We start from the raw sequence: 131,643 nt of genomic DNA, 5'->3' as shown, positions 1-131,643 counted from the left end.
TGTGCATGCAGGAGAAAAACCACTGCACTTACTGAAGGATGTGCACTATTGTGCCCTCCTGTGTCTGAAAGTTGTATTACATTGAATAGTTTTTCTTTCTTCTTTTTTCAAATGTATTAAATGTAACGTTAATGTTTTAAAAACCTATGAAACAGACCATGATGAGTTGCCATGACCGATGATTTCTTGGCACCAGTGTCTTTATGAAACATGAGAGTGATAAAAATCAAATCCACAAAGACTCCAGAGAGTTTATAGGTCACAGGGTGCCCTCCCTCACCTCTCGCTCACTCACTCAGTGTCTCTCTCCCTATCTGTGGCCTACAAATCCACAAAGAATGGATGGTTTCAGCAAAATGTCTTCAGCTTGAGCTGTGATTGGACCAGATGAGGGGGTGGAGGTAAACAGGGGGCTGCAGCGGCACAGGGAGTCCCTCTATAACAGGGAGAGGAGCGAGTGAAGCAACACAGAAAACAGAACATAAGTAACGTAAGGTTATACAGGGAGAAAAGACACCAAGAGGTTGGTTAGTGTTGGCTTTATGTGCTCTCATACACATTATTTTCATTTTTGGATTTAGGGTTCGCTGCATTTGCGTATGGCGAACTTTCACAAACTCTGTACATGCACACAAACTCGTGCATGTGCAATAACATATAGCTGTGCACTGCAATAATCAGCAACATGTAACAGTGTTGCGACTTGCAATACAATTTTCAATGCATAAACTTAATTGCAGGAACAGTTTGGGGTCTTACAACAACTTTTTAGTGTTCTACTCCTGTTGCCACATGGCCAAAAAAGCATGTGACAAGTTCAAATCTTTATCAGTTCATTAGGAGTTAATAGTTAACCGCAACTTTATCAATGTCAGCCCAGGTCAAACATTATAGATATGTCTCAGGAATGAAAAAAAGAGCTTGCAAACTTGCAATTTTGTGCGCTCTCTTCCTCCACTCTTATGCCTCAAATCTGGCCTTTTTTTCCAGTCAGCCTCACTTCAGTCCTCACCCCCTTCACCCATTCTGGCTCCAGCACACTGTGAAGAGTTCCTCTTCCCCCCTCCCAGTCAGTCCCCCACTCCTTCCTTCTCGTTTCACCCTCTGCTTCAGCCTTTGGTCCCTTTGTAACTGCTCAGACAGCCTCAGTTCCAGCTTCAGCCTGCGAGAACTAGTTGTGGCTGCAAAGAGAAAATGTTATTCAGTACAGCTGCTGGTCAGCACCTGATACTCTGACTGGAATAGTAGGAATCACTCAGAGGAAATGGGATATGGTAGATATAGCCCATGTAAATAGATTTCATAGAAGTGAATGGTGCAACTTTACACACATGTAATAACTCTTAAATGTGATGAGAATAAAGAAGAGGTGGAAAAAAGTGCAAAGTCCTAACATCAAAAAGGAGGTGATCTTTAGAAGATCCATTTCTAAGAGTTATTTATCATTCCAAGCTTCTTTGGTCACTTCATTACATGCTGCATGAGCCACAAGTCAACATGGGCAGTATACATGGTGAGCAGTGTTCACTTCGGTGCATTTCGGTGCTCTTTTCTGGACAGCATGTGGTTCAGAGTGCACTTGGAATTTGGGGGTCTCCTCCACCATGGAGATCTGCTGCCTGACGCAGCGCTTCAGTGACACTTGACACATTAGAGCTATTTCTGCTCTTACACACTCGCAAACATGTGGACAAATGCTCACAGAAAACACCATGTGCCTCTGCAAGGGAAACTACTACACCTTACAGTAAACACACCACTCCTCTCTAAGTACAGCCAGTTAGAGAACATGTCATTTCCCTGTTTGATAAATGACTGGGAAGCAAGCATACGGTCATCACCCTTCCTCCAGTCTAAGGAGCCGTTTCAGTAACTTTTAAACTTCTTTTTTTAGGCTGCTTTATTTGGTAGACGTTTACATGCTAAGGTCACAGGCTGCCATTTTTCTTATGGTCATAATTTCCCTGTTTGTTTGGGAAATAAACCATTAAGATATATCGTCTTAATATAGTGAACTTTAGAGTTGCTGGTGGAAAGAATTTGTTGTGGACAGAGGCCAGCTGTTTCCTCTCTGTGTCCAGCCTTTGTACCAAACTAAACTAGACAGATACAAGAGCGTAATCTTCACATCTGTCTCCTAATCAGAAAGCCAAAAAAATCATTCTCAAAGTACTCCTTTAAAAAGCCCTTCCACTGCACGACTGTAAAATCCACTTGTTCTCAGCAACTTTCTCGTTGAGAGAAGAAGACATAATTAAACCCAAGATGCTATAATGTGAAAATGAAATGGAAATATTCAAAAAGTCTTGTACATCATTGTCAAAGGTGGCACCAGGTCATTCTTTTGCAAATTACAGGTAACTCTCAAGTCTTTGCATGCAAGCCAAGTCCCAAAACCTAAACTTTGCATTTCATGTCATAAATGAGTCATTATGTTCTTGATCACATATAAAAAAAATAATAACAGAAAATTAAATTAATTAAACATCAAATTTACAAAATTATTATTGTTTTTTTTTTTTTTTTAAATTTGCACTATTTGTTAAAACAAGTTTGTTGAAAGTTGTTGCGTCTCCGTCTGTAATTGTCCACCTGTAGGTATTTTGTTGACCACCAGCTAGATTTTATGCATTAAAGAATTAATCTTTGGTGTCATTTTTTCCACATTGTTGTCATTTGCGTAACATTAGTTTTACATTTTTCTCTCCAACAGACTGGTTCAAACAAAGTGGATATTTAAGGGAATTAAGGTGTCGACTTGCTGGGCATTGAAAGCTTTAACATTAGCTGAATCTGGACATGAAAGGAACTTAACTGCTTTATGACACACTTTTTAAATAAGGTATTTTCAAGTCAAAGTGGTTGCTGTTTAAGTCCAAGTTGAGTGCAAGTCACATGACTTAGGTCCACACCTCTGATCACTGTTTTTCCAAAAATCAGCTCAACCTCTTTGAAATCTTTGGAACACTTGTCATCTCCTCTAAAATTTTGAATAAAATCATTTGGACTGGGAAGACTGTGAAATAAACAAACCTTTAAACTAAAATCCATTCTGACAACACTTTTGTGAAACATATTACATGCAGGCCCATTAGATCAGCAGAGGGTAATGTGATCTGTGCAACTCCAATACAAGCTGATGAAATCCTATGTTGAACTATAGATTAGAGGCATTTTCTGAACTTTGACTCTGTTGATAAACACCTATCTGTAACATTCCCCCTGAAACTGGATAAACCCAGAGCTGACAGAACTACACAACAGCAGTCTACTGAAGGTCAATATCCCCATATCTGAGTGTGTGTGTGTGTGTGTGTGTGTGTGTGTGTGTGTGGGGTGTGTGTGGTGTGTGGGGTGTGTGTGTGTTGTGTGTGTGTGTGTGTGTGTGTGTGTGTGTGTACATATCGTAATGAGTGTCTGTGTGCAGCACTTAAAAAAATAGGACAGCAATGAAGACTGTGAGCAGGAGGTGTTACTGGTTAACCTGGATAAATGCAATGATCTACATGCAGCAGTGGTTTTTAAATCTAGAGTGAAGGTTAAGAACAAAAGCAGTTTAATTCACTCTATTTTTTATTTTTTTTTAGTTTGTAATAGCTCCTCTGCATGACCAAAGATTAATACACAAACCACAAGTGTTTCCGTTCTGTTATGAGATCTTAATATAAAACCACAACATATGGAAGCTCCAGTTAGTCACCTCAGTTTGCACTGGGGCTCGAGTTGGGATCATTGCCAGTCTTATCAGTCTTGTGTCTCAAGAATAACAAGAACTGGACAGAAGTGCATAACACAAGCTTATCTCTTCAGGCCTTTGCAGCAGTTCCAACTGTGAGGACACCGTATGCTTGTAAAGTCCCTATTTGCATCAGAAATTTCAGGGTCACACAATGAAGATGGACACCTGAGAGACATGGTGTGATGTATCCACCCTGTATTTGCAGGAAACTACTTTGCATTTTCAAAGTCAAATATGGTCTGTTAAACCAATTCTTCTTTTATGTGTTACTCCACTGTGGTCATCAATTTACAAAAGAAAGCAGAATTTACAGCAAAGCAGAAACAGTTTGGGAGTATGTTAATATTTAAACTAGATGTTTTAATATAATCATTAAACTGGCAGATGTCTCTGTAACAGACCACATGTCCCCATCTTGCCAGAGATGACTGCTGCCCGTGCCATCCCCATTGATCTGTGAGCCAGACTGTTGCACAATGTCCAAACAGACATGTGGCAAATATACATGAATTTGGCATCAGATTGAAATCCTCCCACATTCACCCAGCTGTATAAAGCTGGTGAGGAACGACTTTCCTTACTCTCCGGGTCAAAAGCGGGGTTCGCTGTTACCAAGTGCTTAGTGCTGCAACTGAAACTGGGAAGACGAGATGTCACCAAGCAAGAAGGTAAAAAAAACCAACAAAAAACATCTATGCAGATGATACTGCATTGTTTCTGTTATTTGTGGATGCAACATGCAAATCTTTAACATCATCCATTGTAATTACATACTGTAGTTCAAAGTTGTCCTGCTGGTTGATGGACTGCAGTTATGAAGAAAATGTTTCTGCAAGTTTTATGTGCGCACGTGGTTTGTGAAGCCAGAGTAAAGCAGCAAATACTGGAGAGTCTCAGGCTAAAAACGGATTTTATCTTTTTACCTTTGCACCCATTTGCACATTGCCTCTTGCAAACTGCAACAAATACTACAAAATTGTACATTCATGACATTGTTTGTCTTACACTGTCTTTAAATCACATATATTTTTCCCTTCCTCATTGGTTTATTTGTGGAGATGTTCCGTAATCGAAAAATATCTTTAAGATTTTAAGATTATTTAGTGTAGAACTCAGTTTAATATGTGAATCCCTCTTCGCCCACAGGGTATCCTTGAGCGTCTGAACGCTGGGGAGGTGGTGATCGGCGATGGTGGCTTCGTTTTTGCTCTGGAGAAGAGAGGCTACGTCAAGGCTGGGCCATGGACTCCCGAGGCTGCGGTCACACACCCTGAGGCCGGTAAGACGGACAACACACACAAACCACACACGGTGGGAAGGTACACAAAACTAAAAGCACAAAATTTATTCCTTCAAAATGACAAATCTGTATGTTCCCATCAGTGCGGCAGCTGCACAGGGAGTTCCTGAGGGCAGGATCTAATGTCATGCAGACATTCACGTTCTACGCCAGCGATGACAAACTGGAGAACAGGGGTCAGAACTTGAGAATCTCTGTGAGTTCCCAACTACAACCAACATTGTTCAGATTGTGCAGACTTTGCAAATTCCTCTTTCCCCCACTAATTGTGAATTTATCGATAAACACAATGCCTCTGCCTCATTCTTTCAGGGTGCAAAGATCAATGAGGCTGCCTGCGACCTGGCCAGGGAAGTAGCCAATGAAGGAGATGCACTGGTAGCTGGTGGAGTGAGTCAGACTCCATCCTATCTGAGCTGCAAGAGTGAGACCGAAGTGAAGACCATCTTCAAGAAACAACTGGAGGTGTTTATGAAGAAGAATGTTGACTTCCTGATTGCTGAGGTGGATTCATGTTTTATTTCAAGTCATGTCAACTTCAATCTGACATATGATTGATGGAGCAAGTGAGTAGCTAGTGGTGACTGTGTTGTTTTGGCTATTGCAGTATTTTGAGCATGTGGAGGAGGCTGAGTGGGCCGTGCAGGTGCTGAAGACTAGCGGAAAGCCTGTAGCAGCTTCTATGTGCATCGGACCGGAGGGGGACATGCACGGCATCTCTCCTGCAGAGTGTGCTGTCAGGCTGGTGAAGGCTGGTACATATTGAATCTACTCTGCATGATTTCATGCTTTACCCTTATGTTTCTTTACTTTAAAGTCAACTGTACTGTCTGAAATGGCATTAACCATTACCCTCGGTTCTCTCAGGTGCCCAGATTGTTGGAGTCAACTGCCACTTTGACCCAATGACCTGCGTGAAAGCTGTCAAGATGATGAAGGAGGGAGTGGAGAAGGCCAAGCTGAAGGCTCACTACATGGTGCAGCCCCTGGCATACCACACCCCCGACTGCAACTGTCAGGGATTCATCGATCTGCCAGAATTCCCCTTTGGTAATATGTTTTGCTTAGACATCAAAAGAAAAAACATATCATCAGGTAACAGTCATGTACCTGGCAGCTCATTCTGATTTTTCTTTCCTCAGCTCTGGAGCCCAGGATCCTGACCCGCTGGGACATGCACGCTTATGCTAGAGAGGCCTACAAGGCTGGCATCCGCTTCATTGGTGGCTGCTGTGGATTTGAGGCTTATCACATCAGGGCTATTGCAGAGGAGCTGGCCCCTGAGAGAGGCATAATGGCCCCTGGCTCAGAGAAACACGGAATGTGGGGTGCTGGTCTGGAGATGCACACCAAGCCCTGGGTCAGAGCCAGGTAAAACCTCCAAACTAAAATGCACAAAACTATATTATTGGTGCAACTTTTCCTCTGTGTGTAACCTGCATCTTTACCATCCCCAGGTCTCGTCGTGACTACTGGGAGAACCTCTCTCCTGCATCCGGTCGTCCCATGTGCCCATCCATGTCCATGCCAGAGGGCTGGGGTGTGACTAAGGGCCATGCTGACCTAATGCAGCACAAAGAGGCAACCAGCAGCCAGGAAATGAAGCACGTGATGGAGATGCAGAAGAAGGCCAAGTCCTCTGCATGAGCGAGACAAAGCAAGATACCTGAGGCACCCATCCCTTCAGTCGGTCAAAAAGTGAAGAACAGAAGAACTCAAGTCTTTGCAGGTTCAATTTGGAGATAATAAGCACTTGTGACAGCGATGCTCCAGTTGTGGAGTATTACCATGTAAACCCCAAACAATAAACTTGAGTTTGTCACTTAATTTTACGGCCATGTGTTGTGTTGTCAATGTGGAATGAGTGCTTAAAACAGCATCTTTGCCTGAGTCACATATTTCACATATGCACTAGTATAGAACTTAATCCTTAATGACTTGTTGAAGGTAGCTGCCCACTATCAACTTTATGGATTTCTCTATTCAGTGTCCAAAAAACAGAAAACCCACAAGCTAACAGGAGGACAGACAAACACACCAACAACCATAATTAACCGGGACACTCACAATACTCTCATTCAGTTAAAGGGGGGAAGGGAGAGAGTAGGCATGGTAGTTGTGTAACTTGCCTCTTGCCAATCAGAGCAGCTCTTAGGTAGACCCCTCCCCTGCTTCAGAGAGATTTATAGTGGCCTTCTGCTTCACTTCGATGTTGCTTCAACCTCTCAAGGTCCTGAGCAGTCAGGGGTCCATACAGCAGCAGGATAATGGCACCAGCAAAGAAGGTATGTGTGAAACTTGCAGAATATTCATGCAAGGGTTTAAAATGTCTTGTTTTATGGAATGCATATATGTGTGATTTCTATTTGTAAAGATCCCTGAGCACCAAACTTAACATAGGTTTAGCTCAATTTGTCCAGATTTTGAAATATCCATGTCTGAGATCCACCCCAAAGCACTGAGGGGGGATGGTTGAAGGTGAAGGATGGGGGGGCACTCTGCATTTTATGGTTGAGTTTTTGTGTGTATTCTGGGCAGAGGGATATAGTCTTTCTAATGCATCTTCTGCACAACTGGTATATCAGATCATATGTCTCTGACCACTGAACCTTTGAACTGTTCATGGAGACATAAGGTCAGTAGAGTCACTATATGTAGTCAGAAAAAGTGACTTGAAAAACATCCTGATGAAAAGCTCTTGAAAAGTTATTTGAAAAGTTTCACTTTTTCCTGAGCTCATTTTGATTTTGATATGCATGGTGATTATAATTATCTCTCATGACTTTGATTAATTAAAAAAATGTTAATAGTACATTAAATACTTTTAAGTACTGTTTTATAACTGCAGAATTTTCTAGAATTTGTCAAGTTGTATATAAGGATTTTTTTTTTTTTTTTTTTTCCATAAAGACTCAATCTGACTCAGTGTGGTTTAACGTGAGGAGGATCCGGTGAGGGCTTATGGCACAACCACACACAATGTGGAGCTTTTAGCAGATTCAAATACATGAATCAATTAAAAAATTAACAATTACAAATATTTAGTGCTAGGACAGTGCATTAAAACTACTTACAGTGATGTCTTATCTGTCAACAGTTTATACTCAATGACTAAATCTGGATGCATTTTTAAATTTGAATTCCGCATTCTGCAGACATACAATCAAAAGTGTAACAAATATCTTTAAGCTAATTGTCTTTTCAGATTGAGAAATTGTCACACAAAGTCTGAATTTTACTATCACCACCATGCATTTTGGAATCAAAAGATTTAAATCTATCAGTCATCAGAGTCAGTGCAGCTGTTCTCAGACATGTGCAGCTGTCTTAATGACTCAGGGTTAGTGAGAGAAGAGGGAAGGGGGTCATGTAGCACTGGACGATGAACCCACAATGCATCAGGGGCAAAATGCAGCAATTCTAGGGTAGGGGCTAATACTGAATAATGAAATGATGATCCAGTAGTGATAGTATACTTTTTTACAAGTACAAGCAGGCCTGTTATCCAAGTAAAATGTGTCAATATCAGAAAATGATAGAGGAAAATCCTCAGGTAGCTGTTCAATCTCTTACTCTTGTGATCAAAACTGGTCTGAAGCTCAATTCTGAAGGTCTTAACAGTAAACAGTAACTGTAACAGTAAACAGTTTTCTTCTAAACAACAAATATAGCAACATCTGATCAATTCACATGGATTTAAGGTTAAAAATGTCTGACAAGCTCCCACCCACCCTCGGTATGAGCCACACCCATTTTTGACATAAGCCCCACCCCATTTCTAATCTTAACAATAACTGTTCCGAATACATTATTTCTCTGTCCGTCTAATAAGCATTATCTGACATAAATAAGTCAGTGTGATCAGAGGTGAGCCATAATACTAGAAAAAGGTATGCGAGTGTCATCAAAGTCACTTGAAATGTAAACCTGCAGACCTTTGGCCTCAGCTGCTCATCTTCAGCCCCGTACTAATTATATTCAATCTACATCAATCTAAACTTTAACTCGTCTGTTATTCAGGGAATCTTGGAGCGTCTGGACGCTGGGGAGATTGTGATTGGCGATGGAGGCTTTGTATTTGCCCTGGAGAAGAGAGGCTACGTGAAGGCAGGTCCCTGGACCCCTGAAGCCGCTGCAGAGCACCCTGAAGCAGGTGAGCTCAGGCTGTCACATACTCTTTTGTAAATGTTGTTTTTAATTATCGTGTGAAAGTGCCCCCTGCACATTTCATCATGCACAACAGTATGTGTATGGATTTGTTTTCCTTATCATTGTTTGATTTCAGTGCGACAGCTGCACAGGGAGTTCCTGAGGGCCGGCGCCAACGTCATGCAGACCTTCACCTTCTACGCCAGTGATGACAAACTGGAGAACAGGGGCAACAAGCTCACCTTCACTGTAAGTTTAACGTGACATCACGCCACTAGGGATAAGCAGAATATCCTGCAGATGGCTGATCAAATGTACATTGAAAACTGGCCAGAATGACTCATCTCAGAAAAACATCTTGACCACAAAGTAAACAATGTAGAATGAAAGCCCATTAGCCGTCTTTATAGAAATACTGATACATGAAGCCTTCTGTATTTCACAATAATTTGTCTTTCGTTCTGCAGGGTGCTCAGATCAACGAGGCTGCCTGCGATCTGGCCCGTGAGGTCGCCAACGAGGGTGATGCTCTGGTTGCCGGAGGAGTGTCTCAGACCCCATCCTACCTCAGCTGCAAGAGTGAGACAGACGTGAAGGCCATCTTCAAGAAACAATTGGATGTGTTTGTCAAGAAAAACGTGGACTTCCTGATTGCTGAGGTAGAGAATAAAAAAATAGACTAAAAAAAACATCACTTACCCATAGGGAACTGAATTTATTCCTCATGCTGTAGCATTTTCAGTTGAGAAGAACATGGTTTGACTGTGTGCTGATGTGTCTGTCCTGCAGTACTTTGAGCACGTTGAAGAGGCCGTGTGGGCTGTGGAGGTGCTGAAGGAGACAGGGAAGCCTGTGGCTGCTTCTCTGTGTATCGGGCCAGATGGAGACATGCACGGTGTCTCTCCTGCAGAATGTGCTGTCAGGCTTGTCAAAGCCGGTGGGTACAGTGTTTTTACACAAGATTTGAGTGCCTCTTCCCTGTAATGTGAAAAAAAAGTCTTAAAAGTGGGCAGGGCTGGGAGGGGGGCTAAGACATGCCCAGTCACCCATTCGCGCCGCCTCTTGATCCACAGCACCTCCCTTCCGCCTGCACACATAAAGTAGTCGGTTGGCGAGAGGGGGACAAGAGGGGGCTCGGTTGTTGATGAAAGCGAGCTCCTGCTACCAGGATCAGCCAATAGAAAAATTCAATTGTAATAGCTAGATTCAAACCTTTAGAGGGCAGTCACTATGCATATTAATAACACAGTATGAACTCCTTATTTGAAACTGGAATCAAATCTAAGAGAGGCATGAAATATATGTTGACTTTAAATTTGTTGAACTTGCTGAACTCATCTTTTCCTCACATGACCTCCCTGTAGTGTGACTTGGCAGTATTTCCCAATATGACAAGGACAAGATTTCTCACCAGCCGACTCGAGATAAGACATATCTGTTCATAGTCTACTGGCATGAGTTAATAACTGGGGCCAGCCTACAAGACGAAACTGTTTCCAACTGTTATCAGCGACAAAATGTTGAACATTAAAAGGAATCAGCCAGGTTCAAATGTCTTAACACCCAAACCTCTAGGACTTGTGCTCTTGCTTTACTTATCTGTAACAGTCAGCTAATGCTGATGCATGTTGTTCTGCAGGTGCCCAGATTGTTGGAGTCAACTGCCACTTTGACCCAATGACCTGCGTGAAAGCTGTTGAGATGATGAAGGAGGGAGTGGAGAAGGCTGGGCTGAAGGCTCACTACATGGTGCAGCCCCTGGCATACCACACCCCCGACTGCAGGTGTCAGGGATTCATCGATCTGCCAGAATTCCCCTTTGGTAAGAAAATACTGTTTAACCCTTTGAAACCTGGATTGGCATCAGTTTTCTTGTGCTGCATTCAGACACCTTTTACAAGCTATTTGACCCTTTGATATCTGAGCAAATTGGTTTGATTTCTTTCTAAAACATAGGGGGGAAAAGACAATAACCAACTAGTTAAAAAATGTCCCAGAAATGACAAGAAATTTATAAAACATGTTTTATAGAAGGGAAGAAGATTAGAAAATTATCAAAAAATAGGGAAAAATGTCCAGAAAACTATATTTCTAATTGTAAAAAAAAATTATATTTAATATTATGTTGCAGAGAAAATATAAAATATATCAAAAAATAAATACTTATATACATATATATGTGTGTATACACATTTCTTTGCATACACATACACCCTTTGCTGGTATACTGCATCACATTGCAGCAAAGTCAACCAGTAAAAACAAAATTGACCAAAATCAACCGCTCTTCAATCAAATGAGTATTAATCTTTTCTCAGGTTTGGAGCCCAGGATCCTGACCCGCTGGGACATGCACGCATACGCCAGAGAGGCCTATAATGTCGGCATCCGTTTCATTGGCGGCTGCTGTGGGTTTGAGGCTTATCACATCAGGGCTATTGCAGAGGAGCTGGCCCCTGAGAGAGGCTTCCTCCCAGCTGCTTCAGAGAAACACGGCAACTGGGGTGCTGGTCTGGAGATGCACACCAAGCCCTGGGTCAGAGCCAGGTCAGAGCAACTTTTAATCTCTCACTTAACACCATTAATGTACCTAAACTTGATCAAATGTGGAATATTGGATCTTCAGCACCACTGAGTACTAACTAGTATGACTTCTTGTCTCTTATAGAGCCCGTCGTGACTACTGGGAGAACCTGAAGCCAGCCTCTGGTCGTCCCCAGTGTCCCTCCTTGTCTGTCCCCGATGGCTGGGGTGTTACCAAGGGTCACACTGACCTCATGCAGCAGAAAGAAGCCACCTCTCAGGACCAACTCAAACAGCTGTTCGACAGGTCAAAGAGCCACTGAGTCAGTCTGTCTGCTTCAGACAGCTGCAGCAGACCTGAGTCAAACAGCCGTGCCATGCAGCTGCTGACGCTTCACGGTGGTGCGCACCGTCTGTCTGCAGTGCTGCACATAACAAACATAATGTCAGGGGCCGAATCTTAACCTGAGACTGTCACTGCTCTGTGCAATCTGTTGATTGTAAAACTGTTTTTATATGTAGCCATAGTGGTGTCTCAAGTTAGGAGTCCGCCCATGTTGAGATTGGGACCTTTTTGTTTTCCATGACTCTGGACCAGTTTGTTTCATAAAAAAAGACATCTAATAAAATGGGAATTGGCCACTTGACTTTAAAGACGTTGTTTCTTGCTATGGTAGAGTGAGTGGATGTTTATCAGTTCCATCATCTTAATGAGATAATCATGACACCATGAACACAGACACGTTTATCATCGTAAAGAATTACTAAACCCAATCACCAGAAAAAAATGTTTAAATTGTATGTTTCTGCAAACCACAGATATGTTGAATATGTACGTTTTATATGCAGCGGATATGCTTAAACTTTGCATTTCAATTTCACATCTCCCCACTGTTAGAAATGTAGTTAAGTTTAGGCACAAAGACCACTTGATTAGAGTTAGAAAAGCACCATATTTTGGTTTAAAAGCATATTTTACTGCACACAAAGCTGCAAATGTTGCAACAACTTGTTAAAAAACCTGCCGCCACAAACACGGCTGGAAAGGTCCCGACCAGGTTCTATGACCAAAAACACGGCCTGCTTGGCTGCTGTCTCTCCAAGGTCTCACGTCATTCACCATCTCCTCCTCCTCCTCCTTCTGATGAGAAGCTCATACATGAAATCTGAACTACATCACTTCAGAATTGTCGATTCATATGAAACTTACAAATGTAACATATCCTTGGTTTAGCTGAACTATTCTGAACCAATATAGACTTAAACATGTTGAGATAGAGCAAAGCTTAAATGCAATGATATGCATCATTTAATGATTAGGCCACTATTAGAGAGGCAAGATTTAACAACACACACATATTAACACTCCAGTGTCTCTCTGCAGCCTGCACAATATAATGTCAATATAATGAACATGCCATAAAGGTCTGAAATCCCCTCATCTGACACTGTCCTTCAAGAATGTGGAAGAACACAAATGAGATAAGATTTTTATCAAGCATCACAATACTTCAGAGAACCATTGCAATGAATGGTGGATCCTGTAGATGGCGGTGTTGTGATATCATGGCTGATATGTCTGACCGCACTTACAAAGAGCCTTTTAGGAAAGATGTTCCACCAGCTGCCGGCAGTGGCAACAACTCTGGATTGTGTTGTGGGTTTTTTTTTGTTGTTGTTGTTGTTTTGTTTGTTTGTTTGTTTTTTTACAGTGGTTTCTGTTCAAAGATTTTACCTTTTGTATGACAGGGGTACTTTGTTGATTTTATGCCTTATGAAATATACTACTCAACCCATAAAAACAGTTTAAATGATGTGTTTTACAACCCTGGTGAGGTCATCAAGGTGATTTTATTCTGGGCTTAGAGTTTTTTAACAGCAAGTCTGATTTAAATATAGGGGCATCGAGTTCAGTAGACATTCACATTTACCAGTCAGGGGGGGCCAACTTAAATATGCCACTAAAAGGATACTTTAACCACAAAATGGCCAATTGTAAGTCAAATAGTCATGCCATATTATGTTGAAATTGTACAAAAAAAAAAAAAGATTTTTCTCACATGTCAACAGGGAAAACGCTCACACAGCTTATCCATTATAGCCTTATTTAAGTCTCATTTATTTAGTAGCCAACAGGACATTAACTCAATGAGACTTGGATTAAACTGCACAAGTCGTGAAAGTTTATTAACAAATGCTTTGATACTTTATGATGAATTTAAATGTGGTCCCTGACCAGTCAGTTGGTTAAAATGTTTGCCATTGTCCATGGAGGCATGTGAGAGAAGAAGTCTTCACAAATTCAAGATAACATGGTATGACTAATTAATATGGGCTAAAAATGGTCATTTTGTGGGTGAAGTAATCCGTTAATTTTTATTACGGAAAATGTAGGCTACAATATATAAACCCATTAGAAGGACCAAAAAAGTCAGGATATCCACCCACTGTTGCTTTGACTTGCTTTTTTTCTTTCTTTTTTGCTAATCTCACATATGATTCCTGAAATTTTTGGGCTATATTAAATGAACTATATTTAACAATTATCTTTTATTTAAGTTTAAATGATATAATGGGGTGATTTGATGCTTACCTCTATCCTAATAGTAATATTAAATACTGTGTATTTTTGCAATGCAGCATGACAGATAGCTTTAGCCATATCATGTTTAAAGCGCACCGCGAGTTTACTACTGGTGACACATCTTCTCTTTTCAACGATCTCTGTTGATTTCCTCGCTTCTGATTGGACGAGCCTTGACCACTTGACCTGGTTCCGTTCTTTTTTCTCCAAGGCGGAGTGAAATCAAAGATAGGGTATGATATTTGTCTTTGCACTGGCACTGTAGTCATGTATTGACATTTTAAGGAATCACACAGACAGTATTTTTTGCCTTTTAATCGTTTTAAGACGGATAAAAGCGTTTGGAGCCTCACTTGACCTCGACTGGCTGTGCTTTTAGAGGATTAAGGTGTTTTATTGGTCTATTTTTGTATGTCCTTTTTTGACAGGAGGCTAACTTACAAACGGGAGTGATAGTCTGCAGTAACGCTATGGCCTGAGGATCTGACCTCGGAGGACAAACACGGGGTCAACGTATCTGTCTGCTGCTTGTCACAATCGCCAGAGGTAAAAGACAAAGCTCGAGGAAAGACGTAGCTAAAAAAAATACCCGAATATAAATATTAAATATTAAATTTGAAATCTTAACAACACGCATTAAGATGATAACATCGTCAGTATATCGTCTAAATATCAGTCTAACATTGATGCCATTCACGTATAGCGCATGATTAGCATCTTTACGCCGCTGCACCACTATCATGAGCCGCATCCTCTGGACCGCTTATGCTATAGATTTACCGTTAATACTTACAGCAGCGCCATCTTGTGTTTGTTTCAGCAGCTACACGGAGCTTTTGCTTTCTTTTTTTTTTTTAAATACCGGAAGTGAACCTGTGAGGTCGTCATGGGAAGCAAAGTCAGCTCCAAAATGGCTGCCCCCGCCGCCCGAGTTATCCAGGTACTGTTGCTCCTGATCTTTAATGACTGCACACATCACGGTGTTGAGTTCACACGAGCGTCGTGAAGTAAAAAAATGTCGTTTTTCTGATATTCTCAACAAGTCGGTTGATTTTGGTGAGGCTTTTTTGGTTGTCTAATGTCGTCGTACCCTTGTTGGTGTCCTTGTTTAACCGCAGTCTTCACAGAGACATCATGCACAGCAGCAATAAAGGCTGTCACCGACTAATACTTGAATCGATGTTAACTGTTTTTCACATTTTCACCGTTTTGGCTGAGCCGTTAGCCCGGTTTGTCAACGGCTATTTGCTGGAATCACATCTGTTAACGTTTGTTCATTTTATCCGGAGATTAAGTTTATTCAACAGCTGTTACAATATTGCTCACAGTTATCCAGTCACTCAACATTATTGACATTTTTTGTTCTTTTCTCTCGTTCAGTGACAAAAATATTGTGTCTGACAGCCCTGGTACTTGTAACTATCGTTACATTTGTAATCCAGCAAGTATGTAAACAATAATGGAGTAGGACCAGGGATCGACAGATTATCGGCCTGGACAATTATTGGGGCCGATATTATTATTATATGATTTGCTGATGATCTGTATCAGGGTTTTATTTTATTGTCGATAAGAATTATCAAATCAAAAAGTGCAAAGAAAGTGTCAGCATGTGAGGAACTTTTACTTTGCAAAACCTCAAGGAGCTATTTTTATTTATTTATTTTAATTAAAAACAAAAATTCTGGGAACTTTTATATGTATTAAGTATATACATGTAAAGGTTAAGTCTTGATTTAACATTTGCATTTAAACAAAGTGTTGTGATGGAGTTTGTTGTATTCCAAATTTTGAATATTGACAAAACTATGATCATTCTTATTGTAAATGCATATCAGTTCCAAATATTGATTATTGGTCTCATTAACTATTAATGAATTATTATATATATTATTAACCTGTATCAGTATTTGCCCTGAAAAATCAATATTGGTCAACCCGATTTTCTTTTTTTTTTCTTTTTAGTTTAAAAGTATCTATGTAAGATAACATCTTTATGTATTTTGCAGCCCATGGTTCTGTCTACCTATAGAAAAATTTTAATTTTGTTTTTTCTTGGGGATCACTACATTCTGACCCGTTTGTCCTGATTGATCTCATTTATCTTTGGTACATTTTGTGTTAGTCTCCTCAGTCTGAATCTACTGTCATCATCTAAGACTTACGCTTAAATCACAGATGACCTTGATAAGTTTTAATAGGCAGTGTGTTTGGGTATCTGCCACTGAACTACTATTTACTAAAAAGAGGTTTAATTTGGAAAGTTTGTTAGCTATGTGCTTTTCAAGAAACCATGTTTTATTTACCCAGGTTGTCCTGCTATTTGCATTTCCTGCAGAAGGTTAAAACAAATATATACACACAAATAAGTATATATTATCATGACGAACCAGCTCCTTCTGTAAAGACAAGTCGCTTTAGCATTGTCATTTTTGGATACTTTTAGCACTACAGACATCTTTTCACCATCACTATACATGGTTTATTGGGCTCAGTTGCAGATACCTAAAAAAATAAATAAATCCGCAGATAAGCTGCAATTATTTGAATAGATGCTTTATGCTTTTTTAGTTTTGGGCTAAATAAGTCTTCATCTAATTCACACAGCTGTTTGATTTAATGTGTGTGTGTGTGTGTTTGTTTGTTTGTTTGTTTGTTTGTTTGCAGGCTGTTCGGCCTCACGCTCCTCTGATCAAGTTCCCCAAAAGACATGATCTGCCAAGACCCAACGGTGAGCGTAATGAAAGTGAATAATGGTCAGATAGTGGACATCTTCTGTCTGTTTTATGTTGAATTTCTCTTTCTGGGCTCAAAAATGCAGATTTATAAATTATTTCTGGTTTACACAATATATTCACACAGTAATGCTACAGTGTAGAATCAAGTAACCGTTTTTGGGGATCCAACAACTGTAATTTGAACAAATACCTTGGCCTATGTGTGCCTGTTTTGTTTTTTTTACAACACTCTGACGGGTAAAATATTTGACAGTCATGTAATGAAAACATTTAATGAGATTTAACTAATTTTTCCTTTGGAAATGCACCTTAATGTTTTCCCTTCTGATGATTTCTGGTGCTTCTTGATTTTTTTTCTGACTCTTTTCTTTCCTTTTTTTAGTCCAAGAGGCATTGAAAACATTAGCAGTTGATTTAACACCACACAACAATCCAGCACCACCTCCATTATCAAGACCTCATGTACCTTTGACCCCAATTCCTGGCACACCAGACACCTTGGCCTCTATTCAGCTACTACCTGCAAGATACCGCAGGAGACCGCTAGCAGCAGAGGAAATGGACTACATCCAGGTGAGGGGTCTACATCTAAAGGCCCAGACACACAACACCCACATCAAAGAGCATGTGGCAACGAAGGCCAACTGTTGCACTGCTGCACCTCGCCAAAAAAGTTGTACCCGAACACACTGCAGAGACTACAGCCAACAGTTAACTGGCATTAGAGGAAATAGCTCTCCGCACCAGCAGGCAGCAGTATTCTGTAACATGAGTGTAAAAAAGGAAAACTGGAAGACCAACAGGGCAGATTCAAGATGCTTGTTAGCCAGTTAGCACATTAAAACCACAACCTGATGTTGAAAAAACAAAGCATATTTACGGTGACGCAGACGCCATGGTAGATATGATCAGCTTGCTGTATCGGTTGTTTGTTTGTTGATGCAGGGTGCTCCGGGTGTCGGCTGATTTGCAGGATGTGATTTGTCTGATTGTCACGTTAAAACAAAAACCCCATATCAAATATCCCCCAAAATAAACAGGCCTTTACAAAAAACAAAGTTCAAACAAACTACACATAATAAAATTAAGCAAACACACAGGGGCTGAAGACTGCATCCTCTCTGCATCCTCCCTGCTCTCTGCTAATTTAGCACACCTGCCTTTGATGAGCAGATGCCGGGTCAGGTGATGCATTCAAGTGACTCAGAGAAATGGGAAATTATAAGCACCTCTAGAAAGACACTTAAAGTACTCCATCTAGAAACTGAATACGGTGTTTACCTGATTAATGAACATGATTGTCGTTGACTCGTAGCACTCAAGTTGTAATGCATTTCACTTGCTAAATACATTTTTTTTGTCGTTTGTACATTTTTATTAGCGAAGGACTGCTTAGTCTTAACATTTTGATCAGTTATGCAAACTTAGTTTTGATTTCTTTTTATGAATGATTATTGTTATTTAATAGGGGAGGTATCCCCATAAGCCAGTTTTGGCTTCTAACGTCTCCTGCTAAGTGTTTAAAGTTCTTAGTTTTCTTTTATGTCTTTTCTATACATGCAAATAAAACTCAACACATACACTTTATACTCCAAAAGCCAAATCATAAACAGGTTATTCATGTCCATGTACACGCACTCAGTAAAAAAGCCTTCGTCCTTGAGTTAAGATTAACCTCCAGCTGTTATCTTTGGCCGTAGAAAGCCGATAGATAGAACTATTGTCTGCATCGACACTTGTAGGAACAGACGGCGTGATGTTTATGATTTACAGCATCTCATAAAAATTTTACAACTAGTTGCAAAACCTGAAATTGTAAACCTAAACTTGTGCATGTATGAGGAACTGTAATTCCAGGATCCTTATTGACAAACCTAAAGTTGTTTTTCACAGATTTGTTTTCTCTTTCTGTCTTCACAGCGCGGTGGACCAGAGTGACGTGAAGCGACTCAATAACCGCAACCAAAGTCCTTATCTGTTGGAGATCAGTTTTTGTCTTTAACTCTGTTCCTCAGCACAAGAGAACCTAATGCCACATGACACATGATGTAGAATAAAGTATTGGATAAATCCTGTTTAAATGTACATATGTTTATTTTTTAGATGTTAAATCTTAATTGTATTTATCAGAATGTCTTCATTGTATTTCGCACAGCAAAGCCATTACAACAGCATCTAGGTTTTCTTTATTTACTTTATTAGCACTGCAGCTATTCCTTACAGGTTTGTTTTTTTTGCTAAACAGTGGTTTAAACATGATATCGTCTCGAATTTTCTGATTTTGTCTTACTATATTTTGAGCTTCACTTGCTTTACCACCACACAAAAATCCAAACGCCAGGCTCTGGTACAAAAATAAAATGATTGGATTTTGCATTTCATGCCTTTTCACTGCAATCCACGAACTCATCTGTCTGCTGGACTCAAACGAGGCTGAAGAGATGCTGGATATAAAGTTGCAATATTACCGAGTGAACTGGTTTTGAGTTCCTGTGAACCAATGCTGGATTTAAATGATTAAAAGAATATTGAATTTTGATTGTGGTGTTCTTATCATGCTTGATGTAGAAGCATAGACACAAAACAAGCAGAAGATAAGGACATTCGTACACTGGGGGGAAAAAAAACACTTGATTTTTGCTTCGTTTTTTTCACATTTAAGTTAAAGATCTTTGATTTAATTAATCCACACAATAGATACATTTCTGTTAAATGTGGGTTGCAAAATTGTTAAAATCTCTCTTCTTGAGCACATTACCTTTTCGAAGACACTCCATCCACCTGACAGGTGTGGCATATCAAGACAGGGTGCCCACGGTCATGGAAAGCCTGGAAAAGTCATGAATTTCACAGGAAACAAGAGTCATGCTATTACTGAAAATCATTGAATGTTTTGGAAAAAGTAATTGAACTGTCTTCTGCACGAGTCCTCTGTACGTGGCTTTAACGTGTCAGCGTGTAACGTTTGTGTACCCTCATGCACGTTTGTCCCTGCGTGTTGTCTCTCCTTACATGTAGGCCTTTTCCTGCTGGCTGAAATTACAGTTATGGGCAAAATATATATATTATGGCTCCTTGAAAAGTCATGAAAGAGTTTTGAAATTTTGGCCATGAAAATGTGTGGGAGGCCTGTCAGGATGGTTGTCAAAATTAAAGACCACTCCAAAAATGTGCTGTTCTGTCACACAACACAACCGCACAGACGTGACGAGTTTTGAGGGAGCCACGCTGACTGCAGAAATGTCCACCAGAGCTGGTGTCTGTAAACTGAAAGGTCATTTTACTGCCATCAGCTGTCTAAAATATCACTGATTTTGGCAGTACATCCAACAGGCTGGCTACAATGACAAACTGCTGTCAATTTAAGACCCAGCGAGGACGATGAGCATGCAGATGAGCTTACCTGAGACAGTTTTTGGTGTTTATTAAAAGCAGTTGTTGGATCAGCTGTTCAGGTGGCTACATGTAGCCACACCCGTTGGATGTCCTGTCACATTAACAGAAACCACCTTGGAGACGGCCTGTGGCGGTGAAATGAACATGAAACGGGCAGCAGGTCCGGTGAATGTTTCCGTATGCCTATCCTTTATCAAGCTGCACATTTTAGGGAGCCCTTTCATTGTGCACACCTGTGTAGTGATGATGCTGCTTATCTTCATCTGTCACACCTGTCAGGTGGATGGATCAGCTAGGAAAAGAAAATGTGCACACTAACACAGATTTTAACAAATTTGTGACCAAAATTTGAGAGAAATACATCTATTGAGTGCAAAAACAGTCTTTGATCTCTGTGAAAAAATGGAGCAAAAACAAATGACATTTTCAGTGTAAAAACAGGACATATCATTGTCTTCAACAGATGAACATCTTCATATTTAGGATTCATTTATTGTTACCGTTGCTGGCATGCTCTATATGGTAAACATTAACAACACTGACATTTCACAACAAAGCAGTATGACCGGCCACCGTTACTGTGTCACTGGTGTTCTAACTATGAGGTTCAGTAAGCTGTTTGGCACTCTGATGAATATTGGCACAAGTAGCACAGACGTGACAGAAAGGCCAAAAGTGAATACACACGTCACCTGTCTGACTGGCAGATTGTCATCTTCCCCAGAGCTGAGAGAAGTTCTTTAATTATCTCCTCTTGCCATAAATGAATCGAGGAGGAGTCACACCCAGGCAAACACACGGGAGGAAACGATTCTACGTTAGTAAGTATGTCTGCCTTTTGGCAAAAGAAATATCGACCAGCCTTTAAACACATGAATGCCGTTGCAGAGCAATTCATGGCTTTACAAAAATACTTCTGGATGTTAAAAATATCAAACCACCTATGAACTTTATGAAGAGGAAAGTGCAGTATATTCATATATTTTTATAAACACTTACAGCAACAAGGAACCGTCGATCACAAATGGGCACAACACTAGAAACACTGAGGTATGCACTGGATTACTGATTATTTTGGGGAGAATATTCTGTCCTACTCGTGTCTTAGACACAACATAAACAGCGTCATGTTACTGAGGAGTGTTTCTTTGTTTTGTTTCTTTTTTTTTTGCCAGACTAAAACATTGCACTTGAAATGCAGTAGAAGCGATCTGTGCTCCGTACTAGAGGTGACAGGACTCGTCAATTGCTCTGTTCTTCCAGTTCCTCAAAAGCAGGTAAGAAATCAGCGATGGTGTCCACCACGTAGTCGGGCACCAGGCTGTGGTTGGTGCTCAGCTCACTATTCCGGTACTCCTGGGCCTCCTCGATCTGAGACACGCCGGTGAGAGTGAGCATGGTGTCCAGGCCACAGTTGGACCCGAACAGCATGTCTGTCTCTAGGCGGTCCCCGATCATCAGGCACTGGGCGGGGTCCACCCCCCTGAACTGACTGGAGATGCACTCGAACATGAAGCGGCTGGGCTTGCCGATCACAGTGGCCTTGCGACCTGAGGACACCTCCAGCGCTGCGGTGAGGGAGCCAGAACCTTAAGAGGGTAAAGATGAGACAAAACGTTAGATTAAAGTGAGACATTAGGCGGGTTTCCATTACAGATGAGCGCAAAATGTAACTTGTATTTTTAAAATGTCTATAAAACACACTTGTGAGATGGCTGTTTTCAGTGAGGGATTTTATGCGAGCAGCATGGTGATGATGTTCAAAACATTAGCAGGTTTATTTCTATTGCAGCCACCGACCACCGTCCACGATTTCAGACGAATTGCTGATTCAAAACTTCTGAATGAGCCACTCAACTTCTCTTGTAGCTCCTGCTGCATCATTCCCGAGCGAGACAGTTCTTACTGACGAGCACAAAGCCAGAACATCATGTGACCTATGAAAGCCAAAAAGGTGTTTCCATTGCAGTTTTGCAAAATATGACTTTTCGAGTCGTCTAATATACCACCTCATGTGGGCATAAAATCTTTTGTGCGATAAATGGGAGTTTTTAAAAAAATTACGTTTCCATTAAGAAACTTTCTGTCTATATTTTATTTTAGTTAGTTTTGTACAATATTGTGGCAGTCACCCTTTTTATATTAAGTTTAAGTTTTTTATTCTTATTTAATTTAACAATAATGCTTTTTCACACCTAGTTTTAGTTTTTAGTTAACTGTAATAACATTGACAGGGCTATACTGTTGCTATCTTTTTTAGATTTCTGAATCCAGTATTGTTATTTTACAGAGAGCCACTGGTTTCAATTCATTTCTGTGCATCATAAAATCAAGTAGAAAGTTCCTGAAATGTAAACAGTATAATTAAACAGGCAAACTGGTAGCTGCCCTGAAGCCGCACCTTTCCTGAAGCCCTAAAAAGACTCAGTTTCATTTTTACTGTCTGGCAACATACATGCAGCTAAAAGATGAGGGTGTTCAGGCAGGTCCTGCAGTATCATCTGATCCTTTTAATGTTTTGGAGGGCATTTTGTCTTCGTAGTGATATTGGGGCAGAAGCAGGAAATGAACTGAGAGATGAGGAATGACGTGCAGCAAAAACACCAGGCAGGACTTCAACCAGGGTCACTGCCATTAAAAGGTGAATGTCTAAAAAACTTACGCCACCTGATTTTGAGACCCTGCAAAGTTGGTTTGATACCTTTAATATATCAGTTCATGTTGCACTTATGTGATGCATATTCATTCCTAAAATTCATGTTTAATCAAACCGACAAGCCTGAAGCTCCATTTTAAGGGAAATATATTGTAATGAAGCTGTCATGTGTAGTCTGTTGGTGTACTGTACACAGTAGACCCCTTAAACATGATAAAGTACAAATACAACGCACATAGAGTGAGAAGAATTGCAGTTGGTGGGGGACCCCCCCCCCCCTCAGCAGAGGTTTAACCTTAATATATCAGTTCACGTTGCACTTACATGATGCATATTCATTCCCATTTTTGTTTACCACAGACATATATTAAGCCTACACATTTAGGGGAAATATACTGCAAAAAAGCTCCCCTGTGTAGTCTGTCCTGTGCACTGTACACGGTGGGCCCTTCAGGGTGACAGATGAGAGACGGAGAAGAATAGCAGTCAGCGGGGAGCCCCCCTATTCAACCAATTCTTCACAGTGAACACCGTGTCTATTTGTCTTTTAGACAAAATCAGTGTGCACTCAGCAGAACTGCAGCTAGAATTTGCAGGTGCAACAGTAACTCTCCAGTTCTGTTGTTTGTTAAATCTACACTGAACAAAAATTTAAACACTTTTGTTCTGCTTCCATTTTTTCACAGGTTTAAGTTAGAGATCTTAGACTTTTTTCATGCACTAAAGAAACACGTCTTTCAAATTCTGCTCATAAATTTGTTAAAATCCATTACTTTTCCCTTCCCAAGATAATCCTGACAGGTGTGGTATATGGACGTGTTGATTCAACAGCATGATTACTCCACAGGTGTTCTTTGGGATAGTCACAATAAAAAGACACTCACAAATGTGTATTTTGATCACACAACACAATGCCACTGACGTCACAGGTTTTTAGGGAGCGTGTCACTGGCATGCTGACTGCAGGAACGTCCACCTGAGCTTTTGCCCGTAAACTTAATGTTCATGTCACTACCATAAGCCGTCTCCAATGTAATGTTGTTTCTGTTAATTTCGCAGTACATCCAACTGGTCTCACAACCGCAGACCACATGGGGACCATGCCAGTTCAGGACCTCCTCTTCAAACGTCTTCACCTGCAAAATAATCTAAAACCAGCCACCTGAACAGCTGCGGCAACAACTGGTTGGCATAAATGAAGAATTTCTGCACAAACTGTCAGAGACCGTCTCAGGCAAACTCATCTGCATGCTCAAATGACAAGACTGCATGAAATGAGGAAAAGATGACAAGAAAATGACCTGAGATTTAGTTTTAACAGAGACTGAGAGAGAGAGAGAAATGACTGACTTAATACTGATTTATAAAATAGAGAAAAATGTAAAAAAATGTAAAAATAAAAATATAATAATTTTTTATAAGCCACTTAACTATCCTTTTTTATACCTTGTTTTGTTGGTTTTGTTTTGTTTATTATTTAATTATTATTATTATTATTATATTTATTTATTTACAGTTTTTCTTCTTTTTTGGGGGGCTCAATGTTGGATAATTTTCTTGTAATTTTTAACTTCTTCCAGTGTTTTTGACAAAATCACACCTTGCTCAGGTTTCAAAGGGTTAAAACTTGTGATATCTGTGGCTAAGTGCTGCATTTTTTTTTTTGTTCAGTGTATTTGTTTAGGGGTGAACAGATTATCGTCCAGATCGATTATTGGGACAGATATTCAGCATTTTGCTGATTATCTGCATCGGCATTTCATTTTAATGATCCCTTAAAAAACAATTAATTAAAAAGTGCAAAAGAAGTGTCAGCATAGTAGAAACTTTTAGTTTGTAAAACCCCAGGGAGCTATTTTGATTTACTCATTTATTATTTAACTTTTCACTTGACTTCATGAAAAAAAGTTGCCAGGAACTTTCAGTGTTTGATGCTAAAAGTTCCAGCTTTGAATAAACATTTGCTAAAGGCATTTAAATAAAGTTTTGTGTTGGGAGTTGTTTATATTTCAAATTCTAAATATTGACAGAAAGATTTTCTTTTTTTTTGCGTCAATATTTTCGGTTCCAAATATCGGTTATGGGGCTCATTAACTACTATTAATAAGTATCAGTGCTGAAAAACCAATACTGGTCGACCCCTATAATCGATACATGGTTGGCACTGATACAATAAGCTGAGCCTCATCACCACCATACCTGGCAGTATCCTTCCACCTGACAGAGGGTGCCAGGGGTCGTTGTCGGTGGCCAGGAACAGACAGTCCGGGTCCCTCAGGTAGCACGAGGCTTTGGCCAGTTTGAGAAAAGTCATTTTGTCATCATGTCCCACCAGCACTGCCTTGACGTCCGGAGCCAGGGTGCAGTTATAGATGGTGGCGTCCGGGTCGTCCGCCTCCTCCACGCAGGGGATGCCCGCCTCCTGCAGCTCTCTGCGCAGCCCGTCGCAGCCCATGACGAACACCTGTCCGCGGACCTTGACGACGTCTCTCAGGTAGAGAGCCGAGCAGTACGACGAGCTGAAGATCTGCTCCAGCATCACGTCGGTGAAGCCCAGCCGGGAGAACTTGTGCACATAATTCTCCCGGGGCCTGGTGCAGTTGTTGGTGACGAACACCACGTTTTTGCCGTGTCGTATCAGCGAGCTCACCACCTTCGCCGCGCCCGTTATCGCCTTCTCTCCGTGCCATATGACCCCGTCGCAGTCGAACAGGATGAAGTCCTTCGCCTCGAGCAGACTTCTGATCTGCGGACCTCGAATTTTCTGGCAGCCTTTGAAGCCAAAGGCGCCTGCCATTCCGGCTTTTTCCTCGGTTTCTTCCGTCTTTCACCTGCTAGTGGTTCCCCATGTCAACGGCTGGAGCATAATGTGGTGAAGACGGCGGGTTAAAAGATAAGGAAACAAATCAATGTCAGGAAATCACATTGCAGAGTCCTTGGTGCAGTTATATACACCGACAGCGGGCTACATAAACATTGACGTCTAACCACGCCCACATCGTCAGCATCGACCAATCAAATCGCAGCACTTTAACCAATCAGGTTCCAGAGTGTCACAAGACCTTTATGAGCAGCGTCCTGAAAATTACATGGCGCCCTCTTGGCAGCTGATGGATGCTTTAAATATGACATTTTATCTTTATTTTTTTTTATGGTACATAACTTCTAAATAACAGAGCTACGCCACAACTGTACAATACAGAACTAAATAAAACAAAAGAAAGAAAACTGAAGTTTTAGCAGTTCTTTGGGTATTCTTTGCTGTATAATGCTGTGCTGTAAGTACAAGAAAGTTACCTAAAAAGTAGTTACTATTAATTTATAACAAACTATTATAATGTAATTTACAATATTTTTTGTATATGAATATAATAATTTTTCAAGCATTATTTTCTCATTGCCTTTTTCCTATGTTTTTTTTTTTTTTTTTTATTTTTTTAGAAATTGCACTGATTTGCTCAGGGTTCACAGGTTTAGTTGTGAAAGGCATCTGAAAGCAGCACAAGAAAAGTGATGTTGCTCCACATTTTAAATCATAGGTGTAGATTTCAGGGTCACACATGGTGGACATGTGTCCAAATTACAACATGAAAGTAGCAGAGGACAAATTATTTTGACAAAAAAAAAGGCATTTACACCATATGTTGATGCAGAAAGGGCACAAATTGGTCCACAAAATGCTTCATAATACACACAGTGAAGTGTTTGGTACTTAGAATTTTCTGGCGAAGACCCCCCCCTTTCATATGTGTACAATGTTCAGACAAACCTACACTCAAAACTTAAATAAAAGTAGCATATAGGCCCACCACACTAAAACTACTCAACTACTTCAAAATACAGAAAAAGTCAAATTTAAAAGTAATCATTATGTAAAAAGGCGCAATGTCCCTCTCTATATAAACAAAGCTGCCTGCCTCTCAGAGCCTTATATATATATATATATATATATATATATACACACACACATTATGTTGGGTAGCTTAATTACTGTACAAAACTTTTTTGTGTATCTGTAATATAACAATTGATTGTCAAATAAATGTCGTGAAGTAAAAAGTACAATATTTCCCTCTTAGAGTAGCTCTAAACAAACATATAAGGTATGTATTATCTAAACATATAATATATAGCAATGAACCATCTATTTTTAACCTCATCATACTCTCAGTTTTCTGTTTATTATTAATATTTAACATATGCAGTCCAGGAAATCTAAATTAGGCTACGTCCTTTCTCAGATCACTAGATGGAGCTCTAACCAATGTGAACGTCATCCACTCAGAATATCCACCTATGAAGATGCTACAAGTATGTTCAAACTTCAGTTTTCAAACCATGCTTATACAAAATCCATATCAGAGCCATATATCTCTATTTGATATTGAAGGACACCTTCAGTAAAAATGTTTTGAACTTAGTGTCATGGCTGTAAATAAAAAACTGAACTCTGAATTGCAGTTAGAGTGTAAAAATATGTAAAAGTGACACAGATTATCACTTTTTGAGCAGCTGTCTGTGCTGTCTGCTTTATTCTTTGTTATTCTGGTCAATATTTCTACAACTTTTGTTTCCCACAGCTTTGTTTGTCTGTTTCTTCTCTGCATCATGATTTTTCCACTGTTCTATTTTGCATTTGTGTATTTTTTCTTCTGCTTGATTAAAGTTAGCTTGTTTTGCATTGTCATGTTTTGGCTGCTTTGCTCTGCCTGTTTTGGATAGCGTGCGAGACAGAGGAAGACTCACTGGCACTTGCAACTGCCAGACAAATAGACAAATGAAATGCAGGGAAGGAATGAAGGAATGGACAGCTGAATGGACAGAGAACAAGCTGCCCTAATTGGTCATTATTTCCTTGCTAATCTATATTTTCCTCCCTGCTAACCCCCAACACAGATGTGAGGAGTGGAAGGAAGGACAGACCAGAGAGGGGGGGTCCTCCGAGGCCTAGTCTGCTCTCAACAGTGGCTTGAGCGCTGACCGTGAACATTGCTGTTCGCTTTTGTGTCTTGTTTAGAGAGGGGAAGGAAACTCAGTGGAAACCAGCAGAGGAGGGTGTGGGGGTCAGAGTTGAGACTTGCAGGTGGTTAATAATTGAAGAGCCAGTAGACCATAACGCTGCCCAAAACACACATGCACACACGTACACACATTCATACACAAACGTTGCAGGTAGAGCATGTTTTTGAGGATTCAGGTACATTATATGACTTTCAACAAACTTTTGTTTGCACTAACCTGGAAAGGCAAAAACATTCAAAACATTCATCCATCTGTCCTAACGCTGCTTGCTGCCATTTAGAAACATGTAATAACACAAAAGCACTGCTCAGTGAGGCTGTACGTGCGTGTTTGTGTGTGTACTGTAAACCACCCCTGCCTGCAGCACAGCCAGGTCAAAGCAACACAGAGGTGTTGGACAATGTGGCGCTGCAGTACAAATGAGACGTCTGCTAGACATGATGGCGCTGGGAAGGGAGAGGTCAGGACACTTGGCATTGGGGATACTCCACTGGAGTGAAACTTGACATACAGAAAGTGAAATTCTCTTCAGTATGGCAACAGTACTCAATGTGAAAATAAAAGTTGAGCAACAAAATATCGAAATCAAAAAACACTTTTAAATGCATTTTTTTCATACTGATTTGCAGAATTTTGCAGCTTCTCTATTGATAATTAACAGAAATGTTCAGGGGAAAAAAAGTTATATTTTTGTTCTTAAAGGAGCACTGTGTAGGATTTAGTGGCATTTAGCTGTGAGAACTGAAAATTGTAACCATCTGAAACTTCTTCCATGTGTTAAGCATGAACTCCCCATTTGGATTCCTTCATTGTTCAGGTGATTTTAGCTGGAGCTGAATTACCCACAGAAGTCTCCTCCTCTCCAAAACAAATAGACCAGGGGATCTAAATCGGTGAAAACACTGAAGCAGTTAACGTGTTAAAGAATCGGTGGTGTTCTGCTGCTGCTTGTTGCAGTGTGGCTGCTAACTATGGTGGCCGACGTGAAAATGCAATTAAGCGAACAAGTGAATGGCCGTATCTGGAGGCAGTGTTTGGTATGTCTGTTCCAGCTCCAGCATGTCTGTTGTTGCTCTGCATGTCTGAAACATGCTGGAGCAACATGGTGGACCCCATGGATGAGATCCTGCTCCCTATAAAGATAAAAATGGCTTAACTAAAACACAATGATTCTTATTTCAGGTACACTGGACCTTTAAGGGTTATCTTTTCTGGGCCTGTTGGGGCTACAGGGGAAAAGGAAGTTTGTGTTCATTGCTTGCATCAAAGCAAAGGTGTCCTACAACAACATGATAGCCTGCTATCAATTATTTTTTATGTCGGCCTATTTAAAGGGGCAATTGCTCCTATCAGTAGCAGCAAGTATGGTTTATTTATTGAAGATATGTAGTATTTCATGGTAGCGGGAATTAATTTTTTAAAGTTCTCATGTTGGTTCAATATTCAAGTCCAAGATAAACAAGTAACACATGGCTGAGGTATAAGTGTCCCATAGGAAACGCTTTGTACCGTTATTGTGTTTTTTTGTGTTTGGCCCTTCTATTCTTGTTCCTGCACAAAGTCCAGCAGAGAACTACAGGTCCAAGAAGCCCCAAGAAGAAGAGAAGCACCAAGTCCAACAGGTGTCTCTGGTACCATGGTTGTGACAGTGAAGCCGGCCTTAAATGAGTTCCACCTCCACTGTGCAGGACGTGCTCCACCCACTGGATGAGTCGCAGGGCTGGTGGGACAGGATGGGATTTGTGGATCCTGCTAAGGGATGAAGCTGAAGACTTGAACCTAGAGAAGGAGAAATTATTGGGAAAAATAAAGAGAGAGAAAGGGTGAGTGGTTACAGAAATCTTCATACTACATTGGCATCACAAGTGTTGCCCAGCCATCCATCCACAAACCTGATGTCCTGTATGAGCGTCCGAATTGTCGAGCTGAGCAGTTCCCTGGTGATTTGTGTGGGGTTGATGGTGAGGCCAAGTCCCTTTGTTTCAGCCCTCACCACATTATCAAACTGGTCTCCAAACAGAGGAATTCCCAGTACAGGAACAGCATGGTACACTGCCTGGAGCAGACTGTTTTGTCCACCGTGGGTTATAAACAGACGCGCTTTTTTGTGTCCTGGGGTAAACAGAAATTAGAGAAAGCTTCATTACAGCGTAACAGAAGTTAGTGTTTGGGCACAGACTGATGAAACCTACAGATGAGAAACAGACTGACTTACAGGTTAGGGCTGAAACAATGTGGCGATGTACAAACAAGGGCATTTTTATTGCCATGATGTGGTCAAAATTAAACAGGTTAATTGCGCTTATAGTTTACATCTATGTCTGTCAAAAGGTGGATGCTTAACACAAATCTTCCCCCTCAGCAGCACAGAAGATCTAAACAATGAACACAGTGTCAAGGTGGGCATTCGAGATTAGTGTCACCAATACAGTATCTGACCAAATGTCTCCCCTTCTGTTTCTGAATTATTGAGTAAAAGCCAGAAAAAGTTTTTGCAGAACATTATGATTATGACCTCTTGAATATAAAATGTCATCACTTCTTTATTTATTCTTTTAACATTTGTGAAAAATGTTGTCATAATTGCTTATTCATTCTTGAGTTGGGGCCAAAAACATGTTTTGTAAGGACACTGTGCTAAGTTTGTTCTTGTGTCCACGTGGACATTGAACTGAACTGAACATTTGCGAACAAACAGGTCTTATTGAGATATTGTTTTCAAAACAATGCAGCAGTACAGATCACAGTGACCTTGACTTTTGACCACTAAAATCTAATCAGTTCATCGTTGAGTCCAAGTTGAGGCTTGTGCCAAATTTGAAGAAATTCCCTTAAGGCATTCTTGAGATACTGTGTTCACAAGAATGGGATGGACGGACAACCCCTAAACATATTGCCTCCAACCATGACTATTCCCGAGGCGGGGGCATAAAAACACCACAGAGCAAGAACCAGAGGGTACATCCATGATCATTCATGCTGTGTTTGTAGCTTCCTGCCTTGTGGTATTTCTTCAAGTATTAAGAAATAAAAAGAGAAGAATGGAGCTGCAGTGCAGTAAAGACCCAGCCATCTTGGTCCAGTGTCTGACAGGGAATATATCATTAAATTCATTGTTTTATTCTTCTGTCTGTTTTTCAGAATTCCTGCAATAACCAAGCTTTTTGACAGTCTATCATATACTGTAACCCCTATCATGTATGTGTAGAGAGACAGAGTGCCCCTACCCAGCAGGTCATTAAGAGGCAGCCAGTCCACCAGCCTGACATTGGGAGGTCTGTCCAGGTGTGATGGCCATCGCTTGGGGTCATACCTGCAAGCAAAGCACTGCAGGTTCAGGTACTTTCATTAACGTTGTGGTTGATTTCTTCTCTTAATGAATGTGAAAAAACAAAGATTTTTTTTAAAAAAACACATCTTGTAGGCCTGTATGAATTGTGTCATGTTTTTACCTCCAGAGCACCCCCTGAGGGATCCTGGAGAAGCCAGCCACCAGCTCTACAAGGAGAGGGTCCACAGAGACTGAGGAGACCATTGATCCAAGAGTCACAACAAGGAAACCTGCCTCTTCAAAATTAGAGATCCACGACTCAAGATCCTGAGGATCGAAAGGGTCGGGGTATGGATGGAGGAAATATGCAAAGGGAAATTCTTAATGTTAAGTAAGGCAGGGTGAGAGAGAGAGATGGTTGTAGAAGTCCAGAGGGAAGTGGGAGTGAGAAAGATAGAGAGGAAAAGTTAATTTGAAAACTTCTCTGATCTCACTGATGTATTTAGATATGTTTATTAAGAGATGAGACCTGTTCTGGAGGCTTCGCAGGTTTATTCAGCAGACCTCCCACAAGCACAGTGTAGGGCATCAGAGGCTGGGGGAACTCCAGGGAGAAGTCAGTGTTGAAGGCCCAAAGTTCAGCTCCTCCATGTAACTCTTCCAGACCACCTGGTGGTGACTCAAGGTGCCGCTCAGCGACTTCCCTGAATGTCGACCATACAAGTTCCTGACCTTTGATATACGACACAAGTGCTTCAACATTTGTTTATCGCCATTCAAATGTAATTGATCTAACTCATTTCTTGGCTAAATCACTTACAGACTAGTTGCAAACAGAGCATTCTTTCAGCAAACAGTGACAGAATGGAGATGAAAATGATGAAATGTAAATATTATTACCTCGTCTACAACCAGTTTAAATGGAATATTAGCCAAAATGTATGGCGGAAATTAACATGATTACAGAGGGATTAGTATGGATTACTGTAAGTAGATGGTTTGCTAATTGAAGCAGAAAAAGATTGGCTGATAAACAAATATGTGCAAAATGTGCGATTTAAATGTTTTAACAGAGTCTGTAGATTACAAATGAGAGGAGAATGAAATATGAGAAGAAATGGAATTTAAAAACAACCAATATTCATATAAAAAAAAAACTCACTCCCTTAGAATATTAATATGTCTAAAGGGCATAAACATTGTAGAGTGAAGATGTGTGTTATTAAGCAAGCCAGAAAATCCTCTTGAAAAACATGTGATCCCCATTTTATAACACCATTCGTACCTACAGGGGCCAAGAAAGAATAAAAGAGGTTCTTTGCACGACCCCAGAGGTTCATGTGGTCGGACAGCTGGGAGCCAAAGACTGGGATGTAGGAAACTGGGCTGGGGAGAGCGATGGACAGAGGACCGTTCAGAGTGCCAGGATAGAAAGCTATATAGCGGACACCTGGAGAAAATCAAAAGTAAAGTGTGTATAACTGCTATAGATAAAATAAAACACAATAAATCTGGCTCACAATTAGTTTGAATTGGCACATTTAAAAGCATCTCAAATCTGCATATAATAAAAGTGGCAAGGTATCTATCAACAATGTATAACGGTGGTAAGATTTAAAGGATGATAGTTATTATGACATAAGTGATATGAAGAGCACATGTACCAAGTTTGCGTGCCAGGATGAAGGAGCAGGGGTTAAAACCGTCAAGGATGGCAATGTCGTATCGTTCGCTCTGGAGGAAAGTTATTACCCCTTTGTCCCCTAACAGCCTGTCACACTGATAGGACAGGTGTCCCATGAAGTGTAGAAAGTTTTTAAAGTTATCCCTGAAAGAAAGCGAAAGGAAGAAAAAAATGACCGAGTGAGTAAGTGAGGAAGAGAGAAAAATTTAAATAGAATATAGTAATACAATGCTGTTAGGACATAGAACTGTGATTTCATACGTCTATAAGAGACAAATTTGGCCTCGGGATTAGAATAAATTAAAGATAAACTCAAAATGCTGATGGGAAGCCAGACCCACGAGACCTTGTCTATTTTTCCGAACATAACTAAATCAATGTAACCGAATCTCCTAAAATTCAGTGTCATACCTTCCCAATAAAAACTGTGTTTGTTGCTCCAGGAACCAGCTATTGTATTCTTCGATATATTTCTCTCCTAATGACCAGGTGCTTGTCTGGTAACTGTGTGCACGGCCTGCATACGAAAAACCTAGGAGAATTCATCAGAAATCATCATTTACATTAAAATCAGAGTGACTAAATCAGAGAAAAGAGGAGACAACGTGTGCAAAATATTTCATGTGTTTGTGTACTGTATATAAAGTTTACCTGTAATAACAGGGTTGCCTAGTTGCAAGAGCATGCGGACCTCGTGGCCATGCTGATGTAAGTTATGAGAAATTTCATCTAATAACAAGTAATGGCTTCCTCCTGGAGGAGAGAAGAGAAAATAAATTATTTTTTTGTCTGAAAATATGGCTTTCTGTTTGCAACATACTACATCATTGTGCATATTAAAAACAAACTGTAGCACATTCATTCACACAATCTTCTGTAAACTTTTACTGTAAACTCTTTGAAGACTTACTAGTCTGACAAGGAGGTGCTTATTGTTTTCATATTTCTGAGCAAGTATTTACAATGAATATCTCTATTATCACTAGTAAAGATCACTTTAACAATAACTGCTTCACTACTCACCAATTAGACAGACAGTCAAGATCTTGGCAGAATGAAGCACGGGAAGAGCCAGAAGAGAAAATATCCAGAATGCAATCCCCATGTTGTCATTAAAATACCACACACTGACCTGCAGCCAAAGTCCTCTTAAAATTCAGATTCAAAAATAAATCGTGACAAAACTTTGCTGTGTGATCAAGAATTCCTCATGAGGAAGTTTTCCCTTTTAGATCCAGTGAGTAACTGTGGCAAACGGGTCCAAAAGCAGAATTGTGATCCAGACAAATTTTCCACAAGAAATTAGCAGGACACCATGCAGGATTACCAACCTAAAACTGGGAAAGTTGACAATAAAATCATCTTTTCAGTGCACCGTTAAAAGTCCTGAAAGTCTTCTTTTTGATCTCATGTCCATTTGAGCCAGGAGTAAAGATTTTTTTACACAGTCTACAGTGTCAAGTCGATACTGGGGATAATCCCAAATCCTTATTCAGTGTACCTAGAATGCATCCAGCATGCTTTGTCTTGCAACAAATGTAAAAGGTCCCACATTAAGGCGCTGATTTATTCCTTATTGTTCAGGTTATGGTTGCTAGTCTGCAAGTGATGATTCTTTCTACATGACACATGTGTGTGGCTCTACTTTCTCTAAAAGTCAGACACTGAAAAGTCCAAGAGCCTTGGATCTGCAGTGATACTGAAAGGGAGGGAAAGAGAGAAAGGGAGGTGGGTCAGAGGGGTGGGGTGCTGGGGTTCCCCAAGCCTTCCTCGTATCAAATTAGACAAATGGAAATGTTAATAGGAGTTACATGCTCTCAAGGCTGCTGACAGAATGTAACCCCTAAATCAGTAACTACAGAAACTTGATAATGACCTGTACCTAACTTAAGTTAATGATGCGCAATAAGTTGCTTTATCTTAAATAACAAGAAAAGCAAGCACACATTTATTATTTTATGTTTACATGCCGCTATTTTTACACATTCTTTTTTTTTTTTTTTCGAAACAGCATACTCATTAATCTGATTGGTAAACACGGAGCAGTGGCAGCTATGTAGAGTAACTACCGTAATACATCATCACTGCTGAATGGACGCTGGTAGGGTTGTGGGTGCTCTGGCAGGCAGTTGCTGGTAAGTCAGGCTTGACATGTAGGTTATCCTGGACAATGCACTCATTGTAGCCGCAACCAATGCTTTTCTGTGTCAGAGAGGTCATTAGAAAAACAAGTCAGTCAGAAAAACTGCTGGAGTGTATCAGGGGAAAAAAGCGAATAAGAGGGGTCAATCCTGCCACCATTGATGTTTTTGTTGTCACTCCCACCTTCGTCAGTGCAGACATTTCTACATACTGATCATACGTAATGGTTGCAGACGTATTTATTTAACAATGAAGTAACCGACAGATTTCAGCAAACATGTAAAATGTAAAATAAATAAAAATACATCAAATTGGCCAAAGCAACATCTTTTGCCTGTCCGAAGTAAAAGAGTTCTTTGTGATGCAGACAGCAGTATGGTATGTCTTATCCTTTAAGATAAGCTGTTAGCCTCTGTTTCGTCCTGATGGGCCAGTAGCACTTTATGAATGTTCTGAGAGACAAAGACAGAAAAGTTTGAAAGATTAAAAAAAAAGGTGAGAAAAGAAAGAAAGGATACAAAAGAAGGAGAGGGACAGAGAGAAGGGAGATGAAGGTGAATCCTCATGTTGGTATAAGTATGATGAAAAACATGATGATGGACAGTATAGATGGTAAGTATGTGTGACTGATCGCAGCAGCAGTGGACAAGTAGTGTGCTGTTTTTAGATTCTCATGTAACAGACACTGACACAGACACTTACTACAAGCTGGTAGTGTGTTGAGGTCTCCATCAGGCTCTGCATGAAATGATGCCGAGAGAGAACAGAGAAGGGGATGCGGTCCTCAGAACTGTAACCCAGCTCTCTGAACATATGCACCAGTTGCTAGAGGCCAGCAGAGATAAAGAGCATGAGAAAAGAGTTTAATTTTAATAATATGGTTAACAATTATGCATAGAAAATGTATTGATGAGTACAGACCTTTAGCCTTTAAAATGCACTAAGGTGTTCTGCAAACCTACAGAATCTGTTAATTAAAACTATTAACTATTTAAGTTAATTTTTTCAGGGTCGTTGCCTGAATTTTACACCCATAATGAAAAAATGGTGTAGGCTAACTTATTTTACATAAATTTTGTAAATGAAGGTGTGTATTGTCCCCTTAATATCCAGATCATGGGTGCATTAAAAACCCTTGAATGTTCCTGACACTGTCCCTTTAAATTGCCTGCTGCTGTAATACAAGTGAACTAAGTACCCATGAATCTCACAGAAACCCACAAAGACTTGCTAGTCACCACTTTTAGATGCATTTTGATGATAAAATTTTAAAAAGACCATGTCTTTATATGCACATTGATGGTAAAATGATAAAAGCATAATAAAGATAAATAAATATTGCCGTTGAAAAAAATACATTCTAGTAAAATTAAACCTCACACGTTTTGCTAAATTAAGTCAACAATTTATTTCCAAAATAATTGAGCCATATATGTATGTATTACCCTAAAATCCCAGTTTAAGCCAGTGCATGTGAGGGATGGTTATACTTAGTAAGATGTGAAGGGCAGCAATGTAATGTAATGTTTTTGGCCTATATGTCATTACAATTGTGTATATATACACATATATTAATATTTACCTCTTTTCAAAGGTAAAAAAAAAAGAAGTTTGAGCTTTGCTACCTCAGCGTGCTCCTCCTGACTCAGGCAGCCTGGAGTAACGAGGCTGTCGTCTTTCATCTTGGTGACTTTGTGGCAGATGACAGCAAGGAGAGCAGGGATGGACACGTGCTGCTCCAGCATTGAACTGCTTGACGCACACAGTGTCTCTTCTTCCTTGTAGTCTCCATCAAGTTCTGAGGAGCTGAGCTCAGCAGCCTCTTCTATGCTCGGCATAGACTGTATGGACAACACATCATGATACTGCCATGCTGATGTGCAATAGCTTGTACTGGAGAAAAACATTAACACTGACATGTGTCATTCCAAAACAAATTAGACAACCACTAGAAAAACTTGACCCATGCGGTTTCAAAATCATTGGTGGCATCACTGAAAATAATACAACTGGTTTCTATTACAATTTTGGACCATCTGAAGACACCAGTGACAGAAAATAATGTTCTGATGACAGGAGACAAAGGAAAAATGCTTTTACAATGACCCTCAAGTGAAAATTGTGTTCACATTTCTTTGTACATTAGACTACTCACCTTAACAAGATGGCCCGGTGAGGAGTGCCTGAGATGTTGTCCCAGCACTACACTGAGTGCTCTGATGAAGCCCTGTCTGGGGTTAGGGTCGGCTGCAAAGTACTTCAGCATGGACACGTAGTCCAGTCGAGGGGAAGACACAGTGCTGTCCGCAAACATCTTGAAAAAAAACTAAGAAGGAAAAACAGCGGCAGATGTAACTGCTAATTTTAATTTTATTATTTGCTGTGAAGTTAATACGGACATACAGTAAATATAAAACTTAAAGGTTTGATCCCTTTGAGGTTAAGAACAAAGTGGCTAGCAACTTGACGACTATATCCTGTATAAGTTTGTTTTTTAAATTAAAGATATAATTGTAAATAGCTGAAAAGTCCGCTTATAGTAAGAGTTTAAAGATTTGAGTAATGCTCTGTTATACCTTTATGTTCTTTCACTACTCTTTTGCCTTTGTCCATTCTTTTTTGCTTTTTTACTTGTTTGTGTTTTATGACCACTTGAATTTACCATTTCAGGAATAATAAAAGTTTACCTTAACTTGGAGTTAAGTTACCTTGCGTAAGTTAGCCAGACGGTCGTACGGTAGAGGCTCAGAGGGGTCCTCAGGGATGGGCTGGACACTTTCACTGGAAAACCACAACTCTGTCTGGTGAGAAAGGAGGTGAGCAGAGCAACTTAAACATTTATTTTTAGGTTCAGCGTGCAACAGTTTTCACTTTATACTATATAAAGTATACAGCATATACTAAATGTGTTTTCATAGTGACTTGAACTCAGGCCTGCCTGTAGAAAGAGAGTCTCAATGCAAAGTAATGCCACAAAAGGGAAAAGGGCCCATGAATAGATAACTTGTAAATATAGGTTCATGAAGGACATAACATGATTTTAACACAGTTACAATGTCAAACCAGAAAACCAGAATCTGAATTTCTAGTGTACACCTGAGTTTGTGTGTGTGTGTGTGTGTGTGTGTGTGTGTGTGTGTGTGTAGAGAGAGACCTGTAGGTACTGTTCTTCATTTATATAGCCCATGTTCCTAGAATCTGCTGCCTTGAAACGTTGCAGCACGACCAGCAGCTGTGATAATGAGGGAAACGGCCAAGGGAGGGCAGCACTGAGCAGAAACCGGCGCCAGTCAATCAGCTCATAGTCGTCTTTTAGCAGAGACACAATCTCCATCAACTGGGGACAGGAGACAAAACAACATTGCTCCTGTAAGACATAAAATTTGCCCTTTACGATAACCGAACAATATGGTACAGGAGTATTTTATGAGTTGTCGTCAGCAGAGTGCTTTCTGATTTTGTGAGGTTCTTTTTGTTATAAAACTTTTTGACAAATGACTAGAAGAGAAATGAGCATTTTAAGTGAAGAGTACCTGTGTTTCATTCTTGTTGATCCAGGGCTCAGGTAAGTTATCTCTGCCCATGTTAACAGAGATGAGATCCCTGAGCAAACCGGAGAACTCAGAACTAGCCATTAGACCTGAAAGTCAGAAAGGAGGGAAAAGTATCAATGGATGGATGGATCGCTGGATTAATAGACCTGAGAACACCACAGCTTCTCTCCTGTATTAACCTGATGGAGCAGCGCTGCACAGCTGCTGGCGGAGTGACTCTAGCTGAGAGATGGTCGGGGTGGACCGTGTGGGTTTCTCCAGAGGAGGTGGACGAGGAGGGGGAGCTGGGGGAGCCACCATGTGGCAGTCTCCATTCAGGTAGAAGTCTGTACATTCCTGTAGAAGACAATATAGAGAATCTTAATATGGGAGGGGGGAGGTAAAGGAGACCATGGTGGTCACAAGATGGAAGAACAACTGAAATTTCATCCTATAACTAGTGAGTAACACGCTATACCAACCTGGGTAAGATATCAAAGGTGTCTTTAAAAAAAAATAAACACAATTATCAAGTCAATACGTACCAACACCAGCTCATTCTGCAACTTAGCACCAGCCTCTATGTGGTGGCGAACCACTTCTGACAACTGGTCAATACTGGGGTAAGGAGAGAGATGAAACATGAAACATCCTCTATGTATTATTAGTGACAAAAAACACTATGTTTGACCACACTCAAATGTGTTAGAAATATCTCGTTCTTAGTGAGGAGTTAAACCTATTTTCAAGTAACAGCTAAATAACTTCAGAAGCACTAAAAGGGCTGTCGCCAATTAAAAAAAATTCTAACAGTAACACACAAGTCCAACAATTTAATTTGGCTCACACGCCTACAAACATCTAGCATTATGCACTGACATTAAGATAATACATGGATAGTGTTTATCACACACTAAATCAATAACAAAATAGCGACAGAAATGCAGTCCAGTGCTACACTATTGCTTCTTCATTCACATTCATGTCCCTCTATTCCACACGTGAGCCACACTGCACTTTATCATACCTCTTCATTTCAGCAAGATAGTGTGCTTCTAACCACTTCTGCATGCTGCGTAATGTCTCTCCTGCTCTGCTTTGAAGGGAGTGCACCATCACCAGACCATGACCTTTCACCAGCGCAATGCGCACCTTTGCTGCATTTGCTGGAAAACACACACATGCACGCACACACACACACACACACGCATACAGCAAGACAGAGTTGCATAACTATATAAGCATACTGATCATTAAACCCACACGTACATGCACATGTACATATGAAAATTACTCGAAATTACACATAACAATAGACTCACCTCCATGTATATATCATATTATATAGGTTGTTAAAAACAGAACCACTTTTGACAAGATGTGATTATGATAATTAAATTCTTTATGATTTATACAAACTACCAAATCTCTGTGTGTGCATACCCTCATGATCCAGTGCGGCTGCATATTCTTTATGTATTTTGTTTCTGACTTCTTGATTTTGAGTCTTCTCTGAGTTTTTGTCCTCAGCTGGTGCAGGGGTGGGTGCTGGAGGTGGGGATGGTGGACCTGGAGGAACAAGGTTTGGTGGAAGATAATGATGTAAAATGTGGAAGACCTACTGAAACATACACTACATGTTAGAGGGCACCTCTCCATTGTTTCCTTAAAAATACAAAAGATATACCTTTCTGTTTTTTGGATGAATGCTTCCCTTTTTCCTTTCTGTTTGCACCTGCAGAGGCCTTCCCCCTCTCCTTCTCTTGTGGTTTCTCTTTCTGCTCTTTCGTCTCCCCCTGGTGGGCTTCTGCAGACACCTACACACACATATGACAGGTGTGCATCAGGATTTAAAAAATATATTCATATCTCCGTAATATGCTCATACAAACTCACAAAGCACAAAGCATTACCAATTTGCTGATGGCGGTGAGTGCCTCCTCGTAGTCTGAGATCAGTTTCTCATGGGGTGCCTGGAGTTAAAAATTAAAAGGATCAGTATCTCTTACCATAAGATTTAGGGATATCAACATTAATATTTTTGAGTGTTTTGGATTTTTTTTAGTTTTAGTTTTTAGCTAAATTTAAATTCTAAGAAATTCTAAGAGAAAACTTAAATTCAACAGTTGTCTTATAAGGTGGCACAAGCTGAAACATAACACAAATAGCAGGATATATAATATTTATGGAAGTCCCTTGTGAGCAGGTGTGACTTTGAAATAACATAAGCAGTTACAGACCTTGAGAAAGCCTAAAAGATCTAAGTGAATGACAGGTACATGAAGAGAGGCGGGATAAAAGGATCTGATATGACCTTGACAGGTTCTGTCTGACTCGGGCTCTTCGTCTTGGAGTTAGGTCGTCTGGAGGAGGAGGGGAAAACAGGAGAAGAGTGTGTGTATGTGTTTTTGCTGGGGTGCTTTTGAAGTGTGAGGAAATGACGATATCCATTTCATCTTTTAAATGACTGCAAAAAGCATATGGTGTCTATCCCTTACGATTTAGTTTTCCTCTTGTCCTCTCCTTCATCCATCTGACTCGTCACACTCCTGCCTGCTGGCTCAGTACTGGTGGAACAGAATAAATCTTTCACTTTCTGCACTCAAGCCATAAACTATTCACAATTTTATTTTACAGTACCATATTTAGGTTATTATTAATGGTGTGTTTCTTGCCTCTGGTCCTGATCCTTAATTTCTGGGGGATCCAGAAGGGGGATGAGAGCCATCTTGGAGGGTAGCTCTGGCAGCACCGGTTTGTACATGCTTAGATAGTAGACCCTGAGAGTACAGAGCGTGTCCTGGAAACGGTCCAACTCTACCTATACAACAAACAATACAATATCATGCATCTGCCAGTCAAACTGAAGAGATACACAGAAAATGTGTGCTTATACACCATAAACATGATGGAAAAGAAGCAATGGAACAAGTACAAAACACACATTCAACAAAATAAGCTTATAAACTACAGATTTAAATGTTTGTTCATTTAAAATGGGTTCACAGAAATACAAAAGTTACCTGCATGAGCACAGAGTGGTGGTTGATGATGACACCGGTGTGTTCTTCCAACCAGCCATTACCCATGAGGGCAGCCTTCTCTTGCTCGTCCTCCTCCTTCCGCTTGTCACTAATGTCCCACAAACGTTCACGCAGTTCCTGTGCACACATCAGAACATCTCCATAGGTTCTACATTTTCATTTTAAGCTGTTTTTTAAACCTTATTTGTATGATCAGTTTAAGAATATTTGTGTTGTATTATATTGGTAAATTGTTCTCACATCCAGTCTCAGATGTAGCTCTACTTTGGTATCCTCGTCTTCTCGCATATCATCAGGGATTCTGTTGAAGTCCTTCTGCCAATGAGACACTAACTCCTGTTTCAAGTCTGGACGCCCCAGGTAATGCTTGTATTCCTCTCTACAGATACAGAGAACCGGGTACTTAATAATACATGTAATATTTATCAGAGATGTTTGTGAAATAATTTTCTATCAACATAAATGGCCTCTTTCATTTGTAAAATTCTTCTGACAAGAGACCTGATGGTATGAACAGTTCGATAACATCCAATTATATCCCAAAATAACTGCATTCAGAGGCTAATCATAAATATCAAACTTTAACTTCGGCTATAGATCACATTTAAAAATGTTGAAAAGACAGACACAGATATGTACCCATTATACAAATGCTAAATAATACGCTTATCTGATCTTTGTGTACTACATGAAATACCCCAATGTTCACATGGCTTCACAGGCCCAGCAGAATACCTGATGTTGAACAGGTGACGGTCAATAACAGTGCGTTGTGAGCGCAGCTGCTGCATCACTGTCTTTATGTTTTTCACATAAGAATCGCACACTGTGTCCCAATGGGAACACAGGTACTCTGGGATCTCCTAGAGACAGAGAGGGGAAGAGAGGAACAAAGCCGGGGGAAGGCAAATAATGTAAGCCTCTATCAGCAAAGAGCTATTTGTAACAAAACAAGACATAGTGACATGCAACAGATTTCAAAAGCATGTCACATGGCACATATTTTCATATAGTCGAAACAGCCCCTAAAGGGCAACACAGGTAGAAAACCACAGATCCACAGGCTAAATCATGTTAGAGGGCCACCCTGTGGTAACCCTCAGTGAGTACATCTGAATGTCGTTAGTCATTAACAACACCAGATTTTTTTCAAGGAAGAAAGAGATTAGGAATTTACTTCCAACTCAAAACAAAACAAACATAAATATAAGTTATATCCTACTGGAGGAATGGGTTCATCCACATAGACCCAGCTGGATGAACCTGGGCAGGGAGAGGCAGACTCAGATGGGTTGTTGGGGACTCCCTGAGAGTCCTCATTGGTCACTGAGGACACTGACGCCTTCCGAGAGTGTCCTATTGATTAGCCAGAAGACAAGCATATAAGTCATCACCATAATAAAGTAACATTAATCTCTTTGGTGGTCAGTAGACATACTTTATAAATCTTCCCTTTTAAGAAAAACATTTGCTGTGACTTTAATATGAAAGTTAAATTGTGTAATCCACAGACTATTGATCAAATCACCTCTGGGGGACTGTGTGATGGATTTGGAAAGTGACTTCACACTTTGGGCTTTGTCCTCCTTAAGGCTGGAACAGGACTCTGTGGGGTCAAGGGCTTCATCTGTGAGGCCCTGTGGTTGGTCTACAGGTGGAGGTGTGGCTGTAAAGGAGGAGTCTGGAACTTTCCCACTGTCCAACACTTCATCTTCAAAAGGAAGAGAGGCAAGAGCTGGGAAGGAAATTTATCAGAGTATTGTTAATAAATGTGGCGTTTCTTTTCTTTAAGATATATTTTCTACTACATGTCATTTAGTACGGACACACAGAATCTCATCATCAACGCCTGGGAAAAAAATCTAATGGAAAAATGAAAAAAGTAATTCTGAGCTGCATGGTGCAGCTACTAGCATTTCCTTAATACTAACATGACAACCAGTTACCTTCCCGTGTTTGCATCGTAACTTGCTGTAGGACAGATTCCACTCTTTTGTAAAGCTCCCCCTTGTCTACATTCGCATCAACACGGACCAAAATGTTTTGCTTTTCACCAAACCATTTCTCTAGTTTTGGCCAGGTATCCTGAAAAGCTGTGATCCTGTGAGGGTGTGAAAGAGTGTCAGATATTAGACACACAGTCATGCAGCTGCAGTAATGTATTCATTTTAGTTTACATTTTCATTCAATTCTTCTTTGTTTTACCTGTGTGGAATCTGTGCCACATACAAGTTCTTGTCTGTGGGATGGGAGGTTGTAGCAGCAGCATCATCTGTTTGGGAACAGAGAAACCACATAAACACACAAATAACAGGTTACTTTTTCCATACGCGTCTACATACACACACAATCTAACAGATAATGTGTGGCTGCACACACATACATGTCATTTAACTCCCACTGGGCACAACAGGGCAAAATTATTTATGTACTGTTGCACATTTTGGCAACAAGGGAATTCAAAGTGCTTGTATGAAGTATAATGTCCCATACCCATCTGACTGAATGGACGTTTGACCACATATTCATCAGGAATATCCAGCAGCAGAGCGAGGTCCAGTACAGGAGGTGGAGGTGTTGGAGGTTTGGATGGATGAGGATCAGCAGCAAGGTTCATCCTGCTGCTTTCAGCACCATCCCCTACATCTACAAACCCACCCAGGGCTTTCTCTAGCAGGTGGGCCTGAGTGATGTCAACTGGAAAGCCATCCAGGATCCAACCTGACTCAGCTGGAACCTGCCTAGTAAGGACGCAAATAGTACTTCACTGTCTAGAGAGTAATTGTGGGGTTGTTGTTTATTTTGTCCACAATGTATATAAAAGTAGACTGTATTTTCTACAATGTTGACTGTGAAATGAATTACCTATGGTAAAATTTAGAGGAATAAAATTGACTAAATTGTCCACATACAGTATTTTATAGCAATGCAGCTTATGTGCCTACCTGATAGCCTCTACTATGATGTCCACTAACAGTTCATTAGGAATGGCATTGCCTCTCTTCAGCTCTTTTTCTGCAGCTTCTCCCTGCATAGCTCGGGTAGACAGCTGCATAAAGGACATGTGCCGACAGGAGAAGAGTTAAGCATTTCATGCCAAATAGAAACACGTCAGTTCTTGAAAAAGATATTTCTTACTCAATATTTCAAATGATTAGATTCTACCAAACATAATTATTCATCAGCAAGGCTGGTTAGTGATATACATTGAATGCAGGTTTGATTTTATATTGCTAAATACAAAATAGAAGATCATAAACACTTAATCTTACATTTTTGTGTCTACTTTCTTCTTGAGTGTCTAGATCTGAAAAGCAATAAATTATGAGTAAATACCATTTACAACAAGCAACTGGGTTATATTCCTTAAAGGTCCAGTGTGTGGGAATTAAAGGGATATATTGGCAGAAATGGAATATAATATTCATTTCTATGTTTTCACTGGTTTATAATGATCTGAAACTAAGAGTTGTTGTGTTATCATTACTTAAGAATGAGCCCCTGACATCTACATACAAAGTGGGTCCTCTCGAATAGAGTTCACCATGTTGCACCTCCATGTTTCTTTGTAGCTCAGAAAGGACAAACCAAACACCGGCTCTAAATAGGGCTATTTTGCATCACCCGACTGTAGTTCTCCTACAAGGAAGAACTTTCAGTTGCTTGCAAACTGTAACTAAATCCTACACACTAGACCTTTAATATCCAGTGCATATCTGGTAATATTACAAGGAAATAAAAACACTGTGATGTATACAATAGCATAGAGCAGAATGATGCTGGTTTCAGTAACACACCTGGCTTCAGTGATGTCGTGGATGTGAGCAGTTGCTCATTATCTTCCTCTCCCTGCTGCTCTGTGACCTGTGCATTTTGTCAGAAAAATGCTTGTTTAAGAAAGTGAAGCATTTAAGATAACTGAGGACCTTTACAGGTTTATACATTTTTTGGCACCAGCGGGTCGAATTAGTGAGATTTTATGGTATTCAAAAATCCCTTTAAAGCTAAATTAAGAGGAAAGATTAAATAAAAGGGGATTCTGGTGAAGTTACAATGTTGTTTTACTGTATCTGACTCACCTCCTCTCCATTCTGGTAAGCATTCAGAGCCTCCTCAATCAGTGTGTCAGCTGACAAGACACAGACGTCATGGGCTAAAGCAGGAAACGCACATACTCAGCAACAAACAAGCCATACAATCTTATTCCACACATTTTTTACCATATTATTTCAGTAAATGCACAATTAAGTGGTATGAAATTGTGTTTGTGTTTATGCTTGCATCTGTCCTGCCTTCAGCAATCTTGGTCAGGCAGGTGGTCTTTCCAGAGCAAAATTTGCCCAGGACACAGGCCTTGAGGGTAAAGTGAGGGAATGAAGGTGAGACGGGCTCCACGACGGGCGGATGAACGATGTCTCTCAGTCGCATGACAACATGTCCCAGAATGTTGTTGTTGGTGAGGGGCAATGTGGCCTCCTCTGCTTCTTCTGGCCATGTCCACTCACCTATCATGTTCTGTCAAATATGACATATGAAGGATCTTCAGCATTCAGTCAGTTCTGTACTTCAGTTCAGGTACAAACACACATGTACACAGATTTAAAAGCACACTGCACTTGCATGTCAAACTCACAGTGTATTCATCATAGTCCTGGTTTTTGAGTATCTCCTGCTTCTCAAACTCTACAGGATCTAGTGGTGTAGAGAACTCTGGCTGCTGATAATTTATCGGCTCATACAGGGGCAGACCACTGAACAGCAATTCCTTCCACTCTCTCATCGGCTTCTCAGGAACCAGACTGGACATGACAGCAGAAAAAAATGACAGAAGGCAGTGCAAATGTCAAAATGTATTCAAAACAAATCAAATCCAGTCTGAAAATTATTAAAATATAACTGCATTTAAAGAAATGTTTAATCCAACCATAAGTAGAAGAGCTAATGAATTAGATACAGTATATAAAACCTGGGTTGCTGAATACTACTACAAAGTGAATACTAAGCAGGGTTGTGCAGACAGTGCATATCTGTGGGAATTATTTATTTGATCACGAGAACAAGCAGACAGGATGTTGACACCTCCTGTTCTTATTTCACCACTATTCAACAGTGCAAAAATGTTTCCCATATTGGTCATGTTTTCACAGGCTTTTGACTTGCATCTGAATAAGCACTGCACTGCAATGATTCATTTTTTAAATAACAATACATTTCAATCAAATCTGTTTTTCATGACTTTCCTGAAATCTATTTTGAGTGCTGTAGAAAGAAAGAAACACAATTAAATTATGATGAAAAAACAAATACTTAAAGGGCAAATGTTTTCATAGCTCCTGCCAATTCTTAGTTTATCTCTTTATTCAGAACTGAAGTGAACTGAACTGATATCTTTATTTGTAGTGTTTTTATGTCATACCACTAATGCTTTTGTAATTTCAGTGACTATTACTCTCTCCTGCCCTGCAATCATCTTATTTTCTTTTCTTAGGCTAAGGTGAAATAGTCTTTTTGTTTAGGACGGTTCTTAATTGAGTGAACTGACCCGGAAGTATTTAAGTGGCAGCCTTGAAAAGGTGCTTCAGTAACACTCTCAGTCACGCACGTTTTGCAATTAGTGCACAAAAAACAAAACACTATGCACTTTATAGAAACTTAAAAGGGCTCTTCATGTCTCTGCAACACTGCACTTTATAGATTTTGATTATGGATGCTTATAGCTTTCTTATGACTTTTATCTGCTTATTTAGGACTTTTATCTTTTCTTTTGTATTCTGATATTTTATTACTGAAAAAATTGCACTGTTGACCTGCACTGTTTTTGTTTGTTGAGAAAACAATACAATAATTTTTGTTTTCAAGGACATGAAAAGTACTTAGAAAAGGACATAGGACATAACTTTTGACTATTCGACTGCAGACCTAATCTTTCCTGCCCACCTCCTCATCTGCAGCTTATTCCCTCAACAGTACTTACCTGCTTGAACTTTTTTTTTAATTCTTGGACTTGAGATTCCCATGTCAGATTTATTTACCTGTTTGCCTGATCTTGTGGTTTTGACGCTTGCCTGCATTGAACAAAATTATGCTGAAGTTACATCAACTGCTTCTCTGTCAAGTGTGTTAGGTTCTAGTGATAACACTCATCCAGTGGCATCACACTTCTGTTGATGCTTATTTTTAATCTGAAATTTGCAGACATAGCAGTGGCCAAAGTCAAAATGTCTTTACAACTACAATACATTCAACTTTTATGGTAACTACCAAGAAACACAATTTTTACAACACATTTTGGAATTTCCACATATTCATCAATAGACTGACCAAGAGTTGGTGTGGTGGTTTCGAGCTCAGACACCATGTGCATGTTTCTACTGCATCATTAAAAGCAATTGTGTTACCTACTTCCCAGTAAGCAGACGATATTCTCCAACCTTGGTGGCCAAGTCCACTATCTGCTCCAAAATGTCCTTGCAGATGTTAAAGTGCTTCTTGTATCTGTTCTGAGCTCGCTCAGCAGCAATCCTGTTACAGAATTCAAGCTCCTTTCTGATCTCTTCAGCAAGGTCCAACTTAGCCTGCTGAGCCAGAGCCTGGACCAGGCCCCGGTCAGAAAGATGGAGTGAGTGGAGAAGACATGACATAAATGTTCCTGCTAATCACCACAGTTGTGAGTAATTAAGAATATGAAATATGTTACATGGGTCATTTATTGTACACTAAAACATACTGAATACGTAACACTGAAGCCTTGCTGGGCCATGGATGTGATCCTTTGCAAGGCATTTATCAAAGTATCTGCTTTCTTAACTAAACTTTAAAACAGTCATCTACAGTCTAAGTGTGATCACTGAAAAGACATAATAGATACAGTCGCTTATGTCATGATTCATACAGTCAAAATCTACCTTTCCTCTCCCTCCCTAATGACAGTACTCAAACTATCACTGATACAGCCTAATACAAAGCAACAATAGAGAGGATCATTCTTCTGCCTTATTCATCCTATCTCACCGCCTCCCTCTCCAGAGCTTCCTGGAAGTCCCTCTCTCTGCGCTGCTGGTACTGCTGCTCCCTGAACAGGCGGTTCTCCCTGATCACATCCTTCTGTACACGTATCTGGAGGAGCTGAGCTGCCAAACGCTGCTCCTGCTGCGTCTGACGTGTCAGACGCTTCACAAGCTGCTCCTCTCGCCGTGCCTCCTGCAGGGTGAGGCAGAGTGGTTGACTGATTTTGGGTTAAAATGACAGGTGACAGATAACAGACTGTGTGAGGTCAAAAAGAAAAAAACGATAAGTGAGATTTATTCAAAACATGTTTTTCACGTGGTTTACAAAAACTGGAAGATTCACCTCTTGAGCTTCGTGGGCCTTGAGCTGCTCCACCAGGAATCTGTCTCGTCTTTTCTCCCTCTGTTCGCGAGCTACAGCGTTCTCCTCCAGCCTCTGTCGGATATCCTGTATATACTTGCTACTGGATTGTAATATCAGCTTAGTTCCACTTCCAGGGACCTCACAGCCCTGGCTGCTGCCATCATGGGGAAAATCTCCAGGGAGGGACTGACCACTACAGTTAAAAAGGTTCAAGTCACATATTGTAGACTTTCTCATTTGTATTCTCTTATTTATAAAGCAGTTCTTGGCCTACTTCCGGCATATTTATGTGTCTACATTAAGCAAAAAATTGAAAATGATTGTGCTCTCCATTCACAGAACTTGTTCTTATTGTCTTTACCTGATGTTAGTACAGAGTTTGGCAAAAGAGCCCTTACGTATGCAGTTCCATATAGGTGGAATCTTCTGCAGAAGTACTCAAAGCTGCGCTCATTAGTTCCTCTGGGCCCTCTCATAGCACTGTTGCAGGACTTTTGTATGTAAACTTCTACATGCCAGTGTCAGGGTGTATCTTATCTTTTTCTTGTTTTTATGGTTCACTCATAGCATATATGAATGTACTTTTCAGTCCTTCCCGGTAACTTCATTTTGTATTCTTGTTGTGTTTTATATTATTTGTTTTGGAGTTGTATATTTTGATTTCGTTTTTTTTTGTTATCTATCTTGTCTGTCTGTAACTTACGTTGCCAGGACACTCTTGAAAAAGAGATTTTTTTTCCCAGTTAAATAAAGTTTAAAAATAAAAATCAAGTAATTGTCCTAATGTCTGGTTGTGATTATCTCAAGCTGCTATAAAATTCCATTAATAAAAACATTCATACTACACAATAATAATACCACATAAATACAATATCAGTTTAGTGAATGTATTCATTTCTCTCACCTTGAAGAGGAAGCAAAACCACAAGTAACCAGTTTCTTCCTTGTCTCAAACTGGGCAATTTCAGTCTGGACGCTCTGCAGGCAAAATTAACAGAAAATGCAACAATATTAGAAAAAAAACAAACACATGTTACTCTTGTTGTTTGTGTGTGGCATAAAGAGGGTCATCAATTGAAATTATTTTTAAATCTAAAAAATCCCAGGGGAAAACTTTGGCAAAAATATTGAATCAGCATTAATCTTCACTCTCAGATGTAAAGCAATAACAAGTTATTGAAAGTACCTGTATCTGTCTAAATTTAAGACCCATTGTCAGCAAGTATCTGCCTCTATGGCCACCACATTATAGCTGACCCTGCATCACCAAGCCAAAATGAAGTTATCACATCATTATTTAATCTGGAACACACCTGTGCTTGTTGTTCTCGGCGTTGCTTCTGCTGCTGTCTCCTCTTTAGGTTGAGGTGTGAAGTGTACGGAGGTGGCTTGGGCACCTGGATCCTCGTGACCGGGTTACGAGTCAAGATGTCAATGTGTTTCTCACGACACACCCGCGGCTGCAATATAAACAGCTTTTTTATTCCATCGTCAAGCACCTGAGGTTCAAGAGCAATTGTAACAGCGTGACATTTGAGACTGAGACTCTAATCTAAAAAAGGTAATGAAGATGTAAAATGAAGACTTTCTTAAAGTCTAGTCATACATTTTTACCTCATGTTAAATGAATACAGGGGGAAAGTGTTCCAACACTGCATTGTTACTTTCCGTGGTTTCTCGTACCTTCTCATTATTCTTCACCCTCTCTTGGACTCTGAGTTGTCTTTTTTGCTGGAGGGGATGGGCCATCGCAAACCTGTCATTCAGGTGCAGACATTTCTCCTCATAGTGCTGAGTAATTTTATGTAGCTTCAGCTCTGCATCACGTTTCACCACTTGATGCAGTCGCTATGTCAATAGAAAGACAATAAGATGCTTAAAAGTACTTGTTTTGGCAGATATTGATGTGACATTAAACTTATAATGTGAACTTCAAACACAGAATGGCTGTAACACTGAAGGACAGTCAGAGTGGGTGTACTTTATCTTACAGTTTTTCAGTTACATTTCTACAGAACAAAACATGCTGTTACTCAAAGAAATCTGCCCCTAACCACATGCACATTCTACACATATATCTATACAGCACCACTTACATCAGAATAGATCTCATGTTCTTTTTTGTGCAGTGCAGCCATGGCCACAGGCTGCATTATTTCCATCAATGTGCCACTGATTTCTGTTTTCTTCTTCTTCTCAAGTGAGACGTAGAGTTGGTAAAGGAGGCATGTGGCAACACCCGGCTTCTCCTGCATCAGGTCCTGGGCTGTGTTTATGTCAAAGGAGATCCCCAGTAACCGGAGAGTAGGCTCAATACGGGTAAAGTTATTGAGTCTGGAGATTGAGGTGCTTTGAAAAAAGATACAATTACCTTTACTAATTATAAACACTTAAAAGGAAATGCAGAATTAAGCACTAGTTGTCTATTACTCCAGCAACTTACTCTTTCTTCATAAACATACTGAAATCATTCTGCAGTTGATATTTATGCAGGACCTCCCCAATTAGGTAACCACTGGAGAAATCCTTGGCAAAGGTCTTTGGTTCTGTGAAGATGAAAAATCAGGTCATTTTTGCAAACATTGACATCTTTGTGGGACAAAATCCTTCCTCAAGTCAGTTCCATAAGATCCAATAAAGACAATAAAACTCAGAGTTCAATGTAAAACAGATTTACCGTGAGTCTTCAAAGATTACACACAAAAACCGAGCAGGTCCTGGGAGTGGAATGACCTGTCCCAGTATTAAATTCACCTATATGCTGTTCACACTCCCGCCTGTTGTAGGCCTATTTGGCAGTGCCCTCCTATTGTTACACCCTCTGATTTCTACTCACTACTCCTGCGACCATTATTTTGTGAAATCAAAACAAGTCCAACCTATGTACCAAATTGTCCCTGATACCATTGTTTCTCATCCTCTGAACATCATGACATCACCTAGGCACAGTCGGCTAATGCGTACACCGTTATCTTTTAGCTTACATCTAGGGTAACCAAAAAATTGTGATCATATGTTTACTGATGCTACAATGTATTGATACATTTAGCTGACTAAAATAAAAGTAAATATTTCCTACACTTTCATCGCAACATCTTTTAATTTAGCTTACAACTGAAATAATATTCGACAACAGAAGGTTATCCAAGTTATTTAAAATGACTAGTCTCAGCACCTGTGCAGATAGATTTTTTTAAGAAATAAACACCCTTAAAACCAAACTGCAGCTTCTTATTGTAATTATTTAATGTAAATTAAAAAATACAACAATTGAATCCCTTGAAACTTGAAGGCAAATGGGCATATAATAATAAGCAACTTAAGAGGAAATGACCAAGATATTAGCAAGTAATTAGTAAAAGGTTCAAGGATATTGCCTGAAAAATAGCACAAAAAACTAACAACAGCAACAACAACAAAAACCAAACGACAACATCAAAAACAAAGAAAGGGAAAGTAAAAAATAAAATTACATTTTTTTGCCAAGTTGCTCATTGCCTTTTCCCCGTGTTTTTTTAAAGAAAGCAAACCAATTTGCTCAGCATTCAAAAGTTTAAATACTTGTGAAAGTTGTCTGAATGCACCACAAGTGAAGCGACGTTGATCCAGATCTCAAAGGGTTTCAGTTGAATGTCCCTCCCTTGAGCCAATCAAAAGCCACAAGTCCCTCCTCAATTCTGAAAAATGTATCTGAAGAGAAAGCCCCAGTAATGAGTCCTAAAACCAGGATAACCACTGCTTCCCTCGCCTCAAAGTCAATGGGTTTTTGGAATAGGTTTTTGGTAAGAAGCCTGAAATAAGGTCTGTGGTAAACACTAGCATTCACATTTTGTTTCACAACATAAAATGCATCCGTAAATACCCCACTCATTAACTTTGAAGCTTTTATGTGTTTTAAAAAACATGGTTACATTGATGGACCGTATTGCAGTTTGTTTAAGCCCAACAATAATTGTGGTGATCACATTCATGCTTTATTAATCCACAAAGTGGTGTTCATTTGTGAAGATTATCTTGCTGAACAAAAGATAAAGTATCATAAAGGTTTATTTACCGCGGATCTTATTTTCTGCAATTATCTAAAATCCAAATGCAAAACTCCCATAGGCATTTTGACTGAGGAAAGAGGGCAGCTTCTGTGTTGGCCTACAGGGGAACAACTCTAGTGCCTCCCTCATTTTGCACCACCCCTTCCCTCTCATAAATAGCAAACAGTCCCTAAATTAGTCCCCTTACCTAGGTTTTTCCAAATCACCCTTGGTCCATTTTTAAACTTTAAAATAATGTTACTCGCGACATCTTCCTTCCTATTCAATATACCACGGCTCTGTTTATGAGTTAACAACTGTTCGTTAACTCTGGTGTGTAGCTCTTATACTGTCAGCTTTGTACATTCAGGTCTGTAAGTGTGCCCAAACAGTCACAATCATGACGACTCAACTACCTAGTTAGCATAATTAAGCTAACTAGCTAGGTAGCTAGCTGACCAGATGAAAGTAACTTCAGCCACACTTACCAACAGTTTTTGACAACCGGAGCTCCCCGTTCAGCCACCTGCACAATATATCCGACATCCTTCTTCCTTTAAAGTTCAACACAGACTGTATACTACCGGATAATTGTCATGTTACCAGGTAATAGTTTGACTCTTTAGCTCGCTAATAACGGCTAAAAAGCAGACAAGAGCGGAGGGATTCACAGAAGTGCACAGTTGTCATGGTGACACGTCAACAGGGTTGCCTAGTGCTTCAGGCAGGGGGCACTCAGGGGAGCGGGCACGCCCTGCTGACTCTGAATCAGTCTTCTTTTCTGCAACCTCATTAAATCTGATTAAAACAGGGATGTTAAAACTGGTCCAGAATCTGTATAATTATGCACTTCACGAGTAAGCAGGGACCACTGTATTTCAGTAGAACTTCACAATGCAGCCATCATTCAATGATTTGGCAAAGAAAAAAAAGAATAACTCATATTGGTCTAATTATGTTAAAGGGAGGGCCTATAGTTCAGATTTTTTAAAGTGGTGCTTGTCACAAACTGGCCAATGAATGTGATAAGGAGAGAGCCTGTTGCAAGAGATTTAGGTAAAATAATCATCACTTATTAAACTCACTTAAACAGAGTGTAGAAATCTGCAAAATCAGTAATGAGAGCCATGCACTGATGTGCTGTGAAGGTGTTAAAGGTGCGAAACCAAAAACCAACAATGCAGGGTGGATGTCTGCTGAAAGAAAGAGGAGAGCAAGTTAAAACCTGGCTAGCTTTTAATACCCAACAAGGCCCAGGTGAGCTCAATTAAGGTAACGACCCTCCAATGTCAGCCAACTACCTGATGAGGTTGGCCAGGACATCCTCTGAGACAGTCAAAGGTGCATCACAGGCTGTATGAGATAGGCTACATATTCACAGAAAGTATATTACATTCATTGGTAGCAGGAGAAGCAGGCTGGACACTGACATGGACTCAGCAGCAAAACATATTTTAGCCCAGTGATTCCCAACTGATCCAATCACAGGGTCCAGGCTGCTCCTTAGTCATTAGTTCAAGGTCCACGCATTATAAATGACCACATATTCAATCTCGTTTCACACAATTTAAACAACACATAGATTTATAACACAAAGAAAGTGAACATATTGCAATAATAAACAGAAACGGCACTTCAAAATGTAGCTCTGTGCCGGAAATTCGTGTGTATTTTAAAATAGAGTGTTTAAAATAAATAAAGAAAAAAACAAACAGGACACGTTCATGAATCACTTGTGGTCAGTGCAGAGTCATCCCACTTATGAACCACTGTTTTAGCCACCCATAAAAGTACCCCCAAAAACAATCAAATCATTTTAGATGCACACTGTGTTGAGAACGTTTTCACTGCTTTACCTTAATGTCAGACAGAGATTACCATCTGAAAAAGGAAATCATTATATTGTCCTCTTCATAGCCAGACTACACTGAGAAAAACAGTGATTTAACATCCCTGAACACAGGAGCTGCTGTTCTACTGCTGCCTTGATCAGTTATATGTTTGTGTTATTGTGTGTGTTAAAGACTTAGTTTGAATACACCAAAGTCACACAATAACACTGACTAACTAACTGATCACAGCAGTGGTAGACCAGCAGCTCCCGTGTTTGACGAGCTAAAATTACCGTTTTTGTCAATGGAGTCTAGTGACTGTCAAGAGCATAGATGGGGAACTTAAACTGTCAGAACATGCTGTATGACAGCATGCACTTAAACTGATGCAGATTTTTTTAAGGGCCTTTTCTTAAGTGCCTACGACAAGTTTGGCTGCTGACCCCCGTCCACAGCAGTACATTGCACAGCTTCTGTGTCCGACGCCAGCCTGCTTCTCCAAACTGAGTGACATCTAATGTATGCAATACACAGACTATGGATAAGCATTTCATACAGCCCTTTAAAATGTTAGACAAACTCATTATGTTAACTGGCAGCTGACAGTCATTTAAATTTCTGCGCTACAATGATATTGACAAGTGAAAAATAAAACACAGAAAAACTAATGAGTGGCCAGAAATATTTTTATTGCCTTTAAACTAGTAGCATTTCAATTTGTTTTATTAGTGTTAACATTTATTTATTCACTCAGAAGCACTCCAATGTCTTTTTTTCATTCATCAATAGTTAAAATGTCAAAATATCATGAAATTGAAAGCATTTTCACAAATGAAAGCCTTTTTAAGGTGCACAATACTTCATTCATGTTGTCGTGCACAACATTAGTCAGTGTTAGTGTTTAAAAGCTATAGGGTAACATAAACATGGAGTTTAAGGGATTTACGAGCCACTGTTTTGTAGTAATAGTTTATACAACATGCATTGATTTTTGCAAAAACATCAAAGGCCAGAGATGAAAATGTGTAAGGCGGCATAACGTACAAAATCTTTTTGTACCACAGAGTAAACATGGGCTCCAATTAGAAATGTAGATGGACAATGGAAAAAAGTAATGGACTGAAAATTATACGTATGTCAGCAGCTGCCATCTGCCATGTATGAGTATGCATGGTGATTACTCTCATCCTACTTACAATGATTCTGGCAAAGTACCACTGCAGTGATAAGATAGGAATGCAATGCAGGCTTAAACAAGAACACAGGATCACATTTCTAATTTAGTTGACATGATGTTTCAGACGCACTTCTATGTGTTTATGCGCACAACAAATACACAATCAAAGTGTGATGCCTCTATATTTCATAGGACTCTATATATCTGATGAACATTTGCCTTTATTCTTTCAAGAAAACTGGTTAGTTAACAAAAAACTCTGCCTGTTGTATAATTTGGAGTATTATTTCATATAGTAAGAAGGGGAAAAAATGAAAGAAAACTACAATTATGTACAGTTAGTTGTATAAAAACAAAGATAAAATTAAAAAGGTGTCATTTTGTTGATCCACATCAACATAAAAGCATGTAACACATAGCATTCATAGGTTAGTCTCCAAAGCCGTGCTTGTTTGATAAAGCAGGCTTCAAAGGAAAACAATCTGCAGCCATGTTTGAATACCCAAAACTATACCCACCCTTTCCCACTGCCTTGAAGTGACCACTGCTCACACATTACAACTGTTAGTTCACTCTTTCCTTAATCTGTCGGGCGAAAAGTGAAGTTTTCCACTACATTTTCCCAATTCATCGAATAAAAATTCAGATCAGTGTTACAAGACAAAGAGAAAGAGGAGATACATTTTTTCTCAGTAGTCAAAGAGGGCTGCCTGCCTGTCATCGGTTCATCAGTGAAGCCATCCATATAGTTAGTCTAAGTCGTCATTCATGTCACAGTAGTTTTACTTAAAGCTTGTTGGCTGGAGGCACTGAGAAACAACAGACCACACACTGCCACACAGGCGAGCGAGAGCCTGGCTCTGCAAAATATGATAAAATAAAACATCTTGGTTAACATGAGATAAGGCTACCCAAAATAAAAAAAACTCTGCATAACGATACTTTTGGGAAGCCTAGCCAATTTTGCATTGTTATCGCCTACACTGTACACACAAGTAGAGAGCAACTGGAGTAGGTGGAGTCTGCTTGAGCAATTAGTGGCCTTTGTTTTACACAATGATGGAGAAGCTGAAGTGTTGTCGAGTGACCAGGGTCATTCCCACACTTTTTTGTCAAAGTGATAGCATTTCTGGAAATTCTATATAATTTCCCAGTATCTGTTTTCCCCATGGCCCCTTTTTCCAGGAACAAAATGTACAAGGACACTCCAGGGAAACTCTGCAATGTCAAGATAAATACTTACATTAAAAAATTAAAAAATAAATGTATTGTAGACTTAAATCTCAAGCACAGCAAATCGAAATCTAATGCATTACTGATCATTTCTCTAGGCTTTAAGATAAAGTGACTAAAGAAGAAAATAAGAGAAAAACAACTCTTCACAACCGGACAAATATACTGAGAGAACTGATGGGAACATAATGAAAATGATTAAGTAACCAAAATTTTCAGCATTTACTAAAAATCTATTATGACAGACATCCTTTGTACATTACGCTCAGTGCTAGTGGAATCTGTATTTCCAATACATTTCTGATTAGTTCTGAACTGCATTTTTGTACAGTATTCTTCTTCATTATAAATAACATTTAGGGGCAAGGCAGTGTGTGAAAGGTGATACGGTGAAAATGACTGAGAGCTTTACAATTATCAAGGCAATTTCAACATTGTGGTAAATCACCCAAGCTAATTCTCATAATTTGCTCAACACCGATCAACTTGAGGATAATGCACAACACATAACAACATTAAAAAAGGGCACTGGCCTGACTGTGAAATGCATTTTGTAACAAGAACAAAAAAATTAAAAAAAAAAACAAACAAAAAAACAAAACAAAACAAACCTGTGGTTAAAGGGGAACACCACCTAAAGTAAAAATACTCAGAATATCCCGAGCTCTCAGTGTCACCTATAACATCTTTCTTAATTCACCCTCTGTGGAGCAGCTCCACACTTTAAATCAAATGACATCACAAATTGGAGTTTTATTTCTCCAGTTTTTGGATTTGGGAGAGAGTTGTTGATTTTTGCTAATATTTTTGGACCATCTTACACCACAGGAATAACGTGTATGAATTTTAAAAATAGGTGAGGTTCCCCTTTAAGGAAGACAAAACAACAAAAACACCAAACAGTATCATCATAGTGTGTTTGTTCATTAAATTACATCAGTTTGTATTCATGTTCTAGCTTATATCAGTGTATATATCCACAGGCTCATTAGCCACATAATTCCAGACCGTAACAGACAGCACCACTCCTGTATCTGTAAAATAATGACTGTTTTCTTTTGACATCTCACTGCTCAGACTGTAATTTCTGAAAAATAGATTAAGTCTGTAAGTATAGGAGCTACTTGGTATCGATCCAGGAGAGTGCCATCTGTTCATACCTTTAAAATCATTTTTATTTACAACCATACGCCTCTCTTCCTTTCAGTAGCTCATCAGCTGTAATGAAACAGGCAAGATAATCCCAATGGCGGACCAGCAGAAGACATGGATGTTGTAAACAGAGGTATTCAGTCTCCTTAGCTACCCTCTTTTGAAACTTTTCATTTGTAGTGTTCTCCCAAAAAATGTCCTTAGCTTTTATTGTGCCGTCATTTGGTTTGAAACTTTCTTGCTTTCAGTTTTCTTCTGTAGTGTAGGCAAGTTCACGACACAAAAAATACATAAAAACATGTGAAATGCAAGCTAAAAACTGGATAAACTCAACTAAAAATAACAAGATATGCCATTGCTAAATGCCCATTGTAGAGAGTCACAGACAAGGCAGTAAGGGGACACCACCAGGTTGCCGGGGGGTTCAGTAAATATGATTGAACAGAGAGGTATGAAGAAATCATTTGAGAGATTTGCTGTCAGAATAAAATTGTTTTGATTTATAAATATACAGATTCTATGTTATTTGTATGGCAGATATAATTAACTATATATGTATTTCTATATGTTTGAAACCTCAAATAGAATTATTAACCTGCTGTAAAAGTGCAACTGTAAGAGTGTAGTGCTAGGTCAGAGAGGATATTTACATGGACCATATGGGTTATGCTTGTCTGATGCACTGGTAACAGTAATGTATCTGGAGGTCTTATGTGACCCCCCCGGCCTGGCTGCTAGTAGTGAGAGTGAGATGATATCACGGTTTTGTTGATGACAGCAGGTTGGTGAACCAGGTTGCTGCTGATGACGACAGCTGTCGTTTCTCCTCTGCATGTTCCTCTCCATCAGGGAGGAGGAACTGAGTGGAAGCAACTGAGGTGGGGGATCCAAGCGAGGGTGCAAGGCCGCCACTTTCCCCCGCCTCCACAGGGGAGTCCATATGCCAGGAGCACTGGGGTTTGTAGCCCCCAGCACTGGCATCCTGAGGCTCTAGGAAAGGCTCTGGAGAAACTAAGTCATCACTTGGGGCTCTATTTTGCATCTGGGGCCGGTAACCTCCACCGCTGCAGACAGACAGATCAGCCGGAGGTTGGTGGCCCTCAGAAGAGCCCGGTGGATCCAACTGGAAGACCAGAGAAGACCCTGATGTCTGGATCCCTGTGTACGTCACATCAGTGCGTGCTGAATCCAAAGAGGATGCAGAAGAATCAGAGGAGTCTGGGAAACGTGGTCTTATGGGCCGCTCATCTACCACTTGGTTGTAGTAGCGCAATGACGTTGGCTCATCTGTGTCGACTGGCTCGTCTCCCATCCCCTGCTCTTCTTCATCCTCATCTTCTTCAGGGATAACGACGAGCACTTCTTTACTAGAATCCCACTCGGGTCTTTCGACCATATGGACCAAACTGTGAGGAGATGGCTTCACATCCAACGGCCCCTGCTAGACACACAAAGCATTTAAACACTTTAATGAGTCAGTTTAAACAAGAAAAAAAACACCACAGTCTTCTCACAAAGGGTGATCATGAACACAAAATGGAAATTTTAGTTGTTTTTTTTTTTTAACTTAGAATTAGCACTCAATAAGATTACTTGTGAGGGTCAGATTAAATTGAAGATACTGTACCTGTGGCCTTGACCAATCACCAGGCAGCTTGGGCTCAGGTATGTCTGGATAAAACGCCTTCTTCACCCTGATGACAAAGCAAAATGCCACTTTAAAATCCAGTATCATAAAAAGCCTGAACAAATGAAATGATACCTACAAATATCTCATCTTTGATACAGTGTAATTAATAAGATTCTGTTTTCGTCAATGTTGTAGTTGTACACAAATACGGCTTTGTATTTGTATGAGGCATTGAATGATTAACAGTTCAATCATCATTTTGAAATCGATCCAATCAATCACAATTGACAATGAATCCCCTGCCAGTTTTTAACTTAAAAAAGTTGCCAATTGGCTATTGTTAGGTAGCATGACCAGATGATTGTTAATTACCCACGTTCCTATAGCCACGTTTGTATGTGGGGTTTTTTTTGTACTTTTTTAAAATAATAAATAAAACTAATTTTAAATTTGTGTGTACATGTTACATTTTTCAAAGAACAAACAGGATACAGGATATAAGACAGAGAAAAACAGTCTCACCATTTCCTTTTCTTGTAGCAAATGAAGGTGACAAAGACCAGGAATAAAGCTGTGATTCCCAGGGACGCCAAGATTTCCAGGATCAGCCAATCAGCTGTCAGGACAAGACGGAAGAAATATTAGAGGTGTTAGAAGTGAAGCAAGATAACTATTTGTATAGGTTGCCTTTTTATAAAATTATCCCTTTATGACGTGTGTATGCATGTGCCCGAATTTTTATGTATATATTTTATCTAGATGTGAAGCTTTGGCTTTGTAATAATGTATTTTAAAAAGTGCTATATAAAAAAACATTATTATTTATTTTACCACTTTCAAGTACAAATCACTGTGTGGTTACATCAATTTATTTATACAACATGTATTAAATGTATCTGATGTAGCCTCAAAAAAATATCTTAGAGAATAGAATAAACACGTCATATTACTGTTAATAGCTCCACAAACATAACGAAACATTCACATACTGTATGGCTCCAGCGTTATGGAGGCAGTGGCGCCTGTGTCCTCGCCTGCTGAAGTGTAGGCCTTGACAGTAAATTTATAGGAGCCTTCAGAGAGATCTTTTACTGTGTAGCTCCTGCTTCCTAGATCTGTCAGATTAGCTGTTCAAAGGACAGGGAAAAAAGCAAGAGAGAGGCAAGAAAAGGAAAAAAAAGAGAAGAGTGAAGCAATGATGAGGAAACTGTGAGTTTGACAGAATCTTCTTTTATGATTTCTGTAATAAATTATCCATGCATTTGCATGCATTTACCAAGAAGTGTGAGCTGGGAGCCACTGCTGATGTAAATGTTGTAGCCCAGGAGGAAGCCTCGTCTGTTGGCCAGCGGGATCTCTCCCCAGGTCAGGAGAATATCAGAGTTCTGCTGCGTGGTTGACAGAGGGACAGAGCTGTAGGGGACTGTGGAAGCCACAAAGGAAGGGAAGGAAGAAAACAGATAAGAATGCGAACAAAGAGTCAGCAATTATAATGCAGAGTAAGATTTCTGAAGTCATTGTTTCTTCTCAAAGGGGCATGTTTTTGACATGCAGTGCAATCCTCACCCAGTTCCTGCATGTATCCCTGCCAGCGCTGCAGCAGCTCTGGGGCCTCTGAGGAGCAGCTGTACAGGGAAATGTTGTACCTCACACCCGGCTGGAAGTTGTCTGATGACAAAGAAAGATATTATAACTAGGGTTGCAAATTGTAAGCACTTTCCCATATTTATTAGTGGTAAAATTACATTTTTTTAAATTAAAAACATGAAAACTTATTTCAAACAATACTAAGTGCACTTTTTTCTCAATCAAAACTCAAAGCAACATATTGCATATACTTTGACAGCATTGCAAAACCTATCGATTAATTAATTAATTAACTTTCACATGATAACATCTTAACCACCGATAAATCAATCATTGATTGACTGTTATCATCCCTAATTATTACCCATATTATATAATATGATTTCAGTTTTGTTCCCTATTGCCAGATCCGAGAGGTTAAAGTCCCTCTCAAGACATGTTTTAAAGCATGTAAAAGTCCTTATACTAGTATTTTGTTAAACATGGTTTTCTCACATAATAGAAAAAAGGTGTGAAGCAGATTTTCTTTTGCTTTCTGTTCTCTCTAAATCTGTTCACGCTAGTTTGACAGGTAAAGAGCAGTAAGCATTGAGATGGCTAGTGTAGGCATTACAGAAACATTACATTACATTAGAGTGATTCAGCCATACATTTTTGAGCCTCAGTCACACCTGGACTCAGATGAGGAGTCTGTTGAGCACTTAATTCTCTGACCAAAAGATTTGCCAGACTCTTAAGTGTAGTTAACATATTTATTTATGTTGTTCTTTAGCTTGCAGGCTAACTGACAGTGGCTGTAAAAAATAAAATAGAATCTGCTACAAGGGGTTACAAGGTAGATAGTGGAGGTAAGCTCCAGGATCTGGTTTACATCCCAAAACTGCACAATCTACCATGATTACTGTCAAAACTTTCACTATGCTGATGCTAACTCTGCTCTCTGACAGCTCTGCTTTGTGCTGGGGTTTCACTTTTCTTTGACAGTGTTATGTTGAAGTCTGTTCCCCTGTCGATACGTGACAGTACTTGGCTTTTATATTTGTGACGTATCTTATCTAGTTTGCTAACTGTATGTTGGAATCTCAGATTTTAGGTCAGTGCATAGATGCAGATTTCCCCCTTCAGTAGGGAATGTGTAAACACCTCTCTAATTATAAAGTCAGTATAGACAGGGTCAGACATTTTAGGGGGCATAAAAAAATGACACTTTTTGAGTGGATGGGGACTTTAATGAATTTTATCATTTACTGACTATAGAAATGCAAACATTAAATTAGTAATATCCTAAAAACAACTTTTCAGACTTGGCTATTACTTTTTAAAGAAGGCATACCTGACTCAATGGAGACGTTAGTGCTTTCAGCGGCCACCTTGATCCACTCCACAGGACAGTCCCGCTTGCAGGTAGCATCACACCATTCTACCACGTAACCACAGGTGGCGTTGGCATCGCTCTGCCAGAACAGAGGGAAACCTCTCTCTGTATAAACTGCCCTGGAGACAGCAAGTGGTTCCACATCTGGAAAGAAAAAAATATGTATACAGCAATATAGAAACCACATGTGCTTGTTCTCCTTTTATAATTAAGAGACAGCTGAATTCAAATAACAAGTGTGTCGAAACAGTGAAAAATCATCCAGATGCTCTCAGTTCTTAAAATCTTTACTTACTGAACATATCTACTTTATTTCACATGCTATGAGAATAAACAAACTAATCAATGTTTGCCTTTTTCACTGATTCTCATAGATTAAACCATTCTAAGCACACTCCATGTCCACATACCTGTCAAATGTAGAGGTATAAGTACACTTGTAGGTTGCGACACCCCATCAGCGTTCTTTGCGATGACAGTTGCTGTTAACTTGTTGCCACCGCTGAGGGTAGTGATCTGTGTGAGGTTGATTGGTACAGCAGAAGTATCCGCTGAAACGGTTTTCGTGTGCTGTAATTTTTCTCCAGGGCTCCATAGAGTAACTTCATAGCCTGTGATCAGACCATGGCTCTGTGTTCGTGTCAGAGGCTACAGGAAATGAAGGGGATGGACGGGGGAAGAGACAAAGACAATTTATATCACCTTCTACTTACAATTACAGACATTCATGACATAAAATATATGCACAGCAGGTCAACTCTCTTCATGTTAAAATGGAGAAAGAGGTAGAAAGGAGGAAGAAAACAAGAGACAAAAAAATAAAGACAAAACAGAAGAACCCAGATGTGTGAGCGTGCTGTAAAGCAGAGCTCTCTGCAGTAAAAATAGTCAGCTGTCAGTTGTAAATATTCTATCAAAATCTTAGTACCTTCCAAATGACCTGCCCGGTGTAGTCTTTGTTCATCCACATCCACACATCAGGAGCATCCGGAACTGAGAAAAGACAAAAATAATAATAAATTAAAAAAAATACAACTGAGAAAGGAAAATGGGACTACTGCTGCTATAAATGCAATTAAGTGACATTCCACACTGAAAATAGAGCAATTAAAAGCTTGCTTCTATGAATAAAAACATTTTCTCTTGAGCTTAAAATTTAAATTGGTAACAAACATTTTAAGATTAAGTCGGCATGTTGCAACATTACTTGCTACATGTCTTTAATATGAACAGCTGAAGTTGTCTTGACTTGATAAATGCCCCTTTATGGAAAGGCTGAAACAATTAGTCAATCTGTGGAGAATTGACTGAGAATTAATTGATCATGAGTGGGTTTTTTTTTTTTAGTTTTTTTAATCAGGCACATACATCAAGTATTTACAGTTTCTAAAATGATAGCATCTGCTGCAGCTGGTCTTTCTTTCTTTCTTTCTTTCTAGTTTTGGACTGCAGCTCAAGACAAATCACACAATCTGGAAACATCAATAAACCATTTGACAACATGTTTCACATTTGTAAGGTTTTCATAGACTAAATCATCTATCCAAAAAAAAAAAACCCACTGATATATGTTAATGAAATACATTAACTACATTAACCAGTAATGAAATATGTCATTAGTTGCAGCCCTAATTCACTAAACTCTCAGCTAAAATAAAAAGATACCACAAAATAAGTCTTAACCATAAGTTTTTGTTTTGAAGGAAAGTGGTTCGCTCCAGTTCCCCCACTTCCAGAAATTCTTCTGGGCACCGCAGCGGACTTGAACACTGTAATCCTCATCAGGATGCAGGTCTGATAGAGCCACCGACCGCAGACCCACACCAGAGAAGGTACGCTGGAAAACACATGCATTAGACATCATTACTGTACGGTACATTGCTTGTCACACACATGGAAAGAACATGCTGATACAAGTTTACATTTGTAGAAAAAAATGTGGGAGGTCATTAGTGTGTTGTAATGGAGTTGTGGTAGAACTGTGGAAGTGATCTGACATACTGCACATCAAGAAACTATATAAAGATGGACCAAAAGAAACAGATAAACAGTTCTGTACATTGAGACAACAAACATATACAAACAAATAGACATGTGGTCTTCCCCTGCAAAACACACACACACATACACACACAAACTCACCTTTATTTTGTACCCAAGGCAGGTGAGCTCTACCTGACAGACAAGAGCCAGAGACGAGTAGCTGTCGTATTTCCACTGCCACAGCAGAGTGGCGTTCCAGGCTTGGATAATACAGTTCAGTTTACCTGGTGCTACTGGATGCACTGAGGAAACAGGGGGAAACAGTCAGTGAACTGGAGAAAAAGAACAACTTTTATGGGTGTGTTTCATGTCTATGTTTAGCTTTAGTTTGAAAAAAAAAGTGGTATAAATCAATCCACTGATTTTGGGAAGGTAAGGATGATACACCTACCTCTGTGGCTGAGCTCTGCAGAGTCAGTGAGGCTGTACTGGCCAAGAGTATTCTCAGCTACCAGTGTCCAGTTACCCTCCCACTGAGCCACGCGGCACTCCATCTGTTTCTCCGGCAGGCGGCTCAAAGTACAGGCCCTACAAAATAAACACAAAAACAAAAACAAAAGAGCAGATTCAACAAGAATGTGAGAACCAGAACAAACCAAATGAAAAACAGACAGAAAACTTTTCAACTTTTTCCCCTCTAGCATTTCCATGTTGTATTGCTGTTGGTACCTAAGACAACCAGCCCTTTCTTTTACCTCAAAGCCGAAGAACTATAAAACAACACAGGTCACGAAGCATTTTATTACAGTATACCAGGGTATTTATAGATCCCGACAGTATGATTTTCTATAGCGTGCAGAAATTAGGTTTATTTGTCGCCCTGGTTCCCTCAACAAAAAGCCAGTGGCGTGACATGAGGTCATCGTCACCACCACAAGGAGGCTATATAGCCTTTATTGGCGTGATGATGTTCTGCAGTCTTATTTAAAAGCCACTTGGTAGCAACCAGTGTTTTTAACACACTTAATGGCTTCTAAATTTACATGTGGGGTATTTACTGGCGTATTTTATGTCGTAGAACAAAACGTGAAATACTCCTCAGCTTGTATTGACGACAGACATTATTTCAGGCATCTAAAACCCATTCAAAAAGCCCACTGACTTTGAAATAACAGCCGACCAGCACTAACAGAGACAGACTGCAGGGAAAAACTGCACACTGTCACATCTCACTTGGTGAATTAAGCAAATCAGAGTTAATGATTGTTGAAACAGTGGACTACTTATCTCAACAACAAACATGACTAACCAAGATGGTTTTGGTGATTTTTATTGGTTTCTGATGAGTTTGAATGAAGTATAGCTGTAAGGTTGTTAGTGCCAGAAACAATACCGTCATGTAATGTATGCCCTATTGAATTTTCGGAAAAGTATGAAAAAATAAACACCACCAAAACCTACTACAAATAGCTAATGCAGAAAACAAAAGCTCTATAGTATGGTTGATGCACTTCTTTGGTGCCTTAATTTAGACCATTTTATCCCCCCCATGATATTGCGCCAGGTGAAAGAACTGCATAATGAAAGCGAGGCTTATAGGAAACCCATCTTAACATCAGCGGTGTCATTATTCCTCAGCCACTGTATTTTATTATCAACATTTACTTCAGAATAAGTTAAAAAATTGTCTGTTCCCACTAAATCAAAACAAAATGAATTTGCTTCAGATCCTCGATCTAACCTACGGATGCAGACAGACACAGGCCCAAACACGTTCATAATCTAACTCCTCCTCAATCCGGCCCTCAGACAATTCCTGTAAAAGGTCTGGCAGACAGCCAATCTGCTATCAATGTTAAATGGACACACAGAAGCAGTAAGTGGTTACTTAGACTAAGTGCCTTATATTTCTTGTCATCCTCTCTCTGTTGGTGGATCTTTTCTGGGCAGAAAACACTTTTTAGAGAAATGCAAGAGAAACAATCATAAATAATTCAGGGATCAGTTCTCAGAATCAAAGTGACAATGTACCACATCCTGGCTTGTCCATGAAGACAAAACTAGCCCAAAAAAAATAAAATCAATTCTTGCGACAACCAGGACCATTACAACTTTCTACTGTGAGTTTTCAATATACTGTATTCTCTATTTGTCCTTTTTTATAGTGTTGTGGATTTGAGTCAGACACAAATACCATTTCATGATTAAAGGCTGTTTTGCGTCTTTCAGTGCTTTCACAGATAACCTGTTTGGTAGGCGTTTGCCCATTTGTTTCTTTATATAGGTGATCATTCATGCAAATACTGTCAGCTGAAATTGGGTGTGGACTGTATAACCATCCCGTGTCTGTCTGAAAAGGTGGGTGTGGTATCAGCTAACTCTGGCACAGTTAATATGTGGTATGAAAAAACCCAAAGCAGACTTTGTGATAGCAGAAATGTGATTTTAGAATGAATATTTACGGCTACACTTTCCCTTTTATTCACAAGATTACCAAAATGCCTCCCCTATGTTAACATTCCATCCCTCTTCATCCCCTGAGTCTGGACCCAGATGCCGTCCCATCCAGATATAGACCTATAGCCTATAAATTATTTAGAATTATAACATTTTGATGGAGCATTTCTATTTTAACCCACAGAGCATTTGTAGCACTTGTTTAGCAAACTCGCTGACCAACTGCATGCCTTTAAATCTATTTATTTCCATGGTTAAATTATCTCAAGTGATACTACTCAGCCATCTCATGAGCCAATCTAATCTTTGTACTCTGATAAGCATTGGTACTGAAGTCAGCGAGTGGGGCGGTGGGGGCTAAAAAAATGACAAATCACCTAGTGCCAATTTCCAAAGATGTACTGAGCTTGTGTCCTACTCTACATATCTTAGAAACTGTAGCCCTGTTTTTGTGTACAGTTCTGCTACCCAATCTGAGTCCTATGGTTTTTCGATGCAGTATGAGGTTTCAGGTCAAGTTACAGACATTTTGTTGGGCCCAGGTTATGTGTAAGCCCAGATGAGTGTTTTTATTTATTGTGATTATTTTAATAATTTAATTTATAATTTATTGTGTTTGCAAGTGTGACTGTGATACCTGTTGTTCAACAAGTAGCGTGTTCCTCGTTTGCCGTACAAGTTTGTGTCTCGTCCTTTGTTCCACTGGCACACGGCTGAAGTTAAGTCATTAGTCTCACACACAAAATCACTGGGCAGCGGTGGATCTGAGGAGGGGACAACAGAAGAAATGTACTTACTTACTTAATCATACACATGTATAAATTAAGGTTACAAAAGGATAAATAATTACCAAGATTTATTTTAAAAACAGGCCTTGGAATATTCTAGTCTCTTTTGTGTGAACCAGAAAAAAATTGTAAACAGTTTGGCAGACTAAACAATCATTCATTATCAGCAGCAAACCAGTGGTTCAAGAATCTTTTGGGATAAACAAAATCTTGCCTAATCACAATCCACAAGCTGTATAACTGAAGAGCAAGTTGCATTTTACACTGACCCCTATCATTTCTCAGTCCAAGGTTTGTGCAAACAAGAGCAAATCAAATTCAAACTTTTAAAGTACTTATTTAAGCAATTCATTTTTCTTTGTCAACAATGAAAGTTTTTCTCCACAATAGCTGAAAGAGAGTTTTTCCATGAATTATGTACAAAGCACAACGCAGCAACCTAAAACCCCTTTCCATTATTTTTCATTATTAATCCCGACATTATTGAGTCCACTCCTGCAGGGACTTACAGATGTGAAGTCATTCTGCTCTAGTTTTATGCAAGTTCTGTTTTTCAAGGGTGAAGTTAAAATATGTCTGATTTTTCAAGCATTCTAGTACTTCTGTAATCTGTCAGTGCCAAATTCGTGTACTTAAGGCACCTTGTATGAACCCTATGAATCTCAATGACTGATTTACTTTGTGTTGACTCCCTCTCTCTGCCACTCAAAGCACATTTAACATCTTAAATATGACAACCTTTCTGTTTTCCATCCACTTACATCCAACAAACACCACTGCTCCAGTCAGTTTTCTCTTGGGGTCGTCGTAACAGATGATGTTTGTTCCAGTCTTGCTGGACGGTCCCTGATTTACCACTGTAGTGGCGTAACTTCGTCTGCTCAGCCGTGTCGCGTTAACAACTGTGCTGCCGTAGTGGATGGAACCAAACTTCTTCCCTTCCTCCACAATGCAACAAAAGGTGGTGTTCGCCCCCACGGGTACAATTCTGTCTTGAGGGTACGCCTGGAACTTGGCATTACTGGGGAGATCGTTTCCTGAGAAGAAGAAAGGAGGGAGAAAAAAAAGAAGTCAGAGCGTTTAAATTTGCAAATGACAGACAAAAGGGGAGAGGGAGATATAAATAGAGATCTAAATTTAGATACAAGGGACAGCCATTGGTTTGGCTTCAGTGACGGATTTTGGAGAGGAAAAAGAATTTGAATTGTAAATGGCATTAACTATCCCAGAGGGAATGAACGCATTTTCTTTATCCCAAATTGACACGTCTGGCAAAGCGGTATTTATGTCTCTCTAATTATTGCTGTCCTATGTGTATGGGTGTAATTACTGCCCCTCTGACCTTGAAGTATCTGAGTGTTGCTCCATTCGCTTGTTGTCTGTCCGTCTCTTGAGCGGATTTTGATCGACAGCGAGGTACACTCCAGAGGCTCAACTGAGGTCCAGTTCCACTGGTGCCGACCGCTCTCCTGATTCACCGTCGCAGACACCGTCTCCTGAAGACAATACACAGTAACACGGTAAGAGAATGAAACACAACAACATGAGACTGGCAGATGACCAGGTGATGACAGTCGTAGCCAACTTATGAAATAATGGGAAATTAAATGAACATCAGTATTAAAGCAAAATGTGCTGCAGAGGCAATTAAACTACATATAGCTTTGAAAGCTCCTTTTAGAGCCCAACCATTAGTATTGGCTAAGTATTAGTGGTAGCTGTCAGCCAATAAATGACAAGAAACTGAAATACAGAAATGCCAATCATGTTTTGAAACAGTGTCACACTTCAGTCGTCTCTTTAGTGTTTTAAGTGTATACATACATGGTCACATAAAAAAAAAATTGTCATGGAACCTTGTCAAAGAAGAATATCTATGTTATGGGTTGCATTACAAAATTGGCAGATAAATAACAATCAGATTTTTTAAAACTTTAAAATAGTTTTAGGCTAGAGCTCCTTCCACATGGAAATGTTACCGACTTGTGGTATATCTGTACAATGAAAATCATGTAGGAGGAAAAGAAATGCACTCACATAGACAACAGTTTCATTAAGTTCAGTTCTTAGAATCATGAGGTCAAAGGTTGAGGCTGCTCCTCCGAACCACGATATGGACAGTTGCTGTGTATACATGTCAGCTGACAGGCTCACCTGCTGGGGTACACTGAGAACTGAGAGGAAAAAGAAAAAAAAAAGGATTGGGACAATATTAATTGACTTAAATGGAAAAGCATACAGACTCAACCTTATCTTAAATCAGCAAACATCGTTTTAGTTTCAAGCCCATAGAACCAAAAAGCAAACCTTTCCATATGGACCAGCCAAATTACATCGATATCCAACACTTTTAAAAATGTGTACATTGAGCATCGGAGATTAATTTCTAAGTGTTGAGGGAGGAACTTTCCCTTTATGTTCTTACCATCTTTGGCATGAGCGTGTGCAGCTGAGAGGCCCAGAAGGACACAGATGAGCCAGAAGGGGCTACAGTTCGAGCTGCGACTGACACTTAAGTGAGGCATGGTGATCAACTGGCCGAGCTGCTGTCTATAGATGGTCCTCTTTATTACAGCATCACCACGCTAGACATCCTGAGAGGCAAGACACAGACACAGGGTGCCCTGTGGGAAAAGACAGCAGATGACAAAAAAAAATGGTAAATGTACAATTAATAAAATAGACACCGGTTAAAACACAAACATACAAAAAAGAGAAAGGGAATATGTTCCAATCACATTCATGGTAACAAAGTCCCTAACTTGGAAACCTATTTTCTTTAAGCAAAACTCCTATCCTGTAAGTACTCTGTGCTGTTTCAAACTATGAAGCTTGTGCTGAGATAAGAGCAGCTGTTGTGAAACCATGAATTTGGAGCCAGGAAAACAATGTCTGGCAGCTTCAGAAAAAGCCTCCTGAGGCTTGGTGGGTTTGCTCGTGTCACTAATACGTTCTGAAGAAGAGCTGTAATCTGCATTTTCGATTTCTGCAATGCTTCCCAGCTGACTGTGTGAATATATATCAAAAGCAGAGGTTTCACTGCCTGGAAAAGCCACATTTTACATCAACACAAGAAAACACATCTCTCAAGCAGCCGCTTTTAGGCTAAATGTGGAGACAAACAAGTCACAGAACGCTGTTTAAAAAGAGCTTGCACTTGCTGCTTATCCAGTCACCTGTCCAAATCTCAACTTGTAGCTTTTAAAAGTTGAAGGCTTAGTTTTTGCTGCTTATCTACTAACACTGCTGCTTTCTATCTACCAGTATCGTGAATAGCCAGACGACGGTCAAGCAAACCGGGACAGTACAGCTGAGGACAAAGACAGATGACAGCTGTGGGTCCAGCATGACGAACCCATACATGATGCCTTACGTAAAGCACTTGGAATTGTCCCTGTTTAAAGGATTTTACACGAATAAAGCTGCCTTACATGTTCCAACACATTTAACAGCTACTTTCAATATCATAATCAGTGTTATTTCAGTCAGACATGCAACCAGACGTGTGAAATTAAAAGTACACGGTGTTGCAAAAAAGCTCAAAGTACGAGAAAAGTTACCATAGAAATGAATATTATGCTGAAGCTCTCCACAAAAAACTAAAACAAATGCACAGACACAAACACACATGTTGAAAGGCAGCTGGAAGCAATGCAGATACAGCTAAAGATATGAGTAAAATTCTATGGAACTTTTTTTTCCTAAAAAAATATCCATCCATCCGCATACCCTGGTTTATACTGAATGGAAAGTCACAGTATATTCATTTCTACTATCAACACATCTCCTTCCAAAGGATACCTTCAGCCAGAAAACTGCTCTGCCACAAGTGTTCACTTGCTGTTGCTGGCTTTCTTTTCCAACCACATATTTTATTTTTCTAGCAAAAATAATTTACAGCTTCTTAATTGTGAGTATTTGCTGCCTTCTTATGTGATAACAAAAAAATACCTCTCAGTTTTTTACTGTTGGTCTGACAACAAAAATGTAAATTACTACATTACATTTTTAGACTGCTCTCTAAAGGTTCTCATTAATCTCATTAGATTAATCTTAAATGAGAGCAAATCCAAAAATGCCATAGCTGCAACTGTATGTGCATGTATCCACATGCTGCCGAATTTTTACTAATGTGCATAAACAGCAAATATTCTCTTTTGGCTCGTGACCAAACTTTTCACAAAATTCTGAGCAAGTCTGTGAATCTACTTGGAAATTAGGCGCTTTTTGAGACAAGGCATTCATATTCGGTAGGAAACTAGATATCTTCCTTATTTTGGATGTTGTAACATCCACTCTCCCTGGTTTTAAGGACTACATTTAAGTAAAATTATGTAATTTTGTGAATTTACCAGATTATTCTGGCTGTTCTATTATTTGCATTTACCCATTTAGTATTAGATTATTTAAGGAAAATCTAATTGTGTTAATATTTTGTGAACGCGCTAATAGTCAATCCAAGAATATTGCCACAATATCAATGTTGAGGATATTGGTCAAAAATATTGTGATATTTTCTTTTCTCCTTGTTGCCCTGCCCAAGATGAAATTAATACAATCTCATTAGTAATACTGCAACACTAATGTAATAATGCTGATACAAAGGGACTAGAACAAGATACAAAGTCTTTCAGATTGCCAGAGTGGAAAAAACAGGCTACCTGTAAAAACATTTAGGTGGGGAATGCAAGGTCAAGGCCCTGCCTGAACTCTGTGAGTGTTGTCTCAAAACACAGAGATAAGATCAACATGCCCATTTAGAGCACAAACGGAGATGTTGCAATTATTTCGTTATAAGCCTTGGCCTTGATGAGCCTGATTGTGTATGTTTGTAGTTCTCTGGTATTGTGTGTTTAACCGTCACAGAGAAGCCGCAGTGCAGTTCGTCTGGTTTCCCTACAGACAGGCTGGCACAAGCCTCAAACAGCTCAGTAGTTTGATAAAACAACGCTCAAAAGTACTGCCAAGCCCATTTCAGCAACAACGTGACCTGAACGCGAAATACAGGGACTAAAAAACACACAAGCAAAACTTGTTTTGGATGACTGAACAAAAGAGTCTCGCCCAAACCATCTTTGTCAAACAAACAGCCTAGAGTTTGCATTGCATTGCAGTCAGAAAGTACAGTGTGACTGTAATATAACCTTTGCAGGTTGTTCCATTTGATTTATAATGTGACCGCAGCAAACAAGAGAAAGACATTTTTCTGCATCTGGTTCATAACTCATCTGTCTGCTGATAGATGAGGTAAAAAAAAGCAATCAAAGATTGATTAAAAAAGTGAAAAACATGGATCAATATCTTTGCAAACAACTATCCTCCATCTTTTTTTACCAAAAAAAGTGGATGATTTACAGTTGTTTTCCTTTCACATTGCAGTGAGCAAAACAAGCTGCTACAGGTGCCAGGTTATGAGGCAATACACACACACAAAAATACACACTGATCTCAGAGGAAAGAAGGCTTGCATTATGGGAAACAGAACAAGAACTCGTTCTTAGGCTGCAACTCCAACTGCATGTGCAATGTTTCTTTCCAACTCACCAGTTAGTTTTATTTTTATCGAGGCTCTGGTGACAGACAGAATGCAAATACAGAGATAAAATGCAAGTATAAAAATAGGACTGACCTACTTGCTTCAGAGCTACAAAGGTTCAATCATTACCATGGTAACTGATGTCCAAATCTGTATTCAAATGCCTTGCTTTTGTTTTGTTTTTTCACTGATAAAATGGTGGAGGACATTAAAAGGAGGTGACATGTGTCAAACACAAATGAAGCCAGTGTTCTCAGCACAGTCATCGATACCATCTTCAAACATTAAAATAGCAGTCCAATGCAAAAAAAGGAACAGGAGAGACAAACTGCAGACTGTTTTCCAAGGCTGACAACTGTAGTGAAGCACTGAAAGGGCAGTGGATGTAAATATGTGTGGGTCACATAAATATCCCAAGGGGCTTTTGAAAGCAAGTATTATAAATAGTAAACAAAAAGACCTACAGTTTAGGAAAAAAAAATAGTAAACTGAGTCACAACAGTTAAATTACAGCAAAACACATCATCAAGTCTAATGGCATCTTAAGTAGCACCGAAATCTCTGGAGGGTGACAGCAGGTTTATTGCTATTGCAGCCACCGCACTAGCTGTCATTATTTCCAACTGAAGGTGACATAGGCGTGTTACACCAGCGTTAATAAAAAGGCTAGCCCCTTATACATGGGAGCAACCACATATGAGGGCTTTCTGGGAGGTGATAGTTCACAATTTCACAGAGGAACTGTTTATTCAAAACTTCCGGATGATCCGCTCGACTTTTGAAGAGTTATGCGATGCAATAACACCTTTGTAGCTCCTGCTGCATCATGCCAGAGGGAGCCAGTTCCTACCGATAAGCACACAAACATAACATCATGTGACTGATAAAAGCCAAAAAAAAGGTTTCCATTGCAGTTTTGCGAAATATGGCTTTGGCAAATTGCCTGAAACACCACCTCATGCGAGTGTAAAACTTTTTTGCCATAAATGGGAATTTTTTTCTGAGTTGACGTGTTTCGATTAGGCATATTTTATATTCACAATTTCAATTTGCGCAATTTGAGGGTTAATGGCATTTTCTTTCCTTTCGATTATTTTGCAGCAGCAGGAGTAAGAAAGGAATTTCATATCTGGAAAGTCTTTTCACTGCTGGCTCCTTAAGTGATTTCACATATGGTTTTGAAAGAGCTCCTATTCAGACGTGACACCGACATGGATGAACTTTAAGTTGACCCATCCCGTTGTTCGTTTAGATATCCCCATGCATTTTTATAGTAGTGTTACAGCTGGAGGGCAGCTGCTGCTATTAATACTATGTATATGATGCATAGTACACCTTACTTTAAATTTAGGTTCGTTTAACTTTTTAAAAACTAACTTTTATTCTAATCTTAATATTGTTTTGCATGAAGGGGGACTTGCAATTAAGAATTTAATTGTATTGTTTAAACCGCTGTTTTTACTGTGCATATGACAATAAACTTCTTGAATAATGTGTAAAAACAGCAGAGCCTTCAAAGCAACTATTTTTAAAGCAAACACACTAAAAAAATCTTTGCTCTTAGTGTGATTTCTTTAGCGTGACTTGGTAAACAAGAAAATTTGAAAACTTGTGATTTTATTAACCCAAATGTGCAGCTGAGTCTTCCCACACTTGGCTAAGATTATACAAGTCTTCTAGTGTGTTCCTGGCTTTAAAAAACATCACCTCCAGATGAAATTCAGAGGCATGGCTCAACATAAATACAGCTGCATGGAGTCAATGTTTCACACACTGCTGTGCCTGAACCAAAATGGTTTTTGAGCCTGTTGCAAGTCTAGTGGGTCCCCACATGAAAAGAGCTGTAATATATTTAAAGGGTCTTGGATCCTGAATTTTTTTTCCAACTTCAGCACCAGGCTGCAACATTTTATGACCTCCTGTATATCCTGTGACCATCTGAGCCCTGAAAAAAAAAAACTGCTCTGATGGGAAGCGGGAAAAACAGCCATAGATTCTGGGAAATCTAACCAAGAAACTGATAGCTCCAAATGAACACCAACACACAAATCAATACTTCTCTGCTCTGGTCCTTGTCCTTGAAGCAATAATAAATGTGACCACAACTACCACATTGATATTACTGTTACTTAAAAACCAAGCCTAAACCTCATCTGTATGCCTGCAGTGGGCCTATTTTAGGAAAGAAAAGGCTCGCCTAAAATCACCATAATGATTCAGAGTTCTCTCTCCACACTGGACTTTGCCACTGTTTGGTTTGACCATTCAGCTGTGTGAGGCAGCCCTTTGGAGTAAGCTGTGGAAAATGTCCAAGTATACTCGCACACATATACTGTTCTGGTCTGACCACCCTGTGATGCAATCGTTTCTGGGAACCTGAATTTGCCAAGTGCAAACGGCCTCATTTGTCCACACTATTTCCAGCAACTAAACACAAAATGGTACAAAATGAACTCAGTCAGGTATGGTGTCAACGCACCATGTTTACAAGTCAGAAAATACACACAGCTACTGTCATCTGCAAAATAATGCTCTGTGTGTATGTGCTGGCTGGGACTACAGTTACAATAGTATGAGATTTCCATGGTACAATAACTGTCTCAGAAAATATCACAGTTTTATGGTATGACAGAATTCTTATTATTATCAGCCAAAATGACCCTTAAAGGAATGAAAACTGAAGGGTTAGTTTTGGTTGAACAAATGTTCCATTACTATAACTGAACCTTAAAACCGTTTTTTGTTTTTTTCTTTAATAGACGTACGTGTTAAAAGATTCCCTTTTGGTTTTGAAAACAACTAAAATAAAGGTGAGATTCTCCAACCAGATGCATGTTTGGGTTTTTTTCAATATCTTAGATAAACAAATGTATGATGACCATCAACTTTCATATCAGAGTATACCTTAAAACTAGTATATCACTGCAACCCTAGCTAGGACACTTTTATTTTAACTGGACAATTTTTGTATTCAAGCTCATGTTGCCCTGAATGTAATGGTTAATTATTAATAAATCTATTGATATATTTTAGGGAAAAAGTCACTGATTAACATTTAGTCAACCTGTTTATTGATCTCTCAACTATTTCAAAACTAATTTAAGTCCAAAAGACATCCTTAAGTGGAATGTTATCCCAGCGAGAGCCAAAACTAGGGGAAAAAAAAAAACTTGGAGAGAGAAAAACTACTCATGGAAAACACTTCAACACACTTAGAAAAGTTTGATCTAAATAGACATTAGACTGTGATGAGACCTTTTTTATGGGAGTTGTGTTTTCTTGCCTATATTGCCCCAGGCAGTAGCTGACATGGTCTAAGCATTTTATTTTCATCTTCATCCATCTGTAAAGTTTACACAGCCGTCAACCTTAAAGCACCTTACTATCACACAACCACATTTTAAAACAAAGCCCAAAACCTCTGTAACTATTTCAGTCACTGAAAGTGTGGGATGGCAGTTGAAGCCAAACTTAGGAAAACCTGTGTGTCTGTTCTCGGCCCACACTTAGCAACGCTGTCATTACGCTGTCATACGATGACCACCAGGACCAAAGAAATAAGCACACAGTGCCTCTAGTGTACTATATAAGTGGGGTGACATTTTGAAACATGAGCTTAAGTTGCTGCTAATTATGTTTGACCTTTGAATGGGCCGAGGGGGAGACCGGATGCACGTGAAAGAAAAAGTAAAAAGCCGAGAGTGTTAGCTACCAAATGAGTGCGTCTGTGCGAAATGTCTGTGCTCTGACCTCAGCGGAGAAGGGACATTCAGTCCCGAGTGTGTGCGTGTAGCTTTTGGACCTCAACCAACATCGTTTCCTTCCTTCCCTGTAATCCTTGATGAATGTACATGTAAATCTCACAGGAGCAACAGGAAGCGAGTTAAAAAAGTCACTTGTGAAATACAAAATTTGCTTTGATTATTGCTTCTAAATTACAGTCTTATGATAATTAAATACACCCGTTCAGGTTAAAAAGCATGCCAGTCTAACCTTGAGAGAAATATACAAAGTAGTTTAATCTTTTTAACACAGACACAAATATGTAACAAAGATAACACACCAACAGGGCGGCTATTGTCCTGCCAGGTACAAACAGACGCCTAGTAATCATCATTTGTTATGATGACTAATGTTGAGTGTTTTCTTCTATTGAGTAACGCTGTTAGAATGACAGCATGTACCGTGAAAACTAGGCACCTGCTTTTACAATAGCAGAATTATTCCACTGCAACATTAGGAACATAAACAACTCCTCCTTTTGCTGAAAAACTGAAGGGGGAGACAGTACCAAGGGGAGGAGTGTTAAAAGCATCAGGGCTACTATGGATATGTTTGACGTCAATGCAAATGCATGTAAATGCTATAAACACATCATCTGTCTCCTCTATGCAGGGGCGTGTAATATCACTAGAGCATATGTGAAGGAATGATCACTGGTCCACCTTAACTGCTGCACATGTTGTATACTGTATATTTCGTATTCTTTTTTTCCATTAATGTATAAAGTGTGTTGTACATTGTAGTGTAATGCACTTTTTCATATTTCTAAACCTTTACAAACTAGTTTTGTACATTGTAATGTAGCATAATGCACATATTTTACATTTCTTACACACTTTACATACTCAACATATTATACACATTTTATATTTTTAAATACATACTAGTGTGAAAATTGAAGAGAATGCACATATTTAATTTCTACTTCTTACTTTCATACTTCTCATTTTTATTTTCTATAATTTTCTTCTTTACATCAGAGTGACTGTGACAAATCACAGTTTTCCTTCCAGGATCAAAAGAGTATTCTCATTCTGATTCTTACTGTCTCCTTTTGATGAAATTTCTGTATTTCCATTTTTGAAAAAAAAAAAAAGAAAAAAAGAAGTGTAACAGCTCTGAAATGGTCCAATTACATTTTCTAATCAAAACTTGAAGCCTTATTATTTTTGAATGCTTTTAACTATTATCATTATATTTCTATTACAATTTTTAATATTTTAAATTATTTTTGCCCACTCTTTTACTGTGTTACTATTCGTTTTCCATTCCAGTTGTATTATTTTAATTTTAAATTGTGGTGTTTTAACTTATAAACTATCTGTAAATCACCTTGTACCTACCTTGTTGTATGAAATGAACCTGCCTTGCTTTTTCCTTGCCCATGAAAAAATATGACAGATATCACTGTTACCTGGAAATGTGGTCAGCTACTGAGGATGGTACGTTATTACATGATATAAATAAAAATACAAGGAACAAGAAGAAGAGATTATTGTCACACCCACTTTTCTATGAGACCACAAATTTACAAAGAGAAAAACAACTCCTGTTTGCATGCAGACCATATCTGAGCAACACAGATATATTTGCACCTCATTATTAGATTTTTTTTTAACTTACTATTCACAATTGCTGCGACAGGGTAGAAATAATATATTTACATTCCATCATACTCTTTTTCAAACATGTTAGATTTAATTATTGTTTATTATCTATTCATTGACTTTGTTGTATAATTTATCATCACTTGAATGATAGTTATTTTTGTTGTTTTCATGTTTTTGTTGTTTGTTTTAAATGATTGACATAGATATCTATCAATCAATCAGTAACAGAAAGTAGCACTCTTTTTTTTATTGCAACTGCTGCACAGCAATTTCCTTTGGGATAAATAACATTTAATTATCTAGACTGTATTTGTGCACAATCTAGTGTCACACACGGCCTGTAATCAATAATTGAAATACCAAGTAATGATGACACAAGATGAGTTGATCTGTAAATAAATACAACCACTATGACGAAATGCACATGATCTCACTCACACTGTAAATCACATTTTTTGGGATCACAACCGCACATGAAGATAAATAATCATGTGCCTGCTCACTCAACAATTAGTAGGTGTTTATGTGTAATAGTTATTTTTGATTCTTATTCTGCTCCTCGTGGAAAAGCAGCCAATGTAGCAGGTATCCCAAACTGCATCATCACAGGACGGTTCGCATCATTAGCATTAGCAACTGGGGCAGCATGATGGGTACCGTTAACGTACAGGTCTTATCATAAACAACCAACAGACGGTGATAACACTATATAACTTTACTTAGATGTCGTTTTCAAAATGTTATAAAGCAAGGCATTGTACTTAAATCAGACACAAGGAGTTAAATGTCGTTTTAAATCCACATAGCACCCCACCACACTCACGCAGGAGAGGCCACTGATGTTTGGAGAAAAAAAACACTGCTAGCTACAGCAACTGCCATCTCCAAACTGACGTTAAACGGTTATTATGAGTTCACAAATAACACCAACAATACCTTAAATGAGGCGAAAGATCCTTTTCTGCGTTCTTAAATATATCTGCCAGGTAAATATATCCAATAATCCAGATTCTTCGAAAACCTGCCACCGCGTTGTGTACTAACACCATTCCCACTGGATCCAGAGAGTAGGTTGGGATTACTGGAATAGAGCGAACCAGAGCCGTTTGATTGACACCCGAAGGGACCAATGAGCTGCCACTAAATTATTTTTTCACAAGAGGAGGGAGGGCGTTGTTGTGTTGCATTCAATTCACACAGAAAAATGGGACTGTAGGATCACACCCTGAATACCTGACATCTGCTGAAACCGTTAACTTGTGTAAATCAGGGCTTAAAAACACTATTGTTCACTGTTGCTTTCCAGTGACTTTTTTTGTTTGTCTCTGGCTATTTGATTGTCTTTAAGTGTTTGAATATAATTCTAATGTCTTCTTATTTTTATTATTGTGTTTCATTCTGTGAGCATTTCAGCGAGGGGATGGCGCTCCCCTGTGTGCGACGTCGTGATGCTCTCCGAGTTAGGTTGCTGCTATATTTATTTTCCTTCGTTTCCTTCGTTTTTGTTAGTGCGACTGCAAGGATAAATTTTGTGTGTGATCGGGCGACTCTGTTACAGCTAAGAGAGCGCAAAGGGGACTTTTATTTTACTGTCTTTATTGAGTTTTCAAAATAAAAAATCAACACGTGTGGAAAGATCCCACACATATGAGACTTTTTGACCTCTATAGTGTGTTATTTTGGAATTGTACCGTAGCTTTCTGTCTTTTAAATATTTAGTAGTATCTTTATTTGTTTTATTGTTTGTTTTTAACTGAATTATCTTTTTTTCACAGCTTGCACAAAAGTTATTTCTACCTTTATTGCATGTGCATGTACATATGGCAAAATAAACTTGTTGATTTTGAGCTGTGCCCCTGTCAAGCACTTTGAATTGCCTTGTGTCTGAAGGGTGCTATATAAATAAACTTGCTTTACCCAATCTGTGAGATATACAAACTCCTAAAGACGTGGCAGGATTTGGGTACAAATTTTAACTTTTTTTTCTTACACTACGTTTTAAAAAATAACAAATAAGTCTCCCTTGTACCGTATATTTAGTCTTTTTTTCCTTCTCTTTCTTTAGTCATTTACTCAGTCACACATTCGTCCCCTGTGTCTCCGCTCCTGTAGGTGGCAGCAGAGCTCTGGGTGGTTTCACACAGACGCACCACAGTGAGGAAGACATGTGGGCGAGGTTTTACTGACACAACAGCGCCACTTTTGAGCGCCGATCACACCAACAACAATAACACACGGCAGAAGTTATCCAAAAGTGGTCAAGGAATACCGAGAGAGCGGTGCTATAACTACACAGTCCACAGCTTTGCTAGCAAGGTATATAATATTGTTTTAATCGATTAAATGTTATTTAACAACGCATGAAAGTACAGCTAAAATCATGACCGTTAGCAGAGTCGCTCCGCCACCAACGGTTGCTAGGAGCTTAGCTTGCTAACGCCTCTGAACTCACTACACTGTAGCTACGTGCCAATTTATTTTGTAACGCTTGTACGAGTTTACTAGATCATCTTTCAGCCTTTATGTTACTTTAAATGTTTAACTCAGACTTCTAGTTGTTACACCTAAATCTGTGAGCTGTTATCTTGAACGTGTAGGTCAGCCAGGGAGGAAAGGCTGACAAGTTGGTAGTGACAGGAGAGGTCTTGGCTTTACAGACAGAGCTATTGAAATACGTCTCCCTATTTATCCTCATCCTTTTAGGTAACAACAAACAGATTCAATAGGGTTTTTAAGGTGCAATGATTCTTATACATTGTCTTAACTGCAATAATTTATGTAATAATTCAACTGCAGAAATCTTACAATTATTCAAATGTGCAATATTCTGTGTATTCTTGAATGTAGGCTATATTTAACATTGCACATATTGTATATATTCTTATCTTTCTTCTTACTCATGTATATGTATGTTGTAGCATCATACACAAATTTTATATTTCTAACTTAACATACTAGTTTTATACATTACATTGTAGCACCAGGTGCATAGTTTTATATTTGTAACACACTCAGAACATTATACATATTTACAAGTTTAAAGGCTTTAAATGTAAAAAATGCCAAAGTCACATACTAACATAAAAAACAGCTGATTGAGGCAGTGGTAGACCAGCAGCTCCTGTGTTTAGCGATGTTAAATCACTGTTAATCTTGATGCTATCTGTCTTTAACAAAAGCAGTGAAAGGCTTCCTGTTGAAAATCACCTGAAAGATGATTTAGGTTAGGTTTGTTTTACGTGGGACTTTCTTTAGGAGGGAAAAATATGTTTTATTGCTGACCCCGTCCACGGCAGTAGATCGCTTAGCTTCTGTGTCCACACCTGTATTAGCTTCTCCAAAGAGGGGGAGTGCTGACTGAATTTTCTATTGTAAGTAATACACCGACTATAAATAAGTGGCTCATACAACCCCACTTAAGAAATTCTGAGCCATGCCTTTTGAATTTTATGTTTTTTAAAACCTTTATTTTAGGATTTTCAACATAGAACAAGCACTCAGTACATCACTTAAACATCTCATCCACAAAATTCTTTACAAATAGAAAAAAAAGTGCTTGGACTCCAACATTAACAACAACATTTTTTTTCCCAGGTCAAAGATGGTTCAAGACAGTGCTCACATCCGGCGGCGGGGTGCCCAGGACTTTATGGCATATTATGACTTTGCCTGTGCCAGACAGGAATCAGTCCCTCTTCCCGCTGTTAAAATGAACCTTGACAAAGGGATGCTGGACTTTAACGGAGACCGGGTCAAACTCACAGACTGGCAGCCCATTCTCAACTCTATCTGCATCAATAAACACCTGCACCACATTGCAATAAGTAGCACATACCAAGCTAGCCTGGCCTCCGGAGACGCAGGTAAGGCAGAAAATAAACCTGGTTCATCAAGTTAAAATTAAAATGTTTACACAAAAATGTATACCCTCTTAATTGCCAATGTTATTGAAACGTGTGCACCATGACTTAAATTAGGAAGTTGAATGACTTACCAACTTTGCACATCAACATTGATCATATCACCACCAATTTCAGATAGAAGGTACTTTAGATCTAGCTTCAGGAAGAAGATCCCAGCCATTCGCTCTAAGGACATGACATTTAAGTTGTGCAAGGCCCTGAGAGAGTGTCTGACTGTCTCTCCCAACCTCAAGACTCTGCAGCTTAATGGCCTTCCACTGAGAGAAAGGGACCTCATCACCTTAACAAAGGTAGGATTAGACTCTATTACTGGGTTTTTATTTAAGATTACTTTTTTTGGGGGGTTATTTGGTCGCTGACTTCGTCAGCGACCAAATTATTCCCTTCTTTCACTCTGAGCTGTGAGTGCTGAGAGATAATCGGGTTTACTGTATGAATACTATCATCTTGGAGGAGGAAAACATAACTTTTAGGTGTATGGGATATAAAACCTGGGTGAAGATTAATTCAAGCAGATGATCTCTTGAAACAGGAAATTAGGTAAAACATAAAAATATCTTGTTTTTGTTTTTTAATTATTTTATTTTTTATTCCAGGGTTTTGCAAAAAGTGTTTCCTTGGAAAACCTGTCTCTGGCTAACTGTCCAATCTCTGATGAGGGCTTAGAGGGTATGTATTATTTCCTTGTATTGTTCAGAAAACCTTCAGAGTGAGCGTCTCATCTGTGTAACTTCCTTTTTCTTATGTTTTAGTCATCTGCCAAAGTGTTAAATACTCTACAAGCATCAGGACGGTAGATTTTACAGGATGCAATCTCACCTGGAGAGGGGCAGAGCATATGGCAAGCATCATCAAGGTACAATATGTCATTGTTAAAACTTTAACTGCCACTGCCAGACTATTTCCTGTGTAATGGACTATTTTTTAAATTAATTAAATTATTAAGTTAAATTATTGAGTTATTGTGCGCCCACTCCTTACTTTTAAAATGACTAGTGTTAAAAAAAATACATATTTGTATAAGACTGCATTTTTTTCTCAGCATCAGGGAATGCAGCGGCATGGTACGGCATGGGCAGAGTCTCTGAGATATCGGCAGCCACAGTTTGAGGGAATGGGAGGTCTCCGCCGTGTCACCCTGAACTGTAACACTTTGATAGGGGACAGGGGTGCTGCTGCTCTTGCACAAGAACTGGCAGAGGACCTCTGGGTTAAAGGTTAGTAAGTGTGTGTGAGTTTGTGAGAAATACGATAAGACACACAGAAATTCTTTTTTTTTTTCCCCATTTTCAATTTTGTAGGAATTTTACTGCATTTTTTAAAATTCAGTTTTGTGTTTTGTTGAACAGCTGTGGATCTGCAGAGGTGCGGTCTATCCAATGAAGGAGCACGTCGTTTGTTGGAAACCTTGAAAACTAATTCTGCTCTTTGTGTACTGGATATACGTAGTAACCCTTTAGTTGGTAAGAAAGAACCTCAACAAAATCAAAAAAAATTTAATGAGCCTTTTTTTCGAACTGCATACAACTTTGGTCTATATAAATTATTGGTATGGTGTTTGTTCCACTTAGCACGTTAGTATTGCAGGTGTGGTAAACACTGCAGCCTCTAGGTGCAGCTAGTGCACTGTTAGATTTTTACTGAGCTGTGTCCAAATTGCATACTCATTTAACCAAGTTTTGAGCATTTAGTGTTTTTATACCAGAAAAAAACATACATTTTTGGATATTATTTTTCTTGGGTGAATGTTTTTTTGTTTTTGATTTGCAGACAAGGTACTAATTAAAACAATACTAGAGAAAGTTCTGATGAATGCTGAAGGACAGTCACCAGAGGTGAGTGTCTAAAGATAAAATCACCTCAAGTCTTAGTGAGTGAGTGGTGTTTTTGTAGGCTTCAGTCACCAAATTGTCTTGTGTCTTCCTGATGTTGTCCTGCAGTACTGCTGGATCAAGCCTGCAACCTCAGAGCCACAGAGAGCAGCTGGTCCAAAGAGGCGAGCACTTCCCAGTGCAATCAGAGGAAAAACTACATTTAGGATAGGTATATGCATACATTTTTCTTGTTTATCACAATGCTTTATTAAATATAGTCACATAATCAGTCTGTAAAAAATATTGGATCATTTCTATGTAATTATCATTGGAAAAGGGTTTAGTGCCCAAAGAATATTTTCCCATAATGACCTAAACTGTCTAAGTTACTAGCATCAAACAGTTTCAGGTGTTCAGATATCACACTGCAATTTATGCATTTAGATATGGTAAAAAGACAAATCTGATGGTCTCCAACCTGTGCAACTATGCACTATCTTGTCACAATGTTGGATTTTTTGAAGACTGTTTGAGATAGCATCTAATATCTCACACTCATATTGTGTCTTTCTGACTTCTCACCTTTTGGCTTTTAAGTCATCTGGAGACATGGTAAGAACTTTATCCTGTCCTGGTTTTGTTGCTCCAGACAACTCTGCTGACTAGTGCAAAAAAAAGATATATATGGTTAATATGAAATAAAAGTATGTTAAAAATATTTTTAACAACAAGTCTACGTTTATTTGTGACAAAATCTGTACCACGTTTACTACTTTTAAATACTTTTGTTTTGGATTCCCTGTAGTAAATATCAAAAGCAAAACATGAAGAGTGCCATGCTGTATCATAACTAAAAAGTAACTATAATTATTTTCATCTGGACTCTTCAGCCTTTATTTGCTTTTGCTTGTGATATTCAGAACCTTCTTTTTTAGATTTAGAGAACCTTATTGATCCACACAATATATCCTTCCTCACCACCAGAGTCTGTGTCTCTGTAATTAAAACAGAGCCCAATAGTCCAGAAAAAAACCCGTAGCTTAAAGCTTTTTGTTCCAGCATTTGTAGTTCTTTACATGCCTCTCTTTCTATTGCAGCCTCTAGTAAAGGAACATCTCCTGCAGGACGGAGTTCAGGTGTTTCTCACACACAGAAACCCTATTCCCGCTCCTGTCGTGTGCCTTGGCGTGCTGCTGCACGAGCTGGACGTCAGAGGTGAGGAGATGTTTGCAAACTAATTTACTTTTAGTTGGAAAAAAGACACTGTTCAATTTGATACATTTAAGACATCCTTTTATTGTAAAACATTGACAGAAGAACCATTGCACTGTTTTGTAAGTTTTTTTGTCACACAATTACACCTCCTTTAATCGGAAAGCATTCATCGGGTATTGCTGTGATGCCACTCGGTGAATCAAAGACTAATATTATGTTGGATGCCTTTGTTGCAGAGGAATGCCTCCTGGAGTTTGTGTGATAGATCAAAGTTTCCAGGTGAGTTGTTTTTGTTTATGTACAGTGTATTAATGTAAAAATGACTAAACATTTGAAATGGACCAGACAGCTGTGAAAAATAACCATCTGTGGAAATACATGGTTTTTATCAGGGTGCAGCGACTGTGAAAGTTACTGTGGAGTCAGATTCAGATGAAGAGGAGGAGGAAGAGGAAGAAGTGGTGGTAGAAGTGGAGCAGAGACCGTCTTCTTTTAGTCTCCAAGACAGAATCACTCAACGGCAGTTTAAACATATGCAGGTTAGTCACATCTTTATTTTTTCTGACAGGACAAAGGAAAAGTTTACATGGAGAATGATGTCCATTTGCGTGTGTTCTTCTGCATGTCCTGCAGATGGAGCTAAAAGAGTGTCGTTTGAGGCTCGCTGAGGAGCGCAGAGCCAGACTGAAAGCTGAGTCAAGGCTCACGGAGGTAATAATAATCTCAATAATACTGACATATGACAAACATAGCCTAATATGATCTTTATTTCACCCTTACGCGAAATATGTCGAGGGTCAGTCTGACTGAAGATGTTTTGGATAATTATGGTCAATATACTTCAGAATGAAGTGTTTATTGTTCCGTCTAAAACTGTGAGAAAGTTCCTTTAAAGGAAAGTAAAATGGGTTACTTCGCCCAATTTTGTCTGAACAGTTTAAAGGCTCTAAATTGCAGTAGTGTTTTATGTGCAAAAAATGGTTTGGTCATTAAACAAACAAGAGACTGGCTTCAGGCCACCCTTTCATTCTATTGTTTTCTTATTTCTTCTCAGTTTGAGTTGGAGAATGCCCGTCTTCGTGACACCAACCTCTCCCTGTCAGAGGCGCTTGCAGCTGCCGGCTCTGCATCAGCACCACCTGCCCTCGGTGCTCTTGAAGATGAGGCAGTGCTGGAGAGCATTGAGAGCTCATTCACCAAATTCCATGCTTTCCTGGATCTGCTCAAGGACGCAGGGTGGGTATTGCTTCAACTTCCCAGAACAACATTAGTCTTTCCAACTGGACTGTGTCCATTTGGCTCTAGATCTAGATGATTTAAGGAAAGTCTTTATTTAGCCATGCAACTTTCAGTTTCATTATGCATCACTGGTCATTCAGTCCTTAGGTCATACATTTGGACCATGTTGTTATTTCCCGCCCAGTGATCCACACCCTGGGTCAAACTAGAGTTTCGCTCTGACAGAATCCCTTTGGGAAGTTGTTCAGATGTAATTTAACTATTAGTCATTCTCCTTGTCACATTTTTCTTTTATCAGAGATTGTTTTCAGTGTATTTGTAGGGCCACTATAACAATCATTATTATCAGTCAATCCAATCATTATTCATTGTTAATTGCTTAGAGCGCTTAACCTTTGGCTTGCCTTAAAGTTAATTTAAAGTAATATGATTTTTGTTTCTTTTCAAAATATCACAAAGATTGTCAGGTTGACTCCCAGTAGCTCTTCCTAAATACCCAATATAAAACCACAGGCAGCTGTTTAAAGTAAATAAGTACTAGACAAGCCATGTAAGCACTATCTGCCCTGCAGAAAAGAAACAAAGTCAAGGTAAATGACAGATGAGTTCTGGTGGGAATGACATACTAAACCTTTCTGTCATACAGGATAGCATGGTATATGGGTATGGGAAGGCACAGCTTTTGCGAATTAATAGAGATGAAAGGAGCATCTTTTCATGTGACTGAGGGTAAGATGGTAAAGGGCCAGGTTACTTCTTATAAATCGACCTTTTCCTGTAGATGTGTGTTTCTGTTTCATTCTGAGGTGGCGCAGGTCTGTTTGTTATGTTGCTGTCAGCTTTCTGTATTTGGAAACATGGAAACCTCAAACACGTATGCATAACCTGCCCAGCCTGAGATATGGTTTGATTGTTTCCTTGATTTTTAAGGGCCATTCAAGGATGCTGAGTTGTTGTGAAAGTAGGACAACTTACAGGTGGGGACCAGAATCTGACCAATATTGTCTTACTTTGCTGTCATCTTTGTCGCCTGCATTTACTTTGCATCAACAGTGTACAGCTACATTTACTGGGGGTCCAGCATTGATTAAACGCTCGGTAGTTGCTCTGCTTTTGGGACATAAACATTTATAAGGTACTAGAATACAGAGTTATGCCGTAAAAATTTTTGACCAACATTCAAAAAATCCTGAGTGTATTCCATCTCCAATCAGATTTTTTTTAACATTCAAGAAGCAGCAAATATTTATAGCTATATTATTTTAAATGATTGCATGGTTGACTCACTGTAGCTCTCCCTGAGCTTCCAATATAAATGTAAAGGCAGTTGTGTAAAATAAATGAGCTCAAACACGTATGCATTACCTGCCCAGCATGAAATACTGTAAAGTGAAGGTAAATGATGAATGAGGGATAAACATCTTGAAAGAGACCCAAATATGTTTATGCCTCTGTCATGTCACAACTGTGACCAGAGGCAGTTTGTTTTCAAGATATCTGTCCTTCTGTCCCATTCTCGTGAATGCAGTATCTCAAAAATACCTTGAGGAAAGTGTCATGTCATCTACATGCAGCTCAGTTGTTGTGATGCATCTTTCGCTGTGCAGAGGATTGTGGGTCAGAATCACCAGAAACGCATGCTGGTTTGCACACTGCAAAATGTGACTGGATTCAGCGTTGCATCTTAGTATTTTTAGCATACTGCATTTGACATACTATTAATTAGGAAAGACGTACTCAACCTTTCTGTCATACTAGATAGCATGGTAATATGGGTATGGGAAGGACCTGCTTTTGGGGATTCATAGAGATGAAAGGAGCATCTTCTCATGTGACTGAGGGTAAGATGGTAAAGGGCTTGGCTACTTCTTATAAATCGACCTTTTACTGTAGATGTGTGTTTCTGTTTCATTCTGAGGTGGCGCAGGTCTGTTTGTTATGTTGCTGTCAGCTTTATGTATTTGGAAGCCTGGAAACCTCAAACACGTATGCATAACCTGCCCAGCATGAAAAATGGTAAAGTGAAAGTAGATGAGGGATAAACATCTTGAAAGACACCCAAATGTGTTTATGCCTCTGTCATGTCACAACTGTGACCAGAGGCAGTTTGTTTTCAAGATATCTGTCCTTCTGTCCCATTCTCGTGAATGCAGTATTTAAAAAATACTTTGAGGAAAGTTTCTTCAAATTTGGCACAAACTGCTCCTGTACTAAAGGATGAACTCTTAAGATTTTGTTGGTCAAAGTTCAAAGCCACTGTGACCTAACAAAACACATTTTTGAACATGACTCAAAAATCCGTACTTAAATTATGACATTTTACACAAACGTCTAGCAAGATAAAATGATGTCAGTTTCTATCCAAAAGATCAAAGATGGACTTCACTGTGACATTACGATGTTCTGCAAAAACAGATACTGAACAGGTGACACTAATCTTGGGTGTCCAGCTGAAGACTGGGGTGGGGAATTTAGATCTACTTTGCTGCTGAGTAAAAGGTGTGTGAAGCATCCATATTATAGAATATGTGGCTTCTTTGCAGCAGCGTCCAGAATTGAAGCATTGTCTGCTGTCTTGGCTACATATGAGTCTGGACAAACATGGATGTAAACTGCAACTTAACGGGTTGATGGAGACATACAAGTAGGAGACAGTAATCCTTTTTTTTTTTTTCAGGAGTTGATGGTCCAAACCAGAGCTACAAGACAAGCGATTAGTGGACTTTTTAAAAATGGACAATTTGCACAACTCCAGTGGGATACTCATGTTGCTCGGTGTCTGCTAGTTTTCTGAGTTGGCGAACATGTCAGCCATAAACCAACAACACTGACTATTAAGGCTTTGCTGCAAAACCAAAAAAATAATATTCATGTTTTAAGCTTCTCGGTAAATCAGCTGATCATTTTAGTTCTGTCTTATGGAGCAGCAGCAGATGTATTTTGTAATACTCTTTCCAAACTACAAGCGCTGAGGATACAGAAAGATACTTAAACAATTCCTATTTCTGCTATTAGTATCATTCGACTGGTCATCGGTCACTTGAAAGCTCTGTCATGTATCATTGTGGAGTCTTCTGTCAGCTGTCAGTGAGCTGACAAGCTGTCATCTACATGCAGCTCAGTTGATGTGATGCATCTTTCGCTGTGCAGAGGATTGTGGGTCAGAATCACCAGAAACGCATGCTGGTTTGCACACTGCAAAATGTGACTGGATTCAGTGGGACATCTTGGTATATTTAGCATACTGCATTTGGCATACTATTGATTAGGAAAGACGTACTAAACCTTTCTGTCATACCAGATAGCATGGTAATATGGGTATGGGAAGGAGGATTGTGGATTAATAGAGATGAAAGGAGCATCTTCTCATATGACTGAGGGTAAGATGGTAAAGGGCTGGGCTACTTCTTATAATTTGACCTTTTACTGTGGATGTGTGTTGGATTTCTGTTTCATTCTGAGGTGCCACAGGTCTGTTTGTTATGTTGCTGTCAGCTTTCTGTATTTGGAAACCTGGTACTGACCCTAGTTCAAAGAGAGTTTCATGCTGACAGGACGAGTTTCACTGTGACATAACCACCAGCTGATTTATCTGAACCTTTTATTTTGTCCTTATCTACTAAAATCCTTATCTACTTTTGATGTTAATTTATTTCTTTGATTGTTTCCTTGAGTGATTTTTAAGGGCCATTCAAGGATGCTGAGTTGTTGTGAAAGTAGGACAACTTACAGGTGGGGACCAGAATCTGACCAATATTGTCTTACTTTGCTGTCATCTTTGTCGCCTGCATTTACTTTGCATCAACAGTGTACAGCTACATTTACTGGGGGTCCAGCATTGATTAAACGCTCGATAGTTGCTCTGCTTTTGGGACATAAACATTTATAAGGTACTAGAATACAGAGTTATGCCGTAAAAATTTTTGACCAACATTCAAAAAATCCTGAGTGTATTCCATCTCCAATCAGATTTTTTTTAACATTCAAGAAGCAGCAAATATTTATAGCTATATTATTTTAAATGATTGCATGGTTGACTCACTGTAGCTCTCCCTGAGCTTCCAATATAAATGTAAAGGCAGTTGTGTAAAATAAATGAGCTCAAACACGTATGCATTACCTGCCCAGCATGAAATACTGTAAAGTGAAGGTAAATGATGAATGAGGGATAAACATCTTGAAAGAGACCCAAATATGTTTATGCCTCTGTCATGTCACAACTGTGACCAGAGGCAGTTTGTTTTCAAGATATCTGTCCTTCTGTCCCATTCTCGTGAATGCAGTATCTAAAAAATACTTTGAGGAAAGTTTCTTCAAATTTGGCACAAACTGCTCCTGTACTAAAGGATGAACTCTTAAGATTTTGTTGGTCAAAGTTCAAAGCCACTGTGACCTAACAAAACACATTTTTGAACATGACTCAAAAATCCGTACTTAAATTATGACATTTTACACAAACGTCTAGCAAGATAAAATGATGTCAGTTTCTATCCAAAAGATCAAAGATGGACTTCACTGTGACATTACGATGTTCTGCAAAAACAGATACTGAACAGGTGACACTAATCTTGGGTGTCCAGCTGAAGACTGGGGTGGGGAATTTAGATCTACTTTGCTGCTGAGTAAAAGGTGTGTGAAGCATCCATATTATAGAATATGTGGCTTCTTTGCAGCAGCGTCCAGAATTGAAGCATTGTCTGCTGTCTTGGCTACATATGAGTCTGGACAAACATGGATGTAAACTGCAACTTAACGGGTTGATGGAGACATACAAGTAGGAGACAGTAATCCTTTTTTTTTTTTTCAGGAGTTGATGGTCCAAACCAGAGCTACAAGACAAGCGATTAGTGGACTTTTTAAAAATGGACAATTTGCACAACTCCAGTGGGATACTCATGTTGCTCGGTGTCTGCTAGTTTTCTGAGTTGGCGAACATGTCAGCCATAAACCAACAACACTGACTATTAAGGCTTTGCTGCAAAACCAAAAAAATAATATTCATGTTTTAAGCTTCTCGGTAAATCAGCTGATCATTTTAGTTCTGTCTTATGGAGCAGCAGCAGATGTATTTTGTAATACTCTTTCCAAACTACAAGCGCTGAGGATACAGAAAGATACTTAAACAATTCCTATTTCTGCTATTAGTATCATTCGACTGGTCATCGGTCACTTGAAAGCTCTGTCATGTATCATTGTGGAGTCTTCTGTCAGCTGTCAGTGAGCTGACAAGCTGTCATCTACATGCAGCTCAGTTGATGTGATGCATCTTTCGCTGTGCAGAGGATTGTGGGTCAGAATCACCAGAAACGCATGCTGGTTTGCACACTGCAAAATGTGACTGGATTCAGTGGGACATCTTGGTATATTTAGCATACTGCATTTGGCATACTATTGATTAGGAAAGACGTACTAAACCTTTCTGTCATACCAGATAGCATGGTAATATGGGTATGGGAAGGAGGATTGTGGATTAATAGAGATGAAAGGAGCATCTTCTCATATGACTGAGGGTAAGATGGTAAAGGGCTGGGCTACTTCTTATAATTTGACCTTTTACTGTGGATGTGTGTTGGATTTCTGTTTCATTCTGAGGTGCCACAGGTCTGTTTGTTATGTTGCTGTCAGCTTTCTGTATTTGGAAACCTGGTACTGACCCTAGTTCAAAGAGAGTTTCATGCTGACAGGACGAGTTTCACTGTGACATAACCACCAGCTGATTTATCTGAACCTTTTATTTTGTCCTTATCTACTAAAATCCTTATCTACTTTTGATGTTAATTTATTTCTTTGATTGTTTCCTTGAGTGATTTTTAAGGGCCATTCAAGGATGCTGAGTTGTTGTGAAAGTAGGACAACTTACAGGTGGGGACCAGAATCTGACCAATATTGTCTTACTTTGCTGTCATCTTTGTCGCCTGCATTTACTTTGCATCAACAGTGTACAGCTACATTTACTGGGGGTCCAGCATTGATTAAACGCTCGATAGTTGCTCTGCTTTTGGGACATAAACATTTATAAGGTACTAGAATACAGAGTTATGCCGTAAAAATTTTTGACCAACATTCAAAAAATCCTGAGTGTATTCCATCTCCAATCAGATTTTTTTTAACATTCAAGAAGCAGCAAATATTTATAGCTATATTATTTTAAATGATTGCATGGTTGACTCACTGTAGCTCTCCCTGAGCTTCCAATATAAATGTAAAGGCAGTTGTGTAAAATAAATGAGCTCAAACACGTATGCATTACCTGCCCAGCATGAAATACTGTAAAGTGAAGGTAAATGATGAATGAGGGATAAACATCTTGAAAGAGACCCAAATATGTTTATGCCTCTGTCATGTCACAACTGTGACCAGAGGCAGTTTGTTTTCAAGATATCTGTCCTTCTGTCCCATTCTCGTGAATGCAGTATCTAAAAAATACTTTGAGGAAAGTTTCTTCAAATTTGGCACAAACTGCTCCTGTACTAAAGGATGAACTCTTAAGATTTTGTTGGTCAAAGTTCAAAGCCACTGTGACCTAACAAAACACATTTTTGAACATGACTCAAAAATCCGTACTTAAATTATGACATTTTACACAAACGTCTAGCAAGATAAAATGATGTCAGTTTCTATCCAAAAGATCAAAGATGGACTTCACTGTGACATTACGATGTTCTGCAAAAACAGATACTGAACAGGTGACACTAATCTTGGGTGTCCAGCTGAAGACTGGGGTGGGGAATTTAGATCTACTTTGCTGCTGAGTAAAAGGTGTGTGAAGCATCCATATTATAGAATATGTGGCTTCTTTGCAGCAGCGTCCAGAATTGAAGCATTGTCTGCTGTCTTGGCTACATATGAGTCTGGACAAACATGGATGTAAACTGCAACTTAACGGGTTGATGGAGACATACAAGTAGGAGACAGTAATCCTTTTTTTTTTTTTCAGGAGTTGATGGTCCAAACCAGAGCTACAAGACAAGCGATTAGTGGACTTTTTAAAAATGGACAATTTGCACAACTCCAGTGGGATACTCATGTTGCTCGGTGTCTGCTAGTTTTCTGAGTTGGCGAACATGTCAGCCATAAACCAACAACACTGACTATTAAGGCTTTGCTGCAAAACCAAAAAAATAATATTCATGTTTTAAGCTTCTCGGTAAATCAGCTGATCATTTTAGTTCTGTCTTATGGAGCAGCAGCAGATGTATTTTGTAATACTCTTTCCAAACTACAAGCGCTGAGGATACAGAAAGATACTTAAACAATTCCTATTTCTGCTATTAGTATCATTCGACTGGTCATCGGTCACTTGAAAGCTCTGTCATGTATCATTGTGGAGTCTTCTGTCAGCTGTCAGTGAGCTGACAAGCTGTCATCTACATGCAGCTCAGTTGATGTGATGCATCTTTCGCTGTGCAGAGGATTGTGGGTCAGAATCACCAGAAACGCATGCTGGTTTGCACACTGCAAAATGTGACTGGATTCAGCGTTGCATCTTAGTATTTTTAGCATACTGCATTTGACATACTATTAATTAGGAAAGACGTACTCAACCTTTCTGTCATACTAGATAGCATGGTAATATGGGTATGGGAAGGACCTGCTTTTGGGGATTCATAGAGATGAAAGGAGCATCTTCTCATGTGACTGAGGGTAAGATGGTAGAGGGCTTGGCTACTTCTTATAAATCGACCTTTTCCGTTTCGTTCTGAGATGCCTTAAAATAACACAGATCACTTTGTTCTGGTCCTGTTAGCTTCCTGTGTTTGGACATACTGATAAACTACTATTAAAGGAGGCTGAGCTGTTTTGAAACCAGGGCCTTAAGTACAGGGAATGGGTAGGGCACAGAATCTTTCCGGTACTTGAATATTTCTATATATGTATATATCTTTACCGCAATCTTTGTTCCTTGCTTTCACTTTGCATCCACAGTGTAGCAACTTCTCCTGACTTCTTCTTCTTCTTCTGACAGCTTTTTGTTGCATTAACTAAAAAAAACCCAAAACTAACAGCAGTTCCTTTTTGGGGGCTTTAAAAAAATGACCTTTTATTTTGACCTATTTGTTCCTCATGTTCCCCATCATTTTATCCAGAGAGCAAAACCAAACCAGTATACTTGCAGTCTTGCCCTTTACTCTTGAGCCCCTCAATCTCCACTGTTACCTTGTTGTGGCTACCTTTTAAAAACATGTTAAAGAATGAGGGTCCACACAACAAAAGATGCTTATGTTCGTAAAATATTACTTTATATACAGTATGAGAAAGCCATATGGGCAAAGACGCTTGTTGCTGTGGATGCCCATCAGAGCATGATCACATCTTCAAGTAGTTAATGTAATGGATGTAGCACCTCAGTGTCATTTTATTTACATGTGCTGTGGAAAACTGTCATCCAGTATGTAAGGTAGCATTTATCTCCTTTTACCAATTTCATATCTCAGATTATTTTGGCATGCACTTGAGTAGAAATGAAATCCATGTGCCCTTTACTTAAACTGTGATTGATTTTATCTCTTTTTTTGAAGTCTTGGTCAGCTTGCTTCTTTGGCTGGAATTGACAAGTCAGATTTCCACCCTCCTGGAAGACCTCAGCTCTCCTCTACAGTAGGACCGTATTTGTATTGTGCGGCATCACTGACTGGAGGGGATTATCGAGATGTTCGGGCAAAGACTGATGCTTCATCTTTGGTAAGCTTATGCACAGCAATGTTTGGGAAATGTTTGCCAAAAGCAAGTGCCATGTGATTGCATTATACTTCCAGTTTTTTATTTGCATTTAGTTTGTAGTCTATAGTTTTAAGACCACAGATTGATACATTGCAAGTAGTGAAGTTTGGTTAAATGGGGAATTGTTTTGCAGCACCACAAATGGTGGTCTATGGTCTACAAGATTATATTGATATCAGAACTATTGATTTATGGATGTAAATTAATTCTGAATATTTGAAAGACTTTTAATAGTCATTCAGTATCGATAAATCGGTGTCAGCTGTACTCTCTTGCTCTCTCTTACTGTTAATGTTTACTGCAGTCACTCTGTTGTTTTCTGCTATCAACCAAGAAAAGACGTATACGTATCTTCATAACTATTTTAAATGTTTTGACCTCAATGTCAGTTTTTCTCCATGGTATTGAAAATAGTATCCTTTTTTGGTATTTTTCAAGGTAATGTATCTAAGTTAGAAATCTGTATTCTGATACCACACAGGTATCAGAATACAGATTTCTAATCTCAGACCCCCCATTTGAGTAGATTTTTGTTTCTGGACATGATTTAGGCCATCTAAATGTCAATATATTTTAGCAGTATTTTGATGTACATATACCTCCAATAAAAAGTTATGATGGTCAACATGAGGGTGAAACCTTGGGGAGTCCCATCCCGACATGTCATTCATGCTACTCAGAACACCAGATTTACACAAATTACCTAAAATTTTGACAACTTTCTCTATCATTATGTCCTCTGTTGATTTATTATAGTTTCTAAGTATCCCTCTGTTGTAAGTAGAAGCAGAATTCATTTTAGGCTCTATCTCATTAATAACTGGAAAGGTAAATTTAATAGTTTGTTGTTCCATTTTTTTCAAAAAACCTCTAATTTCTGTCCTTAGGTGGGCAGCGTCCTGCCTGCTTCCTCTGACAGACCAGCTGACACCACCACACCCAGATCTCCACCCCCTGTCAGGGATTTTCTGTGTGAAGATAAGTTACAAGACGTGACCTTGAATCAGAAATCTGGACCTGCAGGAAATCCTGGTGCGGGTGGAGAAGAGGAACTAGATGAGGATTTAGAGCTTGATTCACAGCATGACTCAGTTTCTGATGGCAGTGCCAGCAGTCAGAAATTCTTAGAAAAGGCTTTCTTTAATAAAAGCTTTCGGACTCAGTCAAGCCACCCCAAGAGCAACGTCAACTCACACAGAAGCAGCGGTTCCAACGAATACAGCTTCAACAACAGCTATGCTAACAGTCATGCTTCCCAGAGCAACGGGTCTCATGGTGGATCGTCTGTAAGGTCAAGTGTTAGCGACATCATCAGTGACCAGGCAGAGTCTGTGGGATCAGGAAGCTCGAGGAAGAGGGGAGAGGGAAGGCTGGTGACAACAGGTCAGTCAGGGTCAGAGGGGTCTGACAGGAGAGTGTATCCTGCGAAGAAGACGCTGGAGCAGATCAGGTCTCTGGGCACTCTGGGAGGGCAGTCAGATGATGAATCTTTCTGACCCATCGACCAAAGACATTTGCCTGATCTCAGTGCCTTCTCCATTGACTTGTTTCTGTTAAGGCCCTGACACACCAAGCACGTGGTCGTGCCATCGATGAGTGTCTGTCGCCTTATTTTGCAGTGTGTCCCACACCATTAGCACTATTCAGCCCTTGCCGGCTTTTTACTGGTAGATCAAACATGTTGAATCGGCGTCAGAGATCGGAACTCCCGTCCGTGAAAGAAATCCCTCTGATTCTCAGTACGTCTCAGCACATGAGAAGAGAAACAGAAGTGAGGAAAGCAAACAAACGCATAAAAAAAGGGGGGTTGCAAGATCGAAACAAACTTGTTGTATTAGATAAGACCATGTTCTACTCAATGAGCTCTTCGGCAGAAACTGTTCATAATTGTTAGTGTTATTGTTCGCTTGTGCACAGTAAAAATAATTTGTTCTTTCAACATCAAGTTGTGCCTTTAATATGCTAACTGGTCAGCTAGCATCCTAAATCCACCCTGTCGGCCCTCAGTTTTCCTCTTTTTGAGTGACAAATACAGACAACAGCGGTCTGCTGCTATGGAGAGTAATTTCCTCTTACGCATGCGCAGAACGTACATGCTTGCTGGCTGTAGCGTTTATGGTGTGTTCAGGTGCAGCTCTTTGGCAGAGGTCAGCCTCAGTCGCTGCTTGGCTTTTGATGTTAATTTGGTTTGTCTGGGCCTTTACTTCGTGTGTGTGATCTATCATACATCTCTTTTTAAGTGTAGATTTATTTTTTAAATCTTTAAAAGGAATAAGATGAGAATTCTTACATTATCAGTGTCAGATATTTCATTTTAGAGAGAGAGCTTGAGATGTCAGTTAAACATCCTGAGACAATGAATCCCCCTTTTTGACACATTTTGCACTTCAAGATATTTAGGTTTTCAAGTTAACCCCACCTCAATCAATTCAAATATGCAAATCAAGTTTCAGTGTGACCCTATTTCATGTAGAGAAACATCCAACTTCAGAGGAAAATCATTTCAAAGCCGTTTCATAGCATCTTTTAGTGAAGAGAAATCACTGTACTATTACTTTTTATGGCTGTTTTTACAAAGCATATATATATTTAAAAAGTCTCTATGATGTGAAATTGTATCATTTTTTGATCCTATCAGGATAATCTGCCCCTCTTGAAAAAAATGCATTTTTTGAATAAACATGTTAGGTGTTTAAAAATGTGTTTCTGAGCTTCTACGTTGAAAATTTAAAAAGCTTCTCTGAAGCCGCTCCAAAGTAGAAAATGTTAAAATCTGCACCATCAAAGTACATTACGAACCTGGTATTGCACTAATTTACTTAATTACACAATTTGAAGAGTTTTTGATATCCTCTAATATACCCTGTTTGTTCCATTAACCCATGAAATACTGAGAACTAAAACTGGAGTAACAGTTCACTGTTCAAATCAGTGTGTTGTGACACAATCCCTGAAAGGGTGCTCACTGAAAGTTTGTATTTATGCTCAGTCCTGCATGTGTTGCAAGAATTTTCCCTTTCCAACTTGTTTTTCCCATGCACCCGGTCAGAGGGTGACATTGTGCCAGAAAGTTTTCAGGACCTGTGTCTATAGCTTTTTAGATTCAGCAGGCTTCTTATGGTGATTGTGCATAAGATCCCTTAGCAGGACCAAAATCTGTTCAGTACATTTTTGTGGGTAACAGTCTCTTTTGGGACTGTGTCTTGAGAGACGAAGAAAAGGGACCGAGGCATGATGTTTGTGGTTTTGAATAGAACACCGTGTTCTGATGGAGTACGGATGTTTTCCATTACAAGTGAGAGGCACACACCAGTAAAAGCCAAAAGTGCAGCTCTCTGCAGACTTGACTAGGAGAGCATGAAATGTTTCATTTCTAATGTCTCAGTGTTATCTAAACTTTTATTCTCTTTTGTCATACTTTTTCCTCAGACATGTTTTACAAATAATGCTCTGATATTTTAGAGATTTTTAGTAAAGATTTGTAGCTTTTGTTTATGTACAGTCAAACTGCCAGTAACATTGGAAAGAGCAACGATCAAGAAGCGCAAACAGTTTCTCATTTAAGAGCACTTGAGAGAACATCAGCCTGGTTTGGACTGCCCATAGACAATGTGTGACATCTATCTGTAATGTTTGAGGACATGAGAGGCAATTTTACTGTTAAGGCACAGTTGCTCTAGCAAGCTTGGTGACTGTTGTGGCCTAACCTTTACCTAATTGAAATGGGGTAACTTTCATGCAAAAGTTATGGAAAGATTTAGAGAATTCATTGGTAAAAATGGTGCTGGAGCAATGTTTGACTGATGTGACCCTTTACGTTAAAGTTGCATTGATTCACTATTATGGAAAACCCGCAAATGAAAAGTGTTTGAAAATCCAAACAGCTCATGTTCTAAACAGCTGTGAATATACAGTTAATGGCCTTGAAGTCACTCATGTAATAAAACGAGGGTCTGACGTGCCACGCAGCGTTGGTAGTACAGAATATGTACAATTTGCTGAATGAATGAATGTTTCACTATCAATGTCCTGAAGCTGTCTCGATAAGTAAAATTATCAAAGCTATTCCGCTTCTTTCGGTGTCCTAGAAGATTCTACAACACCAGCGTATTGTTATCATCACAGGACACGGTCGCAGACTCTACTTTGCACTCTCAATCTACACACCGCCAGAACAAAGTAAAGTGTTAGTGCAACAGTGTGAAAACTGCTGTTAAGCTTTATGATCTTTACTATAATTATAGCTGCTCCGCAGATATGGAGACTACTGGAGCAGCTCTGACAGAGAGCAGTGTAAAAGGAGGCGAGGAAAAGGGGACAAAGAGACACAAATCAAAGTGATGACAGTTTGACTAAGCTGAGACACCAAAGGAAAAACAACACAAAAACGTCCAAATGCTTCAGTCAGACAAAATCAGTGGGCTGTTGTTGCTACTTCTTGCTAAACCTCCTCCTATCTGGGCCAGAAACAGATATCATCCAAGGTCAAACTTCAGTAAAAAAAACGCATTCATTCTGCATCGTTTTTTCCAGCAAGACTTAAGTCCATTTAAAACTCCATTTGAGCAAAGATGTTAAATGAAATGAAGAAAATAAAATTGAAAAAAAAAACAACAACACATGAAATACAAAACAAAATGCAGCTTGTGAAGGAACATCATCCTAATTTAATCAATTTCAAGTTAAAATATTTCATAAATATTATGTACCTTTTTTTTTACTGGAACATGGCTTTAAAGCAGCTATATACATAACAAAACTAATTTCTTTGACTCTGGATAAAAATTTTACTTGAACTTTTGTTTTGTTTTCATCCACAAAATAATATTTTATTTCTGCATGCCATATATCAGTGTTCTCAGTGGGTCAGATTTTACTTGATAATTTGATGATTTGGTTTGATAAGATTTTCAAGAGCAAGGTAAATGTAGCCTTCTGACCACAAAGTTAAAAAAAAAGTAAATGTAAATTTTTTCAAGTCAATTTTATTTATAAAGTCCACTCTTACAAACCACAATTTGCCTTAAAGGGCTTTACAGCATAAAACATCCCCCTGTCCTTAGACTCTCAGAGCAGATAAAGAAAAACATCCTCAAAAAAAACTTTAAAAGGGAAAGAAATTATTTATAAAATGGTTATGAATGCATCACAAGTCAGTTAGAAGGAATCTGTTGGGTAAAAATGATTGTTCTGAGTGTAAAAATGGTCAAATTTGACCCGCAAACACAAAAAAATACATGACTTATTCTGGCACAATAAAGGGTTAAAAGAGGTCTAACTGCATCTGTTCAGAGTTCCAGTGGTGCCAAATGGTCAGTGCATTGACCTGCATGAGCACTGGCCAAATAACAGCAAATATTTTAACTCCTGAAAATGGTATTTGCATGTCAGCTGGAACACAAAAACAAACAAGTAATTGACTAAACAGATAGGCAGTGTTGTGAGTCAATGCAACTTTCAACCACAATCGTCATCACTAAAACGTGTGCATGTACTCATAATCATGCCCTTTATCACGTACTTCACAACTTATTGGGAAACTTATCTCTAACATTTTTCGACAGACTTGCAGCTAAAGTTCAGTTTGTCATTTCACTTGACAGTGTGAAATGTAAACATTAAAAAGATAGTATTTTATTGAGAGGGGCATCAATAATCCAGCACTCTTATATAACAGAAACTCCGCCTCGCATTTTGATAAAGAGTGTAGTGATGTGTCTCATAAGTGTCCCCTCTTACAATAAAAACTATATTGAAGGGTCAATGATATCTTTATTATCTCAGAGAAGGACTTTGTTGCAGGAATATACATGACCGTCTGTCAGACAAACAATAAATATAAAGATTACGTCCAGCTATTTAAAGGAGCAGTGTGCAGAATTAAGTAGCGTCTAGCAGTGAGGGCTACAGATTGCATCCAGCTAAAACTTCTCTCGTGTGCCAAGCATGAACTCCCAGTTAGGATTCCTTCAGTTCAGTAGGTTTTTATGGGGAGCCAAATTATCCGCAGAGGTCTTGTCCTCTTTAAAACTATTTGGCAGGTTATTTAAAGCGGTGAAAACACTAATTAAAGTAGTTTCACGTTACAAATCTGTGTTTCTCCGATGCCATTTGGTTTGTCACAGACAGATCACCAGCCCTGCATTGCTAATGCGGGCTCACCTTTTCTCTCAAGTCAAGATCCAAACTTTCATGAGGTTTTTACCAGAGGCCAAACTATCTGCAGAAGTCTCCTTCAGGTGATTTAAATCAATAAAAACTCTGTATAAAGCAGTTTCACATTAAGAATCAGTATTTTTTTCAGTGCTGTTTGGCTTGTCATAGAGGTACTGCTAACCAGTGTGAAAAACAAAAATGCACAAGGGCCCTGCATAGAGCCAGTGTTTGGTTTGTCTGTTTGGCCTACTGTAAAAGCATGTGTGGACAATGATCCGCTCCCTAAGTAGATATTAATGGCTAAGTCTAAGGAAACATAAATGCTGATTTTCAGATTATTCTACATTTAAGAAATCATACTTGTTATATTCCATTTCTACCAATATATTCACCTATCCTACACACTGGACCTTTAACTTCATTGGTCCCGGGACTTTACAAAGTGTATCTAAATGTCAAAAGGAAGCATGGACCGTTTAGACAGGGAATGGCTACCATCAGCCAGGACTGAACCAAACCTTGTACAGATGAGGAGGGTCATTCATGGTCATGCCTGAAATTTTGCTGCACAGTTTGACGATACCCTGAAATCTGTTCCTAATTTTGAGGGTACATCACCTATAACAGCAGACAAAGGAGGATATTGCTTATACAGATGTAACTTATTACTTATTACAGATGAGACTTATTTTTCATTAAATTTTGAAACATTTCATCTGAAGAGGGGGGAGAATGTAAGACGAGATTTATTTTTGTCAAGTTTTATTTTATTTGGTAGATAACCTTATTCTGTTCTCATTTTTATTTAGATCATTTATTTGATCAATGCTTAATTCATACATTGTACTGTTTTAAAATCCTCCTGCTTTAAGTCAAAATAAGGAACTACTTAATGTGGTGCACCTTCCCTTTAAGAGAAGGGATTGTTAAGGTCGCAGAGTGATGAGAGATGAGAGATGCTTCGTTTGTGTTCAGTTGGGTTGAGTTGGGGTCTTACTGTTGCAACAGACATTAAAAAGAGACGGAAAAACCATGAAGACATTGTCCTTGTGCTGTCCTTATCCACAGCCCTTAGGTGAATTTACCTTTGAAGTTAAGGCTGGCAGCCTTACACAAATAATATCGCCATAATCTAGCACTGAGAAAAAAAAGGCTGAGTTAACACATCTACATCTCCAGAAACTTTCCGAAATATTCTTTCAAAACAAGACACTTAACACCCCGTGTGTCTTTCATGCTGATGAGTAAACACTCAGCAATGTGCTGATATGGGATTGTTATTATTTTATTGAAGGATTAGTCTTCTGATAGGATGCAATATTATCGCAAAATTCACGAGCCAAAAATCTGAATGAATCATCTGACCAAGACAAAGGTTTCTCGTGGATGAAACTCTATCCGGCCCAGGCACATGGCACTCATGTCCTCTTATAAAACAGGTGCCTTGCTGGGGGCAATCAAGACTGTTGCTTCATTATTACGTAACACTGGCTGCAGGCCATCCCTTGGTTGACCTGCCACAGAGAAAACCAGGAGATGTATTTATCAGACTCACCGTCCTGACACACTGTGTGCTCTCGGCAATGGCAAATAGTGATGAAATGTGTTGAATGAATTATGTTTGTTGTTTGTTCAAACTGTACATTTTTTCATGAGTCAAAAAGAGGCGGGATGTTAAAGAAACTGTCACTAATAAGGGACGAATGAAAGCAATGAAATCCAGAGTTTTACAGAATATCCATTTTAAATTCCACACAAATGCGTGCGAACAATTCATTTTGATTGAGCAGATAATCCTATTGTCTACTTTCAGTTTAGATTGACCTTATGTCTTGGCCTGTGGTCAATATAGAAGTTATTTTCTATTGCTGGAAAAAACACTGAAGGAGATCTAATCAGCAACTAATTTTCCTTCCTTCCTGTCCACATACAACTACTTTTAAATACACAAGCAAATTACAGACTGCATCCTGTATTTCCACCTTTTTTACATTACAAACAGCATGATGACAGCATAAAAAAAAGAAAACATGCAATGGAAGAGGCCAAGAAGCCATTTCTTTATGTAGTGGACACAATAAAACACAATATAATGTAATATAATTAATGTGCATTTTACCTCAGTTTAGGTGGATATAGAGGACAAGTAATAGTCACTTTAGCTTCAACTACTATGTGCTAATTGAACAGGTAGATAGAGCTTTGCACACTCACCTGTAATCATTCACTAATAGGGACAATTGTGCACAGACGTCATATAGAATATCTGGTACTTTAATACTTTTATCAGCGCACTATTACCATAATCGGTTTATTGGTAAAGTTAATCAATATTTCCCCGGTATCAAAGTAAAGAGGGCAACCTACGCATTGGCATGCTTCCCAGGCTGATGCCAGACTAAGGCCTATCTATAGATCTATTGCTGCAAGTTCCACAATTACTGTAATTTACTTTTATGTGACTATTAATAAACCGTTAGGACACTGATACTCAATTTTTGATACTGATACTGATTTCTTTGTGAACATCATGAGTGGAGTTGTTTTACGGACACACAAGGAATTTGTGTAAACCCTCAGTAAAGTTGTATCATATCCTATCATTTTGCTACGTTTCGTTTTGTTGCGCCTGGTATCATATCGTATCGCATCGTATCGTATCGTATCGTATCGTATCGTATCGTATCGTATCGTATCGTATCGTATCGTATCGTATCGTAATTGAAATGGAAATATGTTTGTGCTTAACATTTGACAGGCAGCAGAGGAAAGACTGTGTGCACATGGGTGACATTCTTGACAGACACACACCCAAACACACATACACATGCGCGCACACATATACAGTATATGTGTATGTGTGTGTGTCATGGAAGCCGTGGTACCACCATGGTATATGTTTTCAAGGTATACCGCCACAACTTTTCACACATGTATTGGCTATTTTTAAATTTTTTTAGACAATAATGTTTTGGCTTTTTCTACCTTTATTTGAAAGGACGGTGTAAGCATGATAAGGGGAAAGAGAGGTAATGACATGCAGCGAAGGGCCAAAGGCGCAAAGCAAACCTGTGTCTGCTGCGGCAAGGACATTGCCTTTGTACATTGGGCGCCTGCTCTGCTCACTAACCTACCGGGCATCCCTTTATTTTGTTTTTTGATACTGAAGCTTTTGCACTGATCTACCAAACAAGCCCTATACATTGTAGTTGCTTGATGCGTTCATTGTGAGAAACATATAATTAATTACAAAAACACGTAAGACAAAAAATGAAGACAAGAATATGGTGTTCTGTGAAAGGGTAATGGTGTTTATTGATCTACAGTTATGGCCAGATTTATGATTTACTGCATCACAACAAATCATCCATGCATGTGACAGTGCTATGCGAGGTGCTATGTGGTGAAAACTACACACTATATAAATACAGCTACAATTAAAATATGCCAAAATCCTGAGAAAAGGTTTAAGTTTTATCTAAAAATATTGTCTGCTAATAATACAAAAGAATCTCTTGGTCAATACATTTAGGAGTAACACAGAAGCTTGCTGATTTCAACACTTTTTCCCCTGCAAATAAATTACAACCATCGCACTTTTTAAAAACAACACATCTCTAAAGCTTTACATTTCTTTTTCCAAATGCAATTGGAACAATCTTTTTTTTAATTAGATTATACAAACAATATTACATCATCACAATTTTCAGCAAGAGTTAGGACAATTTCGAGTGGTATACATTGACAGTAAATACAGCTATAAAAGTGCTCCATTGATAACAAAACAGTTGATTGCAGAGCTGTTTTTCCTTTTCTTGAGATAGAAAATTTAAACACTATAACAGCAATAAAAAATTTTCCACTTTAAAAAAAAAATGCTAAAGCCTTACTCTTTGACTATGGGCCATAACTTTACAAAAGTGTGGTTACACAGGTCGTGGATAGACTGGAATGTTGTTATTGGAAATGGCTCTCCTCAGGCAAACAAAAGGCAGATTCATTCCATGTCCAAGCCTATTCATGCATTCGTCCTGTGCTCATCAGTATTTGCCAAGCTCACACTGGGCAGCGATAAAGCCATTCTAATTGCTGGGTTGTCCTTTTGAACTGACGTGCTTCTGATTTTTAAATGGGTTGCTTAGTCATAGTATGTCCACATTTCGCTTCCCCAGCAGTTTCCCTTGAATAATTTTCACAATATTGTCGTTTTGAATGCATACGTTATCAGGATCCTCCTTTGGTGACCATTAGTTGTTCTCTTGTGAGACTGTGGTCTCCTGTGGAAAAAAAGGAGAAAAACAGAGTAAGTTAGAGCGTGGGGTCAGGTCACAAGTCACTGAGTGACACATAAATCTTTCCCTTTACATAAAGCTAAACCTACACTCAAAATCAGGTTCCTTATACACATTTAAATTGAGTTTTCCAGTGTTATACAGCACCTAATTGGTCATCCATCCAAAAAACAACCTCGGACACAACATCTGTTAAGAGGGGCATATACGGAGTTAAGTTCATTGTGTGCTCACACTTACGTGCTTCCACTATCTTATCTCCTCTGTTTGGTGTTGCAATCTAATGCACTAACTCCACAGTGTTATGGTCAAGGTATGCTTATACAACGTGTAGATTTTAGATAAGGCCACTGTTGTTGGCAGGGTGGCCAAAGCATGCAGAGACCCTATACTGTGGATGCTCATGTTTTACATTGTTGCGTTCATTCGTCTGTAATTTATTTTATTACGTGCAGGACTTTAGATTACACCTTTAAAGGAAATGTTATATGCAAGAGTCGATTCCTCTATCCCTGAAAATAAAAAACTGCCTGCTAAAGGAACATTTTTGTTGAAACAGCAACAACATGTAATGGATATGAAATGGAAACTTTCTATTAAATCCCTGAAGCTTCAAGGGGTGCTGCTTTAATTGCTTGTTGGCTGTGCCTAATGAGAGTAGCAAAACGCCATAAAAACACTTCCTGCTCCTAAGGCAGCGGGGTGAGGAGGTCCGTGTGTTCAATTAACTGTTTGTAGTGATCCTTTGTGTGGTGGTAATATGTTTATAAAAAGTGACCACTTTAACAGTTGTGCACTTGCAGTTATGAATGTATATTAAATAAAATCTTTATGGCTTCTTTAACATGTTTGTCAATGGAATCAGTTATCGTCAACAAGAGAGGTTTGAAGAAATTAATCTTCATCTCTCTGTTCACTTGTTGCTAACATCTATCATGCCATTAGGCTGTTAGTGTTTTGGATCATATGCTATTATTATATGCTATTATTAAAGGACATATTTTTGTACTGTGCCCATGGCTATAGTATCACATATCTGTTTGACTTCCCACATTAAGAATTTCATAAATTCGGCCTACAGAATTTGACTCCGGAAAATTTGGTCGTCCAAACACCAACACAGTGTGTAGGATTTAGGGGGATATATTGACAGAAATTAACTATAATATAATAAACCATGTTTTATAGTGTATATCCACCGGAAAATAAGAATTTGTACAAAAAGGACAAACCAAACACTGACTCTAGATAGGGCCATTTGTGTGTGTTTTTGCATCAGTCACCGTAGTTAGCAGCCCCTCTGCAATGGGAGTGTTGGAAAAACACTGTTTTCAGTTTTGGAAAGGAAGAGACCTCTGTGGATAATTGGGCGTCTAGTAAAAACCTCCTAAACATTGGGATCTTAAGTTCTCACAGAAAAAAATGCAAGAACACAATAGCAGGTGCTGGGCTAGCTGCCCATCTGCTGCACCATGCCGAACATTGGGGAAACACTGATTTGTAAGGCTAAACTGCTTTATTCAGTTTTTTAGCTGGTTTTAAACACCTGGTTTGTTTGTTTTGGAGGCCTTTGCGGATAATTTGGCTCCCGGTAAAACCCCACTGAACAATGAACACTAAAGTAATTCTAACCAGGAGAAGGTCCAGCAGGTTGCAATCTTTCACACTGTTTCTCTATAGTCATAATAAGTCTCTTACAAGTGGAGTCTTCTCCCCGTATTTGCTCCAGAAGGTCATCTTGACAGTGTTCCTGTGCCCTGTCCGCTGGTCAAAGGTCTGGCAGGTCTGGAAGGGGGGACTGTACAGGTGCAAACTGACTGCGCCCTCTGTGTGGCTGCCGTTTTCTACACGATGCAGGCCGATGGAATCTGGAATATGCACAGACACACACACACATGCATGAAAAATGTACATTTGGAGAGTATTTTCCACTGGAATGCTGTAAAGTGGGGCTCGTAGGCAGTTCTTGGCAGTGCTGCAACCAACAACTGACACCAAACATCACACCCGGGCTCTGTTGGCTTTGGGGAAACACTCAGTCAGCAGAGATCTGCCGAGAGACCTGAATGCTATTCATTGTAAAATTTCAACTGGCTGTTAACTCCTGTGAGACCGTTTTTGCATTGCGTAACTGCAGAGGTTGTAATCTTTGGTATTACTCTGCGCTGTAAAAAGTGGCACACTTATTGCACCGTTGTATAGACTCCTGGTGGAAGAGAGATAATACATAGGCTATCTCAGGTTGGAGAGGACATTAAGAGGTTGTTTGTTCTATTGTAATGAATGCAGTGTAATGATGTGAGAGTTTCTCATATTAAGAGCCAGTTTCACACCTTACCCACACACAGAAAATCCCATATTAATAGAATTAGGAGGTATTAATACTGACAAGGGGTAAATGGCCAACTCTAATTAACAGAAACAATCAGCGCACAGTCTGCTTTCTCACCATTTATGTAAGCAACTTTGTTTTCCTGGAGAATTCTCTGTGACTTCTGGACCATTTCTCCCTGTGATTTACTGTCCGGCCAGTCAAACAGCGTCTCCTTCAGCTGACCCTGCAGCAGCTTCATGAAACAATGGGAGTCTGTGTGGTCGTGGATGCTACTGCAAATCGTAAAGAAACACAAAAGCATACAGTGTCAGAATATGTCCTCCTTGTGACCCTTGGATCAAAAGCTATATTAAAAATCTGTTCTGAGGAGAATTTCTGTGATGCAATACAAAATGAGACTCTGGATATCTTATTTTTGTGCTAAGAAAGTTAAACTGTTCCTCCAATCAGGCAGACACCAGATAAATGCATAATATAATGTAATATGATTAGCCTCTTGTAAAATAGGAATATCATGCAATAAAAATTGCATAATATGCCTATTTTTTAGCTGCTCGTGTAAAATACGGTTGTCTGACCACTAGAACAATCTGCTCAATGTTACTGTTTGTTAGTGCCAACTGCTAAATCAACCACCTAAAGACATTGTTAAATCATAGTAAACTGCAATGAATTGTTCCATTTATATCTTACAGGTGTTCAGGGGATATTTGCTGACGTCGTGAGACGTGCAACAGATATCAAATAACGTCTATTTGCACAACCTGTCCGTCTGTCTGTAGTACATTGGACTCTGTTATCTCTATTAACTCAATTGCCACAGAAAATCAATAAAATATGCAATAAATTTAATAGCTTTTAATAGCACATATAACAAGGTTGAATCTGTGATCCTGAGCCTTGCTGATACAAAAATGTGAATAAGCAAAACACAATTTGATAATATTGCATTTCATAACAAAAATCAGACTTTTCTGGAAGCCAACCATACTGGTGCGTCCTTGAATTGTCATGTTAAAGCTAACTTTGTCATATTCATTCTCCATCTGCATGTGGAAGCATCTCACCTGCCGTGGCCTTCACCCCAGCACAGAATAATGAGATTGAACTTCCCGTTACCCTCATCGACCAAGTTCCTTGTGTACCTGCAGAAGAGGACAACTTGTTCAACAAACAGGGAGACACATGAAAGGACTCAGAGGAGACGTGAAGAGAGCTTTCGACACAAACTGTCGATTAGATGTATTGTAGATGTTTTGGTTAAAGTGAGAGATAAACTTGTGCTGCTTTCCTTGAATAATGAATTCCCCTAATGTAGAATATTTTAAGATAAATCTAAATTTCAACTTGAGCGCAGTGAGGTTTATTTGATTTGACTTAATTTTCATTTATGCGGCTAACTCCAGTTTCCACACAGTAAACCTTTTGCAGGATAACAGCAATACATCACTTTTGGATGATAACAAAATGATAAAAACAACACCTGCACTAACAGTAGGACTCCACAAGGACAGTAAACAAAGGGCTCCCTGACACTTATTGAATGTTTTTGTACTTTTTTTTTCAACATAAACAATCTGCTTATGTCATAGGCCTGCCTACAAATGTCGTCAACACTGCATGTTTTTTTTTTTGCTCTTTGCTATGTCGTCAATCTCCAAATATTTTCGAGGCAGCTGCAGCTCCCTGGTGGTCAGACAGTCCCAGTCAGTCGGGTGTGTATCGGTTCTCGGTGTTGATTGGATGGTTCACTCCTCCTCCCTGCACTGACCCCTCACTAATCAAAACACTGCAGCTATTCAAAACCATTGAATAGAGCACCCATATTTTGTAGCGGGGAGCCCTTTCACTGCAGAGATAAACACTTAGATTAAACTGTGTAAAGTTAAAAGCTCAAAACAGGCTATAAGTGGCGTTTATTGATAGACTGCGTCGATATGAATTCTGCAAACAAGTCGAAGTTTTATTTTCCCCTCTTGTTTCGACTAAAATGTTCCGTATGGAAACAACAGCTGGTTTTCATTCAAAAATAAGAACTATGTTGTTGTTTTAAATTAAAATGTAGACATTTTAACAACTGATTGTATATTGTTTTTATAAAGGTATTCAGCAATTTTCAAACTTACGAACCCCATTCATTGTATAAACAACTTTTTTTCAGCTCAGAGGTGTTTTTTTCTTTGTTTGTTTGTTTTTGGCAATAAAAAGTGAAAGTAGCAGACATGAAATACAGACACAACGTAAACAAAAGTTTAAAAAAGGATAATTAACAAATAAATAAGAGATAAATAAGATAAATGCATAAGAAAAATAACATTTGGACTATGGTTGACACAAATGTGGCAGATTAGGTTACAGAGCCAAAGCGTAAAGTGCATCATTATAATAAAGCATATGTACCTGATTAGTTTAACGATGTCAAATATGAAACGCATTATTAAACAAACTTTTTTTTTTTTACCTGTACTGGTCAAACTTTGCGTATTTCTTCCATTCCTGAGGGTTGCTCTCATATGCTTCCATTATATCTTGGACCTCCTCCACATTGATGCGGTCACTCTCGAAGATCTTATGCAGGATTTTTATCAGGTCATCCAGAGTTTCTGGTTTAACCACCTCGGTGGGCTCCATCTCTCTGCAGAAGGTGATTTCTTTAGGTAATTCTCTTAAGTTAAAACTAAAGGTTTGACTCACTAACTTTGTCCAGCGCTTTACTTTTTATAGGTTGCGCTGTAATTTGGGGACGAGCTGGAGTTGGGCTGTACCATTATGGAGAAAAGGTGAACGCCCACAGCGCACAGTCTCATTTAAATACAATTTGTCGAGAGCTCATAATGAAACCTAGCAAAAATATGAAGCTGCACTTTTACATTCACTCTGTATGTATTATACAACTGGTATTTTTAATTTTGCACGTTGTCAACAAAACTTTGCATTCATCTCACATAATAAGAAGTTGGACTAATCCTCTTTGAGTCCAATTCCACCACGTTGCCACAAACACAGCGTCCCCCTTTCCCTTTCTCTCTCTCCCTCTCTCACTAAGGCATTTCTTCAACAATAGCTGCGCAGCCTCTTTTTGTGAGCCCTCTCTTCAGAAACTCAGTCATCAACACACACTGTCCACGGTGTGTGCACAGCAGAAGCTCACAAACAAGTGATGGAAAAGACAAACGTGGGAAAAATAAGTTTGAATGGTATTAAGAAATGTTTTGACAAACACAAGATCTTGTTTGCTGGCACATAACCTGTTGAGTATGGTTTATTTTAAGGCCTTTAATCAGGCTTGTTTTGGTTGAATTAAGTCAAGAGAATTTACTTTATGAAAGAACAGACACACTGAGGAAGTCACCCAAACTCTTTATGGGAATTTCTTGATACGCAAAGGAATGAAAATATTAACTATTCTGAATCTAATCTAAAAGGGAACATCAGAAGAAAGTGGTTCATTAACACTGAAGACACATATTGGTTTACTCAAGTCAACAGAGCATTAATTTGTGTCCCAGTCCCCCTCACTCAGGAATCCTGTCAAACCAAACAAGATAATCTGGTGATGGATAATAAAGACACACAGGTTTGGTGGGTGTGAGGTTGGAAAACAACCAATTTTGGCCTTGTTGTTTGATGGGAAACCATTCAATCAAATAATAGTAAGTAAAAGTAAAAGTAAAAGTAGTAAAACTTAGTAAAAGTAATATGTTATAGATAAACATTATCGTATGAGTAAAATGTAAGTGTTAGAAGTTTAAAAAATTTAACTGCCACACTTGTGGTTGACGGTTGTAGCTCAGTGAGTAATTTCCCTCTGATATTTGATATGTCAGCATTAGACTAAAAAAAGCTTTTTTAAGATGTACAAATCAGATACCATTAGTCAGACAGAGGGAGAGCTGCTCCTCTAAGTAATTATGAGTAAGTATGAGCTAACAATTTGTTGTGGTGCTAGCTCCACCCGCCACAGCCTTCAAAGAAATGAAGAGTTTATGAACAAAAACAACAGTCAGTGGAATCTTGTATAGCAGCTCAGGTTATTGTGGGTCACACATGAGACAAATTAAATGTGCAAAGTGTGTTTTTGCCTGCTGTTGAGCGTGTTGGCTCAGAAAAGCAATGTATCAAATACAACTGCAGATGTCAGAGTGCTCATTTGGCACTTGAAGTTTAATGTTTTGCTCTTTTCTAAGAACAGTGGATGAACTGAAAGGAAACTGCTTGAGTAGGAACAACACTTTTATCACATTTTTCAGTCATGAATAAGTCAAAAGTGTCTCCATATTACTGGTTACCACAGGTTAGGCTTCAAACCACAGATGACAATCAAGCAGGTGTCAAAAATCAACTCAGGCTTAAAATGAGATTTGGGCCATCATGTTAAAAAGTGGAGACTGTTTTATTTTTTGCATCAGTGGTGTGTTTTCCTCTGAGCTGCCACATCATCAATACCAGATGAACTGTTGCTCCATCTTGTGGCTTAAACTTAGAAATATTTCACAGCTTGTACCAGTGATATTAAGATGATGCTCTGTCATGACAGTAAATGTACTAATATCTTACTAGCTTTTTGTATTTAAATCAATGTTGCTGCTAATCACTGACATATCCCAGGCTGTCCGTAGCATGCAGTAAATTTAAAATAATTCATTTTTTTGTGTTTGTTTTTTTTTTCATCTAAAAACAAAGTGGCATTATGACAAAAACCTGGCATTTAAAGGGTTAAAATTTTGAAAATTAATGAATATTTGATATTTATGATTAAGTTAAAAAATAACTCAGTGAAGGTAAAAAATAAAATTAATGTATTATATCTTTAAAGCTTGATTTTGAAAAGTGCATTTTGTGCGCAGAGCGATTAAACCAGTGTGTGTAATAGCCTATTAAAGCCTGGGCTCTAAGGGTTAATAAATCAATTATACTCTTTTTAGGCAGTTGCATTCCTACAGATTTTATGTGGGACCCTGGGACGCGGAGGGTGGGTGGGAGAAAAAATGTAACAAATTATGTCTTTAACGTTCATTATAGACGCATATACATACTATACCACATGCTTAATTACTGTTGTTATTGATGTTGTTATCTAACATATTTGTTATTAGTTAGGCATCATTAGCATTATTTTTTCTGTTCTTCCTGTATTTTAAATTTTTAATAAATTAGAAAAGAAAGTTTTTTAGGCGGAAGCTTTACATAAGCCCTTTGGGTTTTTTGCCTCTCCCTGCACTGTATATTACCTGTCTTTCTTGTTATTTTTTCTTTGTATATTTTAAACTGTGCAAAATGAATAAATACAAATATATGGCAACATACCTGTTAAAATGAATACACAGCCCACGTTCATAAAAAAGAAAACACTTCTGTGGTGTTATTACGCCGCTGCCTGGATGATCCCAGTATCACGCTCAGAGACACAGTAAATCCACCTAATCACTTTGTGTCCCTGTGCGGTTTGCAGCGCAGGACGGCGGAGGTTTGAGCCATCGCGGCTGCTGTAGCAGAAGGAGGAGGAGAGCATGACTGGTCCTTTGACGTGGAATATTTCCCTAAAGAGACGATGGAGGAGTAGCAGCGTGTTGCTCGAAGCTATCCCGTATTAACCTTCAATCGAGACGGGTTTTAGCCGTGAACCCCACTCGGAGCTGGGTTCACGGGAGCTGACAGACAGCAGTCTTTGACAGACTGACCTCTTCCTGCTCCCCCGCCTCCCTCCGCTCAGCTACAATCATGATAAAAGCCATTTTAATATTCAACAACCACGGCAAACCGAGGCTTTCTAAATTCTACGAGCATTATGTGAGTAGCATGCCATTTATTCACACATTTTATCGATTATAGAGGCTTTAATGGGCGGAAATGGTTTAAACATATCAAGCTGTGGCTGTTTGGATACTTTGTTTGATATTTTTCTTACACAAACAGCTTGAAAATGCGTCCGTGCAACATTGTTTCAAACTGTTTGAATGAGGTGCGTGTACTTCACAACCGCCCCGTGATGTGCTGTTGTTTCACTCTGACCCGGGTGTGTAATCTGTCAGCCTGAGCCATGCTGTCCTTTCTCAAATATGAATAATTAAACGCGTGCAAGCCGACGCGAGGCTATCACATCCCCGCGAGCCTGTGTGTACAGGACGGTGCCCACTTGTGATGTCGAGTCCAGCTGCTGCTGGTGGTGATGGACACAGGGAAGTGAGTTCACTCTGTTTGTGTCACATGACTTTAATAACGCCCTTGTGAGCGTCTCGTGCTCAGTCCAGCAGCCGCTCACTGGTTCGGCTGTCATTAGCTGAGTGTGGTTTCCTGTTGCACCCATGAGACCGACTGTGCCTGCTCTGCCAGGAGCCCGTAAGCTTCATGCAGGTAGCAGCTCACAGCTTATGTAATATCCTTTGCTGGGAGGCTGTGTTGGCTTGTTTTCATAATTGGATTTATATCTCAAGGTTGGCTGCATGCCCCCTCTTTAATATTGTTGCTACAATAGCAAGGTGACTAAGAACAAGCAGCACGATTAATTGCAGAGTATTTTATTATCAGATAATAATTTTAGTCATTTCTCAAGTAACATTGGCAAACATTTGCAGTTGTCCGCTTCTATTAATGTAAAGAGGTTTCTTTGTGGTGGAAACTAACTCAGTACAACATCAGTATTAGGGGTCGACAGATATTGGTTTTAATGGGCCGATACTGATTAAAGTGATTATTAGTATTTAATGAGACCGTATAGACGTGCATTTACAATAAGGATGAAAATCTTTTTTGTCAATCTTTAGAATTTTCATTATAACAAACTCCAACACAAACGTTTGTTTAAATGCATTTAGCAAATGTTTAATCAAAACTGAATCTTTCAACATTACATACAGCAGGTTCCCAGCAACTTTTTTTTTTAATAAACTCAAGTGAAAATTTCAAATAAAAATACCTTCCCAAGGTTTTACACAGCAAAAGTTCCTCCCATTCTGATACTTTATTTGCACTTTTTAATTAATTAATTTTATCGTTGATTTTCATTAAAATAAATGCAGATACAGCTAATAGGAAAAATGCAAAATATTGGCCCTGATAGTTGGCCGGGATAATCTGTCGACCCCAATCAGTACAAATTTTAGATACTTTTACTCGAGTATTTCCTTATTCTTTGCTAATTTATACTTCTACTGCACTACAACTCAGAGGCAAATAGTGTATTTATTACTTATTATTATTACCACATTTATTTGATGATTTAAAGGAACAGCGTGTAAGATTTAGGGGGATTTAGTGGCATCTATAGCAGTGAGAATTGCAGAATAAACTCAGTAGAGGTCTTAAGTGTTCATTGTTCAGGATGTTTTTACTGGGACTTACCAATTATCCGCAGAGATCTCTTCCTCTGAAAATAAAAAGACCAGATGATTAAACTGGTAAAACACTAAATAAAGCAGTTTCAACTTTACAAATCTCCTTTTCTTCTATGCTGTTTTGCAGTTATTATATATATTCCATTTCTGCAAGTGTGGCCCCCTAAATCCTACATGATGGCCCTTTAAGTTACTTGTTACTTTGCAGATTCAGATGATGTTATGATGTGTTCTTACAAGCTACTCAGCTATAATTAAAATGAGCTTCACCTTTACCTGCTGAAACATTAAAGCTATGCATACACATCATACACAGTTATAATCCTGTACACATTATGCTGGAATGGGCTACTCTGCATGATGAGTACATGTACTTTTGGTACTTCAGGTATCTTTTTAGGCTAATACATTTGCACCTAGGACTTTTATTTATAACAGTATATTTTACACTGTTATCAAGAACAAGATCTAAGTACTTCTTTCACTACTGGAACTTATTTTCTTTGGATTTTTTTTAGGGCAGCAATAAGTGTTTTCCTTATCAGTTAATCTTCTGATTATTTTCTCAGTCAGTTGGTCTAGATCCCATAATATGTGAAAATGTCTGTTTGGGTTTTTTTTGTCAGTGCATTACACAAAAATATTCAGTTTACTATCATCAAAAGACAAAAAGGTTTGCCAGGTGTTTGGCATTTTTACATGCTCAATCATTCAAACAGTTAATCGGTTATTAAACGAGTTTCTGATCTAGAATTTGGACAGCAGGTTGGGTAAAACGAAACATTTAAAGATGATCACTTGTGGCTGTGGGAAACAGTGATGGGACTTTCAAAAGTTTATTAGCAATTCATTGAAAAAAAGCTCAGAGCTGCTCCCTCCACTAAAAAAACACGAGGCAGGACAGCGTTGCTTTATGCAGCATGTTGCAGTTTCTGTTCATTGAGATGCGTGTGGACGTGTTTGTATTTCAGGAGGACACATTAAAATTGATTGGATTATACAAAGTCTGTGTTAGACACCATCTGTTATATTAAAAGCTGTGGAGGTGTCCGCTTACTGCCTGGCATGGTATAATGTTTCACACATAGCGCTGGCTGCAGAAACAGTTTTTAGCCGTCAGTTTGTTTAAGTTATGTTATGAACTTGTTCTGCTGCGTAGGTTGTAATGCTTCATTGTTCAAAGAAATCTAATTTACACAGGAAGTGACAATGTAAGAGCTGTAAGTCTTTGTCTAACACTTAACTTAATCCCCTATTTAATATTCCTAAACTGTATATAACCATTGAACAAATGCTTTGTACTACACTGTTATGCAGTTTTAAGCCACAGCAGCAGTCTGCAGTGAAGATAAAGAGAAGAGACACAGCGGAGAGAGATGCATCTGACATTTAACAAAAGCCCCGAGGCTCAGTTGTTCAGAAGTAATCTGATTGGATTTCTGCTATCAGAACTGATCACATTGTGAAAATGGATTGTTCAAAAGAAAAAAAAAGATTCATAAATCAGATTAGATCATGTAATCCAGTTTTGGTTTTGATCTGGATCAAATCCCCATTTTGTTTCGTTTTAGTAGGATTGGGATACCTTTGATCCAAAGGCTCGGGATTATCCTGATCCCAGCAGAAGGGTGGATTCAGGGTGGATTTAAGTAACAAAATGTAATAAAACGTTTAAACTGGTCAAATATATACTGTATATACATACATTTTGCACTTGATTTGTTTAATCAACGCAGTGATAAAGTAGATACAGTAAAGTGAAACAGCCCAATACTGCAAATCACAAATGTCCTCAGAGGGCTTTAAAACATACGATACACTCTGTCCTTGGATCCTCGCAGTCAATAGGAAAAAACTCCTCCAAAAAGCCTTTAACAAGTAAAAAAATAGAAGAAACGTCAAGAGGAGAAACTGAGGAAGGATCGCTCTCTCAGGATGGACAGACGTGCAATAGATACAGATGAGATCAACATAATGAAATTACAGAATAGACAATCCATAGAAAAAGAAAGACAGAAAAAGAATCTTGTCTCCATAAACAGTCCTCAAATAGCTGCCACTGTGAAACAAAAATTAATAAATTTTAACATTAATTCATCACTTTGTATTTATTACAATGAAACAGTCAAAAGTAGTTTTTATCAATTGCATCCCCCATGCTGTTTTCTGTCTCTTTGAATAAAAACTCTTAAAGCGACCCCATGCTGGCTGTTTTACCTTTTGTTCTTTACAAAGTTGTGTTACACTCATTATCTGGATTTGGTATTTTTTAAAAGTTTGTATCTGGATCAGGATCAATCCAATACAATGTTGCTCTGATAAACCGGCACAAAGATGGATTATGTGATCCCTGGACAAAAAAGTCATGTTTTATGTTACAGTTAACACAAAGGCAAAATGAAATTGTCCTTCAATTTTGGTTATTAGAAAATTGGTCTTAAACTTAACTCCGAGTGGCATTAAAGAAGTTTCTTTCCTTAAGCTTCAGGAACACTGTTCTTTTACAGATTTCATTTTTTGAACAACTGGTCAGAATCACACCGGGGATGTGGTCATATTATATGTTTCTTAACCATAAGGCCGCCTGTACGCCACTGAATTTCACATATAATGTGTCCTACAGTGAAATCAGGGAACACAGACGTCACTGCTTTTCACACCTGAACCAGAACCTCGAGGTATCTTGCAGGTTTATATGGTCAAACAGATGCTGCTATTTTTTCATTCTTATAGCTGTATCATTAAACTGTGAGTACTGTATCCCTGCTAGTCTCATGCTACGAGTCACATGACTGATTCAGCCGTCCAGCCAGCTGCATTCTGGGCAGCCTCCGCTCTCCTTGTGCTCACTGACCTGTTATGCACCTCGGGAGGACATTAGCACCCTTTGGTGAGGCCGACTCTGTGTTAGAGCTGCATGCAACAAGATTTTCACCACCGTTGTTCACTATGGATTGACAACTTTAAGATTAAAAACCTCAGACCATATGTTTTGGGATGCTCCCTCCTGGATGTGAAATATGTTTAATCCCTGAAACCACCTAATGCAGATGTCTGATATTAATAAACCGGATGAAAGTTGAATCTGGTTTGGTGCTGTGGGATTTTTGCCCACTATTAGTTCAGGAAATCTTCCACTGTGAGTCCACTCCTGAAGCCTTTTAGTGCTTGCAAACATGCCCACGGATATTTGAGGTTTTAAACAGAATCGTATCCATTAGCAAACAATAAGATGAGCCTGCCTTGGTTCAGCTTGTACAATGTCATCATCGCCTGTGTAGCCTGTGGGCATTAGTGTATGTTTACATATGACAAAGAGAAAAGTTAGTGCATAAATCATGCTTTTTCACCCAGAACTAATGCATGTATTCAATAAAAAAAGAGACGAGGGGAACCATTAATTTTCCCACTAACCCTTTCTTCCGGCTAGAAAGTAATGAAATGGCTCACTGGAAGCAATTAAGTGCACAAACAACACATTATTTACTATCTTCTCCTTGTGTAACAATCTCTGTCTCTTTATTGCAGACTGAAGACACAGAGCAACAGATCATCAGGGAAACCTTCCACTTGGTCTCGAAAAGAGATGAGAACGTCTGTAATTTCCTGGAAGGTGGAATGTAAGTTGTGAGCGTATTTAGCTCGGCGTGTTAGTGCATGAGCAAGTGTGGAAGTAGATACTCCAGTAGATCATTTACTTTGATGCAGCATCACATGAATTCATTTCACACAGTAAAGGAAAGCTCAAAGGCCTTTGTGAACGACAATCGATAGTAACAGTGTTTGTCTGAAGTTCATTCATCATTCATGAATGAGGAACCAACGAGGTGTCGTTTTACATTGGGAAACTTTATGCTCGCACTTAACTGTTGCACTTCTTCCCTCTTAACTGTTGTTAAAACCATGGTTTTAAAAAGACGTTGTTGTGAGCAGTTTCATGTAGGAACTACTTTCTTTCTATCGAACTACAGCCACCAACCCATATCACTGTGCAGAAGAAAGTGTGCATCTAGGCAAGGCAGCTTTAATTGTACAGCACATTTTATACAACAGCGCAATTCAAAGCTCTTTACAGAGCGATGAACTATAAAACATATTAAAGGATAGAGAGAAAAGATATAAAAGGCAAAATTAATTACTAAATGGTGACAATTTTTAAAAAGAAAAATTTAAGATCTGCAAGACACGAGGTGCAGAGATAAAAAGTCAGGTTTAAAAATGAACTGGTTTACAGGGTGCCAGGTGAACTAGCAAACGTTACAGCTCAGTCACAGAGAACGCCATTTACGTTTTCATCTCGCACTGTCACAAGCACGAGCCTCCTGTCCATGAGTAGATGCATGCCTCCCTCTGTACGATGATACGGTTGACAGGTGTAGTTTAATAGACAGAAAATAGTTCCTATGTGAGACTGCTCATAACAAGGTCTATAGATTATCTTAAGTAACTGGGTCATTCAATGTAATTCAATTCGAGTAAGCTTTATTTTCATCTCGCTATACATTTAAATGCAGAGCAGAACGACAGAGCGTTTCTCAGAGATCTCAGGTGCAAAATATAAAAATGAAGAACAACATTTAACACTAAAAACAACCTGACTGTCAATAAAAACACCCTACAAAAAACACAGTCCCTTAAAAAAGTTCTGAATAAAATAGTTAAAAGGTGCCCAGCACAAGTATAGAAAAAAAGAGACATTGCTGTTGAGTTTTCCATTTTTTAATTTTTAATTTTTGGCGCTTTTTAGCACCACAAGCTGCCTGCCATCTAGTTCCATTATACTTAAGAGAAGACTCATTAACAGCACTACAGGTAAAAGACAAAATGTGTGATTTTGATTTTGGGTTCAACTGCTCCTTTTGACAACAACGTCACATCAACCAAAAGTCACTTTATTTGCATTTCCATGGGGGTGATTTCACGTGACTGGAGGGGTTACAACATTTCCTGTGGCTCAAGCCATTTTGCTGTGTAACACACTCACTGAGTTCAGACCCACTAAAGTCTGGATGAGCACTAACTTTCATATCTTCTCATGTTTCATCGTTCATCGTCCAATCTCTACATATGTTGATTCGTGACTAAAAACTTCCTGTTGTTTCTCTTTCTGTGTTCCTGTTTTGTCTTTGTCAGTGCAGAAGATCTTATGTAAATGTGCTGCAGCCTTTGACGTGATGATTGTAGTATTTTATATATCTGCATGTATTCACTCAGTCAGGAAGGTGTTATTGTGATGCCTCCTTGTCCTCTGTGTTTCAGGTTGATTGGAGGATCAGACTACAAGCTGATCTACAGACACTACGCCACACTCTACTTTGTGTTTTGTGTGGACTCCTCAGAGAGTGAACTAGGAATTTTAGACTTAATCCAGGTAAAAGCCTGGGAAACCTAAAGTGTTACTGCACATGTGGCAGTGTGCTTTCACTGTCTTTCTGCATTTGTTTGTGTTTCGCAATCATTGGCAAATATGTTTTTTATTTACATAAAATTCTCTCCACTCTCAGGTATTTGTGGAAACGCTGGACAAATGCTTTGAGAACGTCTGTGAGCTCGACTTAATTTTCCATGTAGACAAGGTAGGAAGCACTTTTGAATCTGTTTGTGATGTTACGTATTCATAAAACTGCTTTGATCCTTGAAAGCAGAAATTGGTTGTAATACTCTACCTGAGTCATTATTGCCTCATATTATAGTTTCACACTTATCTGATGACTTGTGTCTCGTGCTGTGAAATATTACCTCTTGTGACATTCTCACATGTTGAGTGACTTTCCAGATTTGCAATTGAGCAATTTGTACAGTCATCATTGGTTTTGTCAAATTACTATACATTTTTGGTTTTACAAGCCACCTAAGAAATAAAACCGGTGTCACTGTGTCACTCTTACAGCACATGAATTTTCTGGCAGTACATTTGAGGTCTTCCTCGTAAATTAACCACTGTAATCTCAGAGGATATTTGAAATTGTCTAGTACTAGCCCTAACCATGACCTCTATTTTCTAAACCTAACCACTTCCTCCCTTGACATGTCAACGTGATGAGTAGTCTTCTGGCCAATTAAAGCACACAGTAGTAGCCATAATATTGTGTTGTAGGGATGAATGTAAATAGCCAAATCGCTATAGTTTGACAATTTTCACCTGGATACGAATAGACACTCTATTATAATAATTACTTAAAAATGTTGTTATGTGTGCTTATATCTACATGATAGTGTGTTTTCTTTTTGTTTACTGCTTGTAAATGCTAAAGAGGGGGACTAGGAGCACATGCAAATCAATTTGACTGAAAAATTTTGTTTAACGATATTAAGATCTGATTCAAATCTCATTTTTCTCAGGTCCACAACATTCTGGCAGAGATGGTGATGGGCGGGATGGTCCTGGAGACCAACATGAATGAAATCATCACGCAGGTGGACGCCCAGAACAAGATGGAGAAGTCTGAGGTAAGTCCGACTCCTCTGTCCCGTCCACTGTTTGTATGACTTGAATTTACCTCCAGTACTCTCTGAGGTATCGTAAACAGTATGCAGGCATGTGTGCATGCTGCACCCTGCATGCTACTCTCCGGTGACCTTGCGGATGCTCCCGACCTACTCTTGAGTGTTTGTGCTCTTTTTTTCGGCCTCTCCTCTCTCGCTGCTGCACTGCTCTCAAACACAGGTCAAGACTCGACATATCCTCTCCTGTATCTCCTCAGTATAAAATACAGCATCATCACTTTTGTCATAAATATGGAGACGTAATGTAACCATCGTCCAGTGCATTTCCAGAATCTGTGACCACTGAATCTCTCAATCACCACATTATATATTTATATCACATAGATCTGACACATATTCATGGAAACAGGCTGGTTGTTTTACATTCGTATTATAAAAGAGGAGAATGTGAATTTTAATGCTTTTCCAATGTGTTACATCTGTAAGCCAGTGTCCTTGCTCAGATATTTGCTCTATGCAAGGACATTGCTTTGCTTCCCATATAGCTTCTGCCAGCAGATAAACATTCACTCACTTATCGGAAAGTTTTTATTCAGACAGACAGCCAGAGACAATTTCATGAAATCACTTTTTTTTTTTTGCATAATGTGGATTTTAGCCTCTTTTTGTCTTCAAATTGCTTACAACTCAATAATGTCCTAACATTGACACCGTGTTTTTGGGGAGTCCTTTCAACAGTGAGAAACGCTGACTCAAAGTCGCACAAATTTGTTGTATTTTGTGGCTCACACAACAAAGTGAAGGGTTGTAAATTTGTTTTTTTGACTGGCTGAGGTTAATTTTGTGCTCTAACATTTGAACTGAAGTGTTAACAAAGTACACTTTCTCTAATAATCTGACCTGCATTGTGTGCTTTTAACGACAGAATCTTCTTTTCGATTGATGTTCTGTAAGCAGAGTCTTCTACTGTTCTACAATCATCAGAGCTGCTCTGTCTTTCCCTCTTGGACCTACCCTCGACCGCAGTGTGTGTTTCTCACACTGACGCTAATTCAAAATGACATTGTCCATTTATAGGGCAGTGTCTGGGGAACAAGGAATGAGCTGTGCTCCTTCCAGACTGGCTAAAGACTGATTAAATGGTGTTTTTATATAAAACCTTCTCAATCAATACAGTTATTTCTGGCTATGAAGATGATTTGGGGCAAAGCTCCTGGATCATTTTTGGCTTTAAAGATGCGGTCTATGATAGGTCCTATCACTTTTTTTCTGTGGAGATAAACTGTAATTACTTTAATCTGCTTTAACATTCCTCATTCCTCTTTTTCCTGACCCTGTCTAGTTCTTTCCATTCTTCTCTCTCTTTACAGACGTTTATCTTTCAGTCTACCAGGCAGGACAGGTAGACACAGGTACTGCTAAATTTACAACCAAGTACTGTAACCTTAACTGAAGTTGACTCCCCCTCCTCGAGTCTCACCAAATGGCCCTTCATGTAATAGTAAACTGATGTCACTAACATACAGTAGGAATCTTTCATGGCAGACCCAAAAATGTCTCCTCTGGTGAATGTGTGTAATGGAAACAGCTGAAATTATAATGCAATCTACGACAACAGATTTTACAAAGTTCGTAAAGTTCAACTGCTGTTGGGACTGTGTCAGAAGTGGTTGTTAAGGTGGCAGTGCATTGTACATGCTGTCAGGTGTACCTGTTATATTGTCCACCCGCTGTAGTTTAAATGAATATAAATCTAGCAGACTGGAGAGGCTACTGAAGTTTTTTAAACTGTCTTGAAAGGCCATTTTTTAAATATCGTAACCCAATCTTATCTTCACCCAATTTCAGAAGATATGTTATATATTTAATGTAATTTGTCTCATGCTGTGATAATCACCTAAAATGATGCAGCGAATTAAAGGAGAAGTTTGATATTTTGGGGTATATGCTCTTTCACTTCCTTCAGAGAGTTAGATGAGAAAATCGATGCAGCTTACACATCTGTACAGTAGCTACTGAGCCAGGAGTCTTGTTCATGAGTGAGGGTGAAATGCAGCGCGCGGTGGGCAGGTGAGGTGTCAGCAGTGATGCGCGTGTTGCAGCGTATCCTCATAATGACGAGGGAGGTGAGCCGGAAAGCGAAGGTCTCGATTTACTGGTCTGTCTATGTTCAGAACCAGAATCAGAATCAAAATACTTTTATTTTCAGTGTACAGGTATACAGAAAAAAATGAGTTGTGCTACCTGAGTGCAGCTCATAAAAATAAAAATAAAAGACTAAAATAAACACTAAAAGCAATGAATTAAAAGACTCTCACACACACACCAGTTCAAACATACATGCTCAGTACCTGTATATGCATAGACATGAAAAGCAATACAGAAAAAACAGTCGGGAGTCTGTGGTGCTTTTGGGTCCAGTGTGGTGATGACTTTGGGGTTAAAACTGTTCATGAGTCTATTTTTGTATACTTTGATTAACCTTTAGTTTTCTAACCTTCATCTTTGAGTAGTCACTGAAAGACAGATTTCGGATAGTGGTCAAAATGAGTTTCCTCCTTAGGGTGAGTGGGGTCAGCCTTAGAGTTAGTGTGAGGAGCTCAGACTTCATCAGGATGCCTCCCAGGGGCCTTCTTTTAGAGGTTTTTTGGGGCACGTCAACTGGTGGGAGGCCTGGGGCAGATCCAGAACCTGCCAGAGGGATTGTGTATCTCATCTGGCCTGGGAATGCCTCAGGATTCCCCATGAGGAGCTAGATAACGTTGCTGAGAAGAGGGAAGTCTAGATTAACTTGCTCAGCATGCTGCCCTGTGACCGAGCCCTGGATAAGCTGATGAAAATGGATAGATGGAGCTTGCCTGGCTCTGTAACAAAATCTGCCTAATAGCAGCTCAAAAGCCTGTTAATAAACAGTTTATATCTTGTTTGATTCATCATTACAAAAAAAGTGTATAATGTACAACTTGTCGTTTTGGGGGGTTTATATATTCCTTGGCCTGAACCAGTTCTCTAATGTGCAATTTATTGACACATCCACAAGTGTTAATGTCTGATGATGTGAATAAGGACATCCTGTTTTCTTATATTTAATATGTATATATATAATATATTTTGTTATATATATAATATATTATTTAGCCATATGAAAAGTATGACGGCCATTGGCCTGAAGTTATTTTTTATGTGCTGAGTGGTATTTCCTATAAAATTTTGTAACTTGCATACATTTCTATACACGTCTGGGTAAAAATACCTGGTATGTGTTATTTTTTTGTACGTGTTTTTCTGTGCATGTACTGTTTTAAACAGCTAAAACATGTATTTGTAGAAATTGTGTATTTATCTCGTGTAATGTATTTGAGGGGACTTGATATTTTTTTTTTTTTTTGACCTGTAACACCATGTGACTGTCACGTGACCAGCTTTGGTATTTAAAGATGCCGCCTTTTCATATCAAACGAAGGCTGAAGAAGAGCGTGAGCTTGAAACATCGCTTGTGGATGTGACAATAAATTGTAGATAAAGGAGCAACACTTTGACACAAAAAGGAAGTCCCTGATTCTGGCGAAGAAATTGTTTGTCACATAACCCCTGCAAAACGACAAATTGTTATTTTTACACTTTTTACACAGGTTTTTTGTACAGGTTGAACAATGATATATAACCTTTAGATGTATTCTTTTTTTTTAAATTATTTTTTGGACACAGCCACGTTAGCTGCTTCTCCCTGTTTCCAGTCTTTTTGCTGAGCTTAGATTATCAGCTGCTAGTTATGACAAAATTTTTACCATACAGACGTGATAGTGGTATCAAGTTTCTCATCCAGCTCTCGGCTTAAAAAAAAGTTTAGTTAATTATCCAAAATAATGAGCTATTCCTTTAAGGTCTTACCCTCTAAACAATTTGTAGTTTGCCTTAAATCAACAATAAAAGCCCTCTTTTGCAGACTTTTTATCCTGTTTTGGGGTTACTGCTCGAGCTCTTTAATAAGGATCTTACTCACATAGACCAGAGAATCAAGCTATTGTTGTGTTACACAGCTGGTGTTACTATTTTTGTACATATTAGTCATCCCGCATTTGATTAACAACCCGTTATTATGAGCTTGCACAGAGGGTCTCCCGGCTCCCCACTGTGAGGAAAAAATATCTCGAGTCTTACTCCCGAATGCTGAGCCCGTGTGCTGGACCAGCATTCCTCTTGGTTAACACCACGGTCATCTTTCCATCTAACACAAGTCTCCTTGATTCTTGGCAGAGGGAGGAATGCCCCACAAGACAAACGGTCCATTGAAATAACCTTGTGCAAATAAGTGAAGTGGATAAATCTGCATTCCAGACGTTCTTTACGTGTGTTATATCACTAAATGATTTCTAAGGCTATACTGGGTTTCTAACAGAGGCGATGGGGACATACAGTTCACTGTGGTTAAAGCCTTTTGGTCATTTTTGGGTCTGTCTGCCAAAGATTCAGTTGGGGGATCTCTAACCACACTGATTCTCAAATGTCTACTCACACTTGAGACAAAAACATCAAATCATTCACTCTCCATAGATGTGTTTTATGGTACTAAAAAGCTAAACTACTAGGCTTGGGCAGTGTCTGTTTTTCACACCTTGCTGACATTTCACCAGGGTATATGGTATATAACAACATTTGTGTCAAAAAAACATTACAGCTACCGGCGATAGAAGTCGTTCGCCCTTTTTACACAGCAATCACACTATAGGGCCACCATACAGTCCCTTCCTTATGCCTCCTTTGTGTTTTTACACAACCAAATGGCAGCGGCATCAATCCATCCCGGTGTGTAATTATAGATTGCATGCCGGTATCATGGAATCAAGAGAGTTGTGATGGGCGTGACATGAAACATAATAGTGTCGGCCTGTATTGTGACATATAAAAAAGGCATAATGCGTCAATCAATCACAATCATTCACAAGTCACAATCATTTACATTCTCTTATATGCCAGCTGATCTGAAGAGCTCCTGAATGTCATTGTTTTCAGAATTTGCGTATATTTGAAACTGCTGTTCTTTGTCTTTTTGGAGTTAGCTGCTAACTGCTGTCAGCTCTTTTAGATCTCCCACAATGGGTCACATTCATAACATGTCATCGACGTCCCACTCGTCCTGCCCATTGTCCCATCCTGCTGGCTGTCCTGTTAATACAGACAACATTTCAGCACTGTTACCTCCCGTGGTTGCTTAAAGGCAAGATCACTTGTACCCCATAGACAGAGCAGCGAGGCGGCATAACAGTGTGATTTTCCCGCCTCAAACATGCAGTGTAAAAGGGGCTATTGTAGCATATATGTCATTGTCTAGCCTACAATGCTGGGTTTCAAATATGCTATCAGTCTACTTAAGCAAGTCTTGCTGTGTTTAAATCCTAAAGGTTTATAGAATAACCAATAGTGCCCTTAATATTAAGACATGACACTTGATGCTGTGGCTGATACAGAAAGATCAGTGGGCTAAATGTAGCTGATGTGATATATATAAAAGTGGCTAATAAACTGCTTTTATAGTTAAAATAAGGAATCTGAAGATAAAGTTTTATGTAGTAATACTAATTCTGTAATGTTATCCCCAACACTTATAGTCGCCATCTTTCTCAGCTCAGCTGCCTGACGCCTGTGACACGCTGCATGCATGAGCCGTACTTGAAGACTACCTCGCTGAACTGCTTCAGCTGGCGCGCTTGCAGTGTGCACTGACAGAAATGATGCAGTGGCACTGCTGCAGAGATGCCTGCTGCTATAACTACTGTATTTCCACAGTTATAAGCTAAAATTCCGCTATTTTTTAAAGATCATTTTTGGGGGATTTCCCTTTATTAGAAAAGACAGATATAATAGCATAATTTGGGAAGAGAGGGAATGACATGCAGCACAGGCTGGTGTCAAAAACCTGCAGCTGCTGCTACAAGGACATAAAACTACAAATTTATGAAGCCGTGCAGCTACTGCATTGTCAGCAACGTGGTCTCGCAAATATTTCACAACAAAAAGCCTTGTGTTAACAGCTGAAGGGATTCTGTTGACACAAACGCTGTTAGAGGGCTTTTATTTGGAAAGGGAGATAGAAAAGGTTGAGTAAAATGGATATATTTGTATTTCTTCACATTTGTGACAGATAAAAACATTGAAACTGTAGTTAGAGGTGGTATAACATCAATATTACTACAACACATTGCCTCAAATCAATACAACATCTCTGAAATAGTTTAATAGAAAAAGGAGTGAGTGTATTTTGATGGCATCGAAAAATCGTATATTTTTTTGATTTTTTGATACCCTGATATACTGTAACACTGTGATACTGCCCAAGCCTGTAAACTACCTTTTTTACTTTCCTTTAAAACGCTACATTTTTCTCATAAAGTTTCACATTGAGATTCATTGTGTTAGAGTGAAGTGCCCCCTCTGTCCCTGACAATAGATTTCCCATTGTAGTTTAGTCCTACTATGTTTACAACCTTCTCATGTCATCAGTAGTTCAACATTCTAGATGTGGAAATGGCACAATAATCTCACAAATCTCTATATAGATAGCTGTTGTCATTTGTAGACTTTGCAGAAGTAATTTAACCCACTAGAAGTCCAGTATCACCTGTATTATTACAGCTAATATTATGTTGACATGTTTAAATTTGATGCACACATTCTATACATACCTATCTATCCAAACATCATTTCCGTCTTCACATCCAAATCCATTTTTTCTGCTTTACCCAATTCTTTCCTTGCATTTTTACCCTTATCGGTCCTCAAGAGTCCGGTGGGTTCACTTTCCAAGCAATGCTGCCTTTTGTCCATTTTATGAATGTCCAGTACTGCAGTACATCAAAATTAGTGAATGGTCTATTACAGTGTGTCCTCCGCACAGTTGATTCATAATTGGCTCTGGTTGTGATGTAAATCATTGTAGAACCAAATAATGCATGTGCATATGAAGCTATGAAGGCATCTGAATGTACATTTGCACATGTCGTCTGTCTCAGTAGCGGTCAGTGCTTTTGCATTTTGTCAGCAGTTGACTGTTTTGTGTCTAGTACTCTGTTTAGCACAGTGTGTCTTTGTGTGTGTGTGTGTGTGTGTGTGTGTGTGTGTCCAGTGTTCAGTGTTCAATGTGTTGTCGTGTACAGTTTTTTAATTCACTGATTTGTATCTTATCAACCCTCCGTGTGTGTTTTGTGTGTGTGTTTGTTTGTGTGTGTGTGTAGGCCGGTATTGCAGGAGCGCCTGCTCGTGCCGTATCAGCTGTAAAGAACATGAACCTCCCGGAAATGCCCAGAAACATCAACATTGGTGACATCAGCATAAAAGTGCCAAATTTACCCTCCTTCAAATAGTGGCAGCGAGATCCTGAGCCTGCAGGTGTCAGCCAATGTTTACCGTGATGCAATCTGTTTACCAAAACCTCAATTCACTAACTTTTATCAAAACTGTACATCTTGAAGGTACTGTGTGGTTTGACACTCCTTGTTCTGGTGTTTTCTCTTTGTTTTTCCTATTAAAGAAAATAATGTTTTACATGTTTTGTTTCTGTTGGAAGGAAAAATTAAGTATTTATTTATTTGTGGTACATTCCTTCTGCCTCGCTGGAGGTTTGCCCCTGATGTTCAGCTGCTGCAGTACAGATCTGTGTCAGTTTGCAACTGAAATTATTTTACCGACTTAAGTGTTTACTTAAAAGAGAAAGCTGGCAGGTGGTGATGTTTTGAGATGATTTCATTGGTTTGCTTATTCCAGAAAACCAGTCGGTGGTGGAAAGAGCATGAAACTATTTCAAATACCAACTCGAAACAGGTCCGCTAGAGTATTGAAAAACACACATTACAGCACCTTTGTAAAAATCAGTGCAAAGAATTACATTACAGATATGCTGTGCGACAGAAATATGGATATATATGCTGATATGATTTTTTTCTTTTCTTATTTGTATGCAAAATATTTTTAAATGATTTATCAAGTCTTATCAAATAAGTATCTTAATTTTAATCTGTGCATGATTTTTTTTCTCTTCTTTTTCAACATAATAAAGTGTCGAAACTCAGCCTTTGTGTTTGTCTTATTTAATCATGACTATAATCTTATATTTGTCGATATGCATTTCATACAGTACATTAACAAAATGGCCTAATGTGCAGCATGTCATCCCATCGGCCCTAGTGATGTTCCACTTAAAAGATATTGTTAGCAGCGCTGGATGTGGCCGGTAGTCACTGCAGGAGGGAAACATGTGGTGAAACATAACATTAGTATATTAGAGGGGCCTTTTTCAGATGTAGCCTAACTGATGACTGTTTTAAGGGATGAGAACTAGAGGGGCATAAGTGACATTTGACCAACTTTACAGGACAGCCAAAAAAAATAAAAATAAAAAAATAAATAATAACCATACTTTATCCAACTTTATGGATTTTAATTGTTAATATTACAATTTTAGAAACATCTTAATGACAATACACTCAATGTATAACATTTTGACATTCACTGATTTTTTGTGAACAAATGAATAAGTGTCCTTTTACCCCCAAATAGTTCAGTGTGTTCAGTATTTAGTTTTGTTTTTTGATCAATAACGCTTTATTGGGTTAGAATTTACAAGTACCCTTAGTAGAGTAAAGAAGTTTTTAGGGTTCTTTGGTTGTATAATGTTGCAGTGTTGTATGTTGTTGTTTAAATAGCATTTTTATTGTATGCATGGTTGTAAATGGATGATGTATTGTGCATATGAGTATAAATGTGTGGTGCATGTGTGTACATAAATATGTACAATTTTGATCCATATAATTTTAGATATATATTTTTATTATTTTGTAAAAATTTATT

The 131,643-nt window shown here is 39.0% G+C and overlaps 10 protein-coding genes across 14 annotated transcripts; 5 read left to right on the top strand and 5 right to left on the bottom strand.

The window, feature by feature from the left end:
* The first annotated feature begins 4,300 nt into the window (after positions 1 to 4,300).
* Positions 4,301 to 6,866, top strand: LOC121944389 (betaine--homocysteine S-methyltransferase 1-like). Its single transcript, XM_042488159.1, has 8 exons — positions 4,301 to 4,407; positions 4,886 to 5,018; positions 5,123 to 5,235; positions 5,352 to 5,543; positions 5,647 to 5,794; positions 5,907 to 6,089; positions 6,182 to 6,410; positions 6,497 to 6,866. The coding sequence occupies exons 1-8, from the start codon at positions 4,390 to 4,392 to the stop codon at positions 6,684 to 6,686; spliced, it is 1,206 nt and encodes a 401-aa protein (XP_042344093.1). The 5' UTR covers positions 4,301 to 4,389; the 3' UTR covers positions 6,687 to 6,866.
* Positions 6,867 to 7,261: 395 nt separating this feature from the next.
* LOC121944080 (betaine--homocysteine S-methyltransferase 1) lies at positions 7,262 to 12,358 on the top strand. The gene is made up of 8 exons (XM_042487751.1): positions 7,262 to 7,324; positions 9,060 to 9,192; positions 9,325 to 9,437; positions 9,656 to 9,847; positions 9,978 to 10,125; positions 10,828 to 11,010; positions 11,507 to 11,735; positions 11,857 to 12,358. The coding sequence occupies exons 1-8, from the start codon at positions 7,307 to 7,309 to the stop codon at positions 12,032 to 12,034; spliced, it is 1,194 nt and encodes a 397-aa protein (XP_042343685.1). The 5' UTR covers positions 7,262 to 7,306; the 3' UTR covers positions 12,035 to 12,358.
* Positions 12,359 to 14,556: 2,198 nt separating this feature from the next.
* mrps36 (mitochondrial ribosomal protein S36) lies at positions 14,557 to 19,572 on the top strand. 2 transcript variants are annotated; one of them, XM_042487754.1, is made up of 5 exons: positions 14,557 to 14,841; positions 15,119 to 15,235; positions 16,963 to 17,026; positions 17,416 to 17,606; positions 18,954 to 19,572. In XM_042487754.1, the coding sequence occupies exons 2-5, from the start codon at positions 15,182 to 15,184 to the stop codon at positions 18,969 to 18,971; spliced, it is 327 nt and encodes a 108-aa protein (XP_042343688.1). In that variant the 5' UTR covers positions 14,557 to 14,841; positions 15,119 to 15,181; the 3' UTR covers positions 18,972 to 19,572. The 2 variants fall into 2 exon arrangements, with proteins under 2 accessions (XP_042343688.1, XP_042343687.1); XM_042487753.1 differs by having other exon boundaries at positions 15,116 to 15,235.
* A 1,204-nt stretch (positions 19,573 to 20,776) lies between these two features.
* On the bottom strand, positions 20,777 to 26,144 carry LOC121944081 (pyridoxal (pyridoxine, vitamin B6) phosphatase). The gene is made up of 2 exons (XM_042487752.1): positions 25,285 to 26,144; positions 20,777 to 22,018 (listed from the first exon to the last, which is right to left on the bottom strand). The coding sequence occupies exons 1-2, from the start codon at positions 25,880 to 25,882 to the stop codon at positions 21,672 to 21,674; spliced, it is 945 nt and encodes a 314-aa protein (XP_042343686.1). The 5' UTR covers positions 25,883 to 26,144; the 3' UTR covers positions 20,777 to 21,671.
* Positions 26,145 to 29,439: 3,295 nt separating this feature from the next.
* On the bottom strand, positions 29,440 to 34,167 carry LOC121943911 (UDP-glucuronosyltransferase 3A1-like). The gene is made up of 10 exons (XM_042487513.1): positions 34,086 to 34,167; positions 33,714 to 33,815; positions 33,474 to 33,594; positions 33,043 to 33,206; positions 32,664 to 32,828; positions 31,908 to 32,110; positions 31,560 to 31,705; positions 31,335 to 31,420; positions 30,000 to 30,219; positions 29,440 to 29,886 (listed from the first exon to the last, which is right to left on the bottom strand). Exons 1-10 carry the CDS (start codon positions 34,165 to 34,167, stop codon positions 29,619 to 29,621), a joined length of 1,557 nt encoding a protein of 518 aa, XP_042343447.1. The 3' UTR covers positions 29,440 to 29,618.
* Positions 34,168 to 35,543: 1,376 nt separating this feature from the next.
* spef2 (sperm flagellar 2) lies at positions 35,544 to 53,776 on the bottom strand. Its single transcript, XM_042488449.1, has 39 exons — positions 53,669 to 53,776; positions 51,596 to 51,698; positions 51,249 to 51,501; positions 50,836 to 51,000; positions 50,466 to 50,612; positions 50,057 to 50,130; positions 49,132 to 49,345; positions 48,793 to 48,981; positions 48,184 to 48,371; positions 46,415 to 46,580; positions 46,074 to 46,296; positions 45,861 to 45,934; positions 45,579 to 45,645; positions 45,042 to 45,088; positions 44,727 to 44,830; positions 44,275 to 44,522; positions 43,987 to 44,053; positions 43,728 to 43,882; positions 43,310 to 43,516; positions 43,004 to 43,137; positions 42,517 to 42,644; positions 42,022 to 42,160; positions 41,761 to 41,898; positions 41,413 to 41,558; positions 41,236 to 41,304; positions 41,052 to 41,100; positions 40,651 to 40,710; positions 40,425 to 40,554; positions 40,181 to 40,306; positions 39,765 to 39,903; positions 39,283 to 39,355; positions 38,938 to 39,094; positions 38,738 to 38,844; positions 38,359 to 38,541; positions 37,913 to 38,005; positions 37,360 to 37,530; positions 36,830 to 37,045; positions 35,907 to 36,029; positions 35,544 to 35,656 (listed from the first exon to the last, which is right to left on the bottom strand). Exons 1-39 carry the CDS (start codon positions 53,724 to 53,726, stop codon positions 35,597 to 35,599), a joined length of 5,190 nt encoding a protein of 1,729 aa, XP_042344383.1. The 5' UTR covers positions 53,727 to 53,776; the 3' UTR covers positions 35,544 to 35,596.
* A 2,189-nt stretch (positions 53,777 to 55,965) lies between these two features.
* lifra (LIF receptor subunit alpha a) lies at positions 55,966 to 80,384 on the bottom strand. Of its 2 annotated transcripts, none has more exons than XM_042487881.1 (18): positions 80,260 to 80,384; positions 70,820 to 71,018; positions 70,432 to 70,568; positions 69,737 to 69,890; positions 69,156 to 69,431; positions 68,244 to 68,370; positions 65,601 to 65,737; positions 65,309 to 65,451; positions 64,850 to 65,003; positions 64,095 to 64,159; positions 63,577 to 63,814; positions 63,125 to 63,310; positions 61,771 to 61,872; positions 61,481 to 61,627; positions 61,194 to 61,331; positions 60,727 to 60,820; positions 60,202 to 60,268; positions 55,966 to 60,015 (listed from the first exon to the last, which is right to left on the bottom strand). In XM_042487881.1, exons 2-18 carry the CDS (start codon positions 70,917 to 70,919, stop codon positions 59,332 to 59,334), a joined length of 2,949 nt encoding a protein of 982 aa, XP_042343815.1. In that variant the 5' UTR covers positions 70,920 to 71,018; positions 80,260 to 80,384; the 3' UTR covers positions 55,966 to 59,331. The 2 variants fall into 2 exon arrangements, with proteins under 2 accessions (XP_042343815.1, XP_042343816.1); XM_042487882.1 differs by having other exon boundaries at positions 55,966 to 60,012.
* Positions 80,385 to 81,515: 1,131 nt separating this feature from the next.
* cep78 (centrosomal protein 78) lies at positions 81,516 to 99,105 on the top strand. Of its 3 annotated transcripts, none has more exons than XM_042488413.1 (16): positions 81,516 to 81,639; positions 82,918 to 83,186; positions 83,361 to 83,536; positions 83,843 to 83,915; positions 83,999 to 84,102; positions 84,289 to 84,463; positions 84,596 to 84,709; positions 85,017 to 85,081; positions 85,187 to 85,289; positions 86,158 to 86,275; positions 86,512 to 86,554; positions 86,668 to 86,814; positions 86,909 to 86,986; positions 87,330 to 87,511; positions 96,034 to 96,196; positions 97,123 to 99,105. In XM_042488413.1, exons 2-16 carry the CDS (start codon positions 82,925 to 82,927, stop codon positions 97,729 to 97,731), a joined length of 2,412 nt encoding a protein of 803 aa, XP_042344347.1. In that variant the 5' UTR covers positions 81,516 to 81,639; positions 82,918 to 82,924; the 3' UTR covers positions 97,732 to 99,105. The 3 variants fall into 3 exon arrangements, with proteins under 3 accessions (XP_042344347.1, XP_042344348.1, XP_042344349.1); XM_042488414.1 differs by lacking the exon at positions 81,516 to 81,639 and adding an exon at positions 82,003 to 82,026; XM_042488415.1 differs by lacking the exon at positions 81,516 to 81,639 and having other exon boundaries at positions 83,173 to 83,186; positions 83,480 to 83,536.
* Positions 99,106 to 105,681: 6,576 nt separating this feature from the next.
* Positions 105,682 to 111,751, bottom strand: cdo1 (cysteine dioxygenase, type I). The gene is made up of 5 exons (XM_042488983.1): positions 111,480 to 111,751; positions 110,086 to 110,163; positions 109,133 to 109,290; positions 108,382 to 108,551; positions 105,682 to 106,668 (listed from the first exon to the last, which is right to left on the bottom strand). The coding sequence occupies exons 1-5, from the start codon at positions 111,647 to 111,649 to the stop codon at positions 106,639 to 106,641; spliced, it is 606 nt and encodes a 201-aa protein (XP_042344917.1). The 5' UTR covers positions 111,650 to 111,751; the 3' UTR covers positions 105,682 to 106,638.
* A 2,774-nt stretch (positions 111,752 to 114,525) lies between these two features.
* On the top strand, positions 114,526 to 130,864 carry LOC121944424 (AP-3 complex subunit sigma-1). Its single transcript, XM_042488207.1, has 6 exons — positions 114,526 to 114,808; positions 119,881 to 119,972; positions 121,612 to 121,723; positions 121,857 to 121,928; positions 122,695 to 122,802; positions 130,032 to 130,864. The coding sequence occupies exons 1-6, from the start codon at positions 114,740 to 114,742 to the stop codon at positions 130,158 to 130,160; spliced, it is 582 nt and encodes a 193-aa protein (XP_042344141.1). The 5' UTR covers positions 114,526 to 114,739; the 3' UTR covers positions 130,161 to 130,864.
* Positions 130,865 to 131,643: the final 779 nt, after the last annotated feature.

Source organism: Plectropomus leopardus, chromosome 6 (genome assembly GCF_008729295.1).
Source record: "Plectropomus leopardus isolate mb chromosome 6, YSFRI_Pleo_2.0, whole genome shotgun sequence".
In the NCBI taxonomy this organism is placed as follows: Eukaryota; Metazoa; Chordata; class Actinopteri; order Perciformes; family Serranidae; genus Plectropomus; species Plectropomus leopardus.
This window is presented reverse-complemented; position numbering and strand designations above follow the sequence as displayed.

What these genes read in the sequence shown, in the direction of transcription:
- LOC121944389 (XM_042488159.1), top strand. An exon ending in TTGACTTCCTGATTGCTGAG is followed by an intron (nt 5,544 to 5,646) that starts GTGGATTCATGT and finishes TGGCTATTGCAG; the next exon opens with TATTTTGAGCATGTGGAGGA. An exon ending in TGTCAGGCTGGTGAAGGCTG is followed by an intron (nt 5,795 to 5,906) that starts GTACATATTGAA and finishes CGGTTCTCTCAG; the next exon opens with GTGCCCAGATTGTTGGAGTC.
- LOC121944080 (XM_042487751.1), top strand. An exon ending in TGCAGAGCACCCTGAAGCAG is followed by an intron (nt 9,193 to 9,324) that starts GTGAGCTCAGGC and finishes GTTTGATTTCAG; the next exon opens with TGCGACAGCTGCACAGGGAG. An exon ending in TGGACTTCCTGATTGCTGAG is followed by an intron (nt 9,848 to 9,977) that starts GTAGAGAATAAA and finishes TCTGTCCTGCAG; the next exon opens with TACTTTGAGCACGTTGAAGA.
- mrps36 (XM_042487754.1), top strand. Translation starts at nt 15,182, where the DNA reads ATGGGAAGCAAAGTCAGCTCCAAAATGGCTGCCCCCGCCGCCCGAGTT. An exon ending in CCGCCGCCCGAGTTATCCAG is followed by an intron (nt 15,236 to 16,962) that starts GTACTGTTGCTC and finishes GTTTGTTTGCAG; the next exon opens with GCTGTTCGGCCTCACGCTCC. An exon ending in TGATCTGCCAAGACCCAACG is followed by an intron (nt 17,027 to 17,415) that starts GTGAGCGTAATG and finishes TCCTTTTTTTAG; the next exon opens with TCCAAGAGGCATTGAAAACA.
- LOC121944081 (XM_042487752.1), bottom strand. Translation starts at nt 25,882, where the DNA reads ATGGCAGGCGCCTTTGGCTTCAAAGGCTGCCAGAAAATTCGAGGTCCG. An exon ending in AGGTGGAAGGATACTGCCAG is followed by an intron (nt 22,019 to 25,284) that starts GTATGGTGGTGA and finishes TACCCTCTTAAG; the next exon opens with GTTCTGGCTCCCTCACCGCA.
- LOC121943911 (XM_042487513.1), bottom strand. Translation starts at nt 34,167, where the DNA reads ATGGGGATTGCATTCTGGATATTTTCTCTTCTGGCTCTTCCCGTGCTT. An exon ending in ACACAGTTTTTATTGGGAAG is followed by an intron (nt 33,207 to 33,473) that starts GTATGACACTGA and finishes GCTTTCTTTCAG; the next exon opens with GGATAACTTTAAAAACTTTC. An exon ending in ACGCTCATACAGGACATCAG is followed by an intron (nt 29,887 to 29,999) that starts GTTTGTGGATGG and finishes CTCCTTCTCTAG; the next exon opens with GTTCAAGTCTTCAGCTTCAT.
- spef2 (XM_042488449.1), bottom strand. Translation starts at nt 53,726, where the DNA reads ATGTCGGATATATTGTGCAGGTGGCTGAACGGGGAGCTCCGGTTGTCA. An exon ending in CCGGTTGTCAAAAACTGTTG is followed by an intron (nt 51,699 to 53,668) that starts GTAAGTGTGGCT and finishes TCATCTTCACAG; the next exon opens with AACCAAAGACCTTTGCCAAG. An exon ending in TACGATGCAAACACGGGAAG is followed by an intron (nt 43,517 to 43,727) that starts GTAACTGGTTGT and finishes TTTCCTTCCCAG; the next exon opens with CTCTTGCCTCTCTTCCTTTT.
- lifra (XM_042487881.1), bottom strand. Translation starts at nt 70,919, where the DNA reads ATGCCTCACTTAAGTGTCAGTCGCAGCTCGAACTGTAGCCCCTTCTGG. An exon ending in ACACGCTCATGCCAAAGATG is followed by an intron (nt 70,569 to 70,819) that starts GTAAGAACATAA and finishes TTTTCCTCTCAG; the next exon opens with TTCTCAGTGTACCCCAGCAG. An exon ending in TGCAGAGCTCAGCCACAGAG is followed by an intron (nt 65,452 to 65,600) that starts GTAGGTGTATCA and finishes CTGTTTCCTCAG; the next exon opens with TGCATCCAGTAGCACCAGGT.
- cep78 (XM_042488413.1), top strand. Translation starts at nt 82,925, where the DNA reads ATGGTTCAAGACAGTGCTCACATCCGGCGGCGGGGTGCCCAGGACTTT. An exon ending in CTGAAGGACAGTCACCAGAG is followed by an intron (nt 85,082 to 85,186) that starts GTGAGTGTCTAA and finishes GTTGTCCTGCAG; the next exon opens with TACTGCTGGATCAAGCCTGC. An exon ending in CTGAGTCAAGGCTCACGGAG is followed by an intron (nt 86,987 to 87,329) that starts GTAATAATAATC and finishes ATTTCTTCTCAG; the next exon opens with TTTGAGTTGGAGAATGCCCG.
- cdo1 (XM_042488983.1), bottom strand. Translation starts at nt 111,649, where the DNA reads ATGGAGCCCACCGAGGTGGTTAAACCAGAAACTCTGGATGACCTGATA. An exon ending in TGGGGTGAAGGCCACGGCAG is followed by an intron (nt 109,291 to 110,085) that starts GTGAGATGCTTC and finishes TACGATTTGCAG; the next exon opens with TAGCATCCACGACCACACAG. An exon ending in CAAAGTTGCTTACATAAATG is followed by an intron (nt 108,552 to 109,132) that starts GTGAGAAAGCAG and finishes TGCATATTCCAG; the next exon opens with ATTCCATCGGCCTGCATCGT.
- LOC121944424 (XM_042488207.1), top strand. Translation starts at nt 114,740, where the DNA reads ATGATAAAAGCCATTTTAATATTCAACAACCACGGCAAACCGAGGCTT. An exon ending in CTAAATTCTACGAGCATTAT is followed by an intron (nt 114,809 to 119,880) that starts GTGAGTAGCATG and finishes TCTTTATTGCAG; the next exon opens with ACTGAAGACACAGAGCAACA. An exon ending in ACAAGATGGAGAAGTCTGAG is followed by an intron (nt 122,803 to 130,031) that starts GTAAGTCCGACT and finishes GTGTGTGTGTAG; the next exon opens with GCCGGTATTGCAGGAGCGCC.